The 121896-nt window shown below is 41.1% G+C and overlaps 1 protein-coding gene across 2 annotated transcripts; it reads left to right on the forward strand.

The window, feature by feature from the left end:
* The first annotated feature begins 16823 nt into the window (after nt 1-16823).
* On the forward strand, nt 16824-121309 carry camk2d1 (calcium/calmodulin-dependent protein kinase (CaM kinase) II delta 1). Of its 2 annotated transcripts, none has more exons than XM_028564038.1 (18): nt 16824-17170; nt 20494-20588; nt 61832-61891; nt 75655-75709; nt 82202-82267; nt 84272-84344; nt 95966-96068; nt 97578-97661; nt 98613-98707; nt 102085-102207; nt 102342-102425; nt 104924-104966; nt 106820-106857; nt 115978-116026; nt 117526-117601; nt 117687-117781; nt 118243-118471; nt 119645-121309. In XM_028564038.1, exons 1-18 carry the CDS (start codon nt 17109-17111, stop codon nt 119646-119648), a joined length of 1434 nt encoding a protein of 477 aa, XP_028419839.1. In that variant the 5' UTR covers nt 16824-17108; the 3' UTR covers nt 119649-121309. The 2 variants fall into 2 exon arrangements, with proteins under 2 accessions (XP_028419839.1, XP_028419840.1); XM_028564039.1 differs by lacking the exon at nt 84272-84344 and adding an exon at nt 86418-86490.
* Nucleotides 121310-121896: the final 587 nt, after the last annotated feature.

The raw sequence follows: 121896 nt of genomic DNA on the forward strand, positions 1-121896 counted from the left end.
TGACTGGCTAGTAGTCCTTACCTAGGTACTGTCGGGGCACGCCCTCATACTCTGCTTCTGACTGGCTAGTAGTCCTTACCTAGGTACTGTCGGGGCACGCCCTCATACTCTGCTTCTGACTGGCTAGTAGTCCTTACCTAGGTACTGTCGGGGCACGCCCTCATACTCTGCTTCTGACTGGCTAGTAGTCCTTACCTAGGTACTGTCGGGGCACGCCCTCATACTCTGCTTCTGACTGGCTAGTAGTCCTTACCTAGGTACTGTCGGGGCACGCCCTCATACTCTGCTTCTGACTGGCTAGTAGTCCTTACCTAGGCTACTGTCTTACCTAGGTACTGTCGGGGCGCCCTCATACTCTGCTTCTGACTGGCTAGTAGTCCTTACCTAGGTACTGTCGGGGCACGCCCTCATACTCTGCTTCTGACTGGCTAGTAGTCCTTACCTAGGTACTGTCGGGCACGCCCTCATACTCTGCTTCTGACTGGCTAGTAGTCCTTAACTAGGTACTGTCAGTGCACGCCCTCATACTCTGCTTCTGACTGGCTAGTAGTCCAATAGAAATACAAAAAAAGGTCGAAGAAGACAAATGAAGTAAGAGGAAAAGAAGGAGGGGAAATGACTGTGCAGCCGTCCAGAGATCTTGGCTGTGATTGCAGGGAGGATGAAAGGATAAGGGAAGACGAGTGATTCCTCCCACATGGCGTCACAGCACACCACTCAGCTGTTCACTCCGCTGGACGGAAGCCAGTCCTCCTCATTCACTGCCAGTAATGGAGAAACATGTCAGGGTGTGGGAGGGAAATCAGAGGCAATGGAAGGTTGGACAGTACTGGACTACAGTTTAATGACTTCAGCCTCAGGATCACCTTTCCATTGATTTCCTCCTGCAAGAATGTGGAGGTGTGTCTGTGTGTCTGAAAGTATTCAATTTCAATTCAATTTTATTCATAGTGTCAAATCATAACAAGAGTTATCCCAAGAAACTTTACAGAGAGAGTAGGTCTAGACCACACTCTAAGAAACATCTGTGTAATAACAGTGTTATGACTGTATTTTTTAACAGAAATTGTCCATGCAACGTGACTCACAGTTGTATTTGAATTTTTTACATTCGGAATTGCATAATTTGTGCTCTGACCACTTTTGTCCGCCATGAAGGTTGTTTTTTGGGAGATTAAAGTCCACGTTGTGACTTTTTTCGACGTTTGTCGCTTTTTGCAACATTTTTGATGTTTTTTATCTCTAATATCTTGACGCTTTTTTCAACATTTTGGGCGTTTCTTTTTCCGGCCTCTTTGACGCCTTTTCCCAATGTTTTTGTTGCTTTTTTCGACATTTTTTAAATTTCTTTTTTTTTAAATCTTCTGTATTTTAAAGTGTCTATATGTAACTTTGAGTTTGTTTTGATTCTAGCGGCCCCTTTAGACTAAAGCGGTAGTGTTTTTACCTAAAGCTCTTTTCTTTATGGTGCTTTATTTCCCACTGTAGATTACTGAGTTAGTGTTACCGGGGGGTCATATAGTCGCGATGAATATTTCCTCAGACAGAAAATCATTCATGTACAATAAGAGAATAAGTTACAGATGCATCGCTGCATTTCAAGTGTTACATACGGTAACTTAGCCTACTTTAGATGTCTTGTGAGATAAACCAGGTATTACTGTCACTGTGTCACGAGCAAAGCATTAAGAGATTGTTGTAGCAACCAACATAATAATAATTTAGATTAATATAGCACATTTCATGAAACCCACGGACACTTTACACAGGAACAGGGGGGACAAGGGAAAAGAAAATAGTAGACCAACACAAACATGGAGTAAAAGGAATAAAACGTCTTCACTAAATGAAAGGGGGACGTAATTTAATGTTGGCTACTGACGTACAACCACATCACGCAAAAAGTTATTTTATGTATAAAAAATACATATTACATACCTGAGGGCCAATTCAGGGACATTTTTGAATCATTTACAATCCCATAAATGTCTCCATCTGTTGAAAGCCCGACCAAAGTTGACTCACGTTATCACGTCTACCTGCCGCAAATCATTCACTGCACGGGAAAAATCGGACATTAATAACAACACTGTTAGTTTTATTTTCTGTTACAAGTCATGTAAGACGATTGTATGAGATTGTATTTCAGAAACACTAAAAAGTTACATATAGTCACTTTAACTGAGGTAAACACATTTCCATTTTTTTTTTACAGGGCAAAGTCTGGGTAATGAACTGCCAGAACTCCACAGCGCTGCGAAGGAAGGTCTGGCTAGTCCACACAGCATTCCTGGATGGGAGAAAAACGTGCTCTGGTTTATCGGCATTTCTTTAAACCAATCACAATCGTCTTGGGCAGCGCTAACTGCCGGACGGAGCCACGGTGCCTCTGCTAAATAGTCTCAGGAAGGAACTTGTTTTGGTGGAACATGTGTATTAGGGCTGGGCGATATGGACCAAAAGTCATATCCCGATATATTTTGGCTGAATATCGATATACGATATATATCCCGATATTTTTTTCCGCAAAGTGAGAGCAAATGTTCAGTCAAAGCCAAAATCAAATATGACATGTCACAAGTAGTTTCATAGAGACAGTTGCAAAATCAAATAAATAATAAACCGGTTTCTTCACCTGGTTCATGATTAAATGCTCAGCTGTTCAAATAACAATAAAATGTAAACCTAAATACTGTATAACAGGAGTACCTTTTTGAAATCAAAGCTCCATATTTGTGATTCGTTCCAAAGGTCAATTAAGCTTTTGATATTAATATAATCTACTTTGTTCAAAATGTAATGCCTCATGCCTGTAAGCCTAGGTTTATAGTCCCATTCTTCCACTTGATACTGCTTCCACTTAAGTAAACTAAAAGATGAACTATCGACTACAAAACAAAGAAACTAATTAATGTGTTAATACAAAGAATATTTATTATGATCGGTTCACAGATCTGAGTCAAACGGAAACTTCACCCTTCTGAACTAAGAGTTTCTGCTTCAAGGTGAAGTTTAAAACAGACTGAAATGTCCAGTCTCATTCCTCCACTATTTATTTCTGTATGTATTTATGCGTTACATGTCATTTTAACGGGCACTGAGCTCCAGATCCTGCAGCTGCAGACGGTCTCTGCTGCCCCGCTGTAGCTTCTCTCCGTCCGCCTGCCGCCGGCAAACTTAGTGGAACTTTCCGCCGATATCGACATACAGGTCGTCCTGGACTACGTGTAAGATCCTACCGATCACCACTCTGTCTTTGGCTGGTCCGATCTGGATCAGCGGGGACCGGCGCAGCAGCGAGGCAAAGCTGTGTTTTTCCCGGAGGAAGAGACGCTGCGGCCGGCCACGGAGCTCTCCGCCTCCCGCTGCCGCCGGAGCTCAGGTTGCTGGTCGAAGGCGGCATACATAATCATAAAACACATTGTCACCTGTTAAATGTTATTCATTGCTGTTTGTTCTTTTCATTTCCTCTATCAAACATAATTAAGCAGTACAAAAGTCCGGCATCTTTAGCGTTGATCTGAATGCTTCGCACCCCTGTTCCAAGATGGCGGCGGTTTTGACGTATGTTTAGAACCTCAAGGCGACATCTGTGTATATATCTATGGGAGCAAGGATCACATTTGAACTATATCGATATATGCGATATGGTCTAATTCCATATCTCATTTAAAAATATATCGATATATTTTTAATATCGATATATCGCCCAGCCCTAATGTGTATGTTCAAAAGTAGTTTTAGTCGTGCAACAGAAAAGTCAGATTGGACAGATAGTCTAGCTAGCTGTCTGGATTTACCCTGCAGAGATCTGAGGAGCAGTTAACCATAGTCCTCACAAATCCACCGGAGGTTAGAACGCCAACACAAAGGAAGAGAAAGGAGACGGACATCCGGCTGAAATTAGGAACATCCGATGGAATTTCCGGCGGCACCAGAGCAATCTCGGAAGTAAAACGTTGTCGATATAGACTAAGGTGTATGTGGCGTTCGTTCAAAGCGGCCGTGATAGACAGATGGTTCATCCAATCGCCTGCCAGGTATTTTTTTCAAAGTGCCTGCAGTGCCCCAATGACGGCTTCTCAAATGGTCCTGTGTTAACAAACCATCTGGCGTGTCAGGTTATTGGTAACCATAGCTGTCTGTGAAAACTTTCTCTCTTTTACTTTTGACCGTGTAGGGCAAAACAGCTATAAAGAGCATTTTGGGGACGAAATGTACAGAAATAAAGCATATAAAGCGCAGAGGTTAGCAGCAGTTTTCTAGTATTGTATTTAATAAACTAACATCAATATTGCTGTTGTTATTGGACTTCAAAAACCCCTGTATGTGTCAAACTCCAGCAGTGTGTTATATAACTAGTGCATGTGTGAAAAGAGTTTTACTGCAGCAGTAAAGCGGCCTCTCCTCCTCCCACAGCGCCACATGGGACGGTCCCATCATCTCAGCTCAGCTGTCTGCAGCTCACGCCACCACTCAGTGAGGAAAAATCTATAGCTGTACTGTGTGTTACAATATCAATCTCTGTCTTCCACGGTGTATTTAATGACACTGAGTAATATGAGAGCACCTGCGATGCCTGGGGAGGCTGAAGAAGGGGAAGTTTATGTTGCCAAAGTGTCACTCACTGCGTATACTTTGCTTCTTTTGTGTTGGATGGATAGCATTTAGTTATAATATGTACTATATCGCCGTCATTTCTTAGAAAACATGGAAGGGAGGTTTATGGTCTGAAACAACGTGAATAAGAACGGTAGGTTTGGGGCTGTATGCATGTATGACTTGCAATGCTTAATATACATTATGTTGTCTAAATTGAGTCATAAAACTTAATTTGTTTGAAGAAAATGAGACAAAGTCTGCCAGTGTAGCACAAATATTTAAATCCGTTTTCAGTGAAAATCAAGTGACAGCCTCAGAGAAAAAACAACAGTTGCTGCTCTACAAGACTTTAGGGACTCCATTAAAGAGAAAAATTACTTAAAATAAATGAAACGTTTTTCTGTGGCTCATTGATGTTCTCAAATTTGAGTAAATTCATGTTTTATTTATATCCTGTCCTGCAGGGGTTTAGTGTTTTAGCTAACTAATTATTTACCATGTACACCACAGCTTATAATGCAGCATTTTAAGAAAGCATCAGTAAGTGGGCCAAGTGATTAGATGTTTGCCCAATTTACCAATGCCATATTATTTCTTTATTGAAAAGGGACAACACACATTTATCAACATGAGCACAGAGTCCAACGTGTAAATGTGCCAGACTTAACCATGCAGGCAAATTTTCATCTGCAGCACTTTATATTACATGTCAAACTCAAGGCCTGTGCAGTTTAAAAAACACTTTTTTAAACTGTCCCTTTTACCTGCCCCTCAAGGCAGGAATTTGCCGACTTTGAGACTCCAAAATTCCCCCATAAGCAGAGAGTGTTCATATTCAGGCTGTGAAACAAGTTGTTGTTTGTTGTTTGCTTGATTTGCTAAATTCTATGATGGCTATGGAACTCTTTTGCTGAGTTTTCTAGGGGGTTTATGTTTATGTCGACAGAAATGCAACAAAAAGCGACAAATTTGAAAAAAAAGTGACAAAAACGTCTGAGAAAGCCACAAAAAAGTAAAACAAAAACGACAAAAATGACCAAAAAAAGCTACTAAAATGTCAAAAAAGCTACATGCAGTAATACAGTCAAAGATATTTGACTTTTTCAATGAAATAAAAGCATGTCACTGAACTTTACATGTCTGGCCCCTGGTGTGATCCTCTTTTTCCAGTGTGGCCCTTAGTGACACCTCTGCTTTATATACTTTCTATTTCCAACAACCAGGTTGAGAATGTATGGTCTTTAAAGACTGAGCTTGCCTCCAGATGCAGCTGCTGCCAACCATCGCTGTCTTCAGTATCCAGAGAGTCAGGTGTCCCTGTTCTGACAGACAGCTGATGGCCTCATATCAGCAGCTGCTAAGTGACCCTTCCCTGGCATCTTCGTCTTTACTCCAGAAGATAGACATATTGTGTTTTTATTTTCCATCACCAGCTTTTCTCTCCTTCCATCGTCTTCCATGGCCACCTGAAGTGGAAGCACAGTGCCCTCTGGCTGTTGTGTAGGGTGGCCGACAGGGGCAAAGACACTGCAACTTAATGAAACACACGCAAATAGATAAAACACAAGCAAATTAAGAGATCTTCATAAATTTGACAACACATGCGCAGCATTTAGCAAATGCGCTGCAAATACACACAACACAACCAAATACACAATACAATACAAAAACGATGCAAAAAGAAAAGCACACAAACTCCAAAAACAGAAACGATGCAAAAGAAAAACACAACGGAAGTTCTCCAGGCCTCTAGGGGCAGCGCTAAGTGGAACAGCTTGATTTTCGACCCAACGGGGAAGAGAGCGCTCTGCCATTTAATTACCACGAGTTTACAGACGTCTCTGCTGATTGGGTATCACCTGTAACCTGAGCCAATAAACTAGAGACCCACCTAACAAGAGAAAACATATCTAAAACATAGACTTAACATTTACAGTCTATGATCTCAACGCAGTTGCGCACCGTTTCACAATGGTGCACACCGTTCTAAGATTGAACTTTTCTCTCTCTCTCTCTCTCTCTCTCTCTCTCTCGCTCTCTCTCTCAGTGGGGTCGAAAATCAAGCTGTTCTACTTAGCGCTCCCCCTAGAGGCCTGGAGAACTTCCGTTGTGTAATATGCAGTGTTTTTTGTTGCATTTGTTTTCGGGGATTGTGTGCTTTTTTTTTGCATCGTTTCTGTATTTGCAGCGCATTTCTGTATTTGGTTGTGTTGTGTGTATTTGCAGCGCATTTGCTAAATGCTGCGCATGTGTTGTCAAATTTATGAAGAGGTTTTCTCAATTTGCTTGTGTTTTGTCTATTTGCGTGTGTTTTGTTAAGTTGCAGTGCGTTTGCCCCTGTTGGCCACCATAGTTGTGTACTATAAAGCAATCCAGCGGATCTCTTTATGATGATGAATAATTTTAATAAATTAAAATAACCCTCTGACGAGGCCAGCATTTTGTTGCCGGGCTGTTCCGCGACCAGGCCCTCTCGTGGTACACTTTGATGAATGAGGGACGGCCCGATCTCCTCTCCTCGTACTCCGCCTTTGCGGAGGAACTGAGGAGGGTGTTTGATCACCCTGTGTGGGGGGGCTGAGACTGATTCCCGTTTCATGTCTCTCCGTCAGGGGAATCGCAGCGTCGCGGAGTATTCGGTCGATTTCTGCATTCTGGCCACCAGATCACTGGAACAGTCCGGTTCTCCGTCACGTCTTCCTGAATGGGCTTAGCGAGTGGATGAAGGATCTTCTAGCCGCTAGGGACGAGCTGGAGAGCCTGGACAGCCTTATTGAGATCACTATTGACCTAGATAATTGCATCCGGGAGAGGGAGAGAGAGCGTCTTTCCCCAGACGAACGAGAGCACCGGGGTCTGTATTTACTGTGGTAACCCTGGTTATTTCATTTCCTCCTGCCCCGTCCGGCCAAAAGAGTCGGCTCGCCAGTAGCAGTGGGAGCTCTGGCGAGCCGGACCTCTCCCAACCCTCGCCTCCTACTGGCGGTCTCCCTGTCTTGACAGGAGGTGACACTCCCTCTGGGAGCGCTGGTAGACTCCGGCGCTGATGAAAACTTTTTGGATATTGAAATTGCTCAACAGCTTTCTATCCCTCAAATTCCCCTCGACGCTCCCTTTCACACCACCGGTCTCAACAGCCGGTCGCTCACCACTGTACTCCCCCGCTCCGGCTCCTCACCTCCGGTGACCACCACAAGTCCCTGTCCTTTCACCTAATCCCCTCCTCACTCTCACCCATCATTCTCGGACTCCCCTGGCTCATCACCTACAATCCCAACGTGGACTGGGTGCGGGGGAAGATCAGAAATTGGAGTCCAGCCTGTCATTCCTCATGCCTTTTGTCAGCTCAAGGCCCTCCTCCCGGACGCACCTCTCCCTTCCAGTCGCCTGTTTAATCTGTCGCATCCGGAGAGGGAGGCTATGGAGCAATACATAAAGGATTCCCAGGCTGCCAATATCATTCGCCCCTCCTTGTCCCCATTAGGCGCACCAGTCCCTCTCCCGGTCCGTGGTGTTTACTAAGTTGCATCTCAGAAACGCTTACCACCTAGTATGGATCTGGGAAGGGGACAAATGGAAGACCATGTTTATCACTCCGCTGGGCCATTATGAATATCTAGTTATACCCTTCAGCCTCACTAACACCCCCGCCGTCTTCCAGGCCCTAATCAAAGATGTTCTCCGCGACTTCCTGCACCGCTTTGTGTTCGTCTACCTTGACGATTTTCCGATCTTCTCCAGCTCCAGTCCAACACACTGAACAAGTCTGTTTAGTGCTGCAGCGGCTTCTGGTTTGATTGACCCACCCCTGCCTCTGTTAAGCAGCTACAACGTTTTTGGGGGTTTGCCAACTTTTACCGCCGGTTCATTCGTAATTATAGCTCCTTAGCCGCTCCTCTCGCCTGTCTCACTTCCCCTTCTGTCCCCTTTGTTTGGTCTCCGGAGACCGCTGCAGCCTTCTCCCTTCTCAAGTCCCGGTTCACCTCTGCCTCCATTCTCACTAACCCTGACCCTTCCCTTCAGTTGGCGTTGGGCGTTGGGCCACCCTGTCCCAGCGCTCCCCCGCTGACCAAAAACTTCATCCCTGTGCCTTCTTCTCCCGCCTCCTGACTCCCACCGAGCAGAGGTATAGCGTGGGGGACCGTGAGCTGCTGGCCGTGAAGCTGGCCCTCGAGGAATGGAGGTACTGGCTGGAGGGCGCCCAACAACCCTTTCTAGTCTAGACAGATCATAAAAATCTTTCCTACCTCCACACCGCCCAGAGACTGAACTCCCGCCAGGCTAGGTGGGCCCTGTTGTTCAACAGGTTCAACTTCACCCTATCCTATTGCCCCAGATCCCGCAACACAAAACCTGATACCCTGTCCCGTCTCCATTCTCCGATGACCCAGTGGACCAGCCAGACCTCATTCTTCCTCGTTCCTGCCTCGTCGCCTCACTGGTATGGGAAGTGGAGTCCGCTGTCCGCCGTGCCCAGTCCATGGACCCCGACCCTGGTACCGGCCCCTCCAATCGCCTCTACATCCCTCCGAAAATCCGCTCCCAGGTCCTCCAGTGGGCGCATGCCTCCAGATTCAGCTGCCATCCGGGTGCGGCCGGAACCCTGTTCCTGCTTGGTTCTGGTGGCCCACCGCCGAGAAGGACTGCCGGGACTTCGTAGCAGCTTGTGAGGTGTGCGGCCACACCAAGCCTTCCCACCGGCCACCCGCCGCCCCCTCCCAGTCCCTGGTCGGCCCTGGTCCCACATCGCCCTGGACTTTGTTACCGGTCTGCCTAACTCCCAAGGCAACACCGTCATACTCACCGTTGTAGACTGGTTCTCCAAATCAGTCCACTTCATTCCTCTGCCCAAGCTGCCCACGTCCATGGAAACCGCCTGCCTCCTGGTCCACCATGTCTTCCACCTCCACGGGATCCCCCAGGACATCATCTCTGACCGGGGACCCCAGTTCACATCCCAAGTATGGAAATCCTTCTGTCAAGCTCTCGGCGCTACAGTTAGCCTGTCCTCCGGCTATCACCCTCAGACCAACGGGCAGACCGAGCGGGCAAACCAGGATCTGGGGGTGGCTCTCAAGTGTGTAGCGTACCGTATCCCCTCCTCGTGGAGCTCCCTCCTCCCTTGGATTGAATACATGCACAACACCCTCATCAGCGCTGCCACTGGGATGTCCCCATTCATGGATTTCCGCCACCACTTTTCCTTGACCTGAAGGAGGAGGTGGCGGTTCCGTCAGTCCAGTCCCACCTTCGGCGGTGCAGATGAGTGTGGAGGGAGGCCAGGACAGCCCTTCAGCGCACGGCTTCCCGAAACAAACGCTTGGCTGACCGCCATCGGAGACCTGCTCCCGTTTACCAGCCGGGCCAGAGGGTGTGGCTCGTCTCCCGGGAAATCCCGCTTCAGATCTCCTCTAAGAAACTTGCTCCCCAGTTTGTGGGCCTGAACCCCATTGAGGCGGTCCTGAATCCCATCGCCGTCAGACTCAAGCTCCCCCCACATCTCAAGATTCCACGTTTCTCAACGTTTACTATTCTCTATTTTGTTGCTCGGTTGGTTTCCTCTCCTCTGTGTTTTTCTGTTGGCCTGCCTCTCTCATGGCGTACTCTGCTCTCCCCCTCCCACAGCTGCTGCCAGCTGATTGAGCGCACCATCCCATGGTTACCATCCCATCATCACCTTCTCCCGCTGCGCACACCTGCCTCTCATCTGCAATCAACTTCTACCCCGGCTCAACAGATCGTTGCTCCAGTCAGATTTTAAAATTGTCGGCCGATTTTCCAATCCTGAGAGACCCCACACACGGTGATAAAAAATCACGGGTCTAACACGCGCAGCACATTAGCAAAATCAACACATCACACACGAACCGATTTGACTCCCGAGCATTCCCAGGTCAGACGGGAAATCTCGCTAAATCCCAACGATCAAACGTGACTTCAGAGTAAACAATCATTGCGGACGAAGAGGATGCAGTGGCGATAGTTTGTAGTTTGTTTTTAACTGAACAAAAACGTTATCAAAAGAAAAGGCAATGGTCAAAGAAGACAACGCGAGCATGGACTATACTTGCTACATCTTGATATGGAGGTGATTAGTTTTTTCTAATAGAAATGTCGTTACGTATTACACAGATTAATTACCATTGAAATAAACGTTCATATATTTGTTTCCATGTACTCTGGTGGACTGCAGTTGTGGATGTAGTTATGCCCATCGACTTTATTTATTGTACACAGGCTGCGTGCTCGTTTGTCCCCGGGGGGGGACACCACACACGAGGAGAAATCGGACCAAAAAAATCCAACATGTTGGATATCCCCGATATGAGATCGGAGCGGTCCCGACGTCCTACCGAGCAGACGAGAGCAGTCTTAACACACCACACACGGCAGGAATATCTGATCAGATTATTTTACCATAATCGGAGCCTCCTTAGGATTGTCGGGAGGGGTGAATCGGGGCTAAAATCGGCCTAATTATCCAGCCGTCTGAACCAGGCTTAAGCAAACACTCTCTGAAATCCTCGTTGGTTTCTTATCTGTTGCCTAACGCTCACTTACCTTTTGTGTCGCTTTCCTCAGTCTCCATCTCCATCTCCGACCGTCATCTCCAGTCAGCTGGCTTCACCCCACGGACCCCCTCCCTCGGCACCCTGCTTCAGCCTCTCCTCGCTTACTCTGCTCTCCAATCCCAGTGTCTCTCCCTCGGCTCCTCAGCTACGGCTTCCCCACGCTCCCCTGAGTATCCAGCCTCCTCTCGCTCCAGCCCCAGTGCCTTTCCCGTGGCTCCCCTGAGTATCCTCGCCCTCCAGTTTCTCTATCCTCCCCTTAGCTGCTTCCCCATTCCTAGCCTAGGGATTTACCCTCACATTGACCCTTACCGTGGGACAAAATGAGCTGTGGAGCCTGTCATTTAGGATATGGTTATACATTATATATAAAGTTACATATATCAATATGTATTGTGCAAAATGTGACAGTGCCATCGTTGTCAGTTGTATTTATTTTATTGAGAAAACCTGTAGATATATGTGACACTAAAGGGCAGCCGAGGGCAGGAGAATCCATGCTTTGGACTCATTTAATATTTACTTATTGTTTCCCTGTTATTTTTTCTCCGTTTCCTGTTTTGCTGTATTGTTCTTGTTCCTCGTCCATGGTTATATTTTTTCTGTTCTTTTGGTGATCTCTGTTTATTTTTCTTCCCCTAGCTTCATTCCTGTGGCCTTTCCCAATACCCAAATTTGTACCTCCTCGACTCCTCGATCCTCAGGCTTGTGACCCGGAAATCATTCTCAGCGTGCCATGTTAAAGGACGTCCCAATTCGTTAATTGCACATCGAGGAGCGAGGATACACTGATGTATCGTCTGCGGAAGTCTTTTCACTCGGGCACAAAGAGTTGTGACAGAGAGAAAAGGGGGGAGAGAGAGATAATATATCCACGGTCCTGTGGTTGATCTACGGATCGGGCAAGTGGGTGAAATGATACACAGTTGGCGTATAGCCACATAGCAGAGCTGCTGTCGGGCGGTTAATATGTTTGTGCGTCTGGAGAAGCTAAAAGTCTAGTTCTACTTCCTCTGTCAAGTTTAACTACAGTTAGTTTTTCTGTCCGACAATATCAGCTACAGCGACATTACCGCGTGCATGTATACATTTACAAGCAGCCTCTCTAATCATTAAAGTAAATCGTTAGGGAAAACACTCATACTTAGTACAATACATCATTTACATCGGATGAAGAGCTTATCGACACATTAATAATAGTGTGTTTGTATGTACATAATACAGGCTACTGTTTATATTTGTATAGTTCTTTTCATACAAACATTTGTAATGTTTTACACTAAAATAGCCTATAAGTCTGTCTTATATCTCATGAACCGTTCATCCAATCTACTCCACACTTAGTTTCCTGGGTACCAAATGTACTTGAGGTTTGGAATTGGAAGCAGTTTGGACAGCATTGGATATTGGATATTAATAAACTGTGAATTAAACTAAATAACTGCACAATAAAGGTTGAGGAAAAAAGCTTGAGAGTGTAATCCATGCAAATGTCTGTGATAACTCCACATTTTAATTGTGAGATTTCGTGAGTAAATTCTGAATCTACAACGTTCTCTGTCAGGTAAATGTAGTACAATGTTTTGTAGTACAAAACAAGTATTATGCTATACAGTGGGGTTGCATATTAATTGCTTTGGCGACCTTCTGTAAGTAATTTTGGGGTACCATGGTTCTGGAGAAAGCTTCGAGCAGCGATACCACAGGCCCAGCAATCGGCCTGTTCCAAACAGATACTACATTTTGAACAGGCACTGCACTAGTCAACCAAACTGGAGGGAAGGAGCTGAGAAAAGCTGTGGATATATGTGACACTAGAGGGGTGGTGATGGTGCAGTGGATATGACACATGCCTTTGGTGTGGGAGATTTGGATTCAATTCCCACTGCGATACATCAACCAAAGTGTCCCTGAGCAAGGCACTTAACACACTTAACCCATAGTTGCTCCAGAGCCATGCGACCTCTAACATATGTAGCAATTGTAAGTCGCTTTGGATAAAAAGCATCAGCTAAATGACAGGAGAATCCATGCTTTTGACTCACTTCAACTCCTTCTATAAATAGCTCGTTGTCATGGTGATGATGCTGCTGCAGATATATTTAGCTGGTTATTTTCTGTAATACCATGCAGCCATTCAGTCGTTCCTCATCTTAAATGCTCAATGAGCAGAGTGAACTGTACTGTAAGAAGAAGCAGCCAATGGTTTATTTGATACCACTTTCAGGATTAGATCAGATTATAGATACATGGGGATTAATGGAGTGTTAACAGTAGGTGTCTCATGATGTTTTTTTAACTGTTTCTGTAATGTAAACATTTTGGATTTCTTGAGGGTTTCTTTGTTTTTAATAATAGTTTTTTAAAGGGTTTATTTGATCGGTTAAAACTATAGCGCGTAGTTTCTGTCGCCCCCCCATGAGGAATTCTAAGTACTGACAACAAAACTGTTGGCGCGTCCACATGATGCAAGCCTTCTGTGACACCACGACCCAGTTACGTTAATTAGCTGTTAGCTTTCCTATTAATGTCTGACCTAATATATAGTAAGTAATTTAAAAAAATATAGTATTAAAACATTGTTCACTGTGAGCACAAACAGCAGTTTAATTTCTTTCTACTAGAATCAGAGATGTGAGATGTGGACACACTCACACACAAGTGGACTTTTACATTCCTTCCGTTAAAACCTTAATACAAATCCAGTAAGAAGCAAAACCACTCATTGAAATAGGAGTTTGACACCCCTGGTTTATGGTAAATTACATGTTTATTCTGTGAAATAGCGAAGCGATCACACGCACGCACACACACAGAGTAGAGTACAGTAACATACAGTAGTGTAACGTTACTTGGCCTGGCTAGTGATAATTATAGATAACATTAGCAGTTAGCTCACCCTAAAGGCTAACTTACACAGCTTTACTAGTAACTTAAACCAACGAAACAACAAACGTCTAGTAACCATGCCAGCAACGTAGATCACAGACATTATATATGATTAATATTACACTTTATTAACGTCCAATTTCTCCAATCAGGAACAAGTTTCAAATCACCTGACTCACTCTAAACATGCTCTGTTTAGTCCTTAATACACATGTGAAGAAGCAACCCCCTGTGGCAGGCACTGCACATTTTAGAAATATGTTTTTTTTTTTACCTCATTTATTGTTGTTAAATTCCAAAAACTTAAATCATGTTTATTGTGTGTCTATATGGATATCTTTCATGGAGGTTGTTAGTGCTAACGTTTTAGCTGTTAGTTGTAAATTAAGCAAGTTTGTGGTGACAATAGTCTGGGTTAGTTGTAACAAGAGTCTGGTTTACAAAATGTTACAACCTACCCCAAGCTAAATTTTGGTTGCATTTATGTTTTTCAAAAGAAAGACGGACCAAGGCGTGCCTCTCAACACATACACACACAAATATATTAAAAAGTAAATTAAATGTAGAATGAAAGTTTTAATATCAAGTTTTTGTTATAATCCTAATTTCATGAAGTTCCATTTCACCCCAGGGCATGGTACAACTAACCCGGACGATGGGGTTTCCTCCTAGTGTTTGAGAGTAAACCATGCATTTTTTGTTTGGGTTGGAGAGATAACAGCTACACCATTTAACAGCAGACACTCAGAACTAGTTTGTATCACATTTTGAACGCTCTGGCTTAAAAGAGCTCCAAGATACAGACAGAAATGTCAAGAAATGTTACAACTATCCCTGGTCCGCCATACTCCAAAAGCTCATTACCCCTGTAAGACCCGCCCACGCCAGAGGTTTGTGCAAGATTTGCAATCAAAGAGTTTGGAAGCGTAGAAAGCTGGGAACACAACCGCAAACGTGATGGAGAGAGCAAAAGACTGATCATTGAAAAAAGAAGCAGAGGGAACTGTAAACAACAGGACATCATATCAAACAAATAATAGACCAATAGACTACACACATTTTTGTTTGCAAGTTTTAAGTTTTACCTTTGAGATGACACTTCTTGACAAGATTTGCTTGGAATTAAAGGCACAAAAATAATTCCATAAGTTGCAGTATGTAAGTATCATCAGGAAAATGTAAAAGTACTCATTGTAGAACAAACCTCCCATTTTAGAAACTATATTTATAGTTATGTATTTATTTAGAAAATATCAAAAACAGTTCTTTCAATCAACTAAGTGTTCAATGGTCTAATCATTTCAGCTGGACTTGTAGGCCTACACTTTTTTGGCTAGTTTAATTTATAATAAAACATCAGATTTTATAAACTACATGTGTTTTGTGTGCAGGAATCTTAATCTGTAAAGTAAGTAGTAACTAAAGCTGTAACAGATGAATGTAGTGGAGTAAAAAGTACAATATTTCTCTCTGAAATGTAGCGGAGTATAAGTAGAAAGTGGCATGAAAAGAAAAGACTCAAGTAAAGAACAAATACCTCAACATTTGGACTTTGGTACAGTAGCTACTTGAGTAAATGTACTTAGTTACATTCCACCACTGCATATAGGCAATATACATATTAAAACAGAAGCCTACAGTTTTCATTTAACCATCTGAAATGGTTGTTTCCATGGTAATTCTTGCAGGAAAACAGTCAAGCCTAGAGTTTCTTTGTCAATTAGATAGACCTACTTTTAACTTTATTATGTGGATCACATTAAGAGACTACCAAAACCAGCAGTCCTTGTTTCTGGGTTCTAGAGGCTCGGTATGTTATGGTCCCCCTGCTGCCTCTAGATGGAGCCCTTGTGTAGCATTTTTAACGAGGAAGCGCCGAGACGGAATTCAGCTTTATCAAGCTACACAACGCATAGAAGAAATAAAACGGATGTTAAGTTATTTTACCTCCAAAATAAAGTGAAAGATTAATGTCTGCCATATTGAAGAAATAGTGACCATAAAATAACATGATTTTTCAAATCAAGTTGTTTTCCTTGAATTGAATACGATGTAAATGTACATTGTGACGTAGGCTACAAGTTCCAGGTAGTCGTTGAGTTTGACAAGATCAAACTAATTAAAAGGGGTATTTTTAACAATGAACTGTCGTCCTCTTGATTATACCCTTGATGCAAACGTATTTTCCGTCTGCCTTTTTACAGTTTTGGAACTATCCTTATCACCTTGACAGGTTTAAAAAAAAAATTAAGAAAAATGCATTTTTTTTTAAACTTTAAATAAAAGATCTTGTATCATGGTGGAACATACATTTTGTGTAGTTCTGTAGTTGGATCATAATGAATACCGAAGTGCTGATCATAAAGCCACTAGCCTGTTAGAAGCTATTGCTAACATTATACACAGGAGTTGGTTTACAATTCCCAGGTCCACGTGTAAAAAAAAAAACCCTGGGATGGGCTTTACAGGAAAACACAACGAAAAAGAAAAAGAAATTAGGCCTACATTGGAGGGGGAAAAATCATTTTAAAGGACATACGATCTATATTTGGTTTAGAATGAGCAAAACACAGGACCAAAAATTGTGTTGAAAATAGCATTGGCAATTCAGTGGTTCCCTTAAATATATATGGCAATACAATTACAAGAGCAACAGAATTAAATTGCGTTAATTGGAGTTTTATTTTGAAATGAAACCACCGGATAAGCGATATCGTATATAAAGTCTGCCTTGACTGCGCTCAGCTCACCCAGTGTCAGTGTCAGGCTAACCCAACAGCAGGTCGCGACTTCCCCTGTCAGCTACAGAAGGAACCGGGGTCTGCGAACAGGAGCCGGGAGGAGCGACGCCGAGCTTTTTACCTTTTTAACGTTACACCTTTCAGGAGTCATTAGGCTACTAAATAATTCCTACCTTTGCTTTTATTTTCTCCACCGAAACGCGACAAGTGCCACTTTGGGACCCACGGGAGAAAGGATTTTGTGGAGGGTTTTTAAAGCGACTCATCAGGCGTTTAGTTTGCCAAGTTGCTCTCCGCTCACCTTAACATGGCTGCAACGACGTGCACCAGGTTTACCGATGAGTACCAGCTGTACGAGGAGCTGGGGAAGTAAGTTCTCTTCATTTCAAAAATATTTTCTTCGAAAGTTAAAGTGAAGCTTAACTGCCATGTGCCTTTTACTATCGTCGACACCTCCGCGAGAGACCTCCGCCTAGCCTACCTGTTAACATGTTTAGTTAGCTCGGGGGGCAGGACGTCACGCCAACTCCCATTTCTTTATTTCGCCTACTTTGTTTACTAGAAGAGCATCAGCGGGAAACAATTTTGAAGACTCCGTATTAAATCCCGAGCACTTGTGTTTTATACGTCCTATGCTCTCGTACTTTATCTCAACTTTTTGAATCGGTTGTCCCTGCTGGTTAACGCCCATTATATTTAATGGGCGTTAAACCTGTGTTTTGGAGGAGTAGGCTAATGCTTCAATAATGAACAATTCTAAAAGTTGAATTTTTAAGAAAAGAAAACGCGACTGAGTGCCATGGAATGCATGCCGAATATAATAATAGGGCACATCATAATATACCAATAATCGTAAATATTCTAACCGCAGCCTACCTCTGGCTACGTGCCAGGCATGTTCAAACAAGCAGAAATGTGGATGGAATTCGCTGTTGTGTCTTCAGCAGCGCAGGCCAGCGGAGACATGTCCCCTGTGTCGCTCTCAGTCCGCTGCAGTGAAATAAAGTCCACGTTAAACGAGACATGACGGCATTCTTTTTGTGTGTGTATGTATATATATATATATATATATATATATATATATATATATATATATATATATATATAATGTGTTTCCGCCCTTTTGTAAAAATGCGAAGCGTTGAAATTCCTCAGTGGTGTGCCTGTACTGGTCACACACACAACGGCGCATTCAAACTTGGAGCAATTTTGCTTCTCCTACAATGTCAACAACCGTAGGCTAGGTTTTCTGCACAATGTAAAAAAAAAAGAAAGTAGGCCTATAGCCTACTGTTACACATAGGCTATCCTATATAAATGAACACAGGTAAACACGGTCTTTAGTCATCTGTGGGAAGGTGTCGCTCACCGGTTTGACCTGGCCTCAGGTTCACTCATGTAGTGGTTGTCTTTGTAGTGAAGAGCAAAGATCAATCCCAAAGCTGTCAGCAAACTGATTTGACAAGAGAAATCCCAGGGAGTACTCTGAGCTGACATAGTTATCTATCAATCATTTATCACACTGACTGAATACCAGGTAGCTGTTATATCAATTTTTGCTCTGCTCTGTCTCCAGGAATGTTTGGAAGTTTGGGTAGCAAATCGTAGATAGAAATCCTACTTCTGTAGGCTATCTGGGTTTTATTAACTGTGTGCCTCAAAGGAAAATTCTTGCTGTGGCACTATGCACATAGTCGTTTACATTCCAGCTGCATACCTTTTTGAAATGCGCACCTATTGAAAGTAAGCCCTTAGGAGTGGGTGTATAGCAAGGTGAGCTGAATTGGTCAGACTTCAGAAGAAGAGTTGAAATGTGCCCCTTTCTCAACAGTGCTTTGACGCAGATTATAACCGCCCCTGGTAAATGCAACAAATGCACAAAATGTAAAGAGGCAGACTAAAATAAAATGCATCAAGAGGAGCGATGAGCATGAGCTGTACATTTAACTGTGATTACGAGAGTCTTTGAGGAGTGTCTGAGAATGTGTGGAAAAAAAAAAATGGCTCCTGTAATTCAAGAATTTACAATTCAATGTTATTCTGTCTGCTAAAGCTAACTTTGTTAACCTATTTTTCTATGTTTTTGTGTCTAAGTGACTGATGGAGACAACAATCTTTTGGAATTGGTCCAGTAGCAAGTAAGACCGCTGCAGTGTGCAGCAGCGAAACGAGCTACAATGACTACGTTTACATGCACATAATATTCTGGTTTTTGCCCTTGTTCCGAAAAAGACAATATTCCGACTAAGCTGTTTACACTGCTAATGAAAGGGAATATTCCCGTTTTACATGTAGCCGTGCAAAATAGGATTTTTTTTTCCTAAGTTTAGCAGCGGTGGCGGACCTTTTCCTTCAACCAGCTTCTTGAAAAGGTCAGCATAGTGCTGTGTGCCTATCCAGACACCAGTTGATATCCAACTCTTTGATAATGTTTAAAAGTAGCTGTATTTCTCCTTATTGGGTCTGCAGCCTTGCAAACTGTTGGCTTGTTGGTTTGTGTACAGAAACCATAGCAACACACAGAGCTGACCATAAGCCTGCGGTGAAGATTGAGACGCATATTCCGAATGCGCTACATATCCAAAGAATGCTTCTAAAACCTGAATACCGGAATATCCCACATGTCTTAATCGGAAAATGCTATTTTGGGAAAAAGGCCTTATTTGGAATATCCAACTGGAATATGCTGTTTAAGTGACCCTGATCAGATTCTTAATATGGTCTTATTCAGAATAATAGTGGAATATTGGTGTGCATGTAAACATACTCAGTGTAACGTTAATGGAGAATTGCGCACCTTCAATTTCCGTCCACTAAAAGTTCAGTTTTTGCCACTGACCGACTCAGATTATTATTCCAAGTGTCTTGATGACATTATGGAAAGGATCCCTACAGAGATGGACCTTTTTAAAAAGAGTAAGATCCTTTTTAGTTTAAAATCAAACAGCCCTGAAATTGTAAACGCAAAATAGCCATACTCAATTTAAATAAACAGTAATTTTATCATCGTAAAACGCACTTAATTCAAACTCTACAAACAAAATAAAACTATCAAAAGCCTTCTTTGTTCATCTTTCCACTGTTCCAACAATCACCACTCTGGTTTGGTTGAGAGAAACCCTTAATTCACCCATTTACATGTGGAGATATGCTGGCTCTATACACGCTAAAAGTCCTGATTATTTACATGGAGTCTGGTGGAGATATGCTGGCTCTATACACGCTAAAAGTCCTGATTATTTACATGGAGTCTGGTGGAGATATGCTGGCTCTATACACGCTAAAAGTCCTGATTATTTACATGGAGTCTGGTGGTGTTTGATGATTTCAGGGCTGTTTCATGTTAAACCAAAATGCTCTTACTCTATCTCTGTAGGGATCCTGTCAGCCTCTTAGAATAATAATCTGAGCCTGTCGGCGGCAACAACACAACTTTTAGTGGATGAAACTGGCAATGTGCAATTGCCCTCGAGGGTTACATTGCTGCGTGGCCGGATCGAGGCTGCCGGTTACAGCGTTCTCGCTCAATACTGGACCAATTTCAAAGATTTTTGTTCACATTAGTTACTTAAACACCAATGCATGGGGAAATATGATCCAGGTTGAAAAATACCGAAATGACCCTTTTTAAAAGTGGTATTTGATGGCTGAAAATCTTGCCAAACGGTGACTGATTCCTAACTCTTCTGTAGGGGTGCTTTCTCTGTGGTGAGACGGTGCATGAAGATTTCCACAGGGCAAGAGTACGCTGCCAAGATAATCAACACCAAGAAGTTGTCTGCCAGGGGTGAGTACATGCCCTGTAATGTGGCCTGTTGTACAACATGTTCCTGTGTTCACTCTGTTGGGTAGATGGCATGATATTTGCTTAAAACTGTTCCTCTTTATAGCCCTGTCACCCCCTCACACCTACTTCCCTTTTTTTTTTTTTTTTCGGCCACACATGCTTTCTCGCGTCATTTGGCTCCAAGTTGTGTCTGTAATAGTAGGACGTGGTCAAGTTTCGACTGGTGGTGACTATGCTGACCACATCGTACTCCTGCACCCTTTTTAAATTCACTTTCTCTTTCCATTTTGTAACTCCACTCATCAAAGTGAAACCAGCTTGTGACTCATTTTCTGACTTCTGATGAGCTGTATATAACTCACAGCACTGTCTTTCACATGGAAACACAAGCCAGTGGTGGCAGAATCTTTTTATTTATTTTTCTTGTTCGCTCCTCCCAAATACTTATTTATTCATTATTTTTTTTATATATATATTTTTTTTAATCTATCGTCTGTCCATGAAGTGAAGGCATGGATTCTTTAATTTTCTCCCATCTGTGCAGGCCTAGGCCTCGCTGTCGGGATGTTGCATCGCTGATAAATCCCCACGCGAGACAGGAGAGTGCACAACACACAAATGCTCAAACAAAAGGAGATAGGCTTGTAAAGGCACACAGTGATGGTGAGCGATTGCACAGCGGCAGCAGATGCAGCATCTCATGGGGGAAGCAGGGGCTTTCCTCACAGCATTAACAGCTGCATGAAGAAAAGCAACACTGGGGCGGGGGTGGGGAAGAGTACATGTGGTTTTATAAGAAAAGACTAGAGACCTTAAGAATGATGAAACGACAAGTAAAAAGATAATCTCCTATCTCTTCTCTCGATGGTTCAGTGATGCAACAGAATCTCCATTCATAGCCAGTCCTCCAATATGGTGAGGAATTGGAAGCTTGAATGAGAGAGCCTGTGGTTCCAGAGGTGAGGGAAGAACATGAGCAATGAAAGGGAAGGATAGTAGAAAGAGAGGAGGGTAGATGTTTATAGAAGGGGAGTCCATGATTGATTCCATGCTCAGATTGCTTTGGCCGAATGCTTTCGCTGAGCCTCTCACCTGAAGGGGAAAATGAGGTGTGTGTGGCTGGCTCTGGTGTTTGTACAAAATGAAAGCCAACTTTTCAGGGAGCAAGAAAAAGAAATGTAATTAGCACTTTGTTATTTTAGTGTTTTTATCCGGTGGGACTTTTAACCTCTCAAACCAGAGGCCCTTTACATTCAAAAGCTAATCTTGGTTTATTATGTTGATGTCGCATCCTAGTACAGTCCCATTGATGTTTACACTATTTATTACGGTGCTCTGTCCTTATTTTATATTTCCTTGAGATTAGGGTTAGTCCGACGCCGAGGCTGATTTATCGGGCAGTTTTTTGGCAGTTTGCAGATGATCTGTAGCTGTGTTTTTATTTGCCTGATAACTGATAAAGTTAATGAATTAAAATGACTCTCTGCTTCGGTTTCACTCACCACTGAGTCTGACTTAAAGGTGCTCTAAGCAATGTTGGGTGATGTCACTTCTTGTTGACATTTGAAGTATTGTCAAACCTAACGGAGGCTAGCTCGCCCCTCCCACCCCCTTTTTACAGGGGACAGGCAGCTAGTGGATAGTGAGGAGACGTTTGCTGTATGTGACAAATGTTGTAGCCTTTCAATAAACATGCACTCTCACATAATTTTGGGCTTTTATTAATATTATCATATTGGTGTCTAAAATGTTGGAAAAGCTAGAGAGCAGATAATAAAAAACACTCAAAAAGCTTACAGCTGTAGTGCGTAAATTTTCTTATTAATGAACATCAGTTACATTCAAGCCATTACCAAATGAGTTGCTACAAAGCTAATTAAGACTATCCGCTCCACACAACTCTCTCTGGATTTCTCAGTAGGACTATGTTCACAAGATTGTGGTGTCCATAGACTTTCACGCTCAGAAACTTGAGTGAAGATAATCCCCTCTACTGAAGAGTCATTGTGTGTGTTGTGTTTATTTTTTTTTTTTATAAATCTTCAGTGTCTTCCTTGGTTACTAGTAACTGTTTGTGGGAGGGGTGGGGGTGGTGCGCGATCACAGAAGGCTTGTATCATGTGGAAGCACCAACAGTTTTGTTGTCATTACTTCAAATTCCTAATTGGGGCGACAGTAGTCTCTCTTTACCCTCCTCCAAAGTGCGCCGATGGAAGGTCTGGCTAGTCCACACAGCATTCCGCGATGGGAGGAACACGTGCTCTGGTTTAATGTAATTTCTTTAAACCAATCCCAATCGTCATGGGCGGTGCTAAACTCCGCACAGAGCTGCTGCAAAATAGTTGTGCAACAGAAAACTCCGATTGGACAGATAGTCTAGCTAGCTGTCTGGATTTACCCTGCAGAGATCTGAGGAGCAGTTAACCGTAGTCCTCATAAATCAACCAAATTTAAAATTCCAACACAAGGAAAGCGGAAGGAAACTGCTACAGAAACTACGCGCTATAGTCTAAAAGACAAAACTTGCTAAAGGAGTCCACTGGGGACCAACTAGATCTGAGAAAAGTCAGTTTTGTTGTGCATGTAGATTTTGACATTCATTTGGCTTAGATTAGGGCTGGGCGATATGGAGAAAATCAAATATCGCAATATTTTTGACCAAATACCTCTGTCGATACCACAATGATATTATAGTGTTGACAAAATATTTACCAAATGAGATTTTTGATAAATGATCATCAGTAATGTGGATATGACTAAGTGGATAAAGGCAAATAATAGAACAGTTACAACAGTCTGGTAAGTTAAGAAAAGTACATCACTTTACTGTAATGCAGCCTTTAAAACCAGGAAAAGACACTTATGCCATATTACAATATCCAAAGTCTAAGACTATGTCTAGTCTCGTATCACAATATTGATTATAATATCGATATATTGCCCAGCTTTAGCTTAGATGGTGCCCTACGTGGCTTGGCTGCTGCACCTTAGCTTTATAATGGTAGAGAAAACCCTGAGTTTGATAACCACATGCTCACAATTATATGACAAACCAATATAGTCAAATATCACACATTACTGTCAGTGCAAAACTAAATTCAGTTAAACGGACTGATAAAATATAAGATTTATATTATATAGGTGTTGATTTATTTAATGCAAAAAAAATTCACATCAGAGCCTCCAATCATGAAAACCACCATAATGTGGTTTACAGGGGTCTCCCATGACCGTGTTCAGAAGAGCTAGATGAAAGCCAGCCCTCTTAGCAACGCAGCCAGCCACAGTAGTGTACTGTTAGAGCGGCTGAGAGATCTTGAAGCAGGCAGGCAGGCTGAACTGAAGGTCAAGTTCAATGAGGGGAAACCCCAGACTCGTTGCCAGCGCTGCTGTGATGTGCTGGCTGTGTGATGAGAAATCCTAAACAGGAAGCTGCCTCTAGCTGGAGATGCTTTATGTGGCTGTAAACCTTGGCCTCATGCCAAAGGCAGTGCTCTCTGGTGCAGGGCCTTTCCAAGGAATAACAACGGGACTGTACATTTAATTTGAAGTAAACAATCAGGAAGACTATTTGACAGAATTTGTCTTGGCAACCTCCTCTGTTTATGGGTATCTATGCTAGCAATGGCAAAAACTAAAAACTTTCTTGACCGGTCACCAAGCCTCATTAACCGGTTGAAACCGGTTAACCGTATAGTTTAAAATATGCTACGCTATTTGAAATAACAGCCATTTCGAGCCGCGCCAGCAATCACACACACACACACACACACACACACACACACACACACACACTCACACTCACTGCCCGGCACCGCCCTTCCACTCACGTCACGTTTTTTAAATCTCCTACAGCGCGAAACAAGTCCTGCAAATGCGGCGCAGAGGAGCTTGTATGTAATCGGAGGACAAATGGCTCCTTAGTTTAGAAATAGTTTGGGTACAAGCCAGGTGATCGCGTTTAAATTAAAGTCGTTTGTCTAGCGTTCGAAGCTCATTAGAAACATTTCCGCGGCTCATTTGAGAAAATGACAGCTCCGAAGAGACGCCGCTTTAGTTTGAGTGTAGTGCTAACAGTAATAGAAGATGATTCACCTTATCTGTTACCACTGAAATGCAGATGTAATGTGTTTCCAAATATAAGCCCATCTTATGCGGAATATTGCCTAATAGACTGCAACAGGATACAACCAATGGATAAAACGGGCACCTTCAGAATGCTAAAACAGGCAATTAGGCCTAACAAAATTAATTGTTTGGTTCCGGTTTCCGACCGACCCTGTCAATTAATGTGCGACCCAAATTTATTTTGAGCTTGGGGAAGAAATGATACAAATTAAATAAATACACAAATAAAATGTTTAAAGTGCCCATATTATGAAAAAATCCCTTTTTCTGGGATTTAGGGTGTTCTTTTGTGTCTCTGATGCTTCCACACACATACAAACTTTGAAAAAAATCCATCCATGCTGTTTTGAGTGAGATATGGTTTCTGAATGTGTCCTGCCTTCAGTCTCCTAGTGAGCTGTTCAAAATCGGCTCAGACTGTGACGTCACAGTCCGAAATGAGCTGGCTAACCACAACCGTTAGCTCGTAGCGTTAGCGTTAGCATGCTAACGCTAGCATGCTACGTCGTTCTCAATAGCAAAGCACTGCTACAACACACAAGTTCACCATAATTTACAAAAGAACTACTTACATGTGTGCCCTCGTTTAGAAGAAGTCTCCCAGCTAATCCTGCCTTGTAACTGACCAAACAGGCTTTCTTTTACTCTCTCTAGAGAGTAAAAGTCTAGTCTCTAGAGTTAGCTAGCTGACATGATCTACATCTGAGCTACTGAGCATGTGCGAGTGCAATCAAAGATGGTACAGAAGAAGAAAAGAGGTCTCACTCTGTAGCTAAAACAGAAACCAGGTGAAAAGAGGATCTGCAGCAGTGAGAGAGAGCTGTGCAGTACAACAAAAATATGGTGTTTTTTGAAAATTTAAACCATGTAAAACTATTCTGGTACAACCTTAAAATACAGTTATGAACCTGAAAATGAGCATAATATGGGCGCTTTAAGGCAAACTATAATTACATTTTTGTACAGCACTCTTGCGATGCAGGATGCCCGTTTTCCTCCAGCACTGCTGGAAGAGGACCTGTTGTCGCAGCAGCGCCACTTAACTTTGTTAACTCTTGTAAACGTAGCTGCTGTCTAAACGAACCATCCTTTCCGCTGGAGCGGTAAACCTGTGGCTGTATTATAAGACCAAAACAAATACATGTGGCTACTTAATATACACGTGAATTACATGTTTTCAATTTATTAAGCGACAACTGTACATGTAACAGGTAGGCTATGTTATGAAAATATTGAGTATCCATCGCTACTGTAAAGGCAAAAAAAATCCTACTTATCCCTTGGTGCCACTGGGAAAAAAATAAAAATATAAAATAAATTCCCTATCGACCCATGACCTCAACAGACAACAAACCGGAACCAAACTATTTTTTTTTTTTTTTTTATGCCTTATGAAAAATTTTGCGTGAGGGATTATTTCACTTCACAGAAAAAAAAATATTGGAATGAGATGGCTAACTGTAGCGTTTATTCCAATATCTATAATTGCCTAATTTAGAGCTCACTTTTTTCTTTTCTTTTTTTTTTTTTTTAACCGACTAACAATAATTTTGACCGGTTAACGTTGAAACGGTCAACCACCGGTCAAACGGTCCTCGGTTAACATCCCTAATCTATGCTGCAAGTGTGTCTGCTTTGACAGTGAGAATACATAATTGTTTTACATCTTGGTGTCGGAGTGTGTCTGTATTTTCACGTGTGTGTATGTTTTCAATATTTACATTGGACCTTCAGCATTGAATTATTGTATCCTGTATTTGTGCCATCCCTTGAAGTATACGGTCAGAATATTATACCCCATGCTTTTAGTATTCCGCTAAAATACAACTACAAAAACTGCTTGTTGAATTTTAAAAAAATATGAAAGGAAATCCTTTCCAACATTCTTTTATTGAAAAAAATCAAACCTTGAATTGATTATGAAAGGCAGCACTTAAACAATTGTGACTGTTACATTGTAAAGTGCAGTTTTCTACTGATATTTTATTTCAACTTACACAATTGAGTGTCTGTTACTATATGTCGCAGACTTTTGCGTATATGCCATATGTATATTGTGCAGCCCTAATGTAGATAGGGCACAGCTTGGATGAGAGCTGCTGAGAGCAGCATTGGTGTGACTCCTCAGGGTGCAGCCTCCACTTTGATGGGATCCTAGCTGTAAAACATGTCAGATTCCCTCAAATGAGCAGCGTTCAACAGTTGTTGCTTATGTGTCATTTTGTTAATGAGTTCATCAAGTGTTATTGCTGCTTTTTTAGTTTTAAGTGGCCTTGCTTTCACACGGACTGTTATTTCTGTCAAACTTTAGTTGCATTCTGAATTAACTGGTAGAGTTGGAAGTAGAGATGCACATGTTGGATTTTTGCCCATATCTGAAATGCCGATATTTCCCCAACTCATTTTGGCTGATTACCGATATATGCACATTTCTTCCACCTAATTGCAGACATCAAGTCTCTCCTGTAGTGGAATTAACATTATTAGAACTACTGTTATCGTGATGGCCCATTTGCAGATGCAGACATAAAATACAATGCTTTTCAAAATGGACACAATCACAGGGCAACATAAGGAAACTACTTCAACTTAGGTTCCATTTTTATATTTACATTTCAAACAAAAGTGTTTAAAATTCACGGGTGCCCAGATAGCTCAGTCGGTAGAGTGGGCGCCCATATATAGAAGTTTACTCCTCGACGCAGCGGTCCCGGGTTAGACTCCAACCTGCAGCCCATTTGCTGAATGTCATTCCCCCTCCCTCTCCCCTTTCATGTCTTCAGCTGTCCTGTCAAAAGTAAAGGCCAAAAATGCCCCTAAAAATCTTAAAACAATCCTGACAACAGCCATGACCAGGGGAAATTTGACCTATTTCACAAGTTGCAAGATGGGTAAATAATGTAATCTTGTGAAAGTAAATGCATTTTACAACTGTACAGCAGTTAAATCCAACTGGAAGAATATAAATAAGGTGAACTACTGTTGGCTAAATCAGATAAACGCTGCTGCTTACACTCAATATTAACTAAATTTATAAAATAAAAAATAAGAGCCAATTATGTGGCCATACAATCCTTCAAATTGTAAAAACAAACATGAAAACTAGGCTCAGTCTGTGCTGCTACAATGCATTGTAAAGTTCACAAAATACATGCAGCTTCAGTCCTCAGCAAAAACATAACTCCAAAAAAAAAAATCCTGTTTGAATTTAAATAATACAAATGTATAAAAAGTTGATGCTAATTACTTATCCTAAACCCCTCTCTTCAAAATAAAAGCCCGAATACTGAGACAGGCACGGAACACGTAACTGAAACGGTATCCAGCTGTACCGAACTGAAAGGCTGTCTTCACTGACGGCCCAGGCTTGTATAAAGGGAAAACTGGGGCAGTGGTTAAACACAGACCTAGTGATGCTTGGACTCAGCAGAGTGGAAATGATCACTTGACAAACCCACCAGGCTGTGGAAAAGCTAGCTATGGTTCAGGAGCCAGCCATTCTGTCGTTTTTGCTTCTGGAAAATACCCCAGGCCCCAGTCGCTCACCGTGAACTCTTCATTCCCATGGAAACAAACGCGATGGAGAGCTAAATATAGTGTGTGGGGTAAAGCGTTGAAGTATATTACAGGCTTTGTGCTGTTAATGATGCCAGTGCATGATGCTGTCAGTGTTCTATGAATCATACGGCTCAGTCACATTTAGCTGAACAATGAACAATCATATAATTTACTGAATTTGAAATGAGCCATTTTTCATCTAGCTTCATTTAACTGCATTGATCTCTGTAAGTTCTTCCTAAGCCGTGTTCGCACACTGTAGCCTAGCTTGCTGCACCCAACTGTTTTTTTTTTTTTTTTTTTTTTTTTTTTTATGTCCGCTAAGCCTTGCAACATGGGTGATGACCCGAGCCCTCTGAGCTTTATATCCAGACTGGGTCAGCGGTGCCTAAATCCTTCCTGCCACACTCTCCTGTACCTGCGGGCGCACGCACACACACCCACACACACATAGACAGTGTCTAAATAAAGTGCTCCATTAGAGCACACACCACTGGTTGGTGTATGTGCGCTGCCAGCGATTGGCTTAGCAGCTAATGTCAGGGGCTCAGCATGCCATTTACACCGCACCCTGCTAAGACCTGACATGAAAGAGATGGATCAAGGGGTGTGTGGGTGTGGTGTATTTTCATAAAAGGGGGTGGGGGAGACATGACACAACGCAGTGCCATGTGTACAATCGAAATGTTATTTGAGTGTGTCTTGTAGGTATCGACCGATACTTTTTTTTTTTTTTTTTTCTTTCAAGACCAATAATGTTTTTTAGTAGTTATTGAAACCGATGACCAATATTTGGAACAGATATGCATTTACAGTGAAAATGAAATTCATCATACTCAAACACAATCATTTTGTTTAAATGATTTAAGCATGTATTTAATAAATTAGAAACTTTCAACATAATACCCAGTAACAGTCATAGTGTTGTGTGAGGGACATGAAGTCTGAAGCAGAGGGACAGACACAGAGCTGTAGCAAAGCCTAAGTAGACCACTTTGTAATTCATTAACTTTATCGGTTATCAGGCAAATAAAATGCCGCTGCAGATAATCTAGATAAAAAATGTTTGATAATTGGTCTATCCCTAGTGTCTGTCATTGTATCCACAGCTCATCCCTCAGGTTCTGGGTCACCAATATGGCCCATGGCTTGGAGGAGCTGTTCATGCAGGCACAAGCGATGACTCGGACAGCCCTTTAGAGAATATCCTTGTGACTCTGTCACCATTTAAATGGCCTGCCTCTCATGCCTAAAGTGTATACTCTGACCCTTTATTGCTCATTAAAGACAATAAGCTGTTTGCACTTAATATTTTACCTCATTTATGCTGAGAATAGGTCATCCTGTTGGAATACACCTGATTTTTTTGTGGGGCAACAACAACAACCTCCTGATTATGGAAAATAAATTATCAAATGTTGCTATGGAATAAAATTGCAGATTCCCTGGATATTACATTTTGATGTGATGTCGTAATTAAAGTTAATGTTGACATTGCACACTAGGAAGACATTTTGAAAAGGGCCCTTCATATCAAAAAGGTTGCCGACCCCTGGTTTGAATATTTAATATCTTGTCTTTGTAGTGTATTCAATTGAATATAGGTTGAAAAGGATTTGCAAATCATTGTTTTATTTACGTTTTAATCAACATCCCAACTTCATATGAATTGGGGTTTGTAGTTTTTCCTTTTGTCCCTCTAAACAATTAGAAGTCAAAAGAACAATGTGTGTGTCTTGTGTATCCACCACCAATACTTTTTCTTTTGGTACGGACCGAGTAACTTATTAAATCTGAATTTTAGGATTTTTATTCAGGCAAAGTTTGTGTATATCAGCTTGGGTTAGGACAACATTTAACATTTGAAAACATTGGTGTTTGTACAAGAAAAAGTTGATTAGGTATCATTACTGAAACTCTATCGTATTGGCCAAAAATCCAGCCTTTCTGCTGCTACCTCTGTTCAGATGTTGACTGCGTTCAGCTATGTGGATTGCTTTCAACATTCATGACACTGCTAAGAACCTCTTGTTTTTTCTGTCGGGTCTCTGTTTCACCAGGACACACCTCACTGTGTGTAATCCAGTTATTGATTTATCCATGACAAAAGGCCCTTAACTGTCTTTTTACAGTCTACTTTGAATCTAGACTCAAAATTCAGTTCAATCCACCCAACGGGGGAAACGCAGTGAAAGATTGGAGTTGAAATGAAGCTTAACAGTAGTGCAATGACAGAAGTGTTTATTTGTAATAATTCACCCCCAGACTCCCTCTTCTTCTAACTGATGCACAGCTGCTCACGGCAGGCTAAAAATATCTCACCAGAACGACGCGAGGGAGCATGAAAAGCAGAAATCAGGCTGCCATGTTAGAGCAGCTGTCAGCGGGAGTGGAGGCAAAAGGTATTTTCATCTCTGCCGGTCTAATTTCCCCACCAATCCACTGGCAAGAGAAGGACTTATCAATCATATCAGCCTTTTATTTTTTCATCTGGTAATTATTGTTATTACAGCTTTAGCTTTAGTGTTGAAGCTAAAGAGAAGATACAACTTTGTCACGCTGTCTCACTAAAGCCTATCAGAGCTGAGATTCTCCTGACGTCGTTGAATCAGAAATGGAGGAGAAGATTATTGTAGCAGTCTGTGGGCGGTGAAATTCGCAGACCTTTGTGCGCCTCCGGGTGTTGCTGTTGTGAACCATCAAAACTCTTAACTTTTGTGAGAAGCTTCTGTCAGATATCAAAAGTATCTGTCTGAAGATTGCACTCTTCTGGTTGGCACATAAAGGAGTTCAAGTATCATAGGGTCTTGTTCGTGTAAGTAATTGTACTTTATGTATGCCCAACGGGAAGCCCCGCCAGGCCAGAATAAACAAAAAAAACAATTGTAATGCCAAATATATTGCCAAATTGTATTGTGCTACATTGCTTGTAAGAAAATAACAGGAGTAAAGCAGCTTTACAAGTAGGGTTGGGTACCGAAACTCGGTGCCAATAGGGAACCGGTGCCGACGTAAACGGTAGTAACGAGACCGAAATGAGAACAAAAGTTTCTGTGCCTCATTTCGGTGCCTGACTTTACACTACACCTGACAGCATGTAACGTTAGCCTACCTTTAGCTAGCAGCTGGATTAATCACGGTTAAAATGCTGACAGCTAACGTTAAACAGTGTAAAGTGTGACTATTTCACTGTGGAGGACTTCTACAGCGGGATGGAACAGTCTGCTCTGCAGCGCAGCAGCTGCCGTTGTCGCAATTCATAGATATACAGTATGTTTATATGGTCGGAATTAAACACAGACGGTGCGTTCACTCGCAGCTGCCGTTGTCGGAATTAAACAACCCAGACGGTGCGTTCACTTGCAGCTGCCATTGTCGGAATTAAACAACACAGATTCACTTAAAACTGGTAGCCTCGTGGTGCATTGACAGTAATTGTAAAATGCCCTTTTCCCATCTGGGGTTCAACAGCAATTTACTGGTGAAATAAGTTATTGTTATAGTTATTACGTTATTAAATCTTTAATTTTGACCATGGCCTTAGCAATAAACAAGTCACTGACTGTTGTTTACTACCCTTATTTTTATTTTATTTTTTTTTAACTTTATTGAAAAGTACCGGTTCAGGCACCGGCACCGTTTTTAAAAGTATCGATTTAGCACCGGAATCAAAAAAACCAAACTATACCCAACCCTATTTACAAGTGACATATATTCTCTGTAAATAAGTGCTGTGTTGTGGATCCAACTCATGTCTATGTGAAGCAGTCAACATGGGGGGAGGAATCATTTGTGGCTGCCGCAGTAGCTAAGCCTGAGGCCCCTCCCAGCGTTGCTTTCATTGGTGTCACCCACTCAGGTGCTGCCTCTTCCCTTTTTGAAACATGGAGATAAACTGGAGTATTCCCTCTGGGCTTTCTTCTAAAACCTCATTTACCTAAGTAGAGCAGCCACTTGAGGGACAGGCTGCCTGCTTTAATTAGGGCTTCTTTGTCTGTCAGACAGAGACTGGCTGCTCCAATCTGGAGACGCCATCTTCCAGCGGTGCTCTCCTCCGCCTTAATAAACCACCACGCTGACTCTGAGAGCACAAGGTCTGTCCCTCTGAAGCTTTGTGCAAGCCTTTCCCTCCGTCTCGGTCCCTGTCTTATCTCCGTCCTCTGCCTGCTCCTGTCATTGGGAAGAGGGAGGCCATTGTTCGTGCCATTGACCTCTGCACTGTGTTTATCTTTGTGTTCACCACTTCTTCTGTGTTCTGTGTAGAGATGAGGATAGAGCAACCCTTCACGTGCACCTCCACAACACACAGCAGGGTATTATGTTCCATGCTAGGTTTAGTTCATTCCTCTGGTTTTGTGGCAATGTATTGTGAACATTGAGAATAACTTGTCGACGACTGATGATGGGATTGCTTTCTATTGTATTGTACTATTGTCTTTGATGCTTTTATGGTGTCGTACAAAGATGTTTTATCCAGCACCAATATAATAAGAATTGGGAACAATAGCACTTGAAATTTCTCTTGAAATGTGTTTAAGAGCAATTTACCAAACAACTGTTGAACAACAGAACATAAACTTGAATATGAGAGCTAATCTCAGTTTTAGATCCAGAGTCAGGCTGTACCAGACTCTCCCGGTGATTTTATTGGAATATAAAATTTTTTTGGGGCTGATTGGGGTTTTATTTCCTGAATCATAATATACATTTTTGTTTATAAAATTGTCAGCAATAACAGGTAATGCAGAGACTCATTTCCTTTACTTTACACAGACCCGATCATGCTTCATTTCCACCACCACCAAGGCCCATTCTGAGCAAGAAAAAACCCTGCCACTCACCCCACCACCATGTAAATAAGCCTGACTTTTCCTTTTTGTGTAAACACTCTGCCCTGACTGAGCAGTTGTCTTAATTTTAAATGAAATTGTCTCAGTCAATCAATCAATCAATCAATCAATCAACACCCTCCCTGATTGGTGTAATATGTTAATGTAGTGCTGCTCCAGCCCCAGGTGTGGAGATGATGGGAGTTTCCTACTGAAAGCAGGATTTGACTGACTTGAAACAAACCTGTCAAGCTTAGTCAGTTCCACCGACGTGTATCCATCGGTCCTATGAAATAAAGGCCAAGAATGGCCATGCCAGCTTTCCCCCGGCAAAATGTAGCCTAACTTTGGAGTGGTTATTTAAGCCCCTTCCCGATAAACTAGCACGGCATGGTTGGTACCAATGGATTCCTTAGGTCTTATAGTGTTATCGATGGATTGTCAATCAATATTGGATTATTCAAATGAAAATCGCTTTAAATCGGAAAATCAATTTCTTTTAAACCCAGCTCTATGGTTTACGTCTGACTATTATCCACACATCTATTCCCTGTATGAGAGACTTTAACTGTTAAACAGGAAGAACCACTGGCTGGAGGGGGGCCTTTACTGGTTAATATGATTAATACAGTTTGCTGAAGTTGCCTCATGTCTCAGAGGGACAATACATATTTCCAAATGTTTGGATAGCCCACACTTATTGTGCAGGTGAAAAGCTCCCTGAGCCATGCCAACGGTGTTGATTTAGGTAAATTCTCGTTTTGTCTCTTTGCTTCCTTGCCTTCCCTCCCCTCGGTGTGTTTTCTCTCTCTTTCATGCTCAGTGGATGAAATCAGGAATTGCATCATTTACTGCAGCTGATATGAGTCATGTTTTTAAGGGCAGCCACAGTAAGAGCTTTTTTTTTTTTTTTTTCTGGCTCCGAAAGAGGCTTAGGTGGTGCTCAGGGCATACAGTGTGGATTTGTCATCCCAGAAAGCTAAACCCTGTAGGCATTCCTCAGCTGTTTAGATCTAGGGGAAGATTAGTATGTGATGCTTCCATGACAGTGTTAACACACAGCTCTGGTTTGTCATTAAAACCTTCAAGTCTGGTGTAGCACCAGAGCTTGAATCTAACCATGGCAGGTGCTGCTAGAGTATCATCATTGTCAAATTTATATATTTTGTTTAATGTCTTCCCCATTTTAAGGTCAACATTCAGGTTGATAATTTTCAATGCGGCCCTTATGTTTCTCAAAAAAATTGTCATCTTATCCCGTTTATCTCCGAATGTTTTAGAGGAAGAGAATAGGAAAACCGCAAGGTTGATGGAATGATGAACACTCCGCATAAACATAATCCAAAAATAGGGATCTAACGTAGAAAAGGAAATCCAGGAAAAGAAAATGTCCCCTATAAAGTCTGCGATCCAATTCGAGAGAGGTCAAAATCTTTATTGGCCTCCTGTGTTAAGGACATGGGCACTCAGATGCCGCTTCAATTGAAAACAAGGTCTCATTTTGAAAGGACTGAACATAAAGTAGATATAGAAGGACAATGTAGACAGGGGAAAGAGGAATTAAGAAGTAAAAATAATTCATATGAAGAGAGGTTTAGGGCGCATTCAGAACAAAGAAAGCGATCTGGGGATTTCCTGCAGGGTTGGGCAGCAGTGTCACGTAATGGCCCATCTGTGTGACGTTCTGTTGTGTTCTTTAACCCCCCAATGTAGCACAAGGAGACTTTATATTTCACTATTATCGTGTTTATATCGTTTGAAGATCATGACATTTCAGAGCACACTCGAAGGCAGCTTGATTTCCCGTAGAAAGCGGGAAAGAAAAGAGACCGAGGGAGTGAGGAAACAGTCAGCTGTTCCACAAACTCCCAGGCAGTTCAGAGCTTGTGTTTGGTGTGTTAAAACTTTCTCGTGGCAGAGACAGAGGCAGTGATGTTTCCTGTATGGGACTCTCACACCGTCTGATAACTGGTTACAGTATAGGCCACGGGTTGTGTTTCTCAAAAAGTTGAATCGGTGTAAAGGACACAAAGAGGATAAGGAAACATGGAGTGAGTAAAAGAGAATGGTTAAAGTGTGAAATTGCAGAGCGTTTCAGTCTTGTAGAGTGAGGCAGTGATGGAAGACGAGGAAGAATGTGTGGGCGATTTAGTTAATGGAAGAAAAGTTCAACCGATAGTGCTGTACAGGAGGGACTCAGTATAACAGCGTGTATGTCTGCTCCAGTAAAAGTCCTGCAGTAATTGGCGCCTAACTGAAATTGATGGCCTTTAAAGATTGGGTACAGATACCAAAACCAAGGGTTTTATATAATGTTTTTATCATTTTTACAGCTATGAGTCAGCTGTGTGACTCGCACTAAACATTATTAAAACCAAGTACAGTTCCAGGCTCACCAGGAGTACCAACTGTACACGTGTATGAGAATGGAACGAACTCCATTCAAAATACTAGCAGGGCATTCACAGGTCTCTCTCTCTCTCTCTCTCTCTCTCTCTCTCTCTCTCTCTCTCTCTCTCTCTCTCTCTCTCTCTCTCTCTCTCTCTCTCTCTCTCTCTCTCTCCTCTCTCTCTCTCTCTCTCTCTCTGAGAAAAGAAGCAGGAAATATGTAAATCAATAAAGGCAAAAGTTGCTGCTCAAAGCTCAGTTTTTATCTAAAAGAGGCACTTTTTATTTTATTCACAAGATGCTGTCTTGTTTTCTTTTACTTGAAATCTAGGCAATAGTTCAATGTGCTAGCAATGTTTCCCACAGATTAGAAAGCAATTTGTGGCGGGGTGTTGCCCTGTATCGTGGGGGGGAGGAGAGACATGCTGTTAGATGCTGTCCTCCTCTCCTACTTCAATGCCCAAAGAGAGATCTCTCTCTCTTCTGCATGAATAAATAACCGTGTTGGTTTATTAACAGTGTTAGGCAGACTATAAAACGTTTCTTTCTCAAAACATGGCATTTCCTTTTGTTGACTATCTCGTTGATGACGAAGCTGTATTACTTTGCAGGGATTTAACCATACGTCGGGAGATGATATTGTGGCCCCGACTATAGATGCATTTTCATTTCCAGATACCAGCCTACCTGTTTGAGCGGTATCCTTTGTCTTCCCTGTCTATCAGTTATGTAGCCTCCATAACCTTAACCGTCCTCCTATCACTAATGTCACCCATCGTGGACATGCTCTTACATCCCAGCAGATTCTTTGTCACATTACATTTTTTTTGCAAACTGCAGTTTTCTTTATAACATCGGTGATGAACATATTAGTAAAGCTGCTGTGTAGCAAAGTGCCGTCTGAAGAGTGACTCACTCTGAAACCTGTTTTAAATGTTTTTGTAGTGTTCCCTGGACACAAACCAGTAAGAGCCATTAAAAAGGAGTCCCACAGGATTGCAGGTGAATGATGTAAAGCTTTTGAAATAAAAGATTATGAATTATAATTTGGTTACTAATGGTGCTGCAGCCTCAGAATGGGATTAGTAGGCCTAGGACTTTTTCGCCCGCAGGATTGCACCTAAATGAAATAGATTAGCCTATAGGTTCAATACCATTTCATCAGTAATATTATACTTATGATTAAATATGAAATTAATACACTATATTGGAATTTACTCATGCAGCAATTTTCTCCATTTCTCCATTCATGCTGCCTTTTTGTAGCGGTGGTGCACGCGCTTAACTCTGAGTGAACCTACTCGGAGTTGATTGAACCAACTCAAATCTGCTGTTCTGGAACCGAAAACTCTGTTTCCCATCTCAGGGTAAATCAACTCAGAGATCAGGATAAGACTCAGTTTGTTTAACCTCCTTCCTGAAACGGAACGAAAAGAAAAAAGAGCAGAGCGGAGGTAGAGGAAATACGGAGAGAGACCGGAGAGACCCGTAACGTTGTTCTGAAACACTCGGTGGAGGCAGAGAAATCAGTACGACCTAAGTCATCCGAGGTGTGGGAGCATTTCACACTAAATAATCCTAAATCCGTCTCAATTGTATTACAGTACTGAAGGAAAAACAAAACAGAAATCCGAATAGTAGAATAATCTGATTCAGCCCTGACTATTGAGTCATATGGTCTTTAAATTCTTTTGTTCTATACATAGCTCTTGCTTTTTAGCATCACTGTAAACGGTGCTTGACTATAGTTTCATACTTGTATATCATGTTACACCGGGGGGGACAGTAAAAGCTTATTAAAAATTTCTTTTGATTAGATTTCCATCAGATTTGAGCCCGGGAATATTCCCAACAGCTGCAGTGAATTAAGGTTGTGGCACACTGCTGCCGCTATTAAACACCTCCACTTGAGGGTGAGTCACTTCTATAAATTGACTCGATGAGCTACAGGAGAGCAACGCTTACACATCTGTGTCCATGTTCTATGTGTCGTGTTTCTGTGTGCGTGATTTTAACACGTACTGTATGTGTGTCAAACATTTGTTTCACAGCTTTGATTGTCCCCTTTTGTTTCTTCTAAATTTGAGTCGAAGTTGCTGTTAATCAAATGCAAATTGCTGCCACCGGTGACACCCTGACCCAAATGATACAAATGAAGAGCTATAGACCTTTTTCACGGCAGACATGTTGACATGTCATAGTAGGAAAAGCACAGGTGTATTCAAAACCATTACTGATGGCTGCGTTCCACTTAGGAGAGACCCTGGTATTAAACCATTAATGATGGCTGCATTCCACTTAGGAGAGGTCCTGGTATTAAACCATTAATGATGGCTGCGTTCCACTTAGGAGAGGTCCTGGTATTAAACCATTACTGATGGCTGCATTCCACTTAGGAGAGGTCCTGGTATTAAACCATTAATGATGGCTGCATTCCACTTAGGAGAGACCCTGGTATTAAACCATTAATGATGGCTGCGTTCCACTTAGGAGAGGCCCTGGTATTGTGCCTAGCTTAGTTGTCACTCTGACAGTACACAAATGTGCTTTCAAATAGTCTGCTGGAACCAAATTAAAGCAACAAGCTTTTTAAACAAAACATCATGCGTACTAATCAAACATATCCCTTTTAAAAAAAAAAAAAAAAAAAAAAAAAAAAAAAAAGGTATGATTCTGATCACCTCAATACCTGCTTATAGTAGGTTTAAAGGGAAGTTGCGATTACAACTTTGGTTTTAAATTTATAGTTTTTACCTACTATCTATCGGTAATACATTCTTTGCCAACAGCTAGTAATGTAGGCGCTACATCTCATGTTCTATCATTACAGTACATCCCTCGTCATTGGTCAGTTTCAGCTCTACCCATAGACTGTAACAATAGTGGACCAAGCATCTGTGACTTCACCCATGCCAATTTGGTGTGTGTGTGTGTGTGTGTGTGTGTGTGTGTGTGTGTGTGTGTGTGTGTGTGTGTGTGTGTGTGTGTGTGTGTGTGTGTGTGTGTGTGTGTGTGTGTGTGTGTGTGTGTGTGTGTGTGTGTGTGTGTGTGTGTGTGTGTGTGTGTGTGTGTGTGTGTGTGTGTGTGTGTGTGTGTGTGTGTGTGTGTGTGTGTGTGTGTGTGTGTGTGTGTACCTTAAGGTTGCACTGCACAGAACTCGGAGGAGCAGCTCTCACTACAATTTTAAAAGTTGTTTCTAACTTTGGGGCTAACCCCCCCCCTCCATAATTAATCAGCAGATGGAAAGCATGACACAGAAACTTGGTGAATAAATACTAGAACTCCTTGAGACCCAAGCAAACGTTCACATACTTTGTTCACTTAAAGGCCTAACTTGTAATAAAGCAAAATCGCCCTTAATACTTTTCATTGGCCACTGTCCCCTCTTCAACCCTGTACTAGGTGTTAGGCATTGACTGCAATGGTGTGGCTCTCTTACATGCTGCTAGGGCTGCTTTTGGTTATTTTAAAATGGCCAACTCTACCGGCAATAGATTGACCAAATAGCTGTAAATTATTGTATCCTATCACGCAGACCAAGCTGTCATCATATATGACGTAATGATATGGAGTTATGATAAAATGATATGTTGATCCTCTGCACGCAGGATGTTTTAGGACAAATTGAGTGTAAGCAGGACTCGGGCCAAATCCAACAGTGGATTTGTGTTTTTGTGTGCATATTTCAGGGTTTTCTAATCCCTGTCTCGTGCTGCCGTCAACTGCATCGCAGCCAGCGACTCAGACACCTCCATGCTCTCAACCACTCTGGATTATACCCTCTCCTGCCTTTTGTTTTCTCACAGTCCTACATCTGTCAAAAAGCCCTCCAGGGCTAGACTGGCTTTGGACAAATGACAGCTGGGAGTTGTACTCTCTCCGTCAGTGTTTAGATCACATTGCAAACTCTTCTATCATCATTAAAGTTCCTGTACAGCGCTTCAGAGTTTTCCATTCATTTGTAGTGGGTAAGGCAGATGGACATTGCCACTACGTTGGCCAGGTCCCAGGTATATTTTGCATGAGGGATAGAATTTCAGATGTATTAACGCAAAAATAATGTAAATCTTGGGGTTGTTTTTCAGTCTGCTGAGCTCAGAGTGCTCTGGTTAAACATACCAGCATGGTCCCAGTACAGCTAGCCCGACCTCCCTGCCCATATATTGCTGACTCATTGTTTTTCATGACTACAATTTAAAAAAAAAAAAAAAAAAAAAAATAGAAAGCTTGTCCTAACACATACACACTTTCCCTCAGGCTGATAATGTGATCACTTTCCATTTTAATCCCATAGACTGAATCAGATTAGAGTGCTCTAAAGTAAGTTTGGCATCAGTCAATGTTTCCTGCTGTGTGTGTACTCTGCAGCCTGTGGCAAACATGAACACACACTTGGAGGAAAGAGCCTTGACTTCCTTGACTCTGATTCTGTCAAATCCCGACAGGTGTTTTGTTTGCATTATGTAGTAAACTGTATGATAGATATACAATTACAGTTTGTGTCTCTACATACCCAGTAATGACCTGTAAGCCTTGGACAATTTAAGGAAGGGTAGTCCAGCACAGGCAAGCAGACATCTGGTCCTGCAGCCAAACAAAGGCGCTGGTCACAGACCCGCCCGCCTCTCTGGGGGTAGAAGCGGTGAAGGCGCTGGATTGGGGGTGGGGGGTGATTGCATATCTGTATATATGTAAGAGTTTGTGTGTATATAGGCCTGAGTAGTCAAGCTACGTCTGGCCCCCGTAATCTGGCTTTCTCAGTCCGCACGATCGTCATTGCGATACACAGCCGGTTGCCATGGAGTCAGCCTTGAAACGGGACCCAGTCCGAGTCAACAATCAACAGGTGTCTGTGGGAATCGGGTAGGGAACGCAAGAGTGTGCCTCGTTGCAGTGCTCCAGGGGGAGGTGATTATTCAACACCGGCCTCGGCCAAGGCCAGCGCTGGTTCAGGGAGCCGAAAAAGATAAGATTGGAATAAGATTAGATTTGTTTGTCTTAGGGCCAGGAGCCGCAGTTAGTCACTCTCGACTTCTCTGAAATGTCCCCTCTGGTCTCCGTATCGATCAAATTTCCTTGCCAAAACCGTGAGTTTCCTCAAGATGTTGTCCAGCCTATCCAGAGCTGACAGTCTCTCCAAGATGGTATCCAATTTTTGGCCCATGGTGATCATAGTATCCAATTTGTGGCTCATGGTGGTCAAAGTCACAATTTGAGTTCCGACAGCTCTGCCTACGGGTTCAACCATGACGGGCAGCCTGGTATTTTGCTCGGTTCCCATCTTCTTCTTAATTTCTCGATAAACCAGGGCAGTGCCTGGGCCAATCAGCAAAAGACTTGTTATCATGGTTCCGAATAGGTAGATATCTTCAATGTCCTCCACGGAAAGAACCGCCAGACACACGACCCGCCACCTCTCCCACGTGTCCATCGTGTAGCCAGCTGCGAAGGTCCCAGCAGGGCAGTCAGGTTCCCCCGAACCCGAGCTTCTCGTCGAGAAGATGGTGTCAATTGCGCTGAGAGACCAGTTGATCAAATCCATAATTCGTAGTTTAGGAGCAGTGCCGAGAGAGACTCTAGAAGTACACAGAGACAAAGACTAGACGAGAGAGCAAAGCAGGATTTGTGAGAGAAGTAAAGTACGAATTAAACATAAAAATATAAGGAATTGTGCTTAAATGTAATTTTCCCATTACATTAGTAAAAAAATTAATTAAAAAAATCCATATTTCGCTTGATAAATGAACTTCAATTGATCATTAAAATAGGTGCATTTTTTTTCTGTCGATCTAGTCAATTGATTAACTAAATTTTACCATCATTGTGACAATAAAACTATAGTCAGTTGTTGCTCTAGCTGCTTCACTGTGGCATCGTCAGCCTCCCACTGAGTGTCGGTGTGTTCAGACCAAAGAGAGCCCTGCTTTAAACACATGTAGGAATTTCTCCCATCTAGTGTTGAGATCCTATATTGCAATCAACTCTCTTGCGCCGCGCTGTTCAAAGTACGTATTACAGCTACGGTAGCCTTCACGCTTCAAAAAGTCGGTCTCTTGCTCTTTTCAATCTCCTTTTTCTGGGCAAAGAAAAATTTGGATTTTGAATATGTGTGGTCCTCCATGTTTCCTTCTTCAAACTTGCTGAGGCCGGGAAGCTACGATACCCATTAGCAGCATTAGCAGCAGCTGTGAGTTTATCATGTGACAGCGAAAACTCAAAAGGCGGAGCAGTATGTCCTGTGTCACTTACCGGCTAACGTATTTCAAGATGGCGCATGAATATGGAGTGTCTACCCCAGTTCATGTGAAATGTAAAAATTCAATTTGGAATGGATGGTGGTGGTAAATATTCATAAAAAGGACAAGTTTGTGAATGGGCAACACAGATTTTTTTTTAAAAACACTAAGGCTGTGTTAATGTGGGCATGTTGCTACAGGTACTAAAATAAGAAACTAAAAACCAGGAAGACCAGTTTGAGTAACTCATTCATAAATTTAAGGATTAATCAAATGTCAGAACATTGCTCAGAAGTTTGTGGTAGAAATCCAGTGTACGGCGTGAAGTGTGACTGTACTCTACTGGAGAGGATTCCAACAGCGAGACGTTACCAGTCTGCAGCTGCCGCTGTCTGACAAACAGTTTACTTGAAACTCGCTTTGCCACCCACCTTCTGAATTTAAAATGATTGTAAAATACCCTTTTCCCATCTGGTGGTTGTTTTTGTCATTTACCAGCTATTTACTGGTAAATAAATCATTTTTTTTTTTTTTTTTTTTTTTTTATATAATTAGTATTTTATTGAGTTTTTAAACATCACTGTGAACAACATCGTAGACAACCGTACAGTTGACATCTTAACATGTATCCTGTAGTGATGATACATTTCAAATAGAAAAATAAAAAGGACTAAGGCAAAAGAGATAATAGAAATCCGATAAACAAATTAAACAATAAAAATAAACACATGGATCAAATACAATAAGCACTACGCTTTCATCTAGCAGCAATATATTGCATGCATTTTCCCCATTTCGCCACATATTTTTCCGCCATGTCATTGATGTTGAAAGAGATTTTTTCGTATGATGCCACTTTTGCCAACTCAGTGTTCCACTCTTGGAAAGAGGGCTCACCTGGCTTCCTCCAGTTTCTCATTATTTGTTTTCCAACCATTATACTGGTCTGAATAAAGTCTTCTGCTCTACAATTCAATGTCATTTGTGGATCATTTAAAACATACAGCCTCGGGCAGAAATCCAAACTAGTCCGGGTAATGTTTTCAATACGATCTTTAGCCAATAGCTCTGAATTGTGGGACATTCCCAGAGCAGATGAATAAGAGTGCCCTCCGAGCTACAGCACTTCCAGCAGTCTGCATTCTCCCTCAGCTTCAGCCTAAACAGCCGGGTCGGAGTCCAATAAAAGCGATTTAAGAATCTTAAACTGGATTAATCTAATTTTAATGTCTCTTGAAACCCTCTTAGTGTTTTCACAAATACGATCCCATTCTTTATGTGTGACATAAATGTTTAAATCTGCCGACCAAGTTAACATTGTTGCATAAGATATGGTAACGGTCTGTCGGAGTAACATTGCATAAAAGATAGCAGCCTCATGACCCACACCCATTATTTTCATAGTCTGAGAGAGAAGGTTTGACTGCTGAGGTTCTATTCCTTTCCCTATGACCGTAAATAACAGGTGACTCATTTGTAAATTCTTCCAACCTTTCAAATGACTTTATATTATCCCTCTCATATAGGTTTGCTAGTGTAGTAATACCTTTTTCCACCCAGTCTTTCCATAGAAGGGAGTGTTTATCAATACGCAACTTTGGGTTATTCCAAATATAAGATTCAGAATTAAGATAGACATTGACATTAAAAGCTTTAGAAAACTTTTTCCACACATTACAGAGGTTGGATATGATTGGGTGAGATTTCAATATGGATGGTATGTTGCTAGACAAAGCATTTATAGGGCTGAGTGGGAAGAACAATCTCTGTGGCAGTGTCCACTGAGCTATATGTCTCAGGCAGAAGGCATAATGATACAGGGCAAGTTTGGGGAGGCCCATACCACCTTTGATTGGCACCTGAAACCTTTCTAATTTTATCCTTGCACGTTTACCATTCCACAAGAACTTTTTGCAAATTTGGTCAAACCTTTTAAAATACTTATGGGGTATTGCAATAGGAAGACATTGACGCAAATAGTTCAACCTCGGAATACAGTTCATCTTCAGGACGTTGACCTTTCCCCATAATGATAAAAATAGTGATGACCATCTATCTGTATCTAATGAAATTTTATTAAAAAGTGGGTCCAAATTCTTCTATTATTTTATTAAATTGGTGAGGGAAGAGAATGCCAAGATATTTTATGCCTTCGGTAGGCCATTGAAACAGCCCCGCCTGAAATAAAGTTTTTGGGCAGTATGAAGTCAGTGGAAGGGCCTCTGACTTAGACCAGTTAACTTTATACCCTGAAATCCTGGAGAACGATTCAATAATGTCCAATAATGCTGGGACAGATCTGGCTGGGTCTGAGGCAAGCCACAAAATGTCGTCTGCATAAAGCAAAAGCTTATGTGTAGACTCATTAATTTTAACTCCCTGAATATTATGATTCATGCGAATAGCTGCCGCAAGAGGCTCAAGAGACAGAAAAGTCCTGGCGATAATGCAGAACCCTGTCGGGTGCCTCTATGAAGTGTGAAATAAGAGGAAATCAGACCATTTGTCGTCACTGTTGCTACCGAAGATTTGGATTCTTTTTGTTTTAATGTATCTCGCCAAAAACTTCCCCGCCTTATCCCCCGATTTAAAAAATAGTCTGCCTGGCCCTGAACAAAAGATTCAGTTTTTCTGGATATTATGATATTATAATCATATTTAAGGCGGGTCAATTCTTTTAAAATAGATTCAGATATATATTTTTTTTAATTTAGCTTCAGTGTTCTTAATTCTCCTTTCTAGATCTGTGAGTTTACTAGCATTGACCTTCTTCTTATGAGAAGAGTATTGAATAATAAATCCCCTTAGAAAGGCCTTCATGGCTTCCCAGGCCACTATGGCAGAGGGAGCTGTGGGGACATTGGTCTCCAAATATAGCCTAATCTGGGCTCGAAGATCTTCCTTAAATCCCACATCTTGCAATAGAGATGAATTAAAACGCCACATCTGTGATTTTTCTGCTTCCTGATATGGGGTCATTTGTAGTCTGACCATGGCATGGTCTGTTAACAGAATGCTATCAATTAAACAGGATAGTGTGGCAGGCAGCAAGGAGTTAGAAATTAGGAAAGAATCTATTTTTGAATAGATTTTGTGGGCTCCTTAGTAAAAAGTATAATCTCTGTCCGTTGGATGGTTCAGCCTCCATACATCTGTTAGCCCCATAAGTGAACATATTCTCCTAACAAACAGAACAGAGTTAGGTATTCTACTTAATGTTGGTTTACTTCTATCAAGGATTTGATCTAAGACAATATTGAAGTCTCCTCCCAGAATTATGGGATACTGTCCAATATCATGCAATTTACTTTCTAGGTCTACAAAAAAATTGGGGTGATCAGCATTTGGTGCATATATATTGGCCAAGGGTCGCTGAGAGGAACTCGTTCAGGAATGCAGTAACATTGCTCTTTTCAGCCCCCTCCGGTATCCCAATGAATCTGAGGTTGTTTCGCCGGGATCTGTCTTCAGCTGCGGTCAGTCTGTCAATAATTCTATGTCCTCTTTAGTGGCTGCCGCCGGTCTTGCCTTTATGTTAGCTTGTTCGTCTTCTAGCTGACTCACTTGATCTTCCACCTCCGTAATGCGAGAAATGAGTGAGGTTGGCTTTGTATCTACGGAGCTCAGATACCGACGAATTTCTTTTAGATCCGCAGTTTCTTCTAATATCTTGCTTAGCATCCCGTGAATCTGAGCCATATCAGGCTGGTCGGGCTCAGTGGCATTAGCTGTGGGTTCTTTGCTAACTGCTACTCCCTTTGTGCACATGTTGAGCTGAGTCTGTGTGGCTGAGCGAAGTTTTCTTTGTTCAACGATACCGCCAGAGGATAAGCTTTTGCCTTCCTCTGACATTTTGAGTTCCACGTAAAATGTAGTAGAAAAATATCTATCTGAACGTATTTTAGGATATATTAAGGATATTAACCCAGAAGACAGCAGGATCACACGTTTCAAGCCGCTATTACTTATCCCTGCGTCACGTGACTCCTTGTTATTACATTTTTAATAAATCATTTAATTTTGACCAAATGGCCTTAGCAATAAAAAAGCCGTCCTTAAATGTCAGATTGTCGTTTTGGCTCTTTTTGTCCAGGCTGATCTCATGAAGTGGCGCATGTATGACACGCCAATTCGTATACCATTTTGGCGTGTTATCAAGACTCATAATCGCTTTTTAGCGTGTTTATCAACGCAATTTGCCCGCCATTGACCTACATTACGAGTGAATTTTTGATTTTTGAAAATGATCTAAGTGACGTTGTTCTCGCGATAACTCGCAACGTGGCGACGCCACATGGTGGGTATGTTTACATCTGCTGTATACAGCGTAGACCTACACGTGGATAGCTCAAAATGCGTACAGATAACACGCCATTTGGCTTTAGGAAAGTGGTGTGTATGTTTACGCAAAGTCATGATGCCATGTTGCTTTTTCTATTTTAAATCTTTCTAAAAGTATCGGTTAAGACCCGGGCACGGTTTTTAAGTGTTGTTTTAGCACCAGTATTGGAAATAAAATCCCAAACAATACCAAACCCTACTGTCATTTACATTTTCAAACTCTTTTTGTAATGTGATGTGACCACCATATTTGTTTTGGAGTGTATCACACTAAGGGCATATGGTCAAATATGAATAATTTAATAAAATGTATTTAGTTTTTGTAAGACCTGCATTTAAAATGTTTCCATGCTGTTGCCACGGCTTGCTTGACTCGTTGCCAGACTCGGTTCTGCACTTTGGGGCCAGAAGAGGAACCTTTTGAATTCTCCTTATCGGTTTTATCTCGGAGCCAGGGCGCTTGCTCTTTTCCAGACCCAGATTAGAGGAAGGACGGGGGATTTAAAGGTTGACCCTTTTCAGTAAGCACTCAGCCTGAGAGGAAGGAGAGCCCCCGCTATTTTTATGCTCCACTATCATCACAACAAACTGCAAACAGCCTGGCAATGAATTGACTTTCTCATGCAGATGTGTTGCTGTTCTACACAGAAAAGGTTTATTTAATGAGCCATGCAACGTAAAACTTTAGTTTTTTAACAAACTGGTCAGCTAAAGTTTTCATATACGATGTAGTGTGGTGGTTTTCCTTGACATTCTTTCCAAATGTATCTCACATAGAGCTGGACAATATATCGATATTATATCGATTATCGTGACATGACACTAGATATTGTCTTAGATTTTGGATATCGTAATATCGTGTTGTCTTTTCCTGGTTTTAAAGGCTGCATTACAGTAAAGTGATGTCATTTTCTGAATTTACCAGACTGTTGTAACTGTTGGGTTATTTACCTTTATCCACATAGTCATTATATCCAATAATCACCATACTGGTGATTTATTTATAAAAAAAATCTCATTGTGTAAATATTTTGTGAAAGCACCAATAGTCAACCCTACAATATCGTTGTGGTATCAATATCGAGGTATTTGGTCAAAAATATCGTAATATTTGATTTTCTCCATATCGCCCCATCCTAATCTCCCAGCATCAGTAGCCATGCCATTGTTCAGTGTTGGCGCTGCTCTTTGTCAACACAAAAGTGGCAAAGGCAACCAGAGAAAAGTGTGTGGCTTGGGGTATTTCATAAATCTTTTGTCTTTTTACCAAATAAATATGGAAGTTAAAATACGAATGTCCTAATGAAGAAGGCTCAGTCGAGATTGTTCTTTTTGAGAAAACTTAGATCATTCAACATCAGCACAAAGCTCTTAAATGTTTTTTATCAAGGGATTTTGGCTAGCGTACTTTTTTATGCTGTACTGTGCTGGGGAGGCAGTATATCTGTTGAGGACAAAAATAGGATAAACAAGTTAATCAAGAGAGCTGGTTCAGTTATTGGTCTTAACCAGGATGTACTGGAGGTTATTGTAGAGAAGAGGATTAGTTCAAAACTAAAAATTGTCCTGCTTTTTGAAGGGCATCCATTACACCCACTGTTCAAAGGACTCCGAAGCTCTTTCAGTGAGCGATTGGTAATGCCTCGGTGCTCTAGTGAGCGCATGAGAAGGTCTTTTGTTCCCGCTGCGGTTAGATTTTATAACCTACACTGTTAACCGTTGGATATTATTTTTGTCTTTTATAATTTATTTATTTATTTATTTATTGTCTCCTTATCACGGTCTATTGGTCTACTAGTCCAGAATTATTTGTTTGTTTATTTGTTTTTTAGTTGTGTATTGTGTTCGATTGCTGTATGGTTGGTGGCAAACCAGTTTCCCTATCGGGATTAATAAAGTTTTTTCAATTCAATTCAAAATGAAAAATGCCTTTTTAACCCTTTCAGACTGATCTCATGAAGTGGCGTATGTATGACACACCAATTCGTATGCCGTTTTTGCACGTCATCAAAACGTATAATCGCTTTTTAGCATGTTTATCAACTCCGTTCAGCCGCCATTGACTTACATTAAGTGTGAATTTTTGCCGTAGCGAGTAGTGTGAAAGGACGTAAGTCCGTGGATGGGTAAAACACAGAACTTTCACCCAGGAGAGCAGGGATCAATGAAAGTTCTGTGTCTTACCGCGTGTGGTGTTTTTCAACAATCTTCTTTTTTTTTTTTTTTTTTTCAAGCCTCCCAATGTTTCTTTCCTAAACCCAACAATTTGTTTTCCTAAGCGTGTGACGTTTGTCACAGTCATGTTTTTTTTGTCTTTTTTATTTTTTTTTGTGTTACTAAAGCGTTTCCCAATGTTCTGTTTTTTTTTTTTTTTTAAACTCGTGTGACATTGTTCTCGTGATAGTACGGCACGTTCTCAATAAGACGCGTGTGTAGGTTTACATCTGCTGTACAGCGTAGCGTAGACAGATAACACGCCACTTGGCTTTATGAAAGTGGCGTGTAGGTTTATGCATAGTCATGCTGCCATGTTGCTTTTAGATCACACCCATGGCCATATGTATTTATCAATATAGGCCAAACGCTTAACAATAAATAAGTAATTATATTTTTATACTAAAATTGATTTCTACCTGTAAAACAAATTCCTAAGTGCTTACATAAGCTAGTACCAACAAATTTCAAAACCTATAGTGTTTTGACCTCGACAACCCAACTGCATTTTACCGCAAACTTGTGACTAGTTAACTTTCTAAAGCGGGCGCAGTCGCTTGTTGCTAAGGGTCAGGTCGGGACTCCAACATTAACACACTGACAACATTGTATTCAGAATATCAAATATTTTTATAGCACTTTTTAATGTGTAATTGTGTAAAGGTGTTCACGAGATACCAACCTTCTGTGAACTTGTGAATTTCGCCAGTCGTCTTGTGTGGGCATTGTGTGGGCATTGTGTGGGCATTGTGTGGGGGTATTGTGTGGCGCACCGCCACAAATAAGTGTGTGTGGGAAACACTGTAAACTTGATCCTATCATTACTATCGAGGAGCTTCCAAGGTTTGGCTGCTTGTGCATTTGAAACTACAGAGCTAAGCGTTGGCCCACCAGGCTGAAGGTAAAGGTGGTTTGGCCTAACTCTCGTCAATTCGACCGGCGCACTCCTTCGTCCGGGGCTGATCAGCGTCGACACTCATTGATGGTTCTTTTGTAGACATTTAAGACGCGGACAAAACATTAACACAACTTGTTGGGGAAAAGGGAATTCTTCCACTCGACACTCAGTCTTTTCTCCTCCTCTTCTCTTCCGTCTGCTCAACTTCTGCTTTTGTAAGCTCTGTAACACAGGTAAGCCACACCCACCTCAGCCTGACAGTAGGCGGAACAGCCATTAGTAACGCGACCGCGTTAACACAAACCAACTTGCAAGGTGAAAACGATACCAGCTACACGCGGTCACGGCTGCTAACAATGACTCTTGAATGGTGATTTCAGATCTGCTTGTACTGCCGGTACATACATTTCTATAAATACAAATGTGTGTATAATACTTCTAATATGCATCTAAAATCTTCCATTCTGCAGTTGGACAAAGTGTCCACCATAACGTTTGTCCTAACTGGATCTACATTTTGCAATGCACTTTTATTAATGTTGTAACCAATGCTGTAAAGGTCCCATGACCTTAGTGGTCCCCTAATACTGTATCTGAAGTCTCTTTTATATAGACCTTAGTGGTCCCCTAATACTGTATCTGAAGTCTCTTTTATATAGACCTTAGTGGTCTCCTGATACTGTATCTGAAGTCTCTTTTATATAGACCTTAGTGGTCCCCTAATACTGTATCTGAAGTCTCTTTTATATAGACCTTAGTGGTCCCCTGATACTGTATCTGAAGTCTCTTTTTATATAGACCTTAGTGGTCCCCTAATACTGTATCTGAAGTCTCTTTTATATAGACCTTAGTGGTCTCCTGATACTGTATCTGAAGTCTCTTTTATATAGACCTTAGTGGTCCCCTGATACTGTATCTGAAGTCTCTTTTATATAGACCTTAGTGGTCCCCTGATACTGTATCTGAAGTCTCTTTTTATATAGACCTTAGTGGTCCCCTAATACTGTATCTGAAGTCTCTTTTATATAGACCTTAGTGGTCCCCTAATACTGTATCTGAAGTCTCTTTTATATAGACCTTAGTGGTCCCCTAATACTGTATCTGAAGTCTCTTTCCCGAAATTCAGCCTTGGTGCAGAATTACAGCCACTAGAGCCAGTCCCACAATGAGCTTTTCTTAGGATGTACCATTTCGGTGTCTGTAGCTATTGAGGAGGAGGAGAGGGGGGGCAAGGTGGAAGGTGAGGGTGTGGTCTTGACCAACTGCCACTTTGCTCTTTTGAAAGCCATGATGTCTGTCTCTCTCTCTCTCATGGGTGGGCCAAATTCTCTGGGTGGGCAAAGCAGAGAAAGGGGAGGTAACCTTTCTCCTTATGATCTCATCAGGAGAAGATTCCTGATTGGCCCATCTGAGCTTTCATTTTATCAAAGGCAGAGCAGGATACCCAGGGCTCGGTTTACACCTATCCCCATTTCTAGCCACTGGGGGACCATAGGCTGGCTGGGGGAACTCACATTAATGTTAAAAAACCTCATAAAGTGAAATTTTCATGCCATAACAGAAACCAAACTGTCTACACAACTTCCGCTCCCTAACACAGAATCATAGGTGGCCTATGAGAGTCAGTCAAGTCAGAGCTCGACTCCTCTGAGCAGAGATTACTGAAATGAGCTGTAAACCACCCAGAGGTGAAAGAAGAGCTGTTAAAACGGTTTGACACCTCATCTCCGTCTCAGTTAAAGGCAGTACCCACTAAATAAAGGCTGTGCGTCTGCACTCAACAGCTGTTGAGTAGGAAAACACCATTAGACCTTAAGTGTCTTTTTTTTTTTTTTTTTTGGTCAACACTACAAATTGTAAATTAAAGGTGCCCTGCCACGTATTTCATTACTTTGTGGTAATGTCTGAAGTTCTACCATGGAGTCTGTAACATTTTTTGTTGAAAAAATGCCTTGGTTACCTTGTTTCAAGCCATTCTAGTGTGGTATAGAAAGCCTGCAGGAAGACTCAGCTCGATTTCTGCCAGTTCTCATTAATAATCAAAGAGCTAAACGAGCTCATGAATAGTAATGAGCTCAGGCAATATGATGTCAGACTGACCAGCTTTTGTAATTTGCCTGATTTCTCTGCTTATTTCTTTTCAGTGGCTAGAGCTGACAAAGGAGGTAGCAGTTCATTTTCACATTCACAACAGAACACAAACACATTTGGACCTAACAGATTTAAAAAAAGCATTGAAAGACGGAATGTTTAGTTGGGAATGTAAAGCATTGTTTATTATGTTTTTTATAAACATTGTGCAATTTGGTTAATTCTAGATGATTTATTCTTTCTCTCTTTAAACCTACAGTAAGTACATACAAAGTTCTGTTTTTATATCTAAATGGTCAGTTAATCAAGCCTCATCTTTTCGCACCAAGCAAAATAAAGATCATTATCTGCATATACAGAGGTGTATAAAAAATTATGACCTTACCGTCTTTGACATTGTATTTAAGGTGAATAATAGTTGTTTTTGAAAGTTGTTTAAAGTAATATTTCTGACTTTCCTATCGACACAAATTAATTAACTTTTAAAATGATTGAAAAGATTCAGTCTTAGATCTTAGTTAATCGCACATTAACATCTCTCCTACCAGCTGGCCCTGTCCTCTTCCTGTTTATGCTCCATCACATAAACATGCCTAAGCCATAAGCACACGTGTTGGAACTGCAATCTGACTCTTAGTGTTACAACCCTGTTTGAAAGCAGAAAATGGGGGCAGCAAGATTCCATGCATTCAAGAAATCCAAATCCAGTTCAGTTCTGCGAGGAGGAACTTAATGATAGTCTCTGTAATTCTCAGTCATTATTTAAACTAAGCAGCCTTTTTTATCTGTAGCATATCTGCTTCAGTTCATCAAAATTGAGAGGTGACTGTCAGGGATTTGCCTCAGAATGAGCCTTTGGGGAGGGGGGGGAACTACGCACGGCAGTTAAGGCTGTTTTATACTTTTGCGTCAACTCCACGCCGTCGTTCTGCGTCGTTGCTTTGCATCGCTGTGTATTTCACCGCCATAACGTTAGGGGGTGATAAGTCTGAGGTTATTTTGCGAGTTGTGTCTGCCAGCCAGTTTGTTATGTTAGCAAGCAAACTTGCACAAGCAAACTTGCAAGCACAACTGCCCACAAAGTACTGCTTACTGGCGAAGTGCTAATTTCAAAACGTTGCTGACATATCAAGACTTTACAAACGGATAACCCTGTCATTGTAACCAAAATATGTCTGAGCTTATTTGCCAAGCTTATGTCAGTGAACTAGCATGTTGCTACTCTCCACAGTAGGCTGCTTGAAACACCGACTATTAGGGATGGGTATCGTTTGGATTTTAACGATTCTGATTCCAATTCCGATTCTTCCTTTTGATTCTGGTTCTTATCAATTCTCAATTCCAATTCTTTGAGTGGTGGAGTTGAAACGGGCCAGATGCTTATTTCACAAATAAGAGGAAAGTTTTACAGCTTTTACAATGCAAAATAAAGCCACACTAGAGCTCCGCTTACTGTGCTGCACAGCTGCAACACAACAAGCGCCTGGCTGCTACGGAAACCAAAACTTGCGCATATTAAATTTGGAACCAATGATCAGATTTGAAACCAAATCCTCCAAACGATTTCAATAAACGATTCCGATGGAATCATAATTTTTGAAACTATTCAGATTAGGAATCTGTTCTCGATGCCCAACCCTACCGACTATCAACACACAGGACCAGTTGACCAATCACAGTCCTTGCGTTCTGCGTCGCCTCGACGCAAAGTTAAAAAAAATTTCACGGTGCACGTCAAGCTATGGTGGAGGGCTCGGAGGGGGGTTTGCAGTGACACAGAGGGTTCTGCGGGGGTATGCCGATTGGACAGCCTTAAGCATGACCGGTACGCTTACAGTGAATTAAGTCTGGTTTACCTTATTTGATAGAAATCTTTGCGGTTACCGGTTATTTCTGACAATTTGATAAACAAAAATGTATGAGTAAATAAAGCCCCAATTAACAAAAATAGTTAAAAAATATATTTAAATAAATCACCGGGAGAGTCCGGTACAGCCTGACTCTAGAGCTAAAACTTAAATTACTGCTTATATTCAAGTTTATGTTCTGCTTGTCCAACAGTTGTTTGGTAAATTGCTCTTAAACACATTTAGAGAGGATTTTAAGTGCTATTTTTTTCTCTCAATTCTTATCATTTTGGTGCTGGTGATTTTCCTTTTGGGGCTAACTAAAACCTCTTTGGGGGTGCCAAAAATTCCTCTATGCAGGAAACCCCCTGCCTGTGGTGTCAGAAGGCTGGACTATCAGATGGGGCATAATGATGGATGGCCCCCTGACCGCTCATGGCGGTGTGTGAGCGTGTGGCTGGCGCTGACAGTAGACCGCACGCCGACAGCAGTTTCCCTCGGCGCTGCCGCCTGCCCGGCCACGCCCCGACTCGTCATGTCCCCTCCCACCACAGCTTGACTGGCCTGAGGCCCGTTCCAGAAAGCAGGTTTAGTGAAAACTGAGTTGGTTAACCCTGAGATGAGGGAAACTCTGGGTTTTTCGTTCCAGAAAGAGAGGTAACTTAACCTCGGAGTCAGTTACTATGGTAACTGAGTCTGTGAACCTAACCTGGTCGGGAGCAGGTTTTCTTCAAGAAACCTCGAGTTTCTCTCAGTCTCCTCCCTCTCAGAGGGAGGGGAAACTCATTTCCTCATTCATTCAGTCTGTATCAGGCGCATTTTAATGCAGTTTTATCTGCATGAATAAAAAAAACGTATTTGTTTATTATTAGGCAGACTAAAATGTTTTTTTTCTCATACATGTCATGTCCTTTTGTCGACGATCCCGTTGATGAAAAAGCTGTATTAATTCACAGAGAGTTTGTCGGGAGATGATATTGAGTCCCGACTAGATGTTTTTTTCATTTCCACGTAACAGATTTGAGAGGTATTTTTTTTTATCACAGTCTATTCGATATGATACTTTATCCTTCCACTAGTTCAACATCATGGACAGGCTTTAACATCCCAGCAGATTCTTTGTCGCATTACGTTTTTTGCAAACGGCCGTTTTCTTTATAACGGCAGCGGATCATACTGTAATAGTAAAGCCACTGTATGCAGAGCCGTCAGAAAAGTGTGATCGCTCTGAAACGTTTCTTAAACGTGTTCCCTGGACACAAACCAGTGAGAGCCATTAAAAAGAAATACATGATTATACTTATAATTCTGTTAATGATCATGGTCCTGCAGCCTCAGAATGGGAATAGTATAGTTTACTTTTTCGCCCGCAGGATTGCACCTGAATAAAATTATAGGTGTAGCCTACATTTCCAGTTTTCACCAGTAAAGTTAACTGTGATTTAAATATGAAATTAATACACTGTTAATGCGTACGCATTGACTTGAGCAGCAATTTTCTCCCACACCAATTCTCTCTTTTGCAGCAGCAGCCGCTGTCTTGCTTTTTTAACAAAATACATGTTCAAACCATATACTGTTAATATCTATGGTTCAAACTCTCTCTTTGTGCGCATGAGTATTTCCGCTGACCCGTTTGTTTGTGGTTGTTACCATGGTGAATCGTAGAATCATGGCTCCATTCATACTGCCTTTTGTGCAAGCACGTAACCCTGAGTGAACATACTCCGAGTTGATTGAACCAACTCAAATCAGCTGTTCTGGAACCGAAAACTCTGAGTTTCCCAACTCGGGGTAAATCAACTCAAACATCAGGGTTAGACTCAGAGTTAGTTAAACCTTCTACCTGGAACGGACTCCTGGTGCAATGTGGTGGGGGGGCTGGGGGGCACACAGTGGGCCTGCTCCATGAGGGAGATTTGTGATATGCAATAACATTGTTCAGTATTGCTATGATGATATGACTTGCGGTAAATAAACTAATTTCAAGGTGTGCATATTAGCTATGCATGTCATGTCAGCCTGGTTGTCTTTAAATTTAGAACCGGATTATAATGGAATATCTTTTAATCATAACTAGGCTAAATCAGGGCTAAACGATTTGGGGGGGGGGGGGAAATCTAAATGCATATTTTCTGCCAGATATTGCGATTATGATTTAGAATTATTATTTAGTATAGCTGAAGTTCACTAGTCACTGTGTAACACATACATACATACATACATACATACATACATACATACATACATACATACATACATACATACATACATACATATCATGGGACAACATTAAAGCTGCTCTATATTATGCAAGGATAGAACTTAGATATGAACTGCCACCAATACGTGTTTTTTTTAAATTAATAAGCATGGAAAATTTACACAAAAGCTAAAGTTATAGTGTTTCAATGGTAGGGTAGGTATGGATCATAAAGTGTCTGTATTTGTTTAAATTAAACTACCGATATACAGGAAATTACTTAATGACTGACTGAGTGTATTGGCAGTTTCATTTCTCGTTTCTGTTTTTATTTCTCGTTTCCCTCCCCTACATCCTCTGATAGCAGCTGACCAGATTGATCTTTCATAGCGCAATCCCAAAGCAAAAGCTCTCGGTCTCGCCTGTGACTCATACAATCCTACGCCGTGTGGCGCAGCAGGTGTAGCCAGTTAAAACATACATTTCACGGCACATATGCTCCGCTAACGGTCCGCATACGTTACACGTTCAATGTAGCCAAAGTTGCACAACCTTGCCCCTATTTTCAACTGTTACTGTTGTAAAAAGTGTGCGCTAAACCGCAATTGTGCTAGTGGTCACACAGTTAAGTTTTTTTTTGACAGCATTTGATTTGAAAATGATTAATTGTTCAGCTTCAGGCTAAATTATGTTTGTAGAGCAGTAACAGCAAATTCACTATACAAACTCCTTAATATCTCACTGGAAACTATCTAAAATGTTAATTAAATAAATATTACTGACATCACAATACGTGAGTGAAGTTAAACCTACACTATTTCGTTTTCTCATGCTGGTAGGCCAAGAATAGCTAATGTTAGCCATCATATTTATTTAAAAAACAAATCCCATTCGAATAGTATTGTTTTTTTTTTTTTTTTTTTTTTTTTTCTATTCAAATTATATTCTACTTTTGGAATTCGTTCCAACAGCCCTAATGTCTTCACTAATTGTTTTTTGATAGCTTTAGTCTTAGCCAAGCATACATGGCAGGGATTAGGCTTAAATAGATGTCTCCCACACAAACCAGTATAGTTGCCTTTCTGAGAAAGCTTGCTGCTGATTTTAAATGTGGTGTTTTAAGACTTTTGACTCATAGTTTTTCTAAATATTTGACATGTTTAATTGCTTTACTTTTCCTGCCCTTTTACCATAATGTGGACATAGCTGTGTGATAGCTGTCAGAGTTTAGCGTGTGGGTTGGACTTTTTGGTGTGGTCTCTGAGCTGATTCAGTGGCTGGCTGGAATATCCTCTGTGGCTTAAAGTGGGTCAGAGAGATTGGGCTACAAATGACCATCGTTGCTGTATGCGTCAGGAAGTGTGTGTGCATGCGAGCGCATTTATTGCTGTACAGCAGGATTTGGCTGGGGAAGCCCAGGCTGAGATGGTGAAGCAGAATGTGATCTGAATTTAAGCAGGACAGACAGACACTGGGGATGGACAGGAGCACTGGGTTGATAAAGACCTAGACAGTAATTGGTCAGATGGGTGACTACGGCACATATCAGTGAAATTGTGCATTATATATGCCTAAGTCTGGCTAGTCCACACAGCATTCTGGGATAGGAGAAAAACATGTTCTGGTTTATTGGCATTTCTTTAAATAGGAAATGTATTGAAAGGATAGCCCCTTGAGATGTAGCATCTCATTTTTGAGGGGCTCTTTAAACCAATCAATCGTCTTGGGCGGCACTAAGCACCAGACGCAGCAACGGTGCTTCTGCATAGGGATGCAGCGGTTAACCGATTTCACTATTAAACCCGCTTTTAAAACGTCACGGTTAATCAATCGTGAAGGCTCTGCTACATCGAGAGTTAACTGACTGCACGTTATGTGAAGCAGTGTGTCCAGTTCTTATTAGACATCCTTACCAACATAAACGTTTGCGTGCGCACACGCGCTACACACGTGAATCAAATCGGACTCAAGTCACCACAAGTATCGACTGTCCGACGTTAATGTTGTTGTTGTTAAAGGAACACGCCGACTTATTGGGACTTTGTCTCATTCACCATATCCCCCAGAGTTAGATAAGTCCATACATACCCTTCTCCTCTCCGTGCGTGTCGTAACTCTGATGCCCCCACCGCTAGCTTAGCTTAGCACAGATCCTGGAGGTAACCGGCTCCATCTAGCCTAGCTTAGCATAGATCCTGGAGGTAACCGGCTCCATCTAGCCTACTGCTCCCAATAAGTGACAAAATAACACCAACATGTTCCTATTTCCATGCTGTGATTAGTAGAGTCACGGCGTGTACTAATAACAAGATCACATGACACACAGCCATCTTCTAACACACATGTGTCAAACTCAAGGCCCGCGGGCCAAATCCGGCCCCTCGCACATTGTGATCCGGCCCGCATATCAATTTAGGTTCACAATAAATTTTGGCCCGCCTGGTCGTGCGCCAAAAACAAAAACACAATTTGGCAAATTTGCCGACTTTGAGACTCAGAATTTCCCCCAGAAGCAGAGAGTTTGCATATTCAGGCTGTGAGACAGGTTGTTGTGAGTCAGCTGGGTGGTAGCCTACTTAGAAAATGTAATCATTGTTTTGCTCGATTTGCTAAATTCTAGGATGGCTTTGGAACTTTTTTGCTCACTTTTTCAGGGCTTTATGTGGACCAAACTGTAAGTGAGAAGACTATATGATACATGTCTGACCCTTGGTGCGATTCTCTTTTTCCAGTGTGGCCCTTAAGGAAATTGAGTTTGACACCCCTGTTCTAACAGCAGGGCTTGACATTAACTTTTTGAGGCACTTGTCCTTCGGACAAGTACATTTACGTTTCACTTGTCCATGCATAAAAGTCACTTCGTAATTTTGCCATCCGGCGGAACCTCCGCAGGACTGGAACTACCGATATAGACTATATATTCCTTTATTGCTCTCTGGTTTTGTGCAGAGTTAAGGGGTTAATCTGGCATGTGTGATTTTAACATATTTAGCATGAACTCGGCTGTATTCATTAAGGCTCTCTACACGTGATCAGTGGGATTGGATATGCTCACAGAAAAAGTGGGGCACCAAGCAGAGCGCGGAAGCAAAGTTTAACAAAGGTTTATGTCACCAACGTTAGCCATTTAGCAGGAAAATACATTTTAAAAACAGACAGCTGTTCACTTTGTTTGTTTCACATTTAAAGATTACGACAAATGAGGTCAAAGTTGAAACTGCTTGAACTTTGTATGCTCTGCATCACCCAAGATAAGGCTTCAAACCGGCTTCTTCCAGCATCCGTTTGGAATTCAGACACTGTTAGGTGATCGGACGAGTAGTACATTTGAAGCATACTTATGTTTGTAGCACTGCTGCAAAGTTTGCCATCTTTGCTTTCCCAAAAAATAGGACACAAAGGTATCCCGCCACTGACCGTGTGGTGAGTTGTAAAAGCAAATCTTGCATACCTTTTGTTAAACTTGATCATGGTGCGTAACCCCTGTTTTGTGGCCGCTTCAGCCAGGTCATAACTAGGCCTTTAACAATTATCACATAATTGTCTAATTGTCAATCTTTTTACATAATTGCAGTTTCTTTGTTTAACAGCAATTAATTGCTGTCATTAGCTAAGGTCTTAAGGTGCATGACTGGTTGATTGTGTTTAAATATGCCAAATTGTAATTGTATTAAGGGATTATTGGTTATTGGTTGGACTATCTATTTTTAACGTTATTTCAATTGTTAGTTGTTGGCACTTGACCCTACACACGTTCTTAGCAACACAATGACAAGGGGGGGGGAGGTAAAGTTAGAAACAATGTTTTCTGATAATAAAGAGGCATTGTTTACTTCTTAGGCTGTATTTGTGTTATTACATTATCTGGGTCACATAACCGTGATATAACCAAAAGATGTCTCCTGGAATTCATTCAAAACTTTAATTTGTTAAAAAAAGTAATAAATTCATATCTAAAGAAGTATTTTTAAATTTGACTCAGACAGTTGTATTGTTAATCGCAATTATTTCTCAGACACTTGATTGTACAGCAAAATTTGGTATTGTTACAGATCTCGTCATAACACAAGACATTACCATTAGTCAGGGGTGGGCGATATGGCTTATAATATGTCAATATTTTTAGGCTGAATTTAAGCATTACATATTCAAATAGAATGTGCATGACAAATGAAATCTGAATAGTGCAGAGGAAGATTGACAGCTCTACCAGTGAGTGTTTTCTCTCCTTTTGAGCACGTCTTGACTCCTTCTCTCCCACTCTTCATCAGCGTATGCACACACACACACACACACACACACACACACACACACACACACACACACACACACACACACACACACACACACACACACACACACACACGAAGGCACACGCACACACAAAGAATCCTCGATAGCTACAGCTAATGGCATTTTGACAGGGCCCTCATGTTACAGTGCCTCCAATTACACCCACACCTGAGAGTCTCCAGTGCAACTGCTGCTCCACCAGTTCATCTAGCCATGATGATAATGATTGCTAATGATCATTGAAACAGACCCACTACCCTCCCTGGGGCTACACAATGAAGATGGGCACATCGCCAGTTAAGTGTGTGCGCGCACACACACACACACACACACACACACACACACACACACACACACACACACACACACACACACACACACACACACACAGTCTCTAATAGTAATTGAACCTGCAGGAACTGGATGTGGACCCAGATAGTACTGTGCAGGCAGGTCATTTGATCAGTCGGCTGCTTTGGAAATAGCTGCTGTCCTCAATTTTATGGTCCTGATGGTGACGTTCTGGAGCTCATGTGGGTTTTGTAAATGGGCCAGCTCCAGTGCGAATCGCACCAAGGACTTATTTTCTGATTTCTGACTGAGAAACATCAAGGCGTTGAAAGGAACATCAGGCTACGTCTTTTTTTTCTTTTTAGTGCCTTGTTGAATTGGAGTGGTCTATGGGAAGAGACCGTGCTCTAGCATGAAATAATTTTTGCCTGATGTTTGTGGGCGTAGACCAAATACTGTACTGTGGGGGAATTTCCGGAAACACCATGTTGTGGTATGATGAGACTAAGGGAAAGCTTACATGACAACATCAGGTCATTCATAAGTCACACGTCAGGGGACGAGAATATTTGGCCAGTCTCTAACAACCAAACCTCTTCGTCTGTCTGTCTGTCTGTCTGTCTGTCTGTCTGTCTCTGTCATAAGGGAAGGTTTTATCTCAGGGCTGTCTCCTTTTGGTGGTGGCTGACGGGGGGTACATTTTTCTTCAGTTTCAACTCTCTGTCCCCGTTTTTGGTGTGGAGAGGTATCAGGGAAGAGGGAAGGGAGAGGGTGAGTCACATGTAATCAGGAGGAAACACCAGGCTTCTGGCCCCCCAGCCTGCTACGTCTTCCATGAGTTCACCAACTCCCAGACAACCAGCGTGTTGAGTCAGTTTCTCTCGGCCACTGCTTTTTTCACATAGTACCGGCTGGTTAAAGTTAACTTTTAACAGATGTAGGCCTGGGCAGTATATATCTATTATATTGATATATCGTTATCGAGGTATGAATAATACAATACTCTAACAAGAGCAATTACATATTCAACAGTCTTTTGAGAAACTTTGTCTGCATTAATTTTGCATTCTCAAAGCCTCTTTATTCGAATAGCAAATCAGCTGCATTGGAGATGGCCCCAGTGACTCCTCTTTTATGTCTGAGCTGCTCAGATTTGTACTCCTTTTGTTTCCTGTTAATAATTACTTACTCCTGTCAACCTTTTGCTGAGAGATGCCGCTGTAACCTTGATGTTTTGTAATGCAGAGAAAAGTTTTAATAGCAGGGTAATTGGTGCCAGTGAAAGACATTTGATTAGATTTAGTCTGATACATGCATAGGGACATGTCATAGTCCTTGTTGATTTAAGTGTTGAGTTACATAACGATAGCTATAAAGGAGAAATGGGAACTCCCTCCAATGACCTGAGGTATTCCTGAGAGACCCCAGCTCGAGAGCTATTCTGCGCTACAATCTCAGAAAAACTCAAACACAGTTACCGTTTGATAACAACAATGATATTTGAATGGTTTTTGTATGTATCGTTGTCCTAATGATGAGCTTTGACTTGCTGTTTTTCTTTGTCAGCACTTTGTCTTTGTTTCATTGACTATTCGCTCTGTCTCTAGATATGTTTCTGACTTGATCCTTTGAATACTTTCAACTTGGAAGACAAACTACCACTCCATCACATGTGTGACTTCCTATAAACAAAATTGCCAAGCTATACATGTTGACAAAGTTATACCCTGTTTTTCTCAAACTCCTCTCCTGGCTACAGTACACACTAGTGACTTTTGACTTTTAGTTTTACTGCGGATGAGATCCCACCTCTCCCTCCACTGTGTCCCTGCTTGTTTGCAGGTGTTTTATGTGGAGTGTCTGTAGAGAGATTACAGCAGGGCTCAGCAGACGTGTGACAAATATGTTGTCTTTTTGTCTCCACAGATCACCAGAAGTTGGAGAGAGAGGCCAGGATCTGCCGCCTGCTCAAGCATCCCAACATTGGTAACTAGTGCTCCCATTCTATTTACGTATTTCTTTCTGTCCTCCCGCTCAGGATGTCAGGGGGTGAGTTATGTTTAATATATAGCCATGTATTTAAAAGGTTAGCCCTGAAGATGGGTTTGTCGATGTATAGAACATCCATTAAATATTTAAGCAGTACGCTGGATACACATATTCTTCTAAGTGCTATTGAAGACATACTGTATCTGCAAGGTAGCCACAGTGTAGCTTCCTCAATCCATTTCTTCTTGAACAATATTTAGAAGCACACATTCTGCTCACGCACACACTTGTTTGGTTATTTTGGGAAACCTTGCAATCTTGCATGGAGTTACTTTTGTTTATGTATCACAAATTTGTCTAAAAATGGCTTTACAATCTGTACATATGACACCTTCTAGGTCCTCGAGATAGAGGTTCCTTCATGGGGAAAAAAGACTAGGTCAAAACCTAGTATGTGTGTATGGTCAGTGTGCTTAAATGTTAGTAGTCAGCAGTGGTTTTCATAATGTGAATATAGATATATGAATATAGAGGTCCCAGTAATATTTTTTTGTTGTGTACTGATGTATCACATGGTTACGACAAATAAATAATTGAGAGGTGCTTTGCAATGTAATCTAAAATGTGACTGTAATTGTTACTTTGTGGGGGGGGGAGGGGGTCACATGACTTAATGCCAGGAGGTGGCTGCTGAATAGTGAGCGCAGCATGGCTTTGGTTCATTTCTCCTTTTTTTTTTTTTTTAAGATGCGTACCCAGGGACATTAGTGCTCAGCTCGGAGGAGAAACCTCACAGAAGCCAAGGATGTCTAAAGGCAGGAAGCCTGTGGGAATATTAAAAAATATGTGCTTACACGGTCCTGACGCCATGCAAGACCAAGGTGGCGGAGGTGCGCTTGGATCTAGCAAGCTGCAGTCTAACGTAGCGGAAGGCATCGATAACGTCTACGCAGCGCTAACGATCTCCGGCGACATGGAAGGCCTGGCAGAAGCCAGTCAGAAGCGTTTCCTTTAACAGCTCTCTGCCCCGTTGCAGACTTCCAATCGGGTGCATTTCAGGGGCCCAAGCAAAATATCGTACAGTGGGGAAATAAGTATTTGACCCCTTGCTGATTTTGCAGGTTTGCCCACTTACAAAGAATGCAAAAATCTACAATTTTAATCATATGTACATTCTAACAGTGAAAGACAGAATCCCAAAGAAAATTCCAGAAAATCACATCATATGAATTTATTAAAATTGATAACCATCTGATGAGGAAAAACAAGTATTTGACCCCCTGGACAAACAGCATGTTAATATTTTGTAGAAAAGCCATTATTGGCCAGCACAGATGTCAAACGGTTTTTATAGTTGGTGACAAGGTTTGTGCACATTTCGGCAGGGATGTTGGCCCCTCCTCCCTGCAGACAGCCTCCAAATCATTCAGGTTCCGAGGTTGTCGCCTGGCAACTCGAATTTTAAGCTCCCTCCAAAGATTTTCAATCGGATTCAGGTCTGGAGACTGGCTAGGCCACTCCAGAACCTTGATGTGCTTCTTCTTCAGCCACTCTTTTGTTGCTTTGGCGGTGTGCTTAGGGTCGTTGTCGTGCTGAAACACCCATCCTCGACCCATCTTCAGCTCTCTCACTGAGGGAAGGAGATGTCGGTCCAGAATTCCACGATACATGGCCCCGTCCATCCTCCCCTCAATACGATGGAGTTGTCCCGTCCCCTTGGCTGAAAAGCACCCCCAAAGCATGATGTTGCCACCACCATGCTTGACGGTGGGGATGGTGTTCTTTGGGTTGTACTCGGTGTTCTTTGCCCTCCAAACACGACGAGTTGAGTTGAGGCCAAAACGTTCTATTTTGGTCTCATCTGACCACATCCCCTTCTTCCAGGCCTCTTCTGAGTCGTCCAGGTGGTGAATGGCGAACTTCATGCGGGCCTGTACATGTTTCTTCTTGAGCAGGGGGACCTTGCGTGCGCTGCAGGATTTCAATCCATGACGGCGTAGTGTGTTACCAACCGTTTCTTTTGTAACTGTGGTCCCAGCTGCCTTCAGTTGATTCATCAGTTCCCCCCTTGTGGTTTTGGGATGATTCCTCACCGTTCGCATGATCAGGGACACCCCACGAGGCAAGATCTTGTGTGGAGGCCCAGACCGAGGGAGGTTGGCAGTGGTGTGGTGCTTCTTCCATTTCCTGATAACTGCACCGACAGTTGATCTTTTCTCTCCAAGTTGCTTTCCGATTCTCTTGTAGCCCATCCCAGCCTTGTGCAGATCAACAATCTTGTCCCTCATGTCCGTAGAAAGCTCTTTGGTCTTGCCCATGGTGGTGATGTTGGATGCTGGTTGTTTGGGTGTTGACAGGTGTCTTTTATACAGGTAACGAGGTGAGGAAGGTGTATTTGATGTAGATAATTGGTTCGGATTGGGGCTGTGTCTTAAAGAAAGACTAACTGGCTTGTAGGAGCCAGAATACTTGCTGTTTGTCCAGGGGGTCAAATACTTGTTTTTCCTCATCAGATGGTTATCAATTTTAATAAATTCATATGATGTGATTTTCTGGAATTTTCTTTGGGATTCTGTCTTTCACTGTTAGAATGTACATATGATTAAAATTGTAGATTTTTGCATTCTTTGTAAGTGGGCAAACCTGCAAAATCAGCAAGGGGTCAAATACTTATTTCCCCCACTGTATATACCTGTGTATCTTGTTTTCAGTTAAAGTTAATTTGGATCAATTATTGAATAACATTTTTTTGTGATGTTAATAGACTCTTACTCTCTCAACAGCAGGGAAGGTTAATGTTCCTAAGCTGAATTACTTTATCCAATCTCTTCCTCTAGAGGTTCCCCTGTCATATTGTTAATGGTCTGACAGGATAACAAAGACATTTATAAGGAATGGTTAAAAACAAACCTGACTACATTTCAATAAATTGCAAAGACCGATTGATAGAGGAGGTTTGGGTCTACCAAAGATGTTGTATTACTACTGTGCGTAATCTGACCCACTGCTCACTTCCTCCTGAGAGAGCCCCATCCTGGTATTGTATTGAGCAATCTGTTCTTGCCCCATTATCACCCTTACAAAGCCTGTCTGTTAAACTGTATGGTGAGCCAAAAACACATCCGATAATCTCTCACCTAAAAGTTGTTTGGACCAAACTGGCCCGGCTGTTTGAACTGGATCCATATCTAAGTGCCTCATCAAGTATTTGGCAAAAAACAAATAGGGCTATCCTTTTGTTATTTAAGTAGTTTATCTTTCACCCTCCCCACAACCTGATTAATACAAGTAAGCACTTCTTTGTGAGCGTAGAGATTCCTAACAAACAAAGAAGTTCAGGAAGCCATATTGTCGTATAGTTAAATGATCCTATACTCTGGGTTGTGCAATGGCACCCTGTCTACAAATAAAGTGCATCCGCATGGCTCCCTTCCACACACACACACACACACACACACACACACCTCTCCCTCTCATTTCCATCCTTGCTTCGTGAAAGGCCAAGAAACTAATTACCACCTTGGTACAACTTTGACACACGGTGAAAACTGGCATTTATTGTTTGGTCCCTTTTGTTTTCTTGTACTGAAAGTGAGGGTTGGGGGTGGGCGCGACAGACAAATGGATAGGTGGGCTCTTGGGTTTGCTGGTCTGTTGTCAAGGTGTCAGATATTGACTAACTGACATATGACAGAGGGAGGGTTTAGTTAAGGGGGTTATTTAGAAGGGTTTGTGTCGTCATGTCTATTACCAGAACCAAACTAGGGTTTTACTTCCCTGAAACGTGGTCATTTCATCTTGACAGCAGCAGCAGTTAATAGGCAGTTAGTTAACAGCCCCCATAAATAGCTCTTTGAATTGATATTAACGGTGTTTCACATGGAGTCCACCTACTTGAAATGGCTAATAGATAGGGAGGTAACCATATTAAGCCAACATTATATTGGATTTTGAGGCTAATAAGGATATTTGAAAGTAATACAAACTTTCTGAAAATCGCAAGCTTCGGATTCTTGATTCTACTGTTACGATTTTTGATAGTTTTATAATTATCAGTTTACAGAAATATTATGACTTGTTTTTCTTTAATACATTTTGAACAGTAAGGTCATTGAAATGTAAATTATTTTGATTAACTATATAACAAATATTTGAATTGACAAAAAGAAAAATCTGTTACTGCAATTTACTGCATTTAGATTTGTTTTGCAAATCTGCCATCGCCAAATACCAATATATCTGTGAAAACCCAGTTGGCTCAGTTTTTCCCGCAGATATCAGTTTGAGATTTGTTCATCTTTATAGCAAAACTACTATTTCTTTGTTACAACTGGCCGCAATGTGTTCCCACAGAAGATCTCAACAGTTGCCCGTTTTCTAAGCCCTGATCAACTATAATATAAAATAGTATTGAACTGCGGCTTTAATGGTTACATACGTGATATTGTGCTAAAGCTAACAGGTCCCAGGTTAAGTTATCATCCTCACCAGTTGATGATCTATGTAGAAGATGAGGAAAAAAAGAAATTGCATGGTTCTTATACCACATTGTAGGGTTACGTTTGGAAAAATGTGGATCTTTGTTTTCCCAAAGTCCCAAGATGATGTCCTCAAATGTCTTGTTTTGTCCAAAACTCAAACGTATTCAGTTTTATTCTCACAGAGGAGAGAAGACACTAGAAAATATTCACATTTAACTGGAATCATATTTTTATTTTTTTTTTAAACATGAGATAATGGTGATAGAACACTGATGCAAAAAGACAACTATGGGTCGTATCTTTCACCCGGCGCAGCATAAAGGCCGATGCAGCTGTCTTTGTTAGTTTAAGACCAACGCAGTTGTCAATTTCCTGTCCAGCGCCCACGTCGTTTAGATAGCAAATGCACCTGCGCCCATCTGTGGCCCATGGGCGTGCTTGTCTTACAGGGAGGTGTGTTCAGGTGCATTCTGGGCGTATTGCTATCTTGAGGCAGCGGAAAGTGATCGCGCCATTGACCAACAAAAATCTGGTCTAAAGTCAATAGCCCAGCATTTCATTGTTATTTTAACAGCACATTACTGAAATGTGCCTAGCCTCGTGCTTATATAAAAAATAAATAAATACAAATATTACGGTGCAAATCCGACACCATAATAGCAATGTGCCAAGGTAAAAACGCGCATGGCTTTTAAAGGGAATGAGAGATGACTAAACGCTTCACGCTGTGCGCTTAGATCGTTAAAATTGGACCCTATATGTTTTAAGAAGAGGTAATACTGAATGATTCCAGCTTTGACTCAGTCACTGGAGATTCTCAATATTTGCCCGCTCACACATGAGCATACACTCCCCCTCAGTTTGAGACCAGCTTGTCTCCCATCAGATAGTGATTTTCTGGTAGCAGGTAGCGCTGGTCTCATTACTATTCCATTCACGCAGCATCCAGCCCTGGGAAAGCCCTCAATCCTTTAAGGTCGTCGTGGTGATGGATCTCTCAGATGTCAATCAGGAGATGAGCTAACTGTGATGTCAGAGAATCTCTCTACAAGGGAATCTTTCCCTTTTTTCTAAGCTTTTCATCCATCTCCTGCTCTGGCCTGTTTGAGCTTTTCCCAGAAGCACCTTCACATTCGTACGGTTTTACACATTCACAGTACAGTCAGTCTCTCGCTGTAGGATGAATTACCAATGAGAGTCTGGAAATGATGTATTCTGTGCTGACATGACAAGAAGCCAAAGACAAATCAAAGCCATTGTTTGTTATTAAAACATATACAGTATATAATGGAGCCAAAATCAATTATATTGTAATTAGGGCTGGGCGATATGGCCTAAAAATCAAATCCGATTTAAGATTTAAATCGGTTTTTTTTTTTCTCCCTCTACCTAAAATCAATCTGCAGAAATTGTTCAAAACAAGTTTTATTTTGTTTTGACTCATTCACACACATGGGGCATGTATACCATTATGATTATTCATGCCAATTTTGTGGAAATATAAATTGGTTTGAGTGTTTTCCCTACCAGTTTTTTTTTTTTTTTTTTTTTGGGGGGCTATATATTCAACAACAACAAAATGGATGCATGAGATAAAGCTGTTTTCAGACATAGGCCTACAGGTAATTCACTTCTCGTTCCTCGCTAAAAGTTCAAATCATTTTAACGTTATTGCGCAACCTTGCCCCTGTTTTCACCTGTTGCTGAGTAACGTACGTTAACATCCCATGATTGTCTCTTGAATGTAGCATACCTGTAGCAAGCTCCTCCGTAGCGATAAAAACAAACGTCGAAGCGGAGCTCCGTGCTACAGAGCGTTGATTGCTAGTTGTTTAAGCCGCTACAGACCTCCGTCACAGCTCGGTTGTATCAGCGGCATTTAGTAGATGTGTTGAGCCGCAAAAGAGTTCCTCAACACCAGCTCTGGTGCCCCGCATGGTGCTCCGTCAGGTCAGCGGTAGCTGGTGGTTCAGATATCCGAGAATAGGTGACTGTCAGCCAGGGACAGAGCACCGCGAGTTGCCGTTCATTTCGCCAGAGATTACAGTCAAGTAAGTAATGAAACAACTGTTTAAGAAAATAATTAATGTTAGTCCCTGTCGCTGCCATGTGCTCAGAAGTGGCAAGCGCGCACGGGGGGTGGGGCTGAGCCCGTTCGGAGCTACGGGAGCCCAGAGGAGCGTCGGCGGATGTTAAGGAGAAAATCGATTTTCATTTACACAAAATCAACGTCAACTACACATTCGAGTTAATCGATAAATACAATTTATCGCCCAGCCCTAATTATAATCAATAGCCAAGCTTTCCATTGTGCCTGTTAAAGCTACATTATGGTGCCTCTAAATTAGTGCTCCTCAACCCCGCAGAGCCACTGCCCTGTACGTTTCAGCTATCTCCCTCCTAGGGGTGTTGAAATTAATCATTGCATGAATCATGCATCACGGTGCGGACAGACCATAATCAATTATAGCCTACTGATGTTACTTGTTGATTTTCTGGTCGCTGCTTTTTTAGATTTTGCCTTTTTTGTCTGCTGTGTTCAGACTCCGCTACATTCAGAAAGGGTCTTTTTGAAGGGCAGATACAATTTTAAAAATGGAATTTGTTGATTAAAACCATGTGTAGCAATATATAATAATATTCAGGAGGTTGCGCATTGTGATAGGGCTGGGCGATATGGAGTAAATTAGATATCACCATATTCTAAATACCTCTATCGATTTTGCGGCGATATTCTAGGTTTGACAATTGTTGCTCTAACAAAATATCTTCAGACTTAGAATTTAGATAAATAATCATCAGTAATGTGGCCATAATGTCAGAGTGGGGAAAAGGCAAATGATAGAACAGCTAGAACAGTCTGTTAAGTTCAGAAAAGTTCATCACTTTACTGTAACGCAGCCTTTAAAACCAGGAAAAGACAACACTTGTATCATATTACGATATCCAAAATCTAAGACAATATCTAGTCTGTCGATATAATATCCATACGCTGTATTGCCCAGCCCTACATTGTGCTGCTTCGTGATATCAAGTCGTGAGACCAGTGAAGATTCACACCCCTACTCTAGCTAGGGTTTGCTACCATTCACATTTGAACTGATATGTAATTCAGTTCCGAGACCCAATGCTTCGTTTTTTCAGTACTTTATCCTCTCTGTAATAACATAGATGCAATTTCAGTTATAAAAAAATAAGCCAAACTAGGGCGTCTGGGTAGCTCACATTTTTTTAGAGCACGCACCCACATACTGAGGCTCAGTCCTCAACGCAGCGGGCCCGAGTTCGGTTCCGACCTGCGGCCCTTTGCTGCAAGTCATTCCTCCCTCTCTCTCTCCCCTTTCCAGTCTAAGCTGTCCTGTCAAAAATCAAGGCCTAAAATGTCCAAAAAGAATAAATAAGCCAAACTATTGTTATTCTTACATCATTTGACCCCACCCTCCCGTTCCTGCCCCATGTCAACTACATGACCAAAACACCGCCTTCCACCCTCACGGTCACCTTCTGCTGCAGAAATGCTCATTTGTGCATTTGTAACATCCAGGCTCGACTACTGCAACAGTTTCCTGTGTGGTACCACAAAGCAAGTCCTTGAAGAGTAACCTTGGTATTTTTCAGACTGACCTATTTTCCGGTCTTTGTGTCAAGTGAGTGATTGGAACAACTTTTGAAATTGGTCTAGTACGGAGCGAGAATGCGGATCATGCTCTCTATAAAAAGGATGATAAAGATCTACATTACCAAGCTCTGTTTCCATGGTGTTGTCACTTGCTGTTGTAAAGGACATATGCTATATCTTGCTTGTAGGTTTTAGTTTATCCATGACTATCACCAATAAATGAAATACAAATGATCATGTTTCAAAGCTGTCCAGAGCAAAGATCTTCAACAGGGGAGTTGTTTTTTTTTTTTTTTTTTTTTTTTTTTTAAAAAGAAAATATTTATTTATTTACATGAATCCAACATAATGTTTTTTTTTTTTGTAATGTACACAAAATTGATTATAGGCTTACTGGCCTGTCGATAAGCTAGCCATAAGGTAGCCATCCACAGATACAGTTAAGCTTGTGCCACATTAAAACATGATGTATAAATATATCAATATGCCAACAGTTTTTTTTTTATTTTAAAAGCTTATTGTATGCACCATTCTTTAAAAAAAAAAAAAAAAAAAAAAAAAAAAGTGTAAAGGCTTTAGGTTACCCATTGCGTTATTCTAGGTCCACTTTAATATGCAACTGATTTTTATACAAGATATGCAGTAAGGTCAATCTTTCTTTTTCAGCTAAGGGGTCCTTGGCCTAAAAAAACGTTGACCAGCCCTGGTCTAGAGATTGGAACAGGCTATCTTGCTCTACCAAAGCCTCTGTAACCCCTGAGCTCCTGTACTCCACGAGTGGTCAGAGGCATCATGTCAGTCTTAGTTTCACACCATGTCATTACATGTCCATTAGGCAGTGTAGCTACAGTAATTGGCTTAGTGAAAGCTCACCGGCGGAAGAGTTCTTCCCTCTGCTGCCTTCATCTTCTTGTTCATCAAAGTGAAAGAGACAGCCTTGCTCATAGGACCTGAGCACTTAAACTAGAGCAGCATCAGTGCCATATGTGCCAGCAAATTGCCATGGGGATGCATGTTTGCATCTGATAAACATGGCGGTCTAGTGTGTTTAATATTTAACAGTGAAAATATCATTACATGTAATGTCAATAACTACGGTTTATTATCTTATTATATAAACTGCTATTTCAGGGTTATATCGGCATTTTTAAGCCACACTGCAATGTGATTAAAAACACACTAGAAGGCACTGGGAGACACTGAAAGAAATCTTTCCTTTCGAAATTCATATTGATGCTGAAACATTTAAAAAAGAAATAAGCGTATTTTCAATTGAACTAACCTAGAGCTTGATTTATTCCCATCCCCAGTTGCAGAAATTTTATTACTTGCATTTTTTTGTTATATATGTTCAAATTGTGGGTCTAATCGGAAAAGCTGAAATGTCTTGCATTTTTGAAAATGCTAATATTTACTCTAATTTTACATTACTGAATTCATTCTAAAACCATTTTCTTTATTGCAAGTCAAAGGAGAAGCTACAAACATGGGCTATGAGCTATAGCCAGCTTTTACGATGACCATAAGAACTCTTATTATAAATTATTATTTCAGAAGTGTGGATGTCGGCTCATGAACCTCCATGCAGTAGGTTTGTGTCCACAGCTGGATCTGCCTCCTTTTAGAGAGAATCAAAGTGAATATTGTTAATGTATCTTTGTATGAGTATATAAGCTCTGAGAATGTGTGTACTGTATGTAGATGCATCTATTTTTAAATAGGATTACCAATTGTTATATTTAGACCATTGACTGTGCCAACCTTTAGTAGCTTATCATTCCAAACACCCTACAAAGCTATGCAGAAGACCAATGGGGCGGGTAATCTGGAAGTTTGAATTTGGTTTCTTGTAACGAATTAAGGAAAAAATCGAATTATGGTATTTCTGCCAGATGTTGCGATTACGATTAGAGTTGTTGTTATTAAAGTTTAGCTAAAGTTTTGTCTGTAACAGATAAAACATGTTGAGGAACATTATAACATGAGTCCCCATCAAAACTGCTCTATAGGGTATGCAAGTAACATAGATATGAATTTCCAGCAATAAGTGATATGTAACATTATTCCAGCATTTATCTTAAAGTGCCCATATTATGGAAAAAAAACACTTTTCTGGTTTTTGGGGTGTTCTTTTGTGTCTCTGGTGCTTCCACACACATACAAACTTTGAAAAACATCCATCCTTGCTGTTTTGAGTGAGATAGGGTTTCTGAATGTGTCCTGCCTTCCAGCTCCTGGTGAGCTGGTCAAAATCGGCTCGGACTGTGATGTCACAGTCCGAAATGAGCTGGCTAACCACAACAGTTAGCTCGTAGCGTTAACATGCTAATGCTAGCATGCTACGTCGTTCTCAATAGCAAAGCACTGTTACAACACACACAAGTTCACCATTATCTACAAAAGAACTACTTCCATGTGCGCCCTCATTTAAAAGTCTCCCAGCTAATCCTGCCTTGTAAATGACCAAAGTTGGAGAAAGAGGCTTTCTTTAACTGTCTCTAGAGTTAGCTAGCTGACATGCTCTACATCTGAGCTACTGGGCATGTGCGAGTGCAATCAAAGATGGTACAGAAGAAGAAAAGAGATCTCACTCTGTAGCTAAAACAGAAACCAGGTGAAAAGAGGATCGGCAGCAGTGAGAGACAGCTGTGCAGTACAACAAAAATATGGTGTTTTTTGAAAATTAAACCATGTAAACCTATTCTGGTAGAACCTTAAAATACAGTTATGAACCTGAAAATGAGCATAATATGGGCGCTTTAAGAAAAAGCATTAAATATAATAACAAAGAGGAATAAATCATGTTAAACCTAATGTTACACCAAACATTCCACTAAATATTGCACATTAAATTAATCCAGGCCTTCACGATTAGCTAATCTCATTCTTTCAAATTTCCATCTGAAAACGATTTATCGTTCAGTTTATAGTTCAATCTATAAAAACTGATTTATTTCAAGATTCCTACAAATCTCAGACGGGTAACCGCAGTAGGATCTAATTTCACTTTGAAACCGATCTATTGAAGGACCCAGACTAACTGATACTGAACTGAGTTTTAGTCAAAGACTGGTATTGGTCGTATTGGCAATATTGTCAAACCAGTATGTTGGAAGGGTCCATTGAAATGGACTGGACAGCAGTGCTTGTATTGATGAGTGTGTGTCTATACGCTTGTTCTTTGGGGGCTGACTGACTATAATCATTTAAACTCTTCAACTCTCTCGCAAGATAACAATGAGTTTTAAAGCCTCTCTCTGTGATAATGTTGCAAGAACAAAAAGCAAAAAAAAAGAATAAAAAAAATTATTGCAGTAAGTGGAGACTATCAGTAAGTTAGTGTTACACAGTTGTCATTCTCATGTCTGTGTTGTGACAATCCATTGTGAAGATGGAGGAAACAGTCTGGAGCAATGGGCAAATTCATAACGTGGATGACTTAATTCACTACTACATGTTAGCATTACAGAAAAAGTCATCATTTTGGTTGATTATTTTTGGCACGATTATTTTGGTCAATTTTGAATTCATGTTTATTTAACACTATTACCGATCATGCTTACCACTGTAAGCATGATCGGTCCGTCTACAGTAAAGGCAATGAGTCTGTTACCTCATTAGACAGAAATTGATATGCATTTGCCTGGTATTTCTAAAAATGTTATAAACAAAAATGTTGATTTGTGCTTGAGTTAATGAAATCCCAATCAACAAAACCGCTTTAAAAAGTAATATTAATATTACATACCACCATTAAAATCACCGGGAGAGTCGGACACAGCCAGACACTGGACGGTTAAACGGAGATTAGCTCTCCTACTAAACTGTTGCTTGGTAGATTATTAAACACAATCGAAGAGGTTTTGAATTGACTTTCTTTTTTTTTGCTTTTTTTTAAAAATCTCAATTCTTATCATTTTGGTGCTGGTGATTTTCCTTTTGGGGGCTGGCTATAACCTCTTTGTGGGGGGGGCGCGCCAAAAATTCCCTAGTCAGACTTTACAGTTTAAATCAAATCAAACTTTATTTCTATAGCACATTTCCTATAAGTTAATATAACACAATATGCTTCACACAAACAAGTGCTCTTACAAATAAAACACTTTATACATAGTTATACAGAGGATATTAGGCACACACTCACACACACCTAAAAGATCAACATTGAACAGCGACAAACTCTGTTAATCATAAACCTTTGTAAAAAAAGGTTTTATCCTTTTTTTTTTAAATATTCAGTGTGGAGGCCTCTCTCAGTTCCACTGGCAGGGTGTTCCATATCTTTGGGGCATAGACACAAAAAGCAGCCTCCCCTGCTCTGGAGTTACAGCGAGGGACCGTTTAAAGACCACTGCCTGTGGATCTGAGGAGTCTTGCTGGTTCATATATAATGAGCATGTCTCTAATATACTGAGGTGCAAGGCCGTTCAGAGCTTTATATACTAGGAGCAGAATCTTAAAATCAATTCTAGCCTTTACTGGGAGCCAGGGTAAAAGTCTAAGGACAGGTATAATATGTAATATGTTCCAGAACACGTGCAGCTGCATTTTGAATTAATTGTAATTGCTGCACAGTTGATTTTGGAATGCCGGTGAAAAGACCGTTACAATAATCTAATCTACTCGTTATAAATGCATGGATCAATTTTTCAGCGTCTTCCTTTGACAGAAAGCCCCTTAATTTAGAAATATTTTTAAGATGGTAGAAGGCTGATTTTGTGACTTGGTTGATATGACGCTTAAAATTTAAATCACTGTCTAATATAACACCCAGATTTCTAGCTTTGCTTTTGCTCTCTAGAGACAGAGAACTGAGATAAGCCATAATTTTCTGTCTTTGAGCCTTAGCACCAAAGATAAGTATTTCTGTTTTATCCTTGTTTAGTTGTAGGAAGTTCTCTGATATCCACATATTAATATCACCGATACAATTGATTAGAGAGTGTATGGGATTCATGTCATTAGGACTTAAGGATATGTATAGCTGTGAATCATCTTTATAACGTGCAAGTGGGAGCATGTAGAGATTAAACCATAATGGTCCAAGAATTGAACCTTGGGGAACTCCACACATAGTTGCCTTTTTGTCCGAGACAAAATCCCCCAAGGACACAAAGAATTGCCTATCCAACAGGTAAGTTCTAAACTAGTTTAAGACTGGACCAGACAGGCCGACCCAAGTTTCTAATCTGTGTAATAAAATCTGATGGTCAACGGTGTCAAAGGCGGCACGGAGGTCCAGAAGCACAATAACGGATAATTTATTAGAATCAGTATTTATATGCAGATCATTCACAACTTTAATAAGTGTGGTTTCTGTGCTGTGATAAGGCCGAAAGCCTGATTGATAATTATCCAGGAGGTTGTTTAACGTTAGATAATTATTGAGCTGAAAAGCAACAGTTTTTTCTATTTTTTTTCTATTATATTTTTTTGATCTATAGTGCACACCTTCAAAAGTTGTACTGAGGGAGGATGCAAAATGCTGCCCTCAGTGTGTTTGGAGCGTGTGGCCAGGCATTACACATTGCACGTGTTACCACACTGAGAGGGAACAACCGTTCACTGTGTTCAGAACTCACACAGCTACTTGCTGCTGCTGCCAATGTGGAGTAGTATTTTACATAACCAAATAATCTCTCTCCTTCCCTCCCTTACAGTGCGGCTCCATGACAGCATATCAGAGGAAGGATTCCACTATCTGGTCTTTGACTTGTAAGTGCGGGATTTATATTTTGCATATCACATTTATGCACATTCACAATCCACACGGTTAGACACGTGCCGGACACACAGGAACACACATTGACATATGCTCAGGAGAGGTAGAAGCTGACAACTGCCAATCACATGACCTGTCACTGAGGCACTGTGGGAGATGGGGTAGACGCGGCGCGTTCCTGCGTTGGTTTGCCGCCTCTTTGCTCCATCTGTTTCTGCAACACCATGTGCCCAGTCATCACACACGCGCACACACACACACACACACACACACACACACACGCACACACACACGAGACAATACAAGCAAGCTTGATTCCATCATGTAGGATCATACTGTATACTGTATTTCCACATTAAATAACTAAAATCGAAGGTAGATTACTTTATTTACTCATCTTTTTATTTACATCAGTGCTTTTTCTTATGTGACAAATCAAAAATGGCCGCCCATCAAAAAGCTTCAAATAATAAATTAAATCACATAAAATTGTTTGTTTTTTGTCCTGTTATGTCCTACAGATGTGCTCTGTTAATCACAAGTCCTTTCTCTCTTTAGTAAAACAAATCTGTAGAAATATAGATGGAATACGAGGGGAAATTTGTCTTGGACATAGTGCTACAATCTGTTGCTTCACAACACAATCATGTAACAGAAAACATTCTAAAATCGACATAAAAACATAAACGTAAGATCATAAGATCAACAAAGCATCTTGGGACGTAAAGTAAGGACACATGACTACAGACAATACGACATCTTAAAAAGTGACTTTAATAAGTGTGCATTTCAAAAGGTGCGGTGTATTTATTGCACTTTGTTCTGTTAATATAAAAAGGACAATTAAGAGAATGTTCAACTTCTGCAATGGTTTAGGTGTGAGCTAGTATAGACGCCTTGAGTGCTGTCATGGCTGCATGTGTTTCACTCTTCATAGTGGAGATTTAGTTTTTCAGGTCAGCCTTAACTTCTCTGATTCTAGCATCGTTAGTAGCACAAATGTCTTTTTTGCTCCGTGACACCTCTTCACGAAATGACTCAAGGGCGTCAAGTGGGCTACTTTGTCAGCTGGGACACTAACGATACTCCCTCCTCTTGCGTCAACCGGGCCTCCTATGGAGCTAAATCGGGGCCAAATGTTTTGTTCATTCAAAAAAAATATATATAGTTGAAAAAATAAAGCTTGAAATTGAAAATTTAAGTTTTGGTCAAAACTTGGAAAAAATAAAACCATGTATTTGAACTAAAAATAAGTGTACCAATTTTTCTTTCAGTTTGAATAAAATATAGATTCAATTCTGGAATTATTTTGAATAAATTATAAATTTTCATTTTTCACTTTTATATTTGTTTTCAGTTCCACATTTCATGTTTTCAGATTCAAAAGTTATTTTTTTTTTTACTTCAAAATTTTTTTTTACGGCTTCAAATCTTTTTTTTTTTTTTCGGTTTCAGATCTGTTTTTCACTTTCAGATATTTTTTTCGGTTTGAGACTTTTGGCCCTGATTTGGCGTGGGGGGGCGTGGCTTCAACTCAGAGGGGCGTGGCATTATGAGTGACAGCCTATCAAAGAAGGCAGAAGACTCCTCTTTCATGTTGACTTCAGGGAATGGTGTTACTGTGAGAACTATGACTGAATGCTTTCTATCCACTATATACATGTGATTTTTACTTAAACTGATGCCAGTGACAAAGTTCCATTTAAAAAATGTTTTGGACAACAAATGGTACCAATTACATTATAAGAGCAATAAACTGTGCCAGATTGTGCAGTTCAGCAGGAACAATGACTTCTCCCACTTCCATGTATGACTTATAGCACCACAGTATTCACTGGCACCAGCCCACAGGTAGGACATGTGAAAGATATTAGCATTTTTGAATAGATACTTTGCGACGTTATCCCCTCAGTGGCATTTTTTTTTTTATTAACACATAAAAGGAAAATAGGTGGACAGCTGGACAAAGCTGGCAATCAAGCATCGCTAGCACTAAAGTTAGCATTAACTAACGTTAGCTTCACACTAGCTGGTGTTTTTACACTAATTTCAGTGTCCAGCTCAAGTTTTTTTTACTTTAACGTGTATTGGTCTTTGTTAACCTCGGTTTGTCAGAATGACCATAACTTGACACTGGCTGCAGTGAAGAAGGTCTCCTTTTATAGAGTAGACAAATATGACTTTACATTAATGCTCTGGCCTGATAAATTACGTTTTACACTATAACTTTACATGTAACAGCATGACAGTTATGCCTTACAAAATATGCCAAGTGGGCAAACTTTGAAGGCTTCTACCACAGCCTAACTTAAGTATCAGAATACACTAACTTGTCTTTTTTTGTATTTGTATGTCTTACTGTCTGTTTTCTGGACCGTGTGTGTCCGTAATAAAAGCTTTGATTGATTGATTGATTAACAAAGCGGACCAGGACAAGTTATGTTGTTTAAACGAACCATGAAAAAGGTAACACTAGCAATGTTAGTTATCTATAATGTTTTACATTATATGTAGACCATTTACATTTTTATATTATATGTTTTATAAGGCTGTACGGCTGCAGGCAGCCACTGTCGAGTTATGGTCATTCTGACAAACAGAGGTTAACAAAGACCACTACACGTTAAAGTCAAAAACTTGAGCTGGACACTAAAATTGGTGTAAAAACACCAGCTAGTGTGAAGCTAACGTTAGTTAATGCTAACTTTTTTGTGCTAGCGATGCTTCATTTCCAGCTGTCCACCTATTTTCCCTTTATGTGTTAATGCCACTGCGCGGGATAATGTCCCAAAGTATCTATTCAAAAGGCTAATATCTTTCACATGTCTTACCTGTGGCTGCGCCAGCAGGTTGCCTTTGGCGGAGCGGACGCTATGCTGACTGCCGAGTGAATACTGTGGTGCTACATTCAATGTCATACATGGAAGTGGGAGAAGTCATTGTTCCTGCCGAACTGCACAATCAGTTTATTGCTCTTATAGTGTAATTGGTACCATGTGTTGTCCAATACAATTTTTTAAATGGAACTTTGTCACTTGCATCAGTTTATTAAGTAAACATCACATGTATATAGTGGATAGAAAGCATTCAGTCATAGTTCTCACAGTAACACCATTTCCTGAAGTCAACATGACGGAGGAGTCTTCTGCCTTCGTTGTTAGGCTGTCACTCATAATACCACGCCCCCCACGCAAAATCAGGGCCAAAAGTCTGAAACCGAAAAAAAATTATCTAAAAGTGAAAAACAGATCTGAAAACGAAAAAAACAGATCTGAAAACGAAAAAAAAAGATTTGAAACCGAAAAAAAAAGATTTGAAGGCGTAAAAAAAATAAGTTTTGAATCTGAAAACATGAAATGTGGAACTGAAAACAAATATTAAAGTGAAAAATGAAAATTTATAATTTATTCAAAATAATTCCAGAATTTAATCTATATTTTATTCAAACTGAAAGAAAAATTGGTACACTTATTTTAAGTTTGAATACATGGTTTTATTTTTTCCAAGTTTTGACCAAAACTTAAATTTTCAATTTCAAGCTTTATTTTTTCAACTATATATATTTTTTTCAAATGAACAAAACATTTGGCCCTGATTTAGCTCCATAGCCTCCCTCCGTCGATGTGTTTTTTGTCGTTTTGGGCTTCACCATCATTGGTAGTTGGTTTAGGTCACAGGTAGAGGGATATTTATATGCAATGCAATGAAGTTGCGAGGTGAACTGGATCTGATTTGTTTGTGAAAGTTTTAAAGTAAAACTGCGGAGCTAGCAGAAAATTGCGACTACCTCATCATGCCCCGGAACCGGACATTGATTTTAAACATATTTAAACATAGCATTCATCATTTGAAATGAATGTGAAAATTTGCATGGCCGAAACCAACATTTCGGTGACAAAGTTAAACCCCCAATGTGTTGTTATGAAGCGGAAAATGTGATCTGTCTGCCTAATTTCCTCCAGCACAAAGCATTGCACTGAATGTAATTTAAATATGAAACAAAATATTGTTATGTTGGCATTTTACTTTGTCTTCGGTCTCTTATCAGTTTTTATGTATGCCTACAGTGAGTCCCAAAATGCAGCTGTATATGTGCTTTGTATTTAAATAATCAACCGGTTTTTCTGTAGTCTTTCTCTATTACGGTACAGCCACATTTTCTAAATTTGTTGTTGAAGCAATCCCTAAAAATGTCCTCATTGTAACCCTAATATCCTGGGCTTTCTCTGTCGCTTGCCTTCTTCCTTCAAATCTCTCCGTCCTTGTCACTCTCCTTCATTCCTTCTCTCTCCTGTGTATTGTCAGCTGTTGTTTGCCATTTAGCCTGGCAGTCAGAAAGGAAATGGCTACAAATGTGTATAAAAAGGTGTGAACAGAACACAGGGTGTTCTTTTCATGGCTAAAAGTCAAAAACCGGATAGAAAGCATTCCTCAGTCTTTGCAATAACACTGTTTCGATACACCTTAACCAGAATATGGTCATGTTAAGCGTCTGAGCGTGGTCGTGGGTTATAACTGCCCCCACCTACCCCGGAAACAATTTGTCGGCGCTGGTACCCTTGCAATAACAACAAAACAGCATTTCTTTGATCAGCGGCAGCCTACGGCCCATCTGCTTTAATCTCATTGGCTCGTTCAGTTTATTCTGATCAGTTTTGCGTTGGCAGAGCGCGACCCGCTGTACCGGAGGTATAGAATAGAATACACTTTATTGTCCCTGATGGGAAATTTGTCTTGGACATAGTGCTACAATCTGTTTCTTCACAAGGAAAACATAAATCTACATGAAGTAAAATCAACATAAACATGAGATCAACAAAACGTCCTAGAACACAAAAGAAGGACACACATGACAGCACAGACAACACAACATCCTAAGAATTAACTTTAATAATTAAAGTGCAAAAAGTGCTGGTGTATTTATTGCACCCCTGTCTGCTGCGCTAAGATTTACTATTAGAGTTCAGCAGCTTACCCACTGTGCAGGAGGTAGAGTTTACGCCATCACTCTTCCCATTCTTCCCTGCCCATGTATACGGGGAGAACTGGCATAACCCGGTTATTCACTTACCCCGGTTGCTGCTGTGCATGTTGACGCAATGATTGTAACGGCGAGAACATGCTGGATCAGAGAAAATCCTAATCAACTCCGTGTTTGAATCGCGTAGCTGCTGATTGAAGGCCACCGAGACTCTGCAGACCTTACAGCTGGATCTGTCACAACACCAAAGTGATTAAAAGTTGCATGGAACGTTAATGTGGAAACCCCCGAAGACTCCGAGTGGTAATGGAAAAAGTTTTGCCTTCAACTAGCCTTCAAGTCATTCTCCATGTTTTGAGCAAATTGACCCGCTGGCCCACTTTAAAGTGTTTTTAAATGTTTAAAACACAACTCCATTGATGTTTAACATGAAGATCAGTTTGCTTGACATAGTTAGTAGGGCTAGGGAACTTAACTAACAGCAGTGAAATATTAAGAGATATCCTGGCTTTAGTCGCCGTCAGCGGTACCGTATAAACAGAAAATATGTATGTCAATCATTGGTAAAAATAAAAAAATATGGATTCTAGGGAAAAGAATCTGTTCTATAAATAGTCACAAAAAATCACGATACAAACTATTTTCGATTTTATTTTTTCATCTCTTACACTTACACATAGAATTCCAAAAATCGATTTTTTTATATATATATATATTTTTTATATATATATATTTTTTTATATATATATATATATATATATATATATATATATATATATATATATATATATATATATATATATATATATATATATATATATATATATACTGAATGGTGCACCTCTACCAACAATATACCAGCCTACAAGTCCAGCTGAGATGATTAGACCATTAAACGCACAGCTGTTTGGATCCTTTACACTTTCTAAAATGTTTTAATACTTTAACTACATTTTCCTGATGATATGCACTTTTACTGAAGTAACATTTTCAATGCAGGACTTTTACTTGTAACGGAGTATTTTTACAGTGTGGTATTTGTACTTTTACTGAAGTAAAGGATCTGAATACTTATTCCACCACTGATTATTACTGCACCTCCATCCTATTACAGATATTCGAGTTGCCATTGCTCAATAGGAAAAACTCTCTGGCTTTTAGCCGTACCCTCATGGAAAGACATGGAAACTTCCTCCAGCTGAACAAACAATGTCCACATACCGTATGACCATATCTGCTGAAATATGTTGTTTTAATGATCTCAACATTAGGCATAAAAGCAAGCATGATATCTTTCTTTTGACCCAGTTGTTCTGAACAAAAAAAACCCCCTTCTGGATGAGATTCCCAACAACCCAACAACATAATCAAGCCTTTTTCCCCTCTCCAGATGCAGAAATGAACATCTGTGATTTGACAGTTCACTTCTTTTCTAGACATGCATGTATTTTCCTTCCAACTTTGTCTTTCTGTTTTTTTTTAAATGTGTGTCTCTCTCGTGCAGAGTTACCGGTGGGGAGTTGTTTGAGGACATTGTTGCCAGGGAGTACTACAGCGAAGCTGATGCCAGGTCAGTGTAATGCTCTGTAGTTGTATTATTGTATGGATATTTCTGAGTTTGCTGTATACATGTGAGGTGAAACCATTTGAATCTACTGTGGCACCAAAGGCATATTCAAGCAGATACGCACTATAGAACAGGTAACAAAATGAAATTCATACAAAACATGAAATTGCATTTTAATACCGGTCAACGTGTATGTGAATTTATCATGCACACAGAAAAATACAACCCTTCCTCATTATGCAGTGCATAAGTGTAGAGCTGGGTGATATGGAGGAAATCAAATGTCAAGATATTTTTGAGCAAATACATCCATGTCGATATTGTGGTGATATTGTAGGGTTGATTATTGCCGCTTTCACAAAATATTAACACAATGAGATTTTGGATAATCGCCAATAATGTGGATACAATGACTGAGTGGGTAAAGGCAAACAATAAAACAACTAGTAAGTCTGGTAAGGTCAGAAAATGACATCACTTTACTGTAACGCAGCCTTTAAAACCATGAAAACATCATATCCCAATATTATGATATCCAAAATCTAAGATATCTGGCCTCATATATCGATGTCGAGATAATATTGATATATTGTCCAGCCCTACATAAGTGTTTCCTGTTGTGCTACCTTTGATATGCCTTTTATAGCCAAAACCTCTGTCCTTTGACTATGGATCTACTTCTCCTGATTTCACTTTCTGACCAGTTATTAAAAATCCACTCAACAAACATAGACAGCTTTAGATGTAAAGGATCTGGCTTCTGTTTTGTAGTGGATGTTATTGATTTTTCAAAACGATTTTAAAGATGACAGTCTTGTGTCCTTTGTATTTTTTTCTTTCCCTTTCCACTTGCATTAAGAAACTGCCATCTGTTTCTTTCCAAGAGTGATCAACATCATGGTATTCAGCCAGAGACGTTGCTCAGCAGTTCCTCTGTGCAACTCCCCTAAAATCACTTTTACATTTCTCTTTTATTGTGAGTTTAACAGACACCATGCATGTTATTTAGTGAGCTTTGGAGCTGTTGGTAGCTTTCTGTATTTGAGGAACTTCAACTCTTTTGAGAGAGAGTTTCAGCACCTAAATCGCTAGGCCAGCTGTTTCTCCTGTTTACATCTAGCTCCATCTATGTAGGCCTGTAACAATTATTACATAATTGTTTGATTATCAATTTGTTCTTACATAAGCGCAGTTTCTTTGTTTAACCACACTTTATTGCTAACACTAGCTAAGGTCTTAATGACTGTTGATGGTAATTGTTGATTTTGTTTACATATGCCGAATTTGAATTATATAAGTGATTAGTGGTCAGACTGTGGAGCTAATGCTAGGCTAGTTGTTGGCACTTGACCCTACACACAACAAAAATGACAAGGGGGGGAGGGTACAGTTAGAAAAATTTGTTTTATGATAATAAAGAGGCGTGGTTTACTTCATAGCCTGTGTATCTGTGTTATTCCTTTACCTGGGTCACATAACTGTGATATAACCAAAAGATGTCTCCTGGATTTCATTCAAAATTTGTTTAAAAGAGATATATATATATATATATATATATATATATATATATATATATATATATATATATATATATATATATATATATATATATATATATATATATATATATAAATAAATAAGATTAGACTAAAAAAGAGAATTATATTGTTAATTGTAATTATTTCTGAGACAGTTAAATGTACAGCAAAATGTGGAACCATTACAGCTCTACATTTATGCTAAGCTAGGCTAACCACACCCCGACTCCGGCTCTGGACTTAACACACATTCATTAACATCTTCTCATCTCACTCTTGAAAAGAAAGCAAATGATTGGGTTTCCCAGTGTTGAACCATTCCTTCACATCTTGTCCCTTGTCAACCAGGTGTTATTCCATGTGTTTGCCGTGTTCTGTCAGCCTGTTGTTGTTCCTGTGTTTCCTGACATTTACCTGTTCTCCCTCTCCTCTTTTTGCTTCTGGCCCGGTATCTCTCTCTCCTCCACAGTCACTGCATACAGCAGATTCTAGAAAGTGTAAATCAATGCCATGTAAATGGCATAGTGCACAGGGACCTTAAGGTTAGTAAGTGCCACAGTAACTGCTAAAAAGACCCGCCCACCTGCGGAACCTTTGCCTCTCTCCTCCGCTGCCTGATCCACTGACCAATTAACCTTTCACTCAAAACCACACCCCCTCCTCCACCAGTCAGCCTCACACAGCGCCAGCTGACAGGAGGGTTCAACAGCCACCTGCTGCAGGGCCTTGTGGGCTGGTTGGCTGGAGAGGAGGCGGTAGGTCGGGTACTATCCTGTCTGCCAGGGCACAAAGTGCATGTAGCATCCGTCCAGAACCATGCTCTGACACAGCCACTGAGAGGCTGTCACCTGGGGGAGGAGGAGGAGGAATGATGTGTGGCTTCCTGTATAGATTTAGGACTCTGATGTAAAAATGTATGACTCTAAATTTGTCCTAGTACCACAGTTATGGATTTTATCATCAAAACACTGATCTGTACTGTGTTTGAACCTAAAGCCCCTCCACTGTCGGTAGCACCGTTAAGTCAGCGTAATGTACATCAATTGTTAAAAATAAATCCGATACTTAAACAAGGATGTGGCTCTGTCTACCCTGGGGCAATTTGAGGGGAAATATTTCCTATCCACATCTTTAACCAGTGCTGCAATTGTGATTTAAATCGGGCTCTGTTGCTGTATTGATAGTGTTGGTGGTCTACTCTACATAGAACTACTTTGAAACAAGATGTTTATATCAAGCAGAGTCACAAACCTACAGACCCCAGCAGGTCTCATGGAGATAAAAACGAATTTCATAACTTGATCTTTGCAATTGTGCACAAATGACTATTTTGTACCGATATCTGTACTGGAAAAACCTCAGATAGTGCCTAAAATCCTGTTATCGTATCGGCCAGTATGTGAGTCTACGCACTGATCTGATACCACATAATTTAGCCCCGAAAACAACAACTTTAAAGTAGTTTTACCTAGATAAAACGGCTGTTTGCTAAGGTTTAGCCTTCCGCTAGCTCACTAGTAGACCAAACTGGAATTTATTTTCTTTGCCGCTTTAAAAATATATTGTTAATTGCAATTATTTCTGAGACAATTAAATGTACAGCAAAATGTGGAAGCGTTACAGCTCTACATCTATGCTAAGCTAGGCTAACCACACTCTGACTCAGCTCTGGACTTAACACACAGACATTAACATCCTCTCATCTCACTCTTCATAAAAAAAAGCTGTTTGCTAAGGTTTAGCCTTCCGCTAGCTCATTAGCGGACCAAACTGGAATTTTTCTTTGCCGCTTTAGTAACTGTAGCCCACACGGAAAGTTGCGCTGGCAGCTACTGTTTTTAGAGTGGGGAAGAAGAATTGATTTCCTGTTGAGTGTAGTCTCGTATGGTCAGAGCGCTGATCTCCACAGCGCTGAGTCAGTGATAAATGGAGTATGGAGAATGTTAAACATTGTTTTTTATTAAATTTTCATAACAGATACAATTTATTTTTACACCAGATCACATTTGTTGGATACAGGTGCAGCAAAAATCACCTTAGGGTCAAGTGGAATAGTTGATATTTTATTTAACATCTCTCAAACATTTAACATCTCAAACATAACCCAGCACTGTTTGACGATCAGAATCCAAAACAGAACCATTTAAAAAATTGTGAATCCAAAATCAAACTGAAAGTTAGTTTTGACAGAATGAAAAGAGGAACAGAACCTGCAAACCCTTCAACACTGTTGGCTTCTTATGGAGAAGCAGTAAGTGAGTCACAGCACACCTTCCTCCGTCTCCCTGTCTCCCAGGGCTCAGCCTCCAGTCGGCCGGGGCTAACACACCTTCTGCTCAGAGACTCGGGGAGAGAGTCCCCCGTGTTTTTACAGCAGTAGACGGCAACAAAATTACAGCAATACAGCCCATCACGACAAACATCAATTGGTGAATGTGGTAACAAAAAAAACCCATTTTGAACATTGAGTTCGTGGCTGCTGGGTGGCTCAGTCCCACAGTGCTGCACCGTCTCTCTGCTAACATGGCCGGCCGCTCCCCGAGTGTCCCAGACAGCTCACAGACCGTGGGTGGGAGCTTGTCACTAACCCATGGCCCCCTGGTGTTTGCATGCAGTCATTGCATTCAGCAGATCCTAGAGGCTGTACTGCACTGCCACCAGATGGGCGTGGTCCACCGCGACCTCAAGGTGAGTACACTCTGCCACGGAGACCAAACGCATCCATGTTCTACACTTCCTTTTTGTCCCGTGGCCTCACACTCCCTACACTGCTGTCCTGTCCTTTGATAGGTCTCTCCAATAATTATTTTCTGTTTGATTCTTCTTTCTTCACATCTACGGTGATGTATCTCTAACTCCACTCTGTCATATTACACCATTACTTTGCCACTTCACTTGGAGGTGTTGGGTCATGTCTGGATAAAATACTGTATCAACGTCACACTGAGCAGCCAGTCCACCTGCCCCGACGATTGCTTAAAGAGTGTTAATGAGCCTGAATAATGAGGCAGTCCTCAAGTTACTCTACAGTTTAATACAGCAGTGCTGTCTCTATATGGGCCTTGTTAAAAAGCTGCAGTGTTGAGCAGTAGTGCATTACTAAGTGTGTATATATACTGTAATATATTATTGGTTTCCACCGTAACGAGTGGTGTAAGGTAGCGATCACTGTTTTTTGAAGTCCAATACCGATTATTAGTAGTTAATGAAGCTGATAACCGATATTTGGAATATATATATATATATATATATATATATATACATACATACATACATACATACATACATACATACATACATACATACAGTGAAAATTAAAATCTAGATTTTGGATTGTTACAAACTAAAAACTTTGTTTAAATGCTTTAAGCAATTATTTAATAAATGAGAAACTTTCAACATAATACCCAGTGATGGTCAGATAGTTGTGGGCGGGACATGAAGTCCGACTCAGTGGTGAGTGAAACCGAAGCAGAGGGACAGACACAGAGCTGTAGCCGAGCCAAAGTAGACCACTTTTTAATTCATTAACTTTATTAGGCAAATAAAACACTGATACAGATAATCTGCAAACTACCAAGAAACGGCTTGTTTTGGTGGAACATTTGCACCCCGTACGAGAAAATTCCTCATACAATATTAACTGTTGACACAATACAGTAACGTGAGCTATTTAAATTGTCTGGATACATGGTTAAACCTCATTGGCTCTTACCAGTTTATCTCTGTGTACCTCATCCACAGCAATCCCACCAATCAGTCCCAAAATCTGATTGGTGGAATCAGTCCAAAAATCTGCTGTGCCAGGCTATGACATGAACTACTACGACTACCATTGTAGTCACTGTTCCTTTATCTCTATAGTGACTATTACGCCTGTTAATCACACCCCCAACCGGCCCCGTCAGACACCGCCTACCAAGAGTCTGGGTCTGTCCCAGGTTTCTTCCTAAAAGGGAGTTTCTCCTCACCACTGTCTCAATAGCCACTGCTAATGCTTGTTCTTGGGGGAATTACTGGAATTGTTGGGGCTTTGTAAATTATAGTGTGGTCTAGACCTACTCTATTTGTACCTGTCTCGAGATAACTCTTGTTATGATTTGATACTACAAATAAAATTGAATTGAATGTCCCAGTTAGAGAGGAAATGCTGTAAAAATACATAAATTATAAAAAAAAAGTCTAAAAATATAAATTATAATTTCTTTTCATTGCGGGATTGCTGGATTAGAGGTTTTACCAAGGTATTGCATGTTTTATTACAGTTATCTTGCTGGATTTCTTTTTCTCTGCATACAATCTGATTTTCTCTTTAAATACAGCTTCTCCTGTTTCCTATAGCGGTTTGTGCTGTATTTAGAGAATTATTTATTTCCATGAAGGATGCCCACCTATCTATAAAATAGTCTGGTTTTGGGACAGTTAAAGTCCCCCTCCACTCAAAAATGTGTTTTTCTTATGTTTTTCCCCTAAGATGTCTGACCTTGACTATACTGACTTGTGTGCGAGGTTTGTCACTAGAGAGGCGGGGCACCGCGACACGGCCATCCCGCCGCCTCCTGTCCTCGCCATGGCTGAATCTACAGTGTACTTATTCATAATAAAATGACACGACCAGCATGAAACATGAAACGCACTGTCAAGCTCGGGCCTTTTCCCCTGAGATAAAAAGCTCTAGAAAAGACGTTTGTTAACAAATTTTTTTAGCGAGTTTGTGGGCTTCATTGAGCGGTAAATATCACGTGACGTGTCAAGAGGAAGAGACACGAGAGACGTCCGCGGACCGGTGTTTGCTGAACACTGATCTAGACCAGTGATTCCCAACCAGGGGTACGTGTGTGGTCCAAATAGTTAGCTAGAAGTAATGGATAAACGTAGAAATAATTAGATATAAGCGGCTAAAATAGTTGGCCAAAACTACTGACTAAACGGTTTAAATAGATAAAAGTAATGGAAAAAAGTGGATATATATATAATTTTTTTAATAGTGTTATACATTTGGAACACATTATGAATTGATGAAGGGGTACATGAGTTCATCTAACAGGGTTGTGGGGGTTACCTCGGAACAAAAAGGTTGGGAACCACAGATCCAGACGTCAACCTATGGTAGATGCTAGAATGTAGTCACCGAACAAGTCTCAATCAAGCGCTACCACAAGCACCAGGCCAGATCCAGAATTTCTCTGAGGGAGAAGGAGTAGATGTGCTTCCAGCCCCTGTTAAACAAAATATTGATCATAACAGAGTAGCTTTACATACTTTAAAATGTGTCTGGAGTGGAACTTGTGAGTGGGAAAATGTACTGAAACACCATCTTGTAAGTGGGTCATTAAACTGTAATTTTATTTGTAGTGTCAAATTATACCAGAAGTTATCTCGGGACACTTGACAGAGTAGGTCTAGACCACACTCTATAATTTACAAAAACAGTGCCCCCAAAGAGCAAGTATTTGGTGCAATGGTTTAAGGATACAGATGTAATATAGGGTCGTGGTCACTTGATGAAAAAGATAATTTGAATACATTTGAGTGAGGTCAAATGTCTCATCATGCTGAAATGTAATTTTGACATTTGCAAACATTACGTCCAGTGTTCTGTCTCTCATGCTGGTTTTTCTCCCTGGGGCTGGCTCCCAGAGCTCTGATTTGCTAATCAAATGAGCAGTGTGTTTGAGGTTGGTTTATACGTAACAATAATGAGCTCAGAGTTTGCATTCGCCGACAGCTCTTTCTGCGCGCTCTGATTGGCTGTTGCCAGGCAGCTGCAACGGCTCACTGAAGCAACAAAGGCAAAACGAATACAACTAAAACAAATTGGCAAGCTGCAGAGCAGAGGCACTATGGAGAACACTGTTTGCCACATTGTGTGTGTGTATTCAAGTGATTTCATTTCAAGATACTGATTTTTATGGTTTCTAAAACACACACACAAACATCTGCCCAGGAAAGCATAACATAGCTGTCTTGTAAAGTTCTTTTAAAGCTTTATGGTTTATGTGAAGAGACTAGATGCATGGATTTATTGCATGCGGTCTCTTTTTGTGGAGCAGTGATGGCAAATTCAGTTCTACTTTAAAACTGCTAGTTTCAGTTTCTCTTATAACACCACCAAGGCAGGCTACACCTGTTAGCTCTCTTTCTTTAGCATGGCACTTAGTTTTTGATCTTGGGGTGTCATACTAGTCTCAATTTAATAGTATTAGAGTATTTTACTGATGTAGCATTTCAGTTAGAGCTGCAAAGACAAGTCGACTAATCAATTAGTCCATCAATAAAATAATTGCCAACTATTTTAATATTCGGTAAAGTATTTTTTTGTAATGTTTTTTTAGTCTCTGAAATATGGTGATATCCTGCTCGTTTCTGTTTTATATCACATTAAACTGAATATCATCGTGTTTTGGACTGACATGAGACATTTAAAGACATCACCTTGGACTTTCAGAACATACAACAGAACAACAGTGGTCTGTTTAAGTAAAATTGACTTTTAATTTTAAATTCATGTGGACACCCAGTCTATACTCAGCAAACATTTTCGAAGTGAATATACATTACAGTGTAATATGCTGATTTGACAGCTAGCGTTGGGTATCGTTTGTGTTTTGCCTAATACCGGTGCTAAAACAACACTTCCAAAACGGTGCCAGTGCCTGAGCCAATACTTAAATAAAACATAATAAAAACAAAAAGAAGGTGGTGACATAAAAGAACAACTTGTTTATTGCCATATGGTCGAATCAAAATGATTTATTTAAAATGTAATAACGTATAACCATAACGTAGTCTACCAGTCAACTGCTGTTTAACAATTACTTTGAATGCACCATGAGCTTACGAGTTGCAGTTGAATGCACCATTAAGTAAGTGTTCTTTCTTCGGCAGTGTCCATAGTGTCTCAAAGTGCAGCTAGTCTCCTCTGTGTCTTTAGCTGCAGACTGTTGCTGACATCCCGCTATTGGAATTGCTGCCAAGTGGAAAGTGATTAACTAGCCTCACATGCAGTGATGCTTCGGTTGCCTCTAATGTCCTTTTTGGATCACCAGAAGGCAGCGCAGTTATTTAATTCATTCGGCCTGGTTGTACGGCACCGGGTTTCGGTAGCCAACTCTAATGACAGCCTCAGTAACGTGGCTTGTCTGTGATCTTGGCCAGATCCTGCACATTGCCATTAGTGAAATGCTTTTTGGGTAAAATTTGCATTCAATATGCTGTAAGTTTGACTGTGTTTACATGCGTGGGGCTGTGGTTACCTTATCTGCAGTCCAAAGAGCCACACTAGGTAGCAATTAAAGGTGGTGGGAAGGCTTTTTTTAGGTTTAGTCATTCGTAAAAAAAAAAAGCAATGACACCTCAGCAAGTGTTAAAGCAACCAACAAAAAACCAACACATAAAACAAGCATATTAAAGCAATTAAAACGTGGAGTGACTGAGTAGATTCTTTTTTTTAAATCCCTACGTATTCAGTCAGTCCGCTATTGTCTGTCGGCCTTTTTTTCTGTTTGATAACAGCCATATTTCCCTTTTTGCATATTATGTTTCACCTCCTTGTAAATTTCCATTAGAAGCTGCTGCTCAGCGGGTGAAACATATGCTGCACACGTCTTTTCCATTTCTGCATCAGTAAATCTGTGATCGATACTGTGGTCTATTTAAGAAAGCCGTGAACATGCACTTATCCCAGCTATCTACACCTGGCTTGACATAGCTTCACCTAGGCTAGGCCTACTTATCCTGGCTCGGCAAACGTGCAACCGATTAAGCCGCGATGAGTGGATCACACACAAGTCAAGCTGCGCCTTTTCAGTTATCCTGGATTTCTTTATTTTACTTTTGTGCAACAGGCCCCAGGTCTGAGGTCCGTTTTATTGAAAACTCTGAGTTTCTTAACCCTGAGATGTGGGATACTCTGGGTTTTCAGTTTTGGAAATAGATTCCAGCCCGTTTCAGAAAGAGAGGTAACTTAACCTCAGACTCAGTTAACTGAGTCTGTGAACCTAACCTGGTCGGGAGCAGAGGCCTGTACTACGAAGCAAGATTTGGGATTACCGATGTAACTTCAGGTTCAAACCAGGGTTTTGTGTATCACAACGGTGGATCACTTGTTACCGGGTTAAATCGCCATGGTAACTCATGCTGAACACCTAACCTGGTCGGGAGCAGGTTAAGTTGAAGATCAACCGGTGTTAAAGCACCGCCTACCAATCGATCAATACTCGATTGATAACTGTCACCATTCTTAGAAGATCAGGCAGAGCTCGGAGAGAGAGGTGCACTCATAAAAGTTAAAACATTTAGAGACCGACAACCCCGTTAACATTCCCTGATGGGTATTTTTATGAAAGATATAGATTTTCAGCGGAGGGAATTGCGTATCTTTGTCGGCTTCTTGAGCCGTGCGTTGCCAATGTGCACATCGGTTTGAATTATGTTTTTATATTTTTTTATTTGCTCTCACGATCGCTTCCCACTACCAGGGTAGCAACATTTCAGGCTACGAAAAGTTTCTGGAAAGCACAAGGGTAATTATGGTAAGATCTTGTGCCTGACTGATGGAAGTGATATTGATATTGCGTTGTGATTTATGCATAACGGCATCGGCTTTTTTTTTTTTTTTTTTGCCAGCTTTCCTTCCTGTTTTAGGAAGCAGCGACTGTATTGCGTTTTGCCTGTAAAACAGTGTCTGTGTTCTTCATATTTATGTAGAATTATAGTTTGCTCTTATGTAAAATATGCCGCTCTGGTAGATGTTTGTGATTGGCCATGCTGTGCACACCCCGCCTCTTTTATGTGAACGCGCTGGATTGACCCTGGGCTGATTGAACTAGTTGTTAACCACCGTCGTGACACAGCTTAGGCGGGACTGCGGTTGTTGGGTTAGGAGAAGCCGGGTAACTGAAAGAAATCCAGGGCATGTTGATCTTGATTCGTAGTACAGGCCTCTGGTGTTCTTCAATAAACCTCAAGTTTCTCTAAGTCTCCTCCCTCTGACACAGGGCTCTTTCATTTCCTCATTCATTCATTCAGTCTTTTTTTTTTTTCTCGAACATGGCATGTCCTTTTCTGGTTTATTGGCATTTCTTTAAACCAATCACAATCCTCTTGGGCGGTGCAAAGTGCCGTATGGAGCCACTGTGCCTCTACTAAATAGCCTCGGGAAGGAACATGTACGTTCTAAAGTAGTTTTAGACGTGCGAGAGAAAACTGTTTGGACAGAGTCTAGGTAGCTGTCTAGATTTACCCTGCAGAGATCTGAGGAGCAGTTAACCATAGTCCTCACAAATCCACCGGAGGTTAGAACGCCAACACAAAGGAAGAGGAAGGGGACGGGTCTCCGGCCTAAATGACTGAAATCCCGTGGAATTTCCTTCGGCAACGGAGATAAACTCACTGCATGAAATGACATAGTTAATAGTTAAATTTAGCACCAAATCTATGTAACAAATGGCATCAGCCCAAAAACTGTTGCAGCAACTTATGAAATGTTGTTTTGAAAGTACCGAATGCCTTTTTTTGAGCTTCAAAGCTTTGGTGCTATTAAACGGTGAATATTCGAAGCTTCGTTGGCGGCAGCAGCGGCGGGGGAAACCGACATTTCGGACCGCACTTGAAGGCACCTTAATTTATGGAAAGAGAGAGAGAAAAGAGATGTAGCTAGAGATGAAGGGACTGCTTTGTTGCTGGACACATTCACCTGTTACACAACACAATCCTGGGCGGGTCATAGTGTTTGAAACTTGTGACAGCAGTAACAAGTAATGTTTCCCGTTTATTGTAACGTTATGGGGCTCGCACGCCATGATACCTAGACTGACGAGTCTGATAGCTGGTTACGTGTTTGGCCACTGCAGGTTGACGTCGGGTTGCTTTTCTCCAAAATCTGAATCTGTCTTAACTTTTTACTGCAGCCATTCAAAGTAAATGGAAAGACCTGCGTTTTTGTACGACTGTCTGACGAGTGACACAGATGCAGTGTGTGTTAATGAATGCTCAGCCAGCCACTGCCTCACTAGAGCATTAGCGTCATGTTGATAAAACACAAAAATTCAGATATAAATTTCTCTCAAAATGAATTGGCTGTTGCACATTATTAGCATGCAAGTGTAATTTTTGTTGGCCTTGTGTAATCTCATGGATGACAGTTTTATCTAATAAAAGGGCTTCTCTGTGCATCTCCCAGCAATTTGCATCTGAATCAGCTGCCTCTGGACTGGAGCACACTGATCAATTTGCAGCCTTCAATAGTGCAAACACCTCATAATGGAATAATGGAAGTGTAGAAATTGTGTCAATTGCAAATTCACAAGCAACACGAAAAGCATTGTTAATATTATGAATAGCCCAATCATCTGCATAACAAAGACAATCTAATAAAAGGCCTCCAAGTAGCAGCAGACCCTTTGAACCGTCCCATCAGTGATGGTTTTTGCTTTTATTGGTGTTGATGAGGTCAAACATTGACGTCCACTGCTTAATTTGTCGTACACTTCCTAGTTTATCTTAAATGTCGTCCAACCACGTCTAAAAGCAACCCGTTTACCTTTTCCGAATGCATTAAGAGGCTGCCCATCTTGGTGTCTAATTCCCATTGATCATCCAGCCATCTTGTAGTATATACAGTAGAGTAGGTTTTACCTATTGTGTAAAATGCCTGGATGAGGACAATAGGCTTTAACACATTGGTTGAACAAAGTTTAAACTGAAAGTGAATTAACAGTGGAATGCATATTTGTGAAAGGCTCAGAATAATTTACAGCTTGATAATACTGATAATACATAGCCAGGGTGTCCATTGTTAATAAATAATCTAATATAAATTGATAAAAGCAGCTTCCTGTTTGATCAGCAGCATCCTCCCCTTTTGTTGTTATTACATTACAGCTCGGTCATTTTGAATAATTTCCCATTTGGCTTCATAAAAATAGGCTTTTAAAATGTCAGCAAATGCATTATTTACCACTTAGGAGCTTCAGGAAAGCTTCTTCTTGCTGGGGTTTGGCATGAGTCACTGCCCGCCTCTTTTCACTTGCTCCGTCTCCACCAACTGGACTCGCACGCCCAATTTGAATGCAGCCCACCACCGTCTTGTTCAGGGTTGCCAGGTCTGTATGACAAAACCAGCCCAATTGCCAATCAAATCTAGCACAACGGCCAGACCAGAACTCAAAATATTCCCCTGCAAAAACGTTGCACTAACCCTTACACTGCTTTTAAACATCACTGTTAGCCAAATGTATTGTAATACCTACAAAGTAACAACTTAAATGTGTAGTGCACCAGCATTAAAAGCAGTTTTTTCACCTATGTCCTAAGTTTGCTTTGTGTAATTAGATACAGTATATAATCATAAAGAAATAAATCTCTCTGTAAATGTATCACCAATTCACTGATGCACCATCTAACCATCTAACATGTTTAAACGGTGTACTAGGCAGTTTGCTGCGGAGCACGTCGTGTGGGTCTGTGCTACCCAACCAGCAGACAAAATAATTCATCCAGCGGCAACACTGTAAAAGTAGCCCAATTCCCGCGTAACTGCCAAACCTGATCGTGTTGTATGACATCACCCATGCTGCTGGGCCGACTCGTGTTGAGCCCAAGCAGCAGCCTCTGGTACTGATAAATAAAGTTTGAGTGGCCACTTGAGACTAGCTCCAAAAGGAAGCCGATACCCATAGACCCCCATGTTAAAATGGCTAACGTTACAGCAGAATCAAAGATTACAGCCTGCTACAACTCTTTTTAAACTCAAACGTTTAAATAATATTGGGGCTTAAAGTTTTGCATAATTAAAAGCGTTCCGCTTTAAGTTGCAGGTGGCTCCCGTCACAGGAGGCGAGCATTATATGTAGGCTCCATCCACGCTCCACCTCTTTGCCCATTTTTGCATTAGGCAACACCAGCCGCTGCCAAGACGGTGATGGCCGGAGCCAGCTATTAGTCCTGACTGCTAAACGCTCAAACTCACAGTATAACATCAGTCCTTAATGTTCTCACTCTCTGAACTTTAACTGCCTTTCCCGCTGCTTAAAAGCCCGCAAGAAAAACACAAGAAAATAATGAAGGCTTTACCTCAGTTGTGTTAATTTTCAGTTTACAACGATATCACTGCATGTGTGCAAGGTACTGACAGTTTCTTTCTCTGTCTCTTCACTTCTAGCCAGAGAATTTACTCTTGGCCAGCAAGTTGAAGGGGGCAGCGGTTAAACTGGCAGATTTTGGCCTGGCTATTGAAGTGCAGGGAGAGCAGCAGGCATGGTTTGGTGAGTATACACCACTTTCTAAATGACTTTTACATGAATGTTATTGAACCCTTGGCTTTACGTCCATTGTACCTTTCTATATGCTTATGGCATAATAAAATGTCTTAGCTGGGCTACTCAGAAATGCTGTCCTTGGGCATGTTTGCAGTAATATAAATAGCTGTAGGACAGTTTTTATGAAAATAAAGTGTCAGTGTTAATGGTACATTCTGAGCGTTAGTTCTGTCTGTCAAATGTATTGATAATGTAAAATCAGGAAGCTTATTTTTTTATGGATTGTTTTGAGTTTCCTTTTCTTCAGGCATGCTTATTTTAACTACTTTACCATCATACTTTAGATGGGCTTAAAGGGGTTAATAAACTCTACACAGGCTGTTTTGTTGGTGGGACTAACAAAACAGCCTAACTGTTGGTAGAGACTGTCATCAGTGTGCTTTATATTCATACAGTAGTCGCAACAAATGATTGTGCATAAAATTGACTTCCGATATCCAAGCCCCTTTAAGAATAAATAATTCTCTTTTTTGAATTGAAGTAAATGGAACAGTAGACACTGTTGTCCCAATTTTGTATTTTCTTAAACTGCAAAATCCGATCTTCTACTAAGCCATTTCACCATCAGAGACCTATCTACCTACCTATCTAAAGGGACTAGGTGTGCCACCGCTCTGGGCTCTTATATCAGCTTTGGATTGGATATATGTCAGGCCTTCTCTTCTCCCTAATCCCTGTAGAGCACAGAAATAATTGGTCTATTCCCCTGGCTCAAGCTTCCATCTGGAACCAGTTCACTTTGGTTTCTGACTTTAGTAGTAGTCGTACAACGTCTGAAAGGGTGGGCTGCGACTTCCAGGATTTTTTTTTTTTTTAAGTTGGTAGCCCTTTGCTGCATGTCGCCCCCTCTCTCTACCCTATTTCCTGTCAAAGTCTTCAGCTGTACAAATGAAGAAAAAAAAAAAGTAGGCTGTATGTTGCTGGTCACAAGCCAAACTACATACCCACCGAGGGATGTTTTTTCCTCGGAGCTTGTTAAACTCTGCTCATAAACTTAATTTTATGGGCCCACTGATCCTTAGCTACTGTACTGTGAAATGTGTTTTCAGGACAGGGTCCTAACAAGCTTTGGATAGACTTCGACACACAGCCGGCGCTGAATTCCGTGTCAGACTTAACATATTCAATCAATCATGTAAATTGATTTAAATTGTAAAATCACCATTAGACATGGTCTCAGTGCACATTACTATTAAAGGAACACAGAAATAAGAGACGGCAACAAAAGTGTGTGTGTGTGTGTGTGTGTGTGTGTGTGTGTGTGTGTGTGTGTGTGTGTGTGTGTGTGTGTGTGTGTGTGTGTGTGTGTGTGTGTGTGTGTGTGTGTGTGTGTGTGTGTGTGTGTGTGTGTGTGTGTGTGTGTGTGTGTGTGTGTGTGTGTGTGTGTGTGTGTGTGTGTGTGTGTGTGTGTGTGTGTGTGTGTGTGTGTGTGTGTGTGTGTGTGTGTGTGTGTAGGTTTTGCCGGTACACCAGGGTACCTGTCTCCAGAGGTGCTGAGGAAAGATCCATATGGCAAGCCAGTGGACATGTGGGCCTGTGGTAAGACTCCTCCTAACTGTTGATGTGTGTTGCACACAAACAGCATGGCTTGAAACCACCATTCAGAGGCCTTCCCTCAGGGTTATCAAAGGGACTGCCACCACGTCAAAAACACACACTACTACCACTACTAACACTGTTACTGGTGTAATCAGTTTTCTTTTTTTAAGGTGCGATAAGGTAGAACTTTATTTATTCTAAATTATTGTGCAGCAGTTGCCATGCAAAGTAAGTAAGAAGAGTGCAAATATCTAACTAAAATTAGAGAAATCGGTCTTTCCTTTGTGTCTCTTTATTGCTCATTAGTTGTCATATTGTTCCATAAACTACAGTTGTAATGATTGTAATCCACAGAAACACAGTAATTCCAGAGAGATTAAACGCCCCTGTTCCTGATCTGCCCCTGAACATTTGTAGTTACAGTGTTTCCCTTATAATTGTATAGTGGGAACCCCCGCCCAGCCAATGCCAAAAATAACGCTGTTGCGTGCGTGCGTTGTAGGCTACTAGCTCTAGCTTTGTACCACAGAGAAGTACAGAGGGCTCCAACCTCTTGCATTAATCATTGCAGATGCTCATCACACACACTTCTGATGGGCCAGGCCACCTGGAACTGAGATGACTGACTGACTGACACACACACACACACACACGCACGCACACACACACTCCCTCCTTTTAACTCCCCTGTGCTGACTCACAGAAACAATAGCGTGTGTTGTGTTTGTGGTCTGCCTGTGTTGTCATCAGATAGTCCCTTTCATCTTTTCCTGGCAACCGGCTAGCCAATCAAAAACCACCTTCTCTTGTAACGCCAGCAAACACAAGCACTCTTACCACACCCTTCTTTATTTAGACATCATGTATACTGTATGTACATGTGTACTTTTAATTCTCACACAGAATACAGAAAACCAAAGTGTGGGTGTGTGTGGGTGTGTGTGTGCGTAGGTGTGATCCTCTACATCCTCCTGGTGGGATATCCTCCGTTCTGGGATGAGGACCAGCACAGACTCTACCAGCAGATTAAAGCTGGGGCTTATGATGTGAGTTTTATACTCTCTCTCACACACACTGCAGACTTCTGAATTATCTGTAGTTTTGACATTGTGTTAGAAAGTGTAATTCAGTCCCAGCCTGTCCTTTCTGTCTGCCCTTCTCTATTGTCTCCCTCAGTTTGTCTTTCTCAGGTTCCTGTCAGTGACTGTAGTGAGGTGGTCTGCCACTGTGTACACTAATCTTGCTGAATCATATGTAGACTTATTAAATCTTTAAATTTAATTCATGGCCAATAAACCTAATGTATGTGACAATACACCTAATTCTTTTGCAGAATCTATGAACTATTTTGACTAATAGTTAAGATCAGAGGCTGTCGAGTGAATCACGGACTGGTTTATGTCAAAGTATAGTCAGGATGTTTTGAAACCATTTAAACTTTTTGTTAAAATGCTATAAAATGGAATAAAACACCCCAAATTCTAAATTCAGTGAAATTAATCATTGATTTTACCTGCGAAGATCGCCGTATAACGTACATCCATGTTTTGAGGCAATTTGGTTCAGATATAAAAAAAACTTTGAAAACGGGTCAAATTTGACCCGAGGCCAACACAAGGGTTGAGTGAATGTTGGGACTAGGGGTTGACCCAGAGTAGTCAAGTTTTTCTAAGCCTCGATTGAAGGAGCCTGATTCGACTGCCAGTCTCACAGTCGAATCTTGGCAGAGGTGTAAAGTCCAGACCAAAGATTTGCGGTGAGATGACTTGAAACTTGCAGCAACTTGCAACGCGCCGTTCTGCAACGTTCTGCAACATTCTGCAACGTTCTGAAACATGCCAGTTCACACCGATACGACGAGACGGCGTGACTTCTCCATAGCACCGACTTTGTTCTTCCGTCTTAACTTCCTACTTCCTTCCTAGGCTTTTTTTTTTTGTAGACGAATATCATCCATTGCGTATTGCATATGAATGTGGATAACGTTAGTGATAGTGAGATACTTGCTACAGGTGCTTTCCTCTCTGATTCACTGCTTTGCTCTACCGATGCTCGCTCTCTTCAGTCACTCTCTAGGTTGCTCCACCATATTACCGTGATGGCGGGCGCTCGCTGAGCCTCCGGGCCGGTTCAGACCGCTGCAACTTTCCCCCACCACGTTCTAAATCGGTTTTGTCCCATCGCAAATAGAGATGCACCGATAGACCGGCCGGTGACCGGAATTGGCCGGTTTTCACGTGCTCGGCCATGACCAGCGACAGGCAGGTCAGTCTAACGTATGCCGGTCAATGCTACAGTTAACTGACAACAGAAGTTATAGAGTTACAGTTCTCAAGGACTCATGCACACACAGACGCGACAGCACACAGTCTCTTTTTCTTTTCTCTCAACTTCTCCGCCGTGTGTGGCACCTACACGCTCGCGGTGTGAAGCACGTGTCCGCGCTATTCTCGTGTAGGGAGAATGTAGGGAACCTCGTGAGTTAACCTGCAACATGTCAGCTGTTTGGACATTCTTCAGCGTGTGTGCAGAAGATAACAAGTTTGCAATATGCAACACCTGCAAAGAAAAAGTAGGGCGTGGAGGGACGACACCAAAAACCAGAAAAAAAAAAATTTTGTTGGATATTGGATGTGAAAAGAAGGAAATGGTTCTAACATTGCTCTTTAGATGTGTGTGAATTTCCCACACCAGGAGTAATTTATATAGTTCTATTTTATAGTGATCCATTATCTGTTCAAAACATGTTCTATGTTCTGTGCAAAATGTTCTATTAAAGAAAAGATAGAAAAAAATTAAATATTTGTGTGTGCTGTAAAGTGGTTAGAAAAAATGAAATTGGAATCTGCTAAAATCGGCTGGCCTAACTCAAAGAAAATCGGAATCGGCCTAGAAAGTTGTAATCTGTGCATCTCTAGACGCAAATCTTTGGTCTGACTCTGAACTGGGCTTTGTGAATCGAGGTACAGTACAGGCCATTTCGTGCTTAATGTCAGATTTGACATATCTACCTGTTTTCTCCCAATAAGTTAAAGGCTTAAAGTCTCATATCTCATTCAAACTACAGATCCGCTACCCGATCTGGCAAACTTGCATAATCCATCCATCCATCCATCCATCTTCGTCCGCTTATCCGGTGTCGGGTCGCGGGGGGAGCAGCTCCAGCAGGGGACCCCAAACTTCCCTTTCCCGAGCAACATTAACCAGCTCCGACTGGAGGATCCCGAGGCGTTCCCAGGCCAGGTTGGAGATATAATCCCTCCACCTAGTCCTGGGTCTTCCCCGAGGCCTCCTCCCAGCTGGACGTGCCTGGAACACCTCCCTAGGGAGGCGCCCAGGGGGGCATCCTTACCAGATGCCCGAACCACCTCAACTGGCTCCTTTCGACGCAAAGGAGCAGCGGCTCTACTCTGAGCTCCTCACGGATGACTGAGCTTCTCACCCTATCTCTAAGGGAGACGCCAGCCACCCTCCTGAGGAAACCCATTTCAGCCGCTTGTACCCTGGATCTGGTTCTTTCGGTCATGACCCAGCCTTCATGACCATAGTTGAGGGTAGGGCGAAAACTGACCGGTAGATCGAGAGCTTTGCCTTCTGGCTCAGCTCTGTTTTCGTCTACAGCGGTGCGATAGATTGAATGCAATACCGCACCCGCTGCGCCGATTCTCCGACCAATCTCGCTCCATTGTCCCTCACTCGCGAACAAAACCCCAAGGTACTTGAACTCCTTCACTTGGGGTAAGGACTCATTCCCTACCTGGAGAAGGCATTCCATCGGGTTTCCTGCTGAGAACCATGGCCTCAGATTTAGAGGTGCTGATCCTCATCCCAACCGCTTCACACTCGGCTGCGAACCGATCCAGTGAGTGCTGAAGGTCGAGGCCGATGATGCCATCAGGACCACATCATCTGCAAAGAGCAGCGATGAGATCCCCAGCCCACCAAACTGCAACCCCTCCCCACCCGACTACGCCTCGATATCCTGTCCATAAATATTACAAACAGGATTGGTGACAAAGCGCAGCCCTGGCGGAGGCCAACCCTCACCTGAAACGAGTCCGACTTACTACCGAGAACCCGGACACAGCTCTCACTTTGGTCATACAGAGATTGGATGGCCCTGAGTAGAGACCCCCTCACCCCATACTCCCGCAGCACCTCTCACAGTATCTCCCGGGGGACCCGGTCATACGCCTTCTCCAAATCCATGCATAATGTAATGGACAATTCTGCTTCCAACCTGTAGGGGGACCGAAGCGGGAAAAGTTCTCTAGTGTTGCTTTAATATAATATATAAACGGTACGGGGGGGTGTAAGTGAGACTTCCAGTTACACAGAATGAGGCGGCTTGCTAGCAATGATGAAAATGCCAGAGGTAGTTGGGACATTCTAATTGGTTTCTGTGATGTCATTTGTGGAACAGTTCCCTTCTCCTGAGTGGGACACAGTGACTCCAGAGGCCAAAGACCTGATCAACAAGATGCTGACCATCAATCCAGCCAAGAGAGTGACTGCCACAGATGCACTCAAACACCCCTGGATCTGCGTAGGTGTCCCACACACACTTACAAATCCGCTAAAATCATCACTAAATATAACCAAGTCTTCTTCTAGCAAAACATTGCTTGTGGCTGTGAAACACACCTTCCAACTGCACACACTGTCTCTATGTGTCCACAGCAACGCTCCACTGTGGCGTCCATGATGCACAGACAGGAGACTGTGGAGTGCCTGAAGAAATTCAACGCTAGAAGGAAACTCAAGGTGAGTGACAACAGAAGCTACTATACAAGACGTACTATTGTTCAGATGTTGCATTTTGGGCGGGGGGGGGGTTCACACCTTCCCTGTTTAGTTCGGTTGAATCGCACTGGAGTTTGTTTGCCTCGCTGGTGCGGTTCATATATGCAGGTGAGAACGCTGCAAGCCCACCAAAAGCGAACCGAACACGATACCGAGACCTGCTCGACGAGGTGATCTCGGTACGCTTTCAGTCCAAATCTGGAGCGTTTGTTAGGGGTGAGAACGTGATCCGACCTCGAACAGCACCAACTATATACTCCACAAACAGAGAGAGAAGTGGCGGCGTGTTTAGCATCAAGCATCTACCCTAGCTCTCGTATCTAATTGAATGATAAATACAACCTCCAACCCAAACATTTCCAACTTCACAGATAACCATGACCTGTTCTGAAGGTTGTGGGTTCAATACTGGCGGATGCACTACATTTCAAGGTCTAATACCCAAAATGCAGAAATAAAATACTCCACTAAACCAGTTATTGGTATCAGATGAGGTAGCTCAGTGTGATAAAACGCTGATTAGAGGACACACAGGTCATGGGTTCAATCATCTGACCGACCGTGGTTTGGGTCCCGCATTTCACAGAAATGTCTTTCTTTCCCAAACCCAACAGTCCCGTTCGTCTTAAAGGTGCAGTAGGTAAGACTTGTAAGTCATGTTTGCTGAAACTGACCCTATGTTCTAGTAGAACTACATGCAGGTCATGAAAAATAAATCTGGCTCTTCTGGCACCACCTACAACCTGTAGTGCGATTTTCAAAAATCCACAGCTCCGTTCAGATCAGCCCTTCACCCAGGAGACTGGGGTTCACGTCCCGCGCGCCCCGGTTAAGTAGGTTTGTGTGGATGTTCGTGTCCGGTGCACAAGCCCTACGCCTCCCCGAAGTGTGAAACTGCTGTGCAGCAAACTGTAGCTGCTTGTAGTGTTTTCTCTCTCAGACACATCTGACCCAATAAGAGGAGTGAAACGTGTTGCGTGGTTTGTAGTGACGCATTTTGGTTCGCTTGAATTTTTCCAGGTGTGAAACAAAACCGAAACCAAGGGGAAATCGCTCCAAGTTTACAAACTCCTCAACTGATTCGGACCAAAGCAAACAAACTGTAGGTGTGATAACGCCCCAACTCTGATGTGAATGGTGTTTTTCTTAAAAACCCTGGTCCACTAAGCTCTTAAGCCCATAAATGCCAAAAAGAATTTGCCAAATCCAGTCATAGGCGGAATTGTTATTTGTAAAGTTTTTTGGACCAAATAGTTGTGGGCGTAACACTTTATAATAACCATCACTAATAAATGGTACATTGATAGTTAATTAAACTTTGGTTAATAGTTATTTTACAATGAAATGATAATTCATAATGTTTACTAATTATTAGCAATGTTGTAATTATCTTTTAACAGTCTGCACACATCATAACATTGTATATATTAAGTATGAATGATTACAAAATAGCATTATATATTTTGTAAATCACCAAAAAGAGATTTAACTGGTCAAATTAATGTTACTGTAAATTTATAAACTAATAATTTTTTAGTGCACTAAATTACACATGCATATATTACTAATAACTAGTAAACATTATAAATCATCATATCATAGTTTTTTAAAGTTAAATAACTATTAAAGGTCGGTCAATTTCAACGCGTAGCTCTGTTTGTACATTTAAAGTGCTGTCAGTAGCGAGAAAAATGAAAACAATCGGTGCTGCCTACACCGTGTTATCCTCCTGCTAGCGTTAGCACCCAGGACCCTGAAACCGGACAGGTTTTAAATGTGCTTTTAGCCTCTTAACATGTTCCAAATGTCATTACAAGTGCCTACCCATGTGAAGGGATTCCTACTGAGTGAACACAGTGAATCTGACTGCAATAGATGTGAAAGAAATGCATCAAAGTTCTGCTAATTCGGCTCTGTTTAGTTCCTGTGTTGAGACGGCAAAACTTAAACTACAACACCGAAAAGAGATGCAACAAAAATCTTTATTAATTTAATGATTAAATAAGGTAGTGTCTCTAAACGTACCTCAATTATTACTTGTCTCCTGCTAGTTGTACTACAGCACTTTGAAAAAATAAGCATATGCCTATTTTTGAAAATATTTTTGTATCTCTTTTCGGTAAGTTGTTAAGAGTTTACTCTTTTAGTGGCTGGCTAGTTAGCTAGCAGTTTAAAAGGGCGGTTGCTGGTACTGTATTGGAAATGTATTTATTTGAAACAGGGACGATGCACAAATAAACATTAAACTTGTAATACAAGAGAATATGTCTTGGGCCAGGTTATAGCAACAATTGCTAATTTTCACTTGTAGTCCCTGGGCAGTTATGACAATACTGGCAATATTGACATACATATATCTGAACCAATCACTGTACAAAGTTTCTCTTGTGCTTCTCTGAAGTAGGAGCAAACTAACCTTTCAGCCAATGTAAACATAGTGTCTATTTCTCTCTCCCTAGGGTGCTATCCTGACTACCATGCTGGCCACTCGCAACTTCTCAGGTAGGACTGAACCAATGAAGATTGATGCTTGAAATGCTGTTCCCTTGTAAGACATGCTGTCCTTCTAGGCGCAAATATCATTACTGAGGAGAGATTGTTTTCTTGACACCTCCTAACTCTTGTCTTCATTGTGTATTTTTAGGTATTGTTTTACATGCTGCTCTTTTGAATTCTGCTTTTTTTTTTTCTTTCAATTCCCCTGGCCTTGAGCCCAAAAGCTCCACCGGGCCTCCCTTTTCAGTTGCTATCAACAGAGACTGAATGACCACACAGATCGATGCAGTCCCCTCTTCAGGTCCCTTGTAAAGGGCAAAGTGTTTCAACTGAGTCAAACATAATTGATTTGTCTCATCATGACAAATGACAGTCACGATTACATTTGGTTTATTCGCATAGATTTTCTCAGTTGGCAGTATTATGTCAGTGACCTTATTGACTTTTGTTTTTCTTCCTTCCTGCTCTTGTGTGGTAACTCCTGTGTAAGGTAAGAGTTCTTGGCGCAATTGGCTCTTCTTCCCAGCGTCACACTACACTGCCAGGTTTGGTATTTAGGCATGTCATGTCTACCAAAGCATCAATAACAGGCTCTTAGCTGACACAGTGCATCCATTGGTGGCCATATTGCTTACGGAACATGCAAAAGACCAGAAGTTGCTGCTACTATGGAAGCATACTCGGTATGGCGTATTAGGGATCTAACAATACACTCAACTCCCAGTTCAATATGAGTTCAAGTTCACAATACAATTTTCCCGATTCTTTTAAAAGAATATGCTGCAGACAAATGACTGAAGAATATAAATTTTTTTATATAAACACATAAAGCTAAATAGTTTATTAAAGTTTGATAATTGGGCCTGTCATGAAATATTTATGGCAGGTTATGTTGTCTAGGTTAATGTCAAGTTGTCATTACAAAGACCTCGACAGGTTGTACTGTCTTGCTTAATGTCAAGTTGTCATGTCAAAGACATCTCGGACAATGCTAACTTTGCATTAAAAGTGTCATAATTTACCGAATGACACTTAATTACAGTCATGAACACTCAAAATGACTCTCAATCAAAATGTGACAATAATGACTGTCATGTCAGTCTTATGATCACCCCTTCAAATAAAGTGTTCCCGAAAAGTATAATTAATATTTTAGTGAATACATTAATTTGTACAGACTACAAACTACCACAGTATATTTCTTTTTGTTTTCTTTTTCTTTTTTTTTTAAATGTTCCTTATAAAATGTTCCTCCAATATGGCTGCTAAAAGATATGTGATGTCAATGCAAAGCCTCTATCAGTTCCTAAACGTGCATGTGTACAGTTTGACAATTTGCTGCTGGCAATAAAAAACCCTCACTGTCTACCCCTGCCACTACCAATCATCTGTTTGGGTTTTTGCATGTAAACCCCCCAAAAATAAAACACTCGTATGATTTTAGCTCACTGCATACAAATCATTGGTGTGTCCGTAGCATGTTTGAGATGTGAAAGTGGGCAGAGAAAGGAACACTAAACACCATCCAGTGTCTCCTACAGTCTTGTCAGAGGGATCTACTGTAATTGCATGTTATAGGCTAATGATTCACCGAGTTTTATTTCATCTCCTGGCTTAATTAGCATGTTTCTGTTTCTCAGTGCCCTCTGAGGTTGCTGTGTGTGTGTGTGTGTGTGTGTGTGTGTGTGTGTGTGTGTGTGTGTGTGTGTGTGTGTGTGTGTGTGTGTGTGTGTGTGTGTGTGTGTGTGTGTGTGTGTGTGTGTGTGTGTGTGTGTGTGTGTGTGTGTGTGTGTCTCTCTCTCTCTCTCCAGCTGGCCACTTATATCCTTGCATTGTTATATTTTTTTTCCCCACAGCAGCCAAGAGCCTGCTGAACAAAAAAGCGGATGGCATCAAAGTAAGTTCAGTTTCCCTCTCAGTCTTCACACTTCTCTGTTTTCGTTTCTTGTACAGAAAGCTAATGTGCTCCTTTTTTTAAATTGTTTCAACCTCAGCAGGTTTTAGCTCTTGTGTAAGTGTTCTTTGAATACTGTTGCATTGTGGTCCATGAACTCAAAAAACACTACTAACAGGAGCTCATGTCGCCTCAGTGCAATCTTGCCCAAGTGGGTGTAACACATATTTCCCAATAATTACCCCCCTCTACATTGTCAATCTGTGTGAGAGGAGGAACATCGGCTGTGTGAGCTAAGGAAACTGTTGGAAATTAATAACTGATTGTTAAATTATGATTAAGGGTGGAAGAGCCCTCTGCCATTCTCCACTCAGCTGTCATATGATGAAATTCTCTATTGTGTGTGTGTCCACCCCCTTCCTTTAACTCATTTATTTCACCCTTGTTTAGGTTGTTCATCAGCGCAAACATCATTACTCTTCCACCAACACTATCATCTCTTAAGTTTTTTCCCCTTTTTAAAGGGTTACTTCACCCAAATAGCAGAGCATTTTCTCACGTAACCCTAGTGGTATCTAGCAATGCATGCGTGCGTGCGTGGCACAGTCAGGCCTAGGTTAATTGTCTCTCTCGTTGTGTTGTGGCTGCTCGATGCAGAAAAGGAAGACTGACGGTATCGGACCTTTGAGGGTAGGCCTGGCTGATCTCGCTGATGCCTGCAGTGGGTAGCAGTAGAAAAGCCCTTTTTGTATTTAAATTTCCCCACAAGGCTGCTTCAGACTGGGGAGGCACTGCATGACTGAACACACAGTGTAGGTAGAGGTGAAGCTCTCTATATAATATGCATTTACATTGAACGCCTTTTTAAAAGTAACTAAATAAATCCAATTAATTTATACAAACTTGAGACCTTCTTCCTGGTGTCGGGTTCAGATGGATCTGTTGGGGGGGTTGGACTCATGACCCTTAGATTAATCATCAATCAATCAGTGCAAAAAGAGAAGTAAAACAATAGATGGTGAATACAATAGTGTTCTTTCAAAATGCTTTTTTTCTTTTTATGTGGCTCAAGTTTAGTCATGTTCTGTGTCCCCAGCATAAGAATAAATCTAAGTCTGTAGTTTTATTTCTCTACAGTTTTTCAGGACTTTTTACACATATCAAATGGATGATGTCAAACACTGACCCTATTCTTTGTTCATTAAAGTTAGAGGTTAAAAAAAAACCCTGTCATCTTTTTATTTTACTCTAGCTTTAGAATGCGACTCAGAAGCTATAGCTGACAGTCCACCATGCTGTTTTGAAGACACTGATACATGTCCATGTCTTGGTCAGAGGTTATGTTTACATGCTCACATAGTTCATCACAGGATGTGATGTTTACATGGAACTAAGAGTAATCTGATTACTTTTACTGTTTTCCTGTGTATATGATTTGTCAAGGTTTTCTGTCCTCAGTTATCAAATTCTGAAACTAGTATTTTTTTTTTATATTTGGGGCAGATGTGGTTCCGATCATCCTCCAATAGGAAGGTCGGTGTTTCAATCCCTGGCCCTGCTGTCCCAAGTCGAAGTGTCCTTGGGCAAGACACTGAACTCCCGATGCTGTGCCATCGGCGTGTGGTTATGAGTGTTTATCTGATGAGCAGGTGGCACCTTGTACGGCAGCCTCGGCCACAGTGTATGAATGTGTGTGAATTGTAGATGCTTCCTGTACTATGTAAAAGCGCTTTGAGAAGTTGTTAACACTAGAAAAGTGCTATATAGTCACATTTGCATGTAGTATGGAGTTTACATTAGGGCTGCACGATATGAGAAAAAATATCTAATCGATTATTTTGACTGATATTGTGATATGATTCCCGATATTTGAAGGGAATGATTTGGTTACAGGTTAGACCCAAGGCTAGCTGAATTTGAGTTGCTACAGCCGCTAACTGAAGGTCTGGCAAAGTCTCCTAGCTGTGGGGAGGGACTCAACAGGCCTGCGGGGTGCGCTAGCTATCTAATGTTTGTCTTATTTGTGGTCTGATAAACAGTAAATTCATCAAATTCTGTGTTCCATAGAGCTATTTTCCAAGCTACTGTAGCGGTCATATTTCATGAAGACCATGGGAACACAGCTGCTGAGGCTTTCGTCCTTGTTTGTCACTCTGCCTCTAGTCTTGCTTTGCCAGACCCTCCTCCAAAGCGCTCTGGAAGAGAGTCTGGCTTCTCCACATAGCATTCGGCTAAAAGCTGCGGTGCCTCTGAAAAATAGGCTGGGAAGGAACTTGTTTTGGTGGAACATGTGTTAGAGTGTACATGAGTTTAGAATGCCAACACAAAGCAAGCCCAAGGCAACGTATATCCAGCCTAAATAAGTGAAATCCGGCGGATTTTCCGGCAGCAACGGAACAATCCCAGAAGTAGAACGTCAAGGATACTGACTACTCTGCCTGTGGAGAAGTAAGCGTCAGTAAAAGTATAGGTATGAAGGTAAATCAACATGTAATGAGTTAATTGAGCATGTTATGTTGACATAAGCAGTTAGCTCATATCACCACTGTGATTATAGTGTAGCCTCGGAAAGCTGCTTGGGTAACATAGTCAGGTAATTACTATATTATCCCGCCAACTTTCTTTAACAATTCTTTGTGCTATACACTGTAAACCCATCCAGTCAAATGAAGGGTTGACATGATCTCTTGGGCAAAGATAGAAGCATTAACATTTTGGAGAATACTGTATCTCAGGTGTCTTATCCAAGTCATGAGAACAGCTTATCATCTTGCACTGTAAGCAGACAGACCTCGGATTAGAATGCTCCAATGTGGTTATTCACTCTTCTTTTAAAGGGAAATTTGGGCATTTTTCATCCTTTACTCTATTTTCCTACGTTCTTGTGTGTAAGTAACTAATGGGAACAACAATCGTTGAAATTGGTCCAGTATTAAGCGAGAAAACAGTGGCTAGCAGCCACTGACCAAGCTGCAATGTAGCCTTATGGGGCACATTTGCATTGATGATTACAGCGTTACAGCACACACGGAGATGAGAAGGGTATGTATTGACTTGTCTTACTCTGGGGGTTACTGTGAATAAGCTAAATTCCCAATAAGTCGGCGTGTTCCTTTAAGCCCCCCCCGAGAAAGCCCAGTCTGCTCTGATTGGCCAGAGTGTTTCCAGGAATTTGTGCTCCGTGTTTCACTAATTTGAAGCTGGAGCTACTGCACCGGAGTATATAGCAGGACTTTGTACCGTGAAAAATCCCCAATAAAGGCTTTTAAACCAAATTATTAATTAAAATTAATTTAAACCAAGGTTCATATTGTACTGCCGTCAGCATGTAGCTACATAGGACAATGTTAACACAGCAGTGGCTTAAAAACAAACACTCCAGTCCTGCCTACCTGGAGCAGATGACCAATCATAGAAGGCCGGCTTAGAGTTGCGTAACACTTAGCAGAGAGTAGAAAAAACTGTTGAAACCGGAGCGTTCAGAATAGTTGGAAATCTGGACGTTTTAACTCACCGGGATTTTTCTAAAATAAATTTACCGCATTATTTGAAAAATCCATAACATTGTAGATATGACAGAAAACACGGAAACTCATATGTGACTTTTTAAAAACTTTTTGTTTAACCAGAAAGCTTGAGATCGCAAGCGCTAAACCCACGAGACTCACTCAAAAAAACAATACTTTTAGCATGTATAGAGCCAGCATATCTTCGAATGAGGAAAAATTAGAAATATTTAGAAATATTTTCCATAATGTTGTCAGACACTTTAATCTGAGCCTGTCAACGGCAAAACAAGCACTTTAGTGAAGGTAAATATAAGCTCGACAATCGTCCTATTAACTGACATTGTAGCTTGTTTCTCCGCTGCCGACTGCAGCGATCTCTCTTAATACTGGAACAATGTCAAAGATTGTTGTTCCCATCAGTCACTTAGACACAAACACATAGAAAAAAAAAACAGCAGTTGATGTTTTTATGCTATGGTGTTTGGTTCTTAATGACTGTTAAGACTGAAAACTGAAGCTGGAGTGTTCGGTGCTGGATGGCTCACACCTTTTTTGATGTACGCAGTGATGGACTTGAAACCTTCTTGAAAGCAACTCTTGAACACAACGCTCCACTTTTCCCTCCACAGCAGCTGCTTGAGGAGTGATTGTTTGAACACCAAGTCTTGACACTTGTGCCCTGTCCCGTCTGTCCACCTGTCTGTCCACTCTGTCACTCCAGATCAACAACAAGGCCAATGTGGTCACCAGCCCCAAAGAGCCTGCCCCCACTCCTTCTCTGGTACACTGTCTCCCTGCCTTGCTGCCTGCATGTCTGCATGCCCGTCTGTTTCGAACAGTCTATCTGGCCATACTTTCAGTGATGTGTGTCTTTTTCACTTTATTGTTGATGGTGATTGTTTTCCATAAAGCTTGTGTTAAATGACATGGTTGTGTTACACGAGCTGTCATGCGCATTTTATTGCGTTGCCACATTGCTGTACATTGCTACGTTTTCCTTTTGTTGTTGATGACTGCTGTAATGGCAACACTGGGGCCATTGCATGTCAACTGTGGCTAATGTACACTTGTCACAGGTTTCAAGCCATTGTTGTCAACCAAACTGGAGACAACGCTGGTTTGCTATTGGGTGGATTTTTTTTTAGCATTTCTTACCACTGTAACTATTGTAAATGATAACCTCAATATTTTTGAAAGTAGGACAGCTGAGCCCCCTGGTTAAATCAAATAAATTAAGGTTTATGTTATGCTTCATATCTCTGGTCTATCTTCAGTCAAGGTTTTTCTGTTTGGGCCCCAAATAGCTCTACAAACTACAGTACCCATGAGCCAATCAGACTTGAATCAAAGCATCATTTGGAACAAAAAACGCCACACCGTACTTGCTTCATCCAAAATTGACCCAGAACCCAAAAGTGAATTTTTTATCAGGTTAATCTTTAGATTCCTCATTGTTAGCATCGCACACAACAGAACTGCACCACGGGAGTTGTAGTTGACTTCTTTTCTTAACATGATAGTTATTCATTCATTGATGATGATGATGATGATGATGTATCTTGTTTTGTTTAATCTCAATGCAAACGCAAAGGTTTAAGAGGAGTTACATGTTGGAACTATTTCTTTGCGAACACTCCCATTAAACACAAGTTATCATTTTTACATTTCAGTTTATAAAGTAGATTTAAGCAAACAGAGTTCATGTCATTAGTCAACTTTAGATGTGTTGATCTATTCTTTAGCTTTGGCAGAACTAGGCTAGCTGTTTCCCCTGCTTTCAGTCTTTATGCTAAGCTAAGTTAACCATGTTCTAACTACAGCACAGACATGAGATTGATACAAAGAGAAAGCAAATCTTTGAAAAAAGTTGCAACCGTCCGATAATACTGATAATTCAACCAGGACGGTTCCACAGCCATCCAAATCTTAAAAGTACCAGTCACCTGGGGCGCCCTGGTACCTCACTTGGTTGACCGTGCGCCCCCATGTACCAAGGCTCAGTCCTTACCACAGTGGCCCGGGTTCAATTCCGACCCATGGCCCTTTACTGCATGTCATTCCCCTTTCTCTCCCAGTGTCCTGCCTTAAGCTGTCTTATCCAATAAAGGCAACAAAAGCCTAAAATATAATCGCATAAAACTGTCCACTGTCTATGCAAGAAATGATGAGATTTTTACCCCTTCTCTTTCACTTCTATAACTCAAACCAGTCACGGTCACATGTACTGTAGCCATGCACACTTACAGCACAAATCCAGCACTGGCAACCGTGGCATTATCCTGTGGTGGATAGGGACCGTGTATTTCTGTCAGAAAACATGAGCATCACTGAGAGAGTTCACATGCAGATAGCCCAGCCTGCCCTTTTAGAGGTTTTAGTCAAAGTGAATCGTGTTCCACGGTCATACAGCACTCGTGGACAGCAAACGCATATACTATACGTGTGAGTAGGAAATTCATCCTGATAATACACTTCTGTCTACATGTCTTTGTCCTATCCTGTGTTAAGGATGTCTTTACTCTCTTTAGAGCAGAGATCTTCAACAGGGGGTCGTCAGAGTTACTGCAGGGGGGCCACCAAATTATTGTTACATTTTTGGAATTTTTTTTTTCTTTTCAAAAACTAAAATTTCTTAACATGAATCCAACATATTATTAGCAAATATAAATCAGCCTATTTGTGAAAAGCCACATATTGATAGGCTAACTGGCTTATAGGTAAGGTAGTCACTAAAGTAGCCATCCACAGATACAGTTCATCCTAAGGATTCACTGTGCCACATGTATGTTTAACATTAAAACATGATTTATGAAATCATGCCAACAGTTATTATTGTAACAGCTTATTGAAGGGTATGTTTAAAGGCTTGATGCTGCCCACACGTTATTGTATTGTAAGTTTAATATGCAACTTAATTTTAAACAATATATGTAGCTGGGGGTCCCTGATCCATCTATCTCAGTTAAGGGGTCCTTGGCTTAAACTTGTTAAGTAGCGTGTTATTGGTCAAAGGCTTGCCTTTTACATTTTTACGTAAACGTTTTTCTGAATATTTTAGCTGTAGAAAAAGAAGTTTGTATTCTATGGCTCATTTCTCTTAAGTCCATGTTTAATGTCAGTTATTGTCATGATTTCATCAGTGTTGGGTAAAACTTGATCATCTGTGGTGTAACACTTGATATAATTGATGTTCAGGGAATTGTCACAACTTCCAGTGCCATAACATCCCATGTGTCCATAGCATAGACTGAGTAGGTGTGTAGTCGTGCTGTAGTGATGCTGTTTTTAGTATCGACTTGCTTTCCTCTGAATAGCAGTATGTCAGTCTCCCCTTCTTGTTTTTTCTTTTCCTTTTCTTGCAAAATACACTTGTGTCAAACGTTCTTCCTAACTCACATTTGTTCTGCACCAACCTCTCTTCCTACTGTTGGTTCTCTCAAATCAGGAGCCTCAAACCACTGTTATCCACAACCCAGCTGATGGAAACAAGGTATACAGCTGAGCAGATGCTAGTCTGAAGCTGTGGTGTGCTGCTGATGTGTGCGCCAGTTAGAGTAAAGCCTTAATGTTGCTTCTGGTGACTATGTTTGTGTGCCATTGGATGTTATTGAGACTTCTAAAACAAGGGGCTATGGTATTTCTCTGAGATATTGCATGCTGTTATCAACTGTTGCATGCCATTCTTTGACTTAACATTGGTCATCGAGGTGTTCAATTTTGTGTATTACTTACTATTCTGGATATTTATGTGATTGTTATTATGTAGGATCTGAACTGAGTTTGTGTCATCCTACATGCCAGTGGTTAAACCTGTGGAAGAGCATGTTTAGCCATTGTAGTTGAAAAATGAGTTTTGAGCAGTTGCGTGACAAAGGGATTATGCATGCTGTTGGAACAAAATAACGACCATGATATACCATGGATACCGAAGCTGTTCTGAGCCTTAACAGAATAGCCTGGAATCCATCTCTACATGATCGTGTATAGAGCATCAGATGACAGTGTGGGACCACATGCATGCTTGTATCTTTTGCTTTGTGCAGTGACATGGTGTCGTAGCTCAGAGTGTGACATACAGTATGTATTCTTGTGCATAGTGTTTTGGAGTATCTCCATAAAGTGTACAGTGTCCAGCTGTTTGCCTAATGCATCACTTGAACTAATGCAATATTGTTTTTTTTGTGTTTATGTCTACAAAGATCAGATCATTGTACAAGCAGTGTGTCGTGCAACATGAGATACTCCTTAAAGGGATGAAAAGGCTTAATGCACATAGATGTGTGGGAATCCATATAAAGGATAAATCAATTTTAGTTTTGGGCATCATTATGATTGCTAATAATAAGATGGTACTCACTTAAAGGGTAACTACCGTTTTTTGTTTTTTTTTCCCAACCTGGACCCTATGTTCCTATCTGTTTGTCTAAGTGACTGATGGGAACAACAATCTTAGACATTGGTCCAGTGTTAAGTGAGATCGCTGTAGTCGGCAGCAGAGAAAACAAGCTACAATGTAGTTAATAGGACAATTGTGCAGCATGTATTTTTACCTTCAAAAAAGTGCTTGTTTTGTCACTGACAGACTCAGATTAATATTCTATTCTAATATTCTGTCTGACAACATTATGGAAAGGATTTGTAAGGAGGTCGACCTTTCTGTTAAAGAGTAAGATCCTTTTTTTTTAAACCTAAAAACATCCGCCAAATTGCGTTCGCTAAACCCACCAGACTCCATCACAACTCTAGTTTTGGTTGAAACACATAGATTTTACATGTGAAAATATGTTGGCTCTATACACACTAAAAGTATTGCTTTTTTAAAGAGTCTGGGTTTATAGCGCTAGCGACTTCAGAGCCGTTTCTGGTTGAACAGAAAGGTCTCAACGAAGTTTTAAAAGTCGACCTCCTTAGAAATCCTTTCCATAATGTTGTCAAACATTTAGAATATTAATCTGAGCCTGTCAGCAGCAAAATGAGCACTTTTGTGAAGGTAAATACAAGCTGGACAATTGTCCTATTAACTTGCATTGTAGCTTGTTTCAATCTCCCTTAATACTGGACCAATGTCCAAGATTGTTGTTTCCAGCAGTCACTTAGACACAAAAACATAGGAAAATAGGGTTGAAAAACATGTTGAAATAAACGGTAGTTACCCTTTAAAGCTGAGAAACCCTCAGGTTAGCGAAAGTTGTTGGAAGGGAAAATAAAAATAATTTGTATCTTATAAATTTCTGGATGATTTCAAGCATCTAAAAATCTGTCACAAAAAGTTAGCAACCAGTGGATTAGATACCCTGGATAATCTGACTAATAATGACACTTCTCTGTAGTGACAGAAATGACAAATACAAATATGATACCCACATGGTTAATACGCCTGAATTATCCTTTAATATAATGGAAAGTATTTTGATTTCTTATCGTGAAATGATATTTGGCTTGATATTTGTTCTGTAGAAGGGAAGTTGAACAGAGTCATGCTAGTTCATGTCGCTAGTTAAAGTATCTTGACACTGTGATAAAAGATGCTACTACCCAAAATAGCGCTGCACGATATGTTTGGCCTTTCGTGGCAGGCTAGTTCTACTCATGTCTCTTATTTGTCGTTTCACAGGAGTCCAGTGAGAGTGCCAATACCACCATCGAGGACGAGGACGTGAGAGGTAGGGACCAGTACCCTTCTGTTAGCACTCATTTCAACTCTTTCCTGTGATATGTGGTGTCAAGGCTCTGACCTCGTCACTACGGGGGTGGTTGGCCTTTTGAAATGCGACTTGAAAGTCTGTTTTAATTACCTTATACTTTGCTGAATTGGTCATTTAGCCTTGACTTAAAGCTTTAGTGCATAACTTTGTTCATATTAATGAATGTCCGATACATTCAAATAAGTTGCTACAATTGCATCATAGTTATGATTACATTACATGTCATTTAGCAGACGCGTTTATCCAAAGCGACTTACAATTGCTATATATGTCAGAGGTTGCATGCCTCTGGAGCAACTAGGAGTTAAGTGTCTTGCTCAGGGACACAATGCTCGATGTATCGCAGTGGGAATCGAACCCGGGTCTCCCACACCAAAGGCATGTGTCATATCCATTGCGCCATCCCCACCCAGATAAATTTCTTTTCAGTTATTACAGCATTTACAACTTTGATTTAGCTCCAGCCTTATGGACATGTCACATTAACTCAGATGTGTTTCAGCTCAACAATATTCCATTATAAAAATGCCCTATCCTCTGAAAATTAAGTTTAAAATCATGTGGCACTTAGATTAAAAAAAAAGAAAATGGATCCGTGGGACTAATGAATCCAAACCGAACCACTCCTCATCCACTGTGTGTCAGAGCGGTGCAGCTGTCCCACAGCGCCGCTCACAGGGCAGAAGCTGTCACCACACCCTCACTTTTCTGGACCTAAAATCAGGCATTGTCTGACCCCTCCTCACAGGCTATGGCCTTTGTTTGGGAATGAAATACATTATTTGTTTTTTTTTCTCATAATGTTTCATTTTTGTTTCATCATTAGCAAAGTGATAGTGAACCTGGTCAGTACTAAGTTTCTATTTGCAAAGTAAAGTCCACAACATTACGTCAGCTGTGTCAGGTTTTTTATATAATCAGAGGAGGGTGTTCTGCTTTGCATCCAGCTCTTCCTGCTACTACTAGCCTGTCTGAGGCAGCAGAGACTAGTTTCATCTCTGGAACAAAAAAGGCAAACTTTACACGGGGAGCATGTTTCGCCTTTCTGCAGTTAGTGTTTTGGTTTGGTTGTCGCTTGAGGGAACCAGTGCACAGCAGCACACTGTTAGTGTTCAGTTAGCTTGGAACGGCAGTGGACCAGCTGTTGAAGGTAAACAAAAAATGGATTGTGTGTGTGCCACAGCAACGGCTCTTATTCTTTCCATTCATTGTTTCCTAGCTTGCCTACTTAGCATGAAAGGTAATGTTGATGTTATATGTTGAACCATGCTGACTAACCTGCCACTCTTTCCTTCATTCAGTGTATTTCTGTGTGTTTTTTGAGATGTTGTGATTTTGGGTGGATGTTGTCCTTGTGTTCCACACCGGTCCGTTTAACCTTAATTCGTCCTTCTCTTCATTCATCAGCGGTGGTTTTCCCATCTAATCTAACATTTCTGTGTTTCTCTGTCTCTCAGCTCGTAAGCAGGAGGTTATTAAAGTCACCGAGCAGCTGATCGAGGCCATCAACAACGGCGACTTTGAAGCCTACACGTTAGTTCACGTTAGTTTCATCAGACAGACTTCTATCTTCTACATTCTTCCGTGACTCTGATAGCTGTGTGGTGTTCTATTTCAGGAAGATCTGTGATCCTGGCCTCACGTCCTTCGAGCCGGAGGCCTTGGGCAACTTAGTGGAGGGCACCGACTTCCACCGCTTCTACTTTGAGAATGGTAAATAACTGGTGTTTCACATGGTGGAGTGAAGCATCAGAGCTGGCAGAAACACACGTTTGGGATACTGCTGTGAATGTAGACTTGAGTTGCACCTCAGAATTTACCCTCTAAAGAGCTGTCGCATTAAGTCTTAGAGCTGCAAAACCACAGGATTTGAAGTAGAGTGAGACCTCTTCCTGCAGCTCTGCCTCTCTGTTGCACGGGCATACGCATGCACAAAACAGCCAATAGGAACGCTCTCTCACTAAATTGACCTGCGATTGGCTAAAGTCTCCCGTAATGGGAGATCTATCCAAAGTCTAAACACAGAGCCAAGAGGAGGAGCAGAAATCTAGTTTTTTCTCCGACCACTTGAATAACGTTATTCATATGTATATGAAAGATCGTTATGGAACTTTTGCCCAACGACGCCAAAACTAAAGTCCCTACCACAGCGTTGATGTTCTTCTCCTGTGCAGCTCTGTCCAAGGGGAAGCAGCCCATCCACACCATCCTGCTCAACCCCCACGTCCACCTGATCGGGGACGAGGCCGCCTGCATCGCCTACATCCGCCTCACCCAGTACATCGACTGCAACGGCATGCCTCGCACCATGCAGTCAGAGGAGACCCGCATCTGGCACCGCCGCGACGCCAAGTGGCAGAATATCCACTTCCACCGCTCCGGCTCGCCCACTGTGCCCACCAAGTAAGACATATTTTAGGAAGAAGTCTCCCTGTTCCCTGATCAGCTTGCTGGCATTATTCTGCTGTGTATGCTGTTACCACTAACAATACACATCCATAAATAATAATAAGAGAATGATTGTTCTCAAATTAAGTCTATAAGAAATAATCTGTAATCAAGCTAAAAGTTGAATTAAAGCTAAGCTTTACAGTTTTTTCCGATAATGGTGCTAAAATGATACTTGTAAAACGGTGCCTAAACTGTGCCTGAAGAGAACGACAGTCGGTGACGTTAAAGAACGCCTTGTTTATTGCTAAGCCCATATGGTCAAATTAAAAAGCTTCATTTAAAAAGTAACAATTACTTATTTCACCAGTCAATTGCTGTAAACCCCAAAAAAAGAACCGCTGGATGGCAGAAGGCTACTTTACAACAGCAGCTTAGTTTCTCGAGTTGTACCAATCAGCTTACGAGGTGCAGTTGAATGCACCGTTAAGTCGGCGGTGTTTGTCCGGCAGCGTCCATGGCGTCTCATAGGTCAGCTAGTCTCCTCTGTGTCTCTAGCTGCAGACTGTAGGAATCCTATCCAGTGAGATACAGCCACATGTAAGACCGTTTAGCTTTTAGCATTTCAGACCAGCTTTTAGAACAGCTACTAGCTAACGGTAGGCTAACGTTACCTGCTTCCAAGTGTAGTGTTGACTAGCATCACGTGCAGGGATGTTTGTTACCTGGAACGTCTGTTTCGGAGCATCAGAGGGCAGCACGGGCGTTAAAGTGCCACCAAAATGAGACACCGAAATCTGCGTTGTCATTGGGTCCGGTAGATACCGGTTGTTTAGGTGCCACATTAGCAACGGGTTTCTGTACCCAGCCCTACATATCGCAAACTCCTCATTGATTGAATATATTTAAATCACAAATTAAAAACTTTGGTCCTAAAATTGATTGCAGCCATGGCTTCTCCTGCAATTCTTAAATTCAAACTTGTCACCTTTACCTTAAATGTCATTGCATGCACTAGTACTAGTGTAGAAAAAAAAGAAAATAGGAATATCAAGCAAAATACAAAATAGTTGATATTGAAAACAAACTACAGGACAAAATGAAGTGAAATGTCATAATTCAAATGTAGTGTGTATTTCCTGGAAGGGGTTTTAAGTAGTAGTAATCCACATGTGATGTGTGTTTCAGTTGAGAGGACCATCTTTGACTACAAACATCCTCCAGCCTACAACAGACCCCGCCTACCAAGTGTCCATCAGATCCCTCAGCCAATCCTAGCCCCCGACAGCTAGAGCTCCGCCCCCTCAGTGTGTTGTTTACATAATGTCCCTGTAGGACTGAACATTATTGTACATGATGGAAAAAAAAAAATACCCATAGGGGAAAACTATGTGACAATATCATTTTGTAGTGCGAGTTTGGTGTTGACTCCAGGAGTTTTTTAGATCTCAGTATGTTTGAAATAGAAGTGGTTTCAGACGAGCCACTGGGTGATTCGTTATTAATGGGCTGGTGAAATATGTGGAACTTCCAGTGACAGTTTTTCATTTGAATATTGCACATATTGAGGACTCACAAGCTTTTGTGATGTTTTTTGCCTTTTGGCACGATGACCAATATATCACATATCTGCTTTTTACCCATGTATCCTTTCAGCGTTGCCATCTATTAAAGGCCAGGCCAAGCTTGCTCTTGTTTTGGTGATGTATAAGGTTTGGTAATTGATGTAACTTGCTCGCTCTTTGCTTAATCTTTAGCAGTAGCCAAATGAACTGAGTTGGCTAATTTAAAAAAATCTGTTTTCTGGTTTGCCACTGGCACCAAGTATGTTTACTTTGAATTTTAACTACATGTTTAAAAGGGAAAATCAATTGAAACATATGTTTTATCATGTCTGTTTGGAGCTCCATCATCAAGAATGTATAGACTATAGACATACATATAATTCTGTGACTTTTCAGTCATATTTTCATACAGTAAGGAACTAATTATGTGAATTTGATCAGCTATTTTGTTGTGTTTACTTTTGAAATTGTGATGTTGATGCCTGTCCTTCCACTTCTTGTTATTAATGCTGATCTTTAAGCCATTTCAGGTTTGATTGAGTCCCACCTTGATTCTATGTATGACTGGTGTACGCCAATGTTTTACGCTGGACAACACTAAAGTAGAGTCCTAATGCTGCCACTTCCAAGAAAGCCAAATCCATTCTGGAAGGGAGTTAGCCATTCATTTTTGTCATGAGGGAATTTCAGTAATTTATTTTTTTAAAGATACTTTTGGGGGCATTTTAGGCCTTTTATTTGACAGGACAGCTGAAGACATGTAAGGGGAGAGAGAGAGGGGGGAATGACGTGCATCAAAGGGCCGCAGGTCGGAGTCTGGCCCGGGAACAAGGGAATTTGAGTTTTAGCCAGAATAACTGAGCATTGAATCACCGTTTTAGTTCTGTTATTTGAGTGTCACCGTTAAATGAAAAGGGATTGTTGGCATCACTTATATCTATTTCTATCTAATGGTTTATATCTGAAAAACAGTTTGGATTAGGGTGTTGTGAAATGTAAGCGGGAGAAAACTAATGGGAAATCACGGGGGAAGGTTTGGGGATATAGTCCCAGGGTGTCCACTGATTCTTACATATTTTACATATTGAGATTTTTTTTTTTGCTTCTGAAAAACATTCTTTTGTTTAATCACATTTGTCCCTCACTCACCACACTTATTTTTTTTTTTTATCTTTCTGAGATGCATTGACATTCCAGATGGGACACTGGTATGTAATGTGACCATGATGGGACAATCCTGATGTATGTTTTTAGTATTATAATAAAATGTGTGATTTCTGCCAAATGACTTGGTTTGTTCTGGTTTCATTTGTCCTCTTTTCCTACGGTTTATTTATTTTAACATAATTATTTTGGTAATTTTAGGCCTTTAATTCCACAGGACAGATGAAGACATGAAAGGGGAGAGAGAGGGGGAATGACTGCCGTTGAGTCGAGGAGTAAACCTCAATATATGTGCGCCCGCTATACCAACTGAGCTAACCCGGCCACATCTTTTCCTACGGTTTTAAATCAATCAATGTATAACTCCATTCTTCAATTCACAAGCATTTTCCTCAGCTTCATTTTTATCAATACATTTTTATTTCCCTGAAATGTTTTTTTAAATATGATTTTACCAGACAAATCGTACATTGATTAATAGCTGCACTCCTATTAGCTGTTAGAAAGAACGACATCACGTCACATTTGACACATGTACAGTTTTATTCATGTACACACTGCAGCTGCGATGCCTTGGTAGCGTTTCAGGTTGATGTTTTTAGTAATAATTTGATAAAGTCATACATGCCCGCATAGATATTTGCACTGTTAATATGTATATATTATCACCATGGAAACAAGATGCTCAAATCGGTGGTCTCTTTTTGACAT

Source organism: Perca flavescens, chromosome 19 (genome assembly GCF_004354835.1).
Source record: "Perca flavescens isolate YP-PL-M2 chromosome 19, PFLA_1.0, whole genome shotgun sequence".
In the NCBI taxonomy this organism is placed as follows: Eukaryota; Metazoa; Chordata; class Actinopteri; order Perciformes; family Percidae; genus Perca; species Perca flavescens.

Coding starts and splice junctions, on each gene's coding strand:
- camk2d1 (XM_028564038.1), top strand. CDS start 17,109: ATGGCTGCAACGACGTGCACCAGGTTTACCGATGAGTACCAGCTGTAC. Junction 20,589..61,831: donor CAAGAAGTTGTCTGCCAGGG/GTGAGTACATGC, acceptor TTGTCTCCACAG/ATCACCAGAAGTTGGAGAGA. Junction 97,662..98,612: donor AGTGGACATGTGGGCCTGTG/GTAAGACTCCTC, acceptor GTGTGTGCGTAG/GTGTGATCCTCTACATCCTC.